The sequence below is a fragment of the Balaenoptera acutorostrata genome, chromosome 2, assembly GCF_949987535.1.
Source record: "Balaenoptera acutorostrata chromosome 2, mBalAcu1.1, whole genome shotgun sequence".
Classification (NCBI taxonomy): Eukaryota; Metazoa; Chordata; class Mammalia; order Artiodactyla; family Balaenopteridae; genus Balaenoptera; species Balaenoptera acutorostrata.
The window spans coordinates 60,487,341-60,631,519 of record NC_080065.1 but is presented as its reverse complement, the minus strand read 5'-3'; the positions used below and the strand labels follow the sequence as shown (position 1 = coordinate 60,631,519).

At 36.4% G+C, this 144,179-nt stretch overlaps 1 protein-coding gene and 1 pseudogene across 2 annotated transcripts; both read right to left on the bottom strand.

Annotated features, from left to right (window-relative positions):
• Nucleotides 1-9,647: 9,647 nt before the first annotated feature.
• LOC114236933 (ATP synthase subunit a-like) lies at nucleotides 9,648-10,476 on the bottom strand (annotated as a pseudogene).
• A 12,557-nt stretch (nucleotides 10,477-23,033) lies between these two features.
• Nucleotides 23,034-136,485, bottom strand: FCHO2 (FCH and mu domain containing endocytic adaptor 2). Of its 2 annotated transcripts, XM_057541651.1 has the most exons (26): nucleotides 136,334-136,485; nucleotides 121,374-121,465; nucleotides 107,938-108,012; nucleotides 104,844-104,985; nucleotides 104,601-104,753; nucleotides 97,131-97,235; nucleotides 91,630-91,728; nucleotides 90,809-90,905; nucleotides 78,486-78,530; nucleotides 76,683-76,755; nucleotides 73,550-73,574; nucleotides 66,483-66,540; nucleotides 66,021-66,196; nucleotides 64,548-64,559; nucleotides 64,183-64,207; nucleotides 62,378-62,420; nucleotides 60,053-60,147; nucleotides 53,996-54,099; nucleotides 51,128-51,254; nucleotides 46,400-46,511; nucleotides 42,745-42,900; nucleotides 42,102-42,234; nucleotides 30,618-30,817; nucleotides 29,490-29,554; nucleotides 25,723-25,887; nucleotides 23,034-25,405 (listed from the first exon to the last, which is right to left on the bottom strand). In XM_057541651.1, exons 1-26 carry the CDS (start codon nucleotides 136,364-136,366, stop codon nucleotides 25,383-25,385), a joined length of 2,433 nt encoding a protein of 810 aa, XP_057397634.1. In that variant the 5' UTR covers nucleotides 136,367-136,485; the 3' UTR covers nucleotides 23,034-25,382. The 2 variants fall into 2 exon arrangements, with proteins under 2 accessions (XP_057397634.1, XP_057397635.1); XM_057541652.1 differs by lacking the exon at nucleotides 25,723-25,887.
• Nucleotides 136,486-144,179: the final 7,694 nt, after the last annotated feature.

Here is a 144,179-nt window from a genome sequence, read left to right as displayed (position 1 = left end):
CTGAGCAGCAGACTAGAGGAGACCGGTGTGTTGACAGTAAGAAGTCTGTGGAAATGTAGTGGTCTCCTGTCTCCTGGCATCTACTGTTGGCTCCATCAAACACCTACAGTTCACTGGGTCCCAAAGAATGAGTCATTCCTCCCGGCATTTATAACAAGGGGATGAGTCGGACCTCAGTTTAGACCTTGGCTTTGCCATTTACTAGCTGTGTGACCTCAGGCAAGTAAACAACTTTTGTGTGACCTCAGGCAAGTAAACAACTTTTGTGTGACCTCAGTGTCCTCGTCTGTAATAAGGAAATAAACCAACCTACCTCAAAGGATGCCTGGAGGAGTAAGTTTCTGGCACGTGGCGGGCCATCAGTGGACGTATTCCGGCTAGTCACCTCGTCTCCCATCTGCGGCTCCTCCCCCATAACCTTCAGGAAGGTTGATCTGATGATGAATCCACAGAGAAGGTATAGAGATAGAAGAGGAGGGAGGTCAGCATGCCCAGTGAGAGCAAAGTGAGTTGTGTTGACTTCGAATGCTCAGTTTGCAATGGTTTGAGTCACTGCCAGCTCAGCTCACTTCTTCCTGAAGCACGTCTCCTAGTTATTTCTCAGCATCTCGCCAGTGTGTGTCACGTGATCTCAAAAACTAGCTGTCCAGGTGGTCACCCTGTGTTATCTGCCCAGTCGTTCTGCCTCTGCTCCACGACTGTCTGCAGCCACCCAAGCTTCTGGAAGGCGTCGTTGCTGCTGGTGTCCCTGGAGGGGTATGGGGACCCTGCCAGGTGCTCCCCCAGCCAGTCAGTGGCCGGAGTTTGGGGTTCTAACTGCCTAACCTCTCCCAGGTCCATTTGTGTGTCTCAGCCCCATCACTGCGCCCTTGGTTCTGCCCTCCACTTCCTGGCTGCCACTTATGATTCCAAAAAGGATTCAAATCAGTTTACAGTGTTTCGAAAATATAGCCAGATGGAATAAATATGAAAATAAATGAGAAAAAGAAGAGTGAAAGAAAAGGTTAAGTGTATTTCCTGCCTCGTTCAAACAGCTTGTTGCTAATGTGCAGGGCGGGCTGGGAGCCTTTCGATGATATGCATTCAAGTCATTTACCCATTTTAGGATGAGATCTGGAAACTTGTCTGAGACACTTAGAGATGGCTCTCCAAATGGCCCAACCCAGACCCCTGGGAGTGGGCCATCTGACCACTGAGGGTCCAGCAGGCAGGGTGCAGCCTCCCTGGGTGGATTGGTCATCTCCTCACAGTCACACACCTGAGCCCTGGCTTCTCCTGCAGCCACTGCTGGCCCAGAAAGTGAAGCAATAAGAATTTGGACACCTGGGAGCCGGGCATCTAAAAAATTAAAGGTGGTTCGGCAGGAAGCCACCTCCTGAGTGTCCCGGTCCCTTGTCAGTCACAGCCGCAGAATGCAGGTAAAGCTAGGGCTTGAGGCAGTGTTGATTCCAAAAGAAGGAAAAGAAAACTGCTCTTTGGGGTTTTTTCTTGTTAACCTACCTCACAGGGTTATTGAAAGGATTAAATGAATACAGAAAGACCTACTGTAATTTGTGCTTGGATGCAATTCGGGGAGAAATATTTCCTCCTGAATAGTGATTAACAGCGAACCCCTCCATGAAACCTGCTCTGTGTTTTCAGTGATGGCCGTGTCTTACCCACTTGCCTTTCATGATAAGCCGATGAGGTAGGTATTGCCGTGCCCCATTTTACAGACTCACAAAGAGGTGAGCAGCTCCTGCCTTGTGAGGAAGTGGTTGAGCTGGGCTTGACGCATCAAGCTTCTCCCGTCTCATGGATGAGCCTGAAGACCTGCCACAGCACCCTTCCTCTCTGTGCACGGGAGGTAAAATGGCTGTTTTTCAATGTCAGTTCAGAGTCATTCAAGGGCAAGCTAACAAACTCCCATTCATTCTTTAAGTCTCCAATTAAAGGTCATTTCCCCAGAGAGACCTCCTCATCTGAAGCAGCCCTGGTTCCCCACACTGTCTGTTGTTTTCATAGTACCTGGTATTTTTCATTCAGGGCACTAATCACAAGCGTAGTTATTTATTATCCCTTTGAAACCACTTCTCCCCCACCCTTTGCTGTTTGAACCACTGTGTCCCCTTCCGTCCTTCCTGTCCCTGCCATCACTGATCTCCCAAATCTCCTGTCGTCTAGCTAGGGTCTTGGCACCTGGCACTCAGTTCTCTTCCATTTCAAATCCTGCCTTAATCCTGGATGCTTTTACCCTTGCATGGATGACGCCTGGCCTTCTCCTCTCCAGTTCTTTATGTCCATCCACCTCAGGGGATGCCTCCCGCCAGCTCACACTGGACCATTCCTGCTACTACCGTCCTGCACGCCCACCCGGACCCTGCGCCTGCTCCAGCGGACTCCTCTCCTTTCTTCATGTCTTTCTTGTGTAGTTAGATTCCAAGGCCTGTGAGGTCAGTGGCGCTCTTTCTGATGCCCTACATTTCCAGGCCTGCATCTTTTCATACACCGTCTGCCAGCATGGCCTTTGCTCACTTGTGTGCTTTGCTCAGAGCCTGCACCTCTGCAGATGAGTGCTGCTTGTGAAAGAACAGCTCTGGACTCGATTGCTATCGGTGTCCCCACACCCAAGGGCCCTCGGCAGTGCCTGGCAACCCAACCCCATTTTGATCCTAGACTCACTTTCCGACGACGGTTTCAGCAGGTGGCCCAAGACCCAGGGAGACTTTTCCTCCCCTCCAGTGACGCCTCTGATGGTCCAAATCCCGGCCTGGCTAGCACGGTTCTTCAAGAGAAGACAACCACGGGTAAACCCTTGGCCAAACGGGCTCCACCTACGATGCCCCTGGCATGGGGTCCCGGGGTTATAGCTCTTGAATTTGTTCTCACGTGCTTGGTTCCTAAAGCAGGATGGCTTCTAGGTCGAGTCAGGGGCTTCAAGCCCTAGCCGCTGTGCCAATGCCAGTTCTTCCTTCACAGTGACTTTGCCCTGACCCTGGACCCACGTCACCATTCTAGGCTCCCCTCACTTGGATGAGTTCTTCCTTGAGGGCTCTAGATATTTCCTGTCGAGGCCTAAGTCAGAAGCACCTCCATCCAACAGCGAGACGTAAGAGAGGAAAGATAATTTTCACTCTACTCTCCTGAGTTCTTGGCTGAAACCCTGTAATAAAAGAATATTAACAAGAGAAAAACAAACAGAAGTTTACTGTCATGGATACCTCATGGATACATGGGAGATACCCAGGGGAAAATGAGTAAGTCCCCAAGGTGGCCTAGAATTCAGGCTTAAATGCCATCTTAGTAGGGAAAAGGGAGGGGGAACGGTGGCTTCTTTGGGGAGAGTAAATGGTTTTTAGGGGGGGATGAATGGGCCCTTAGAGGAATATATGGGAAGTGTGATAGTTTGTGACAAAGTTTGTTGGGTTGTGGTGTTGACTTCTGGAACTTCTCTTCTATGGTAAGAGTCAATCTTCCCTGACTGATGAAACTCCTGGAAAGGAGATTTATGACAATTGAGTTTTGTTTGGAAGATCAGTCTTCAGGTAGACCAGGGGAGTTCAGAGAAAGCCTCTTTCTGCGTTTGCTGTTTTTCAAGTGCCTACAGCACTAAGAATGATTTTTACACTTTAAGTGGTTGGAAAAATGTTTGAAATGAGAATATTTTGTGATGTGGAAAAATATATACATATGGTGTATATTTTTGCAAAGCAAAATATTTATTTCAAAGAAATATAGTACGGTGATTAATAAGAAATGCTCTTGTATAAAAATATTACATTAGGATAAAATTCTGTGGGGAGGAAGTATATGGAAATAAAAGTTTACAATAACAGAAAGCATGTAAAATGTATTACTATTAAAGAAAAACTGGTACTTCCCTGGTGGTGCAGTGGTTAAAGAATCCGCCTGCCAAGGCAGGGGACACGGGTTCAATCCCTGGTCTGGGAAGATCCCACATGCCACGGAGCAATTAAGCCCATGCGCCACAACTACTGAGCCCATGTGCCACAACTACTGAAGCCCGTGTGCCTAGAGCCCATGCTCTGCAACAAGAGAAGCCACCGCAATGAGAAGCCTGTGCACCGCAACAAAGAGTAGCCCCTGCTCGCCGCAACTAGAGAAAGCCCGCACGCAGCAATGCAGACCCAACAGGGCCAAAAAAAAAAAATTAAAATTAAATTTAAGAAAAGAAAAGCTGGATAATTTTTACTAAGAGATTATGATCATGTCATGAACTAATAAGCTAAACCAACTTAATCATATACGCCTCTCAGGTTTAGCTACCAAAGATGTCTGAGGTACCCGAAGGCTAGCTACTCCCTCACAATCCCACTAACAGGTGAAGGCAAAGGTCTCAAACATCTCGGATCGACTTCTATGAGACATACAGACGCTTATTAAACACTGTTAACAATCGGACACGAAGCAGCTTATGCAGCTGCCCACCCATGAGCGTGAGGACACTGACCTCTGGAGGTGGCACCCCAGAGCCAGGATTTTCTGTGCTCAACAAGCATCAGGCCATCGGCCATCCTCCTCCATCGGCCGCTGGCTGACTTGTCAGGGGATGAGTCTCTGGTGCCTTCCCTCTGGGCACATCGACCTTGCCTGGGTCCACTCTAGGGTAAGGGGTACCTCTAAAACCATAGCCACCCACAGTCCTGCATACCTCTGATTCCCCAAAGAAAAAGCCCATCATCAACATTCATTGTGCCGGTTAACAGGCCACTGCTTTCACCAATAAAACCACACTTCGGACCTTTATGCTAATTAGCTGAGGCCAGGTGTGGATTGAGATGAGGTTGCAGATACACTTGTGGAAGCATCCTGGCCTGTGGCCTTTCTGATCCTAGCTTTCTGGTATCCTAGCTGACCTGTTGGAGTTTAACCTGAGTAGCGCACACACAGTAAGTATCACACTTAACTGCAGAATTTTAAAATAAGTCACAGACATTTATCAGTGAGTGTCAAACCATTGATATGTGTATCCTCTTAGGCATCTTTAAAAATGAGGTATATTTCTATGTTTCAATGTCAATAATTTACAACATGACATAAGTAGAAATCCTGTCTATTTAAATTTATGCTGAAACTTTTACATGCCAACTTTAAATGAGCAAGAGGGTACATAGTTTTGAAAGTGACTTCACGGTGACCCTAGGCAGGGCTCTCTTTGGTGGTGGCGAAGATGTCTCCTTGGCCTACTTGTCCTTTGTTCACCCTCTTCCTGGAGCGCTCAGAGCTCTGCGCTCCAAAAATCAGGTGGAGCGGACTTTACAACACAGCCAAGTTTCTGGGACACCTTCTCCCAGCAGAGGGGCCCTTCTGGCCTTCCAGTTCATACCTGAGAGAGGCTCCTTGGCAGATCCTTCCAGAACGAAGACTATCTGTCCTGTGTGGTGTGCTTCCTCCTCTTAAACTGAGTGGCACTGGTCACTTAAATAGCAGCTTTTCTCTTAAAAAAAAAAAAAAAAAGTTTTACTTTACCAGTGCCCCCTTCACAACTCAATTCTACATGTACTTGTTTTGTTTCAAAGATATGTGTGCCTTATTAGACTATAAGCACCGTGAGAGCAGGGATGTGTCCGAATTGCTTCCCACCATATTCCCAGGGTAGAACCATGGTAGGTGCTCAATGAATATTTGCTGAATGAAGAATGAGACGAGATGAGATGGAAATGAAACAGAACCAAGAGATCCCCTGTGTCAAAGCTGAGAATGGAGGAGGAGCTAGGCCAGCAGTCAGCCAACCAGATCTGGTGGTTCTAAGGAAACTGGATAAAAAGCCTCTGAGGATGGAAGACAGAAGACAGGCCAGCCAGTCCTGGACCCAAGCAGAACAGATCAAGAATCCTGGGAATTCATGAGGCTGAGTCTAGATATGAATTTACATGAATGGCTTGTGACATAAATAATAATTCCTTCTTACTGGTGCCTCGTTGCCGGGCTTCCGTGTTCCTCCACTGCTCTCTTTAGCTGCGACAGTTCATCTTTCATTTCCTGCTTTCTTAGCCTTACCATGAGCTCCTGCTTGTCTTCATTATGCTCTTGTTTTATGGAGGTCATAGCTTCATCAAATTTCTAAATTCATAATTTTATATTTGGTCTCATTTTTCATGTTTCTCAAATGTGTTTCATGGAAACCTATTTCAGGTGACTATACTTCACCTGCTATTTGTTTTTCCTGTCATGCTTCTCAATATTTTGTTCTCTCTCCTTTCTGTTTAACTATCACTACAGAGACATTTTATCTATTTTTATTTTTTTTAATTAATTTATTTATTTTTGACTGCGTTGGGTCTTCATTGCTGCACGTAGGCTTTCTCTAGTTGCGGAGAGCAGGGGCTACTCTTCCTTGCAGTGCACGAGCTCTGATTGTGGTGGCTTCTCTTGTTGTGGAGCACAGGCTCTAGGCACATGGGCTTCAGTAGTTGTGGCACATGGGCTCAGTAGTTGTGGCTCGAGGGCTGTAGAGCACAGGCTCAGTACTTGTGGCACACGGGCTTAGTTGCTCCATGGCATGTGGGATCTTCCTGGACCAGGGCTCGAACCCATGTCCCCTGCATTGGCAGGTGGATTCTTAACCACTGTGCCACCAGCGAAGTCCCAACATAGACATTTTAAATCATTACTCTCATTTGGATAAGGTGAGTGTTTCATGGGCAAGATATTTTTAGCAGTTATGTATGGAGAGAGGACAGGCCTGCACTCCAGACTGTAACAAGTATTCTCCTATGACGTGATGTGAGGTGTGTGAGTTCATTCTTTTATACTTTACTCCCCCCAAACCAACCAAGATTGCAACTATAGAGCTCAGACGGATCCGTCTGTGCAAATACGGCTTGTACATGTGATTCCACATTTGACCCTTCTTCCCTGCATATTCTTGGAGACAAATCAGGTCAGAGAAACTCCTGCTGCCAAGGCACATGCTTGTTCTCATTGCTAAATAGTTCTTTAGTTTTGTCCTCCGAATGGTCGTCACCTGCTTTTGGAGAACCACGTACGATCAATTTTATTTGGGAGTTGCACTTACAATCCCAAAGGCACCCTTCCCACTTGAGATATTTGCTTTCACCTGCTAATGAGGTGATGGGGGAGGAGCTAGCCTTCCCTCACTTCAGCGGCAGGACTCTCCAGGATATTCTCATTCTCTGTTTGGCTGTAATTGCACTGATAGCTCTTTATTATGTTTTGTGATTTTGAGTTATACGTGTCCTCTAGCTTTGTCAAGGGGGTAATTTGCATTTCTGTTTCTCATTGTCATCACTGTCTGGGGACAGTTTTGAAAGGGAGAAGAGGGCAGCATTTGTTGTAAAGTAAGCATCTCCTTGGGTGGGTAGGGTTTTGAATGTCGGCAATGGAGGGTGGGGGAGAGAGAGAGAGAGAGAGAGAGAGAGAGGGAGAGAGAGAGAGGCAGGCATCACAGGTGGAGCACGAGATGGTGATGGACAAAGGTCAGGGGTTTGAAGAGTGCTTTGGAGTCAATGACCAGATTGGTTTAGGCTAAAGTATTGCACGAGGTCAGGGGAAATGTGAGAGAAATTTGCTTGGAAAAAGTCAGAGGGGTGATACTTTGGAAATCCTTCCCTGCCAGACGTGATTTTTTTACTCAATTGTATAGGCAAAGGAGAACGATTGAAAGTTTAGAAACAGTGCATTAGCAGGTGATAGCTTGTAAGACAGATTGAAAGTGGAGGGGGCAGCTGGCAGCAGAAAGACCAGTGATGAGATGAGATGAGAGACCAGTGATGACACTTGGAAGAGAGGCACTACGGAACCAGCCTCCCGTCCGCCACACACACACACACACGTAGAGTTTAACTGATTTATTCACACTATATAGCTCAACAAAGATTTAAGCTGGTTTACATAAGACATATAACACAACCATATAAAGTGAAATGACAGATGCCACACTGTAGTATAGAATCCTGTCCACCCCACTCCCCTGCACCTGACTTGAGTTCTTGAAGACCAGACCAATGTGTCTTGTATGTCTTTCTCCTCCCTTGTGGGAGGAGGATGTGTAAGAATGAGCGGAGGAAAGGGAGAGCTAGCCTGACAGAAAGCCGCCTGCCGTCTCTCTCCCGCACGGATCTTAGCGGACTTAGCAGGTCAAACAAGGGCCACGGAAGGAGTCACTGAGGGAGGTCGTGGATTCCCTTTCTTGGGAGGGACTTAAAAATGAGGCAGCGGAGGCCTCACGGCATCTCCAGGTGCCCTTCCATGAGGACGTCTCTGGGACTCGTGGAGGCTGCTCTCGGGTGTTTGAGTTTAGGGGGAGGTGGGCTCAGGGGCGCTGAAACTCATGCTCAGCCGGGAGTAGCACACACTGAAGGTGATGGGGTGGAAAACACCTCTCTTCTTGGCCCTGGCCTGCAGAAGGAGCCATTTCTGTGTCTTTTATGCAAACACATAAATTTCATTTCAGAGGTTCTCTCTCCACCCCCGCTGGTAGATACTTATCCAGTGGGGCCTGCTTGCCTCAGCTGTCTCTTAAACTGCTTAGATCTTTCTGGCCTTTTCAATTTAGGAGCCATTGTCTTTTCCCATGTGAAAACCCTTAGGTGGGATACCAGCTGGGGAACATCAACCAAACTCGTAAAACTTGTTTCTCTTTGGAGCTAATAAAAGGAACATGGATGGGCCCCAGAAGACCCAGGTCTCATCCTGGCTCTGAGCAGGAGCCAGGGAATTGGTTTAATCCTTCTGTGCCTTACTTTCCTCGTCTGTAAAGTGCGGGGAGATGATCACTTTCCTTGTCGGCCTCTACCCTGAGGCCGTGGAAGAGAAGAACGCTTGCTGGCTTGGGAGGGGTGGCAGGAGCCCACCCAGCAGAGAAACCCTCGCTGGTCCAGAGACTTTGAAAGGTGGGCCAGGTTGATCCAGGCTGGGGCCTCAGTCCTGTCTGCTGACAATTTGAACCCGTATCAGGAAAGAAACAGAGGGCACCAGTCATGCAGACCATGAACAGAAAGGAGCAGAGGCTCCGGAGGACTCCTAATCCCGACTCTGCTGCCGCCTCACAGGGCGGAGGGGCAGGAGGGGCCCTGGACCTCAGGAGTGGAAAGTCTTTTTTCAGCCCCAAACCCTTTACTCAAGCTCAATCTTGAGTATGGACTACCAGGAAGGCCCAATGTGTAAAACAGATCTTGGGCTGGGCTCCTTTGGAACACAGCTTGGTCCTATCTGACCTGCCCTTTCTTCCTACACACAAGAAAACTGGGACCCAGAGAAAGCAATGCTTCCCTAAGATCACACAGCTGTTTTCATGACAAAGAACAAAAGAGACACAGTCCCGAGGTCTCCATGTTGATGAAGACAGATTTCAGGACCAGCCAGGAGAAGTGGGAAGACGAACTGAAGAGGCAGCTAGAGGTGAGTAAGAAAGAGTGAGGGAAACCTTGCCCAGGGAGGACAAAGTCCTGAGGGAAAGAGGTGACTTGATGGGTCCCTCAGGAAAAGGGGGCTCTGGGAATGGGGTCAAGTCCTTTTGAAAGGGGGGTGGTGGCAGGAAACAACTCAACTTTTGCCATCAAGGCAGCTCTGTACTGGGGAAAAAGCTCCAGGACTCTTCCAACTGAGGGTTCCTTTAAGTGCGGGGCTCCTGGAAATTGCAGGGACTGGAGTTTACTATACGATATGCATGAGTTTGGTGGGTCTTAAGTATTATCATGCAAGTAAAGGCTTCCTAGTAGTTAAATACATAAACTTGAATCAAAGCTATTGAGAATTCAAGAAAAGTAAACAAGATCAAAATAATAAATGTGATAAAAGCCGTAGTAGGGCTAACACTTATTACGTCTTGCTCTTCCAATTAAATGAATTAATAGGTGGCCAGCAGTAGTGCTGGCTGTTAGGTATACAGCTAAGGCTGTTGGTTGAATAAACAGCCTAATGGTTTAGATAGTTACTAATATAGGACTGAGTGGGATGGTTGTCCCTTGGGGCAGGAAATGGGCTATAAAGATGCTTCTGTTTTGTGGGGGAAGCCGGTAATTACTGTTCCTGCTCATAAGGGAGTGGCGATTCCTAGATTTATTGAGAGCTGTGTAGCAGGTGTAAATGAATGTGGTAGAAGGCTTAGTAGATTTTTTGAGCCAATAAATAAAATATTGATAAGTGATGTATTAGGGATCACCTTTACTTGCATGATAATGCAGACTGATCCACCAAACTCACGCTTATCATGTAGTGAATCCCAGGCCCTGCCCACTTAGAGGAGCCCTGCGCTTACAAGAACCCTCATTTGGAAGGGTCCTGGCGCTTTCTTCCCAGTGGCAGAGCTGCCTCGATGGCGAAAGTTGTGCTGCTTCAGATGGCCATTATTTGTTTTGATGTAAGTTGAATTCCTCATTGTTGGATAGAAATTACGCGGTTATTAATTAGTTGGTGAGGTATGGGAAATAAAACGCTTGGGAAACTTGGAATAACAACAGGTAATCCTGTTATTGTTTGGGTAGTGAAAGAGGTGAATAAATCTTTGTTCATTTTGTTTCTCAAGGGGTGTAATGTTTTGATATTTTGTTTTCAATTCTGAGTTGAAAGATAATGTTTTGAAAGTTTTAACTGAAATATAATAAATAGTATTATAATTATAATAGTGATGAATCATGTTAATGTATCTAGTTGTGGAATATCCTTAAGGGAAGGTTAAAATTCTCAATCTTTAACTTAAAAGGTTTATGCTATTTAGCTTCTTAATGATTTTATAATTTGATGTCGATCGTTTTTGAAATATTTTAGTGGAATTAATTTGAGGTCAATAGGCATGAGGCTATGACATAACCCCCAAATTTCTGAATGTTGTCCACAGTATGAGCCTGGTCATGTAGAATTAGGGTTGTTTAAGGTGCCCTGCAATAGTATCTGTCTTGAGGCCTACGGAGGGAATAGCTCATGAGTGTAGGATGTTTTCGGGTGAAATTAGTATTTGGACTGTTATTTCTGTAGGTGAGACTGCTCCATTATATATTTGTAGTAGTTGTAGTTCTCCTGGTTTTAGATCCGTTGTAGGAATTATATAGGTATCAAAATTTAGAACTTCATATTTTGTGTATTCACAGCTTCATTATCATTGGTCACCTAAAGTTTTTACAGTTAGAGAAGGATTATTAATTTCAACTATTATATAAAGAATTTGTAATGATGGTAGAGCACTTAAAATTAGAACAATAGCAGCTAGAATAGTTCAAACTGTTTCTACCTCTTGTGCATCTATTGTACTTGTGTGAGTTAGTTTAGTTGTTAGTAGTGATGAAATGATGTAAATAACCAAAGAACTAACTGGGAAAGCAATTATAAGTGTATAATCATGAAAATGTAAAAGTTCTTCTATAACAGACAATGTTGCATCTTGCAAGCTTAGTTGGAATGGATATGGCATAGAGATGTAAAAGGTTTGAACCCATAATTTAATTTGACAAAGTTATGTAATTTTTACTAATATCTCACTTATTGAGAAAGACACAATGGTTATGAAGTTGGCTTGAAACCAGTTGGAGAAGTTTCGATTCCTTCCTTTCTTAAATTTATGTAAGTAGGTTCTTCAAATGTATGATATGGTGGGGGAAATATCCATGCAATCATTTAAGACTGGAAGTTGTTAACTCCACTACTGATACTTCTTGTTTAGATGCGAAAGCTTGTCGTATTATAAAAATTACTGGTATTACTGCTGTTAATGAAATGAACCTATGGATGAGATGGTATTTCATGTTGTATACGCATCTGTATATTCAGAGTAACATCGTGGTAGTCCTGAAAGGCCAAGAAAATGTGGAAAGAGATTTATATTAATGCTTACAAATTTAATTGTAAAATGAAGCTTTGCTCAGGTTGAGTTGAGTCTATAGCCTAAAAATAACGAAAATCAGTGGACAAAGCCTCTTATAATGGTGAATACTGCTTCTATTGATAAGATGCAGTGAAAGTGTCCTGCTGCATAGCATGTATCATGAAAAACACTGTCTAAGGATGAATTAGCTAGGACAATTTCCGTTAAACCTCCTACTGTAAATAAGAAAATAAAACCTAAGGCTCATAATATGGCTGGTGATCATTTTATTATCACCTCCATTAGTTGCTAATTGACTAAATACTTTTACTCCTATGGGGATGGCAGTAATTAGAGTAGCTGATGTAATACATGCTCATATCAACATCTATTCCTACTCTGAACATGTGTTGAGCTCATATGAGAAAGCCTGGGAAGACATTATGGCTCAGACTATTCCTATATACCCCAAAGGTTCTTTTTTTTCCCAAATAATATTTGATGGTATATGATATTATCCTGAAGCCAGGTAAAAGAAGGATGTAAAAATCTGGGTGGCCAAAGAAATCAGAATAAATGTTGATATAAAATTGGATCACCTCCACCTTCAGGATCAAAGAAAGATGAATAGATTGTGGTTATTAACAATAAAGTGATTCTAGCTGCTAGAACTGAGAGTGACAAGAGTAATAGTATGGCCAGAAGTAGGATGGATCAAACAAACAGTGGTGTTTGGTAATGAGATATAGCTGGAGTTTTTATACTAATAATTGTGGTAATAAAATTAGTAGCACCTAGAATTAAGTATACAACTGGTAAATGTAGGGGAAAAAATGGTTAGGTCAACAGAAGCTCCCATGTAGGCTAGATTGCCAGCTAAACATAGATATACTGTTCAGCCTGTTAGCCTGTTCTAAAAATGGTGGTGGAAGAAGTAAAAAACTTATTTATTGGGAGAAGTGCTATATCAGGTGCTCCAGTTATTAGTGGAACTAGTCAGTTTCTGAATCCTCCAATTATAGTAGGTATAACTATGAAATTAGGTATAACTATGAAATTAGGTATAACTATGAAATTATTACAAATGCATGGGTGGTACAGCTACATTGTAGATTTGATGGTCTCCTAGTAAAGCTCCAGGCCTGGTTTGGCACGATTAAAAGGCTTAAGACAGTACTTCTATTCTGGCACAGGCACCAAAAAACAGATCCTCAGTGACTATAACTTTGTGGTTTGTTGAGAATAATCAGCAGTTTATGAACATAGTGAAATGGCTGAGCAAGCGTTAGACTGTAAATCTAAAGACAGGTTGAGGCCTCTTTTTGCCAAGCCCTGTGGTGAATGACATATTGAATTGCAAATTCAAAGAAGCAGCTTTAATTCTGCCTGGCTTCTCCCCTATTTCTCCCCTGAATGGAGAGAGTAGATTGAAACCAACTGACTAGAGTATTTAGCTGTTAAATAAAATTCTGTGGGATGAAAGCCCATCAAATCTAGTAAGAATTTAGTTTAATAAAAGAGTGTGATTTGCATCCAGTTGATGTAAGATAAAGTCTTGCAATCCTTATTTTCAGGAATTCAGTAAATAATACTTGCTTAGGACTTTGAAGGCTCTTGGTCTGTGCTAACCTAAATTCCTAATCCAGTACTGATAATATTGATGATAAGGGAAGAAACACTGTTGATATTATGATTAGTGGTGGTAAAAGTATTATTCATTTCATGTTTTCGTATTGTCATTTTATTTCATGTTATTTATTGACGGGGTTGTGGTTAGTGATGTAGAGCAGATTAATCATATATAGATTGAGTAGTGCTATAGCTGTTAATGTTGGTAAAATATTATTTTTTGTTATTTCTTGAGTAATTCATTTAGGTAAAATCCCTGAAAGTGGTGGGAGGCCTCCTAATGATAATATAATAGTGAGAATAATTATAGCAATTAAGGGTGTTTAATAAATTAGGAGAGGGATAGCATTGTGGTGGATGAATTATATATAAATAATGTAAGGAGTGTTATTATGATATAAGTATAGGATTATTATAGTTATAAACTGTAACAGCTGTTATTCAACCTATGTAACCAATTGATGAGTAGGCTGATTTTTTGTAGTGGGGTTTGGTTAAGACTTCTTCATCCGCCTACTATGATTGATTAAAAAAATATAGCTCTAATTAGTAACATGTTTAGATTAATGGATGATGAAACTCAATATAAAATTGATAGTGGTACAAGTTTCTGTAATGTTAATAAAATTAGGACAGATATTAGTGGAGCTTTGGGCATTCATAAGTGGAATGGGGAAAAGTCCAAGTTTTATGACAAGGGCTGTTGTGATTAAACACTTTTATAATTGTTCATTGGCCAGAATATATTAGATTAACAAGTATAGATGTGATGGCTTGTGTCAAAAAATATTTAGTGGATGCTTCTTTGACTCGTGGGTTGAATTTTTTAATTAAAACTAGAATAATAGCTAATATGTTTATTTCAAAGCCAATTCAGATTATTAATCCATGTGAGCTTATCATAACAACTGTAGTTCCTGAAATGATAGTGAAATGATAATAAAAATAGGGGATTTATTAGTATGGGAAGGATATAAACCAACATTTTCAGGGTATGGGCCTGATAGCTTACTTAACTGACCTTACTATAGAATATGGTGTAATATGGTAGCATGGAAATTTTTGAATTCTTAGGAGTAGGTGCAATTCCTTAATACTAGAAATAAGAGGATTTAAACCTCTATAATTTACTCCATCAAAGTAACTGTTTTGTCAGACATATTATGTTCAGTGGGATGCTTGATATAATGCTCAGTAATGATATATTTCATATTCAAAGAGTTAGTGTTAGTAGCAGGAAGTTTTTCATAGAAGATGTATAAGTTGGTCCTATTGGAATCGTGGATAGGATGCTTGTATTCATAGGGAAAAAAGGATAGGAAGATGATTTTGATAATAAAATTGAGTATAGTTCTGGTACATAGGAACAGAATTGTTGTAAAAAATATTTATTATAATAATGTTGGCATATTCTGCTAGGAAGAATAGGGCAAATGGGCCTGCTGCATACTCAACATTGAAGCCAGAGACAAGTTCTGATTCTCTTTCTGTTAGGTCGAATGGAGCTTGGTTGGTTTCTGCTAGGATTGAGAGAAATCATATCATGGTCAGTGGCCAAGATGGAAAAATTAGACATAAGTATTCTTGAGTAGTGATTAACGTTGAGAGGGTAAATGATCCATTAATTAATATAACTGATGATAGAATGATTGCTAGTGTTACTTCATATGAAATTGTTTGCACTATTGCTCATAGGGTCCCAATTACTGCATAGTTTGAATTTGAGGTTCAACCTGACGAGAGACTATAATACAGCTAATATAAATAGTATGCCTAGGTTTCTATTGATTAATGGATATGGTGTGGGTAAAGGAATTCATATTGTTAGGGCCAATGTAGAGGCTAGGACTGATGCAATAATATAGATATTGATGATGTTAATGGTTCTTTAATGAATAGCTGGCCAGCATTGGCAATGGGATGGAGCAGGCCATCACATCCAACAATGTTTGGTCCTTCATAGAGTTGTATATAGCCCAGTACTTTTCACTGGATTAGGATAAGGAATGCTGTAGCAAGTAGAATGGGGATGATTAATAAAAGAATGTTGATTGTAACCAAATTGTTAAGGAGAGAAGTTAAATCTCTGGTTATAAAGGTTTAAGTTTTATGCAATTACCAGGCTCTGCCACCTAACAAACCCTGTTCTTGGGCAGGGCTGGTGTAAATTAATTAAGATTAAGATTATGTCATCCGTTAGTTTTGTAAAGTAGGCCTGATTTCTCTTGTCCTTTCATACTGGGAGAAATATGAAATATATAGCAATTGATCTGGGTTACTTCGGTCTGAACTCAGATCACGTAGGACTTTAATCATTGAACAAATGACCCATTAATAGTGGTTACACCATTGGGATGTCCTGATTTAATGAGGTTGTAAACCCTACTGTTGATATGAACTCCAGAATAGGATTATGCTGTTATCCCTAGGGTAACTCGTTCCATTAATGAAGCTTTTGGATCAATAGATGATAAAATATTTTGATTAGTTGGTCTAGGTTTTAATCACTTGTTTTACTCTCCGAGGTCACCCCAACCAAAATTTTAGTCCATTTAAAGTTTTGTTATCCCTTGATTTCATTAATTTTGGGGGAGAGGGTGTTGGACTAAATTAGAGCTCCATAGCGTCTTATCGTCTTATTCTGTCGTCACGCTTCTTCACAGGAAAGTCAATTTCTCTAATTAAAAAGTAAAATACATTGCAACTCCCGCTTTCTTTTCATTTCTGTTTGAATGGATAAACAACAAGGTCCTACTGTATAGCACAGGGAAATATCTCCAATCTCCTGGGATAAACCATAATGGAAAAGAATATTTTTAAAAATGTATATATGTGAAAAACTGAGTCCCTTTGTTCTACAGCAAAGATTGGCACAATATCGTAAATCAACTATACTTCAATAAAAAAGAAAAAAAAAGTAAGAGATAGTAAAACCCTCGTGTGGCCGTTCATTCAAGTCCATATTTAAAGAACAAATGATTAAGTTACCTTCGCGTGGTCTGGATACCATAGTGGCTATTAAACGTTTGTCACAGAGCAGTCAGTGCCTCTAATACTAGAAATGCTAGAGGTGATAGTTTTGGTAAACAGGCAAGGTTTGTGTTTGCGAGTTCCTTTTACTTTTTTTTTTTTTAAATGAACTCAAATTATCCTTATTTCTTAACTCTCTCTTTTTGATTACTTTTAATTTTTTTTTTAATTTTTGGCTGTGTTGGGTCTTCGTTTCTGTGCGAGGGCTTTCTCTAGTTGTGGCAGGCGGGGGCCACTCTTCATCGCGGTGCACGGGCCTCTCACTGTCGTGGCCTCTCCTGTTGTGGAGCACAGGCTCCAGACGCGCAGGCTCAGTAGTTGTGGCTCACGGGCCTAGTTGCTCCGCGGCATGTGGGATCTTCCCAGACCAGGGCTCGAACCCGTGTTCCCTGCATTAGCAGGCAGATTCTCAACCACTGTGCCACCAGGGAAGCCCTCCTTTTACTTTTTAAAATCTTTCCTTAAGCGCATACCTGTGTTGGGTTAACAGCTGATTTAATAGATAATTATTAGGTTAAATTTATATTTAACTATCAGTGATTATCCATTCTGATATAATCTTATGTGAGGAGAAATAATTCTTGTTATTCATATTAACAGTATTGCTTCTGTTGATAGATTGATCCAGTATTACGTTAGGAGTTCGTTTTTATTAGTGGAATTAAGATAAGTAAACTGTTGGACTTGAATGCTTTCTTATTTGGTGGCTGCTTTTAGGCCAACTATGATATTATTAATATGACAATAACTATGATATTAATAATATTGATAACAATATTATTAATATAACTTCCTTCTAAGGGAGTCTGTATCCTGTATGTAAAGGGCTCTACCTATTTAGATTAAATTTAAATTTATGTTAGAATTGTTTCTTAGGTAAACTTAAAGTTGAACCAACATTCTGTACTGGATAACCAACTATCACCAGGCTCATTAGGCTGTTCGCCCCTGTCTACAAATCTCATAATTCTGCTACATAGATGAGTTTGTTCTTTAAAAACTGTTCATAGGTTTCATCTTACTTTGGGGCATTTGACTTCTTTTCCTTAAATTGTCCTAGTTAAATCATTATGCAAAAAGTAAAAGGCGTAAACTTTGCTATTTAATAATTTAAATACTTCTTTCACCATTCCCTTATGGTACTCTGTCTATAGCACTAGTTAAAGTCTCTATCGCCTATACTTTTGTTTGTAAATAAATGTTTAATTTATATACTATAATTGAGCTTGATTAGTTTGGGCTAGTTTTGGTTCAAAGTGGTCATTTAAGATGAAAATCTAGTGGGTGTAAACTACATGATTTTAAGCTACACTTAGATCTGTCCAAGCACTTTCCAGTATGCTTACCTCTGACTGACCTGTCTCCTCTTAGATGTTAAATAGTTATAAATAAGTTGTATACATAGGTTTCGGTATTTGAGGAGTGTGACCATCTGTGTGTGCATGCTTCATGGCCTAACTCAATTAAGCCTATTTTTAAATTTACTGCTAAATCCTCCTTTAGTTTTTAATTTTATAAATAATTTTGTGTAAAATCTAACATTCTTAAAGTAGAAAATGTAGCCCATTTCTTTCTACCCCATAGGCTGCCTACACCTTGAACTAATAGTTTTATGTTGTTTGTGCTTACTATGCCTCCTTTTTAGGGTTTGCTGAAGATGGCGATAGTCTGTATTAGCAAGGAATGGTGAGGTTTATCAGGATTTATATCGATAGATTATAGAAAAGGCTCCTCTAGAGGGATAAAAAACACCACCAAGTCCTTTGAGTTTTACGCTATTGCAAGTAGTACTCTGGCATATAATTTTGTTCTAATTGTTTGGGTTTAGGGCTAAGCATGATGGAGTATTGGATCCCAGTATGAGTCTTAGCTATCGTGTAATCAGGAATATTAAAGTCATTTTTGTAGTTTATTTTAGCTGCAGCTTTTTACAGCCTAATTAAAATTTAACTTTATTATAAGAATATCTTTAACATACTTTATACTGAAAATTTTATTAATTTGAGTTAATCATATGACCTTGGTAGCTGGCATGAAATTTCCCAACTCTAGTGAGTTAGTATAAATTAGTCAAACTTTTGTTTCTGGCTTAATTTTTATCACTGCTGTTTCCTGCGGGGCGTGGTTAATCTAGGCGTCATGAGCTACTTGTTAATGTGCCTGATGCCTGCTCCTTTTAATCACTGGCGATCCAGAGGGCTTTCTCACTTGGATGTGGAATACTTGCATGTGTAATTTTATTAAGAATTAATAGAAAGACTGGGACCAAACCCATGTGTTTATGGACTTAGTAAACTCATCTAGGCATTTTTAGTGCCTTGCTTTCTTAATTAAGTTATAGTAACAAGCTAGATATAAGGGGATCCCTGCCCATCAAAATTTTGTGAATTTTAAGTAGCATGCTAGTGTTTAGTAGAAGTATTTTAAACTACTGGAGAGGGAGTAAGTTTTTCTAGTCCATAGGTTTAAAGTCAGAATTTTTGGTGTTTGAAATTTTCATTTTGTTAAAAATCTTGACTAAAATATATCTTAATTTGTGATTCAGATATTTCTTATAGAATGAGGGAAAGTAGGCTTTTGTGTACTGTTATATTTTAATCTTGTTTTGGAAATGTCAAGATTGGTCTTAAATACATACACTTTGAGGTCTACAGGGGCTAAGGGGAGTTTGCTAATTTTTATTTGGACATGTGAATGTACACGTTTATCAATTTTCTTATGTATTTTAAGCACTAATACCTTATGGTTGTTGAGGCTGTGAAATAATATTCAGTATAGGCTCAGCTAGGTGTTGACTGACTGTGTTAAGGCCTCAGATGGCCATAGCTGGGTCACAGCATGCCCCCAAATTTAAAAATATCAAATGTATGACACCACAGTTATGTGTGCACATGGGCTGATTAGTCATTAGTCCATCAGGATGTCTTATTTAAGAGAAAAGCTTGAGAGATTTTAGGTGAGATGGTCCTGAAGCAAGACCCAGATGCCACATACAGTTTAGTTCTAGAAACCCCCATGTTATGGGCCCAGAGCAAGAAAAAGGGCATGTTTGTGGGATGAGCTGCCTATTTCTCAAAGCTTGGGATTAAGGAAAGTCTTTGGTTGTGATAAGTATGGTGATTAGAGTTGATGTGACTTAATGGAATGTGTACAATATTTTGTTCTACGTAATCATATAATATTCATAGTTTGTACTCATACACATGGAGTAAACAGTGTATGATTATATATAAAATGTATCATACAATCAAGTATGTATGTACTAATACATTGTAATGGGGCAGGTCATTTAATATACAAAGTACACAGCAATGGGATCCTCTAGAATTTGTTTTTAATACTGACATAGCATGTCAAAATAATGTCTTACTGTTTATGTGCAACTTTCAGGGAATAGTTTAGGTAGAATTTCTGATGGCGGAGTTGGAGCTTCTTCCTTGATGTTGTAGGGAGGTTTTTCTCCTTTTCTGGTTTATAAGACCAGAGTGATAAACTACAAACACTCTTCATTTTAGAAGATTATTTCCAGTTAAGGTTGTGAGTAGTGTAAGTAAAGAATAAGAAAATAAAAGATTGATGCTAGTTGACCAATGATAAATGGGTGTTTAAATGGTTGTCCTCCAACTCATGCTAATGTTAGTAGGTCTGCTACTAGTAGTCAGAAGAAGCATTGGCTGAGGGGTCAAAATACTATGCTTTGATATATGAACTACTGAGATAATTGCTAGAATTAGGATAGAAAATACTAGAGCTTATATGCTACCTTATTTATTGGGATGATATTGAGGCAGTAATATCCAAGTTTCTGAAATTTAAAAGGCTCTTAATTTTGCCAAAAGCTACCCTGAAGACAGCCTCAACCACATCATATGTACACGTTTCCTCTGTTCCTTTTCTGGATCATACTTTTGAAAAGAGATTAATTTGGGCAGAAAAAAGAATTGATACTGTATTCACTTGGGCAAAAGAACTCAGGGCATTGAGCTTTGAGACCAAAAAAAAAAAAAAAAAAAAAAAAGGAAAAAAGTAGAGCAGAAATCTACTTCCATACATTAATAAGCAATACAAAACAAAGCAGTTATATTGGTAGAACCAAGTGGAAGGCTAAGGCAGTGATTAAAATGGGAAGACCCTCATGTAAAGAGATCCTTGTACATTATTTACATCAACATAAAGTTCATCTTGCACTCTATTTCTAAAACTATTTTTCAAAATAGAAAGTTTTTATTGTAAATGTAATACCTACCCATTATAAAAAATAAAGTGAAATTTGGACATTAAACATCCTGTGGAAAGTAAAAATCCCATCACCCAGAAATTACAACTTGGTGCATATTTTTTACAAAGGTTTTTGCTTTAGGTGTATGCACTTTAAAACAAAAAAGAATTAACCTTTTACCATCTAACAATGTCATGGCAATATTCCGTATCAATGACTATAAACCTTCATGATTATTTTAGTTAATTAATTGAAGTTGACTTACAATGTTGTGTTAGTTTCTCGTGTAGAGCAAAGTGATTCAGTTATACATATATACACATATTTTCATATTCTTTTCCATTATGGTTTATTACAGGTATTCCCTGTGCTGTACAGTAGGACCTTGTTGTTTATTCATGATTATTTTAAATACCTACATAGTATATCACTATATGGGAGCTATCAACTCATTTAATCCTTCCAATTTTTTCATATAATAAAAACATCTTTGCTTTCTTGTCTCACTATTTTCTTATGGCAAATTCCCAACAGTGATGAATTACTAGTTTAAATGATAAATAAGGTTTTTAAAGGTTATGAATTCAAACTGCTCTCTAGGAAAGTTACACTGATTCACTCTTCTAAAGATAGAGAAGACTTAGAATACTTTCTCAAGTTCACCCTGCTCATTGCTGGGTTAAAATTGTCAAATAAATTGATTGGGCTAAGTGCAGAGATTTAATTGGAAATATGCTATAAGGAAATACGCCTGTACTAGTCAGAAATCTGGTGGCTGACCTGCTGGCCAGTTCACCTTCGGCCATTCCCAGCCCCCTCGCCTTTACTCACTTAAAAATAAAGGCTACTTGCTTTCTCTGCCTCTTACACAATTCTGGCCAATAGGAAGTAAGCAGAAATGTGCTGGAAAAGCTTTAAATCTCCTGACAAAAAGGACAGATACACCTGGAACTGCCCCCTTCCCAGCTCTGGATGTAAATATGCAGTTGGAAGCTGTGGCAGCCATATTGCAACCATAAGGAAAAAGCCAAAAGAATCACTTGTTCTGTCCAATACCAGCAACAGATAAACTTGCAGACTTCGTGATGTGGAAAAAAACTTGTCTTTATCCGTTTAAACCATTCTTAGTTTTGTTTTCTGTCACCTGCAGTTAAAAAATTACTGACAGATGAAACACTGCATGCTAAAGATAAGCAGTGGTTTCTGAGTTATCATAACTAATCATAAATATCATGATTAGAGGAAATATGGAAATAATCAGATATATTTTAAAATAGGGGTAAAATACGTACATATAGCAAGAGATGATGGAATGAACCTTTAGTACTGAAAGCCACAGACACCATTAAACGCACACTTAGAAGGAATAACGAAAGATGACCAAATGGAGAAAGGGCAGGATGCGTGCCAGAGGATTACTGTGTTTGTCAAAATATGCTTTCTTTTCCTCCTAGGCACACAACCACACTATGTATTTCCCATCTTTCCTTGCAGTTAGTTAGTTGGAAGCACAGATCAAGTTCTGGCTAGAGGAATGTGAACACAGGTCATGACCAGCTAGCTCTGTGCCTGGCCCATAAACTCCCAGTTTCCTTCCTTCCCCATCCACCAGCCAAATGGAGAGGATTTTGAGCAGAGTCACAAAAATGGAGGGAACCTGTGTCCTTGAATTACTGTATGGAGCAGAGCTCCTCCTCCAACCTCCTTAGAACCGTGACATGAGCGACATACTAGTTTACAGTGTTAAGTTCCCGGGATATTATTTATCACAGCAGCTAGCATCATTCACTCTGAACAGGTGGGAGCAGGGGACGTGGAAACAGAGAATAATGAAGAAAAAAGATGAGCCTATGGTATGAGTGGTAAGAGTGCTACCTGTTTGGTACGTAGGTTCCCCAACCTGACCTAGATTAACTAAACTGCTCCTTTTCATGACACAGATTTAGCAAAATTTTCAATATTTAGGATGAAATCTTTTTTCCAATTCCTTTTTTTTTGCTCCTTTCTAAATCCACTGGTTTTTGAGAGGCTTGATGTTCCTGATTACCTCCTTGAAAGAGTATGGTTTTAAAACTGTGTAACGCTGTGTTCCTAAGCAACTTGTCAGGAGGAAAGTCTTTGCTAAAGTTTAACATCAATTTAAGTATATTTAGAAACAAATAAAAATAATTCCTATTAAACAATTTCTATACTTCTGGGTTATAGTCCAAATGAAGTTTTCCTATACGATCAGTTAAAACTAAATAACAGACCAATCTATATGCCTGTCTAAATGGTGATACAAAGTTCAACACCAATTATCCATTGCTTACCTAGCTTGCCTTGTCCTAAAGTCTATGATGTAGCTATTATTACTATAAACAAGAGTACAAAAACACCACACAAACCAACTGATAAATTATATATTACATGTTTATTAAGAGCACAACTTTTATGTAAAATTTACATTTTTATGAAAAAATCAAAAATATTTACAAAATTTTGTAAGATTTGCATTGTTCTAATTACAACTCAAAGTAGTAAATAACAATTCTTAAAAACTCACATTTGTTAGAGTTCTGTGTTTACAAGTTCTTGGTTAAAGAGGCAGCTACAAAGTTTATCACTATACATAAGCAAGAACCAGCTTGCTAAATACATTTCCGATTGAAAATCTATTGGTCTTTTTTACACCATTAGTGGATTTCTAAATGAAAAAATCAATATAAACTCATATGGCTTCAAAATTGTAACCTGCACCCAATACAAATTTATGTATCAGCACTTGGTATGAAGACTGTGGTAATTAGGAAAGTGCAGAAGTTTAACCATTTCACTAGTTTGTACATTGTAAGGTAATACTTGATTAAAAACAGACATGGTGAGTATAATGGTGTCTGAATTCCAACAATAAAATATTAACTGCCCAATAAAAGCAGTGTGACTGCAAAGCAGTTACAGTTAAGATTCCAGTAAGGGACTGTAATTGGCATTTAATAGAGTACAATATAAGTTAGAAATTCTAATTTTGTCCACTATTTAGTAAAGATGAAAATTTTAGCGAATTCTCTTATGTATTGCTTTAGTCAAATCTAAATTTAGAATTGGGCTAACATGGATATATTAAGCACATACTGTGTTATATATATTACTAATGAGTAGATTTTCTGCTGTATTTAATATAGCAAGATGTTATATAAATGTCTAGTAGGAGGGGTTTTATTTTCTGGAAAGCTTAACAGAACAATCAGTGGTTTTATATAAATTATCATATATAACACATTTTATTACTTCTATGCAAAATGCAGGACACTGGTACTTACAAATAAATTTCCCATTTGTAAATTATGAAACTGTGTCCAAAATATTTAATTCCTTCAATTAATCAGGATTTGCTATAAAGTTAGGATATTTACTATTTAATATTAGTAATATTAAGAAATGCTTAACCCAATCCATCATTTCAAATAATTTCCCTATTTTTAGCAGGTGGCAATTAAGTAAGAACAAGAACATACAAATTGGTAATTTTTCCAATTGTTGAAAATGCCAAAACTAATCTTTTCTAAAGTGTGTTCCTCACAAACTACTACAAAATTCATGCTCACAACACATTCAGGAAATAAATGTACAGATTTCCAATAATAGAGTGAAGGGAAATGTTAAATTGAGAGTTAAAATACCAGTTACCAACTTATCATTACAGTTTTGCAGAACTTTCTGATGAGGTTAAGGTGGAATATCTGAAGGTAATTTTTTCCCCTGTAAACATATGCCATTAGTTATTTCTCTAGTGGCTACAGTGTATCACTAAAGAAGCGAGCCAGGGTTCTTAAGTATAAATTGTCCTTTAGTTATTCTGAACTCCCTTCCCAATTGCGGCCAAAGGTATTTATGAAAATTGCAATTATCTTGTAAAAATCCTTGACTACTCTAAGATTCTGAATAGAAGATCCAGACTGTTAGGAAAAAGTGAGGCACATTAATGAACACAAACTAGATAGGCACATTTCTGGGTTTTGTTATTGTTTTACAAGGCACACATTATGCAATCCATATAAAAATAAATTAAATCTACAGCATTAATTCATCAAAACAATCACAACTTCTATAAAGTTAACTGCAGAAGTAAATTTCTCTGCTGTCTTTTGCAAGCTTATTTTAAAACACATTGCACTTGAGGATTAAAAAAAAATCATATAAAAACACCATTTACACTTTATTAATATGTTTATATGAGAATCAAATTATAGATTTTGCAAACACCTTGGACTCTGGTCTGATTACTTTATGGCACAAAACTCAATTTGACTGAGTGTTATAAATGAACATTATCCCAAACTTAGAATTCACATTCTGTCTGTATCCATTCAATATCAAAACTTATAAAATTTCAAAATTATCTCTGACTCTAAAAACTTATGGAAAGCTAAATTATTTTGTGCTTGCTTTCCTGAAATTTCAGGCCTGATATTACACTATAACCACAGACACTGAAGATAATTTAAAATTTCAGCCTATAAAAACTTCATTTTACTGAGAATCTGAATAAATGTGTTTCCTGAATATTGCAGTTGATCATTTACAGCGTTGAAAATCATTTCAGTGCTATTTCTTTCGATGACTCACTTCAAAAGTGCAATTTAATGTTTGTAGTCAGCTCTTAAAGACATAATACAAGTTAGAATAGTGTTTGGAAAGAACAGATAATGCAGAATGGCAGGTCTGTACTACTCCCTTGAGCCAACCACTTTCCCAGGTCCATCAACAATCTGCCAAGTATCGTCCTGAAAAACACCAAGCAGACCTTTGCAATTATAATTTCAAATGAACTCGAAGGAGAATATTTTCACTGTGGTTACAGATACAAACCCCAGTTCCCATCTGCTGTTTACAATACATTAGAATCAGATCACAGGTGTTCAGCTGTACTGACCATGAGTACTCTCTCTCCCAGGTGTGTCTCTATCTGGCACCTTGTACCAAAGGTCAAAGAAAAAATTTCCATGCCTTTAGACTATAAACTACTTGACAGTCATTTAGTAAATGTTAGAATACAAATGTTTCCCATGTACATTATAAAGCTTGAAATCTCCCAACTTACCAGTGGCAAACCGCTTCTTTACTAAGGAAAGCCTATAGCCAGTGCCTACAAGTTCAATATCTACTCCTGAGAGGGTACTTCCCTCGCTGAGGAATTGCACTGCAAGTGTTGTGGGTTTACTGGGTCCTTCTGAAAGATCAAATTTTGCTCTGAGGGACCCAGAACCTACAAGGAAAAGAACAAAGAACTTACACAGGATAATATATTTCACACCAAAAAAGGCAAATGAGCAAGTAAGCTGAACTGTGTTTGTCCTATGCCAAATTCGTGAAATGTGTACAGCAAACAAATCAATGTCCTGTTTCCAAATCAGACTTTATTCAGTGAATCTGAATTTTCGTTAAGTAATCTTCATCCATGCTTCTCTTTGACTTAATAATAATCTTCAGAGGTATTTACTATTGAGATTCCTATGCTATATGCATGTTGAAATGAGTCAAAAGATAAGTCTGAGGGCAGCTCAGAAGAAAGCCCTAGAAGGGATGAGTGGGAATAAAGTCAAAAGGAAAGGACTGCTGAGTCCCATATCATGGGCAGGAGAGGTAAAGAAGCTAAGACAGCTAAGATTGGGAAGAGCTGTATCAACATTACTATTCTGTATTCACCCTTCTTTTTTTTCCCCCCCATATATATATATATATATATTTTAACATCTTTATTGGTGTATAATTGCTTTACAATGGTGTGTTAGTTTCTGCTTTACAACAAAGTGAATCAGCTATACATATACATATATCCCCATATCCCCTCCCTCTTGTGTCTCCCTCCCACCCTCCTATCCCACCCCTCTAGGTGGTCACAAAGCACGGAGCTAATCTCCCTGTGCTATGCAGCTGCTTCCCACTAGCTAGCTATTTTACATTTGGTAGTGTATAAATGGATAAAGAAGATGTGGCACATACATACAATGGAATATTACTCAGCCATAAAAAGAAACGAAATTGAGTTACTTGTAGTGAGGTGGATGGACCCAGAGTCTGTCATACAGAGTGAAGTCAGAAAGAGAAAAACAAATACAGTATGCTAACGCCCTTCGTTTTAAAATTTAACTGGTCTAACATCATGCCAATTATGTCTGAGGGGCTTTCTTTTCAATATAACCATTTATTCAACATGACTCAGGCAGAAATAGTAAATAATTACGAATATTATAAATGCTGTTAAAAAAAAAAAAAAGGCTATGGGCACATAAAATGGTGTGGGGATGATGGGCCTGTATATCAGGCAAAGGTAACTACAGGTACAGAGATGGGAGACCTGACAGAGCATGATGCATTTAAGGGAACTACATCTACACCAGAAGAGCTGGAGAAGAGGGTACAGGTGGAAGAGGGTGGCAGAAGATGAGACTAGACTGGCAGCAAGGAACAAGCTCTAAATATCTTTACAAACCACCATAAGAAATAACCGTAAGGAGCCACCAAAGATATGGAAGACAAAACATTTCAGATAAGTATCACAGAAGGGCAGAAAGGTACAAGATGCAAGGTAGGGAAACCACCTAAGGTCAATAAAATAGTCTAGGACTCTAGGTGACAGGAAAAGGGGATCTGAACTAGGCTAAGGGGAAGGAAAGAAAGGAATGAATTTGAAAGATATTTAGGAGTTGAAATCAAGGGGTGAAAAGGAGGAGCCTAGGAGGATTCCCAGGTTTCTGGCTGGGGAAGGGAGAATTGCTGGAGAGTAGGGGTGACATTCTGTGATTCCCCGTATAGAAGCTGAACACTACAGAGAGAAATCTGGAAGAAAATATGACAATGACCCATCCTATACTATTGCACCTGGTGGCACAGATCAATTGGGAAGATGAATTGCTGTATAATTCTTAACGCTTGCCCAAGCCCTCCTTAAACTTTTACAGTTCTTGATATGCAAAATTCAATTCTGTGAAAGTTCCACCACAGGCCAAGAGCAGCCACCTTGGCAATCCTTAAACTTTAGAATTATTTCCTGTCCCTCTTCTGGGCATAAAGGCAAAATAGAAATAGATTTCTGTTTTACAGTATTCTAATTTGGAGATCTTTTTTTTAAAGGCTGACTAACCAAATCAGAACCATATTTATAAGATGTTTCTATTTCCTCACATAGACACTCTGATACCTGAACAGCAGAGGGAAACTATTAATATAGCTGATTAGAAAATTTGCATCTTATTTTTAAGAGAACAAACTCCCTTCTTGGTAAATATTTACAGTAATACTGTTTCATTAAATATGGGGAAAATATACCCTTTCTTCCTTGCTAACTGGTTGTAAACCCTCAATTCAAGTAGCATTTCTGGTTTACTTCCAGTTTCAACTAGGAATCTCAGTTTTGTCTCCCACAGCCATACAGTTAGAGTAAAAATCAGTACAGTTTACCATCTGAAAATAGGCAACCTTTAAGTACCAAACAGGAACAAAGGAACTAGAGATTAGCTAGGGTATTTCATACAATGTGTTGTTCTCTAGTAGTAAAAGTCTGGTTCAGCACAGCAGGTCTGAATCAACAGACAATACGAGGTATGTTCCTGGACTTTTATGCAGAAATACCTACAAGAAAAACTACTGATAGTAAGTTTTACATTTTGATCACATTATGCTTAAAATGTTTAAAAGGAAAAAGCTGAGCAAAACTTGAAACGCCAAAAAACCCTACTTAATAGGAAAAGTAACTGGAGATTAATTAGGCATTCAAAAGAGGGCAGGAGAACTCTCCTTTGATTAAGAGAAACTGCAAATAAAATGTTAAAGACTCGGGCTTCCCTGGTGGCACACTGGTTAAGAATCCGCCTGCCAATGCAGGGGACAAGCCCTGGTCCGGGGAGATCCCACGTGCTGTGGAGCAGCTAAGCCCGTGCACCACAACTACTGAGCCTGTGCTCTAGGGCCCACGAGCCACAACTACTGAGCCCGCATGCTGCAACTACTGAAGCCTGCGTGCCTAGAGCCCATGCTCCGCAACAAGAGAAGCCACCGCAATGAGAAGTCCGCGTACCGCAACGAAGAGTAGCCTCCGCTCGCCACAACTAGAGAAAGCCTGCGCAGCAACAAAGACCCAACGCAGCCAAAAATAAATAAATTAAAAAAAAAAAAAAAGTTAAAGTCTTGACTGTCCTGGGAATTATATTCTAAATTGAGCTAGGGGATATACTAGGAGTGATCAACTAACTAGGCAGAGACTTTTTCTTTGCATTGGGAACGCAGATGCAGACATGGTGGGAGGAGGCGATTAACTTGCTTCTCCTTAAAATAATGATCACAGAATTAAAGGCTGTTGATGGTTAGTTTTAATAAGGGGAAATGACCAAGGTAAGGTTCTCCTGAGAGAGAAAAGACAGAGGGGCTTTTTAAGGCCTGGAAGCTTCTGCATGATTTCCGGGAGGCCAGGAGGACCCCAAGAATGAGCTAAAGAGTGTGTTAATTAGTATCAATTAGTTTTCAGTTTCGATTATCAGGTTACCTAGACTTCTATAAATTTACTTTAGTAGGTATCTTCTCTTAATGGTAGCATGTGAACATAAGCATTTACATAATATTTATAAAGCTATAGCAAAACATTATTTTTCTCAGAGAAAGCATATTCAATCTAGAAGAAAAAAAATGTGTTCTGAATCTCAACTGGTCCATTCTTATTATAAGGTATTAACTTCCACCTAGTGGTCAGTTTTAGAACTGAAGGCATGAAATTCCAGGAGAAAATTTTCCACAAACATGCCTAAAAAATCCATTTAAACAACATTTTAACATCACATTATAAACAACAAAAAAAACCATGCACACACTTACCTCTATTTTCTGATTTTTCTGAAATACCAGAGAGTTTCCAAAAGGCTTTCATCTGTTCTGCATTCCTGTAAGAACAAATGTTTTCAGATAATGTGTCTAGTATAGTACCTTGTACATAAATGAACACTCACTAAATACATTTTAAATATTTCACTAGAACTATGGTGCTAGATTTACTTTGAATAGTATCACCTGGTGAAAATGTGTTTGAGTAATATAAATATAATACTATTATCTTTATAAATGGATATTTACCAAATTATGTAAACTCTTTTCATTTCTACTGATCAGAGAAAGGAAAACAATGCATAGGTGACCCAGTACCTTCATTACTCAAGGAAAACACAGTTTTATTACTAAACGGTGAAGCTAATATAAACGAAGAGTGGTTAGAGTCTATACTAATATTAATGGAGGGAACAAGAGAGGTGGTTAAGAGATGTAAAAACTAATACTAAAGACTAACCAGGGGGCTTCCCTGGTGGCGCAGCGGTTGAGAGTCTGCCTGCCGATGCAGGGGACACGGGTTCGGGCCCTGGTCTGGGAGGATCCCACATGCCGCGGAGCGGCTGGGCCTGTGAGCCACAACTACTGAGCCTGCGCGTCTGGAGCCTGTGCTCTGCAGCAAGAGAGGCTGCGATGGTGAGAGACCCGCGCACCGCGATGAAGAGTGGCCCCCGCTTGCCGCAACTGGAGAAAGCCCTCGCACAGAAACGAAGACCCAACACAGCCATTAATAGATAAATAAATAAATAATTAAAAAAAAAAAAAAAAGACTAACCAGATAGGTATTCCTATAGATATGCTAGATGCTATATTTAATCCTATAAAATAATAATTATCTTGATTTTTAAAACAAAAAAAAACAAAGTTTAGAGAAGTTACATACTTTGCCTAAGGGTAAAGTTGTATTGAATCATTCGAGTCTGGGTGGGGACAGCAAGACTAGTTTGTTTATTTTGGGTTGCGGCTACCATAGCTTGACTCGTAAAATGTACGGTACCTTTTATAGCATGGTTTCTTTGGGAAAATACACTAAACTTGTAAGACAACTTTCAGAGCTTAGGTTCTAAGACTCAGGGGTTGCAACAGCAACTTAGTAGGAATTCAGAAGTCGACTTAATTTACCATATTGCAGGGGGAAGGGACTGCATGTTTGCGACGCCGCCATCCACTGGTACCACCACCTGCACGTTGGAAAGCACACTTGGTGCCACCACAGCCTCTGGGTTGTACTTATAATCCACTCTAAGATCTGTGGTGCCGGCACTACATTTCCAGTATGTTGCAAGATTTAGAGGAGTGGACTGAATACCATTTGATGATACCTTTAAAGAGAGAAAAAAACAAACAATTGCCTCTGACCTAAAAAAGTAAACAAGTCATGTTAATGACGTACACTTGAACACAAGAGCTCACACACTCAAAAATCACGAGGGCGTTGTCTGTTGCTAGGCGGAGTGAAGCAGGCTCATCTCAAAGGCCTAAGTGTGGACCTGGGACTTTTTACATCAAAATTTCTGTGGTGCTTGTTTAAAATGCACAGTCCACTGGCTCCAAATGCAGAAAACCTGGAGGCACTGGTGGTACAGAGGTTAGCGTAGCTGCCTTCCAAATGAAGATCTGACTCAACTGCTTAGGTACGGGGCACAGAAATGAGCGCGTTACGTGATTCTTATTTATGCATGTAATGTTTGAGAACCTCTCAACATTCAACATAGAGTTCTAAGATTCTTTATAAGAACTGAGATTTAAAACAGCTAGAAAAACTGGATCACCACGCAGTTTTGCAAGCCTGGAGTGAAAATACTTCCAACTTGAAATGTTTAATTTTAATCACATGAACCACAGTAAATGGTGCAATTCCTTCCAATTCTTCAGTTCCTTGCTCAAATGACTTACTCCTTTTCAACGAGATCTACTCTGATCATCCTGTTTAAATTTACATTGGAAACTGTATTTTCACTCTTCCTTACCTTACCCTACAGACCTTCCTTTCTCCATAGCACAACATATATTATTTACTTACTATGTTTACTATTTCTCTATGCTACTCACAGCAATTAGCAAGCACTGAATAATAAATATTTGCTGAATGAATGATAAATACTTGGAATAAACTTTAAGCCAACGTTAAGTGGCAGCACTTTTTTATTCTTTAAAGTATTTATTTACTAGAAACATAAGCCATTTTAATACAATTCCCCTATTAAAAATTCAAATAAGACATAAATATATGAAACAGGAAATTTATCTCTTGGCATTCTTATTCCCCACTGTTTTGTTTTTTAAATTTTTAAATTTTATGTTTTTATACAGCAGGTTATTAGTCATCAATTTTACACACATCAGTGTAAACATGTCAATCCCAGTCTCCCAATTCATCACACCACCACCCCCACCACCGCTTTCCCGCCTTGGTGTCCATACGTTTGTTCTCTACATCTGTGTCTCAATTTCTGCCTGCAAACTGGTTCATCTGTACCATTTTTCTAGCTTCCACATATATGCATTAATATACGATATTTATATTTTTTCCCTCTCTGACTTACTTCACTCTGTATGAGTCTCTAGATCCATCCATGTCTCTACAGATGACCCAATTTCGTTCCTTTTTATGGCTGAGTAATATTCCATTGTATATATGTACCACAACTTCTTTATCCACTCGTTGTCGATGGGCATTTAGGTTGCTTCCATGACCTGGCTATTGTAAACAGTGCTGCAATGAACACTGGGGTGCATGTGCCTTTTTGAATTATGGTTTTCTCTGGGTATATGCCCAGTAGTGGGATTGCTGGGTCATATGGTAATTCTATTTTTAGTTTTTTAAGGAACCTTAAAAGGAACCTCCTTTAGTTTTTTAAGGAACCTCCAGAGTGGCTCTATCAGTTTACATTCCCACCAACAGTGCAAGAGGGTTCCCTTTTCTCCACACCCTCTCCAGCATTGGTTGTTTGTAGATTTTCTGATGATGGCCATTCTAACTGGTGTGAGGTGATACCTCATTGTAGTTTTGATTTGCATTTCTCTAATAATTAGTGATGTTGAGTAGCTTTTCATGTGCTTCTTGGCCATCTGTATGTCTTCTTTGGAGAAATGTCTATTTAGGTCTTCTGCCCATTTTCGGATTGTGTTGTTTGTCTTTTTAATATTGAGCTGCATGAGCTGTTTATATATTTTGGAGATTAATCCTTTGTCCGTTGATTCGTTTGCACATATTCTCTCCCATTTTGAGGGTTGTCTTTTCGTCTTGTTTATGGTTTCCTTTGCTGTGCAAAAGCTTTTAAGTTTCATTAGGTCCCATTTGTTTATTTTTGTTTTTATTTCCATTACTCTAGGAGGTGGATCAAAAAAGATCTTGCTGTGATTTATGTCAGAGAGTGTTCTTCCTATGTTTTCCTCTAAGAGTTTTATAGTGTCCGGTCTTACATTTAGGTCTCAAATCCATTCTGAGTTTATTTTTGTTTATGGTGTTGTCTTACTCCCCACTGTTAACATCATGGTACATGTACTTCCAAACTTTCTAGGGATGCAAACATAGATCTGTCTCATTCTTTTAAATGGCCACAGTAATTAATTTAATCAATCTCCTCCTCTGTGGATGTGTACTTAGGTGGTTTCCAAGCAATGCTGCAGTGAATATCCTTTCTACCTTCCCCCCACCACCCCCACCCTTCAATTTGTGTGATTTCCAAAGAACAGATTTCTGGAACTGGAATTGTTGAGTTAAAGGTTACATATACTCAATGACCTAACAGTTACCTTCTAAGAGGTTCTATTAATTTGTACTCCTATCAACAAGTGGTCACACCTCTCCTAATAGAGCAGTCTTTTTCATTTTTGTCAATCTAATGAGGACTAAAACTGGTATCTCATTGTTGTCTTAATATTCATTGTTCTGATTACTACTGACATGGAGCATCTTTCCGTAAGTTAGCTGAGTTATTCATCTTTTATTTCTAATTTATAAGGGCTCTTTGGAGTAAACCTTTTGGTCTATCTTACAATATTACACATGCTTTTCCCTCAGATTAAATACTGATTCTGTTTAAGGGTTTGTGTGTTTTAACCAAACATCTTATAAACACACATATTTCTTTCTTTTTGTCTCAAGTATCTCATTCTCTTATTGCATGACTTCTGGGTTTTGTATTGTATTCAGAAAGGTCTTCCACACTTCAAGATTAAAATATGTAATAAACATTTATAACACATACACAACACACATGCATACATATCCAGATATACATATATTCATCCATGCTTTATTTTCATATCTTTATGGCTTCATTTATTATTATTAAACCTTTGATACATGCAGATTTTATTTTGGTTAAAGGTATGAGCTAGGGATTCAGCTGAATTTTTTTCCCCAAATCTCCAGCCTGCTGCCCCAGTATCATTTACTGAAAAATTAATCATTTCCACATTGTCTTGAAATGCTACTTTGTCATAGAAAGAATTTTCCGTTTATTCTTAGATCTATTTCTGGATATTCTAATCTGTTTCATTCATCTGGCCATCTATTGTTGTGCCAGTTCCAAACTATTTTAAATACTGTTGGCTTACAAAGTTTTCCCATTGAAACTAAAACATTACTCCACATTACTGTTTAAAACTTTTCTTAACTTAATTTTCCGGGCTTTATTCCTCTGAGAACTTGAAAATACCGTCAAGTCTCCAGACACAAATATATAAACACCTCCACTGAGTTTCTGATCAGGATCACATTAAATTTATAAGCTAATTTAGGAACAGCTAAGCTTTCTACAATATGAGTCTTCCTTTAAATAAAGTATACCATTCTAACTATATTCAAGGCAGCAGAGATGGTGTTTCTTAATTAGTTTAAAAATTTTTTTTTGTGTTCACTGTAGCTACAGGAAAGGATGCTGTAACAGATCTTTAAAAAAAAGTTTTTTTAATTGAAGTATAATTGACATGTAACATTATATTAGTTTCAGGTGTACAGTGTAGTAATTTGATATTTATATACATTGTGAAATGATCACCACAGCAAGTCTAGTTACCCTCTGTCACTGTACAAAGTATTTTTTTTCCTGTCGTGAGAACTTTTAAAATATACTCTTAGCAACTTTGAAATATGCAATACAGTATTAACTTTGGACACCATGCTGTACATTACATCCCCATCACTTATTTTATAACCAGAAGTCTGTAACTTTTGACCCCCTTCAGCCATTTCACCCACCCCTAACCCCCTGCGCCTCTAGCAACCACCAATCTGTTCTCTGTACCTATGAACTTGGTCTGGTTTGTTTGTTTTTCAGATTCCACACATAAGTGAGATCAAACCATCTCTGTCTTCCCTTTCTGACTCATTTCACTTAGCATAATGCCCTCAAGGTCCATCCATGTGGTTGCAAACGGCAAGGTTTCATTCTTTTTTAATGGCTGAATAGTATTCCATTGTGTATATACAGCAAATCTTCTTTATCCATTCATTTATTGATGAACACTTGGGTTTTTCCATATCTTGGCTACTGTAAATAACACTGCAATGAACATTGGGGTCCAAAAATCTTTTCAAATTAGTATTTTCATTTTCCTCAGATGAATACCCAGAAGTGGAATTGCTGGATCATATGGTAGTTCTATTTTTAATTTTTTGAGGAACCTCCAAACTGTCTTCCATAGTGGCTACATCAATTTACATTCCCACCAACAGTGCACAAAGGCTCCCTTTTCTCTACATCCTTGTCTTTTTGATGACAGCCATTTTCACAGGTGTGAGATGACAGCTTATTGTGGTTTTGATTTGCACTTCCTGATCATCAGTGATGCTGAGCAACTTTTCATGTATCTTTTGGCCATCTGTATGTCTTCTTTGGAAAAATGTCTATTCAGATCCTCTGTCCACTTTTAAAATCAGATTGTTTGTTTTGCTATTGAGTTGTATGTTCTTTATACATTTTGGATATTAACCCCTTATCAGATATATTGTTTGCAAATAATCTTCTCCCATTCAGTACATTGCCTTTCCATTTTGTTGATGATGTTCTTCGCTGTGCAGCTTTTTAGTTTAATGTAGTCCTGCTTGTTTAATTTTGCTTTTGTTGCCTTTGCTTCTGAAGTCAAATCCAGAAAATGATCACCAAGGCTGATGTTAAGAAGCTTACCACCTATGTTTTCTTCTATGAGTTTCAGGGTTTCAGGTCTTGCATTCAAGTCTTTAATCCACTTTGAGTCAATTTTTGTGTATGGTATAAAACAGTAGTCTAGTTTCATTCTTTTGCATGTGGCTAATTTAGTTTTCCCAATACTATTTTTTTTAACATCTTCCCAATACTATTTATTGAAGAGACTGTCCTTTCCCCAATGTTTATTTATTCTTGGCTCCTTTTGTCATAAATTAATTGAGCATGTATGTGTGGGTTCATTTCTGAACTCTCTATTCTGTTCCATTGAGCTATGTGTCTATTTTTTTGCCAATACCATGTTTTGATTACTATACCTATGTCATATGGTTTGAAATCAGGGAGCGTGATGCCTCTAGCTTTTTGTTCTTTCTCAAGATTGCTTTGGCTATTTCGGGTCCTTCATGATTCCATACAAATTTTAGGATAGTTTATTCTATTTCTGTGAAAAATTGCCAGTGGAATTTTAACAGTTATTGCATTAAACCTGTGATTGCTTTGGGTAGTATGGCTATCTTAACAATTTTAATTCTATCGATGAGCATGGAGTATCTTTTCATTTAGTTTTGTCTTTAATTTCCTTCATCACTGTCTTATAGTTTTCAGTGTACAGGTCTTTCACCTCTGTGGTTGAATTTATTCCTAAGTATTTTATTCTTTTTGATGCAATTGTAAATGGGATTATTTTCTTAATTTCCTCTGCTAGTTCATTATTAGTGTATAGAAACACAACAGATTTTTATATATTTTGAGTTTTGCAAAATTACTGAATTCATTTATTATTCAGTTTATTCATTTATTATTCAGTATTCTAAGTTTTTTTTCTTATGGAGTCTAAAGGTTTTCTACATATAATATATCAGCTGCAAAGAGTGACAATTTTACTTCTTCCTTTCTAATTTGGATGCCTTTTCTTTTTCTTGCCTAATTTATCTGGCTAGAACTTTAATACTATGTTGAATAAAAGTGGTGAGAGTAGGCATTCTTGTCTTGTTCCTGATCTTAGAAGAAAAGCTTTCAGATTTTCACCACTGAGCATATTAGCTATAGGCTTGTCACATATGGCATTTATTATGTTGAGGTATGTTCCCTCTATACCCACTGTGTTGGGAGTTTTTATCATAAATGGATGTTACATTTTGTCAAATGCTTTTTCTGTAATCCACTGAGATGATCATGATTTTCATGTTCATTTGTTAATGCGGTGTATCACATTGCTTGATTTCTGGATGTCAAACCATCTTTGCATCCCTGGAATAAATCCCACTTGATCATGGTGTATGACCCTTTTAATGTATTGTTGCAGTTGGTTCGCTAATATTTTGTTGAGGATTTCTGCATCTATGTTCATCAGGGATATCAGCCCATAATTTTTTCTTGTAGTGTCCTTGTCTGGTTTTGGTATCAGGGTAATGCTGGCCTCATAAAATGAGTTTGGAAGTGTTCCCTCCTTTTCTATTTTTTGGGAAGAGTTTGAGAAGAATTGCTGTAATTCTTTTAATGTCTGGTAGACTTTGGTAGTGAAACCGTTTGATCCCGGACTTTTGTTTGTTGGAAGGTTTCTGATTATGGATTCATATCTCCTTACTAGTAATCTATTCATACTTTCTACTTCTTCATGATTCAGTGTTGGAAAGCTGGCTGTATGTCCCTAGAAATGTATACATTTCTTGTAGGTTGCTGGCAATGCGTTGGCATATAATTGTTCATGGTAGTATCTTATGAGTCTTTGTATTTCAGTGGTATTAGTTGTAACAGCTCCTCCTTCATTTCTGATTTGAGCCCTCCTTTTTTCTTCTTTTTTTTTTTTTTCACTGTATTTTATTTTTACAAGAGATAAATAGACTGACACCAAGCATTGTACATGGATGACCACAACAAAAGAGCCCTCCTTTTTTCTTGGTGAGTCTAGATAAAGGTCTGTCAATTTTGTTTATCTTTTCAAAGAACCAGCTCTTAGTTTCATTGATCTTTTTAGTCTCTAATTATTTCTGCTCTGATCTTTGTTATTACCTTCCTTCAACTAACTTTGGGCTCCGTTTGCTCTTCTTTTTCTAGTTACTTGAGGTGTAAAGTTAAGTTGTTTGAGATTATTCTTGTTTCTTGAGGTAGGCATGTATCACTATGAACTTCCCTCTTAGAAACTCTTCTGCTGCATCCCATGAATTTTTGGTATGTTGTATTTCCATTTTCATTTGTTTCAAAGTATTTTTTGATTTCTCCTTTGATTTCTTCATTGACCCATTGGTTACTCAGTAGCATATTGTTTAATCTATCCATATTTGTGATTTTTCCAGTCTTCTTCTTGTAACTGATTTCTAGTTTCATACCACTGTGGTCCTAAAAGAGATGCTTGGTTTGACTCCAATGTTAAATTTATTATGACTTGTTTTTTCACCTAATATATGGTCCTGGAGAATGTTCCATATGCAGTTGAGAAGAATGTGCACTCTGCTGCTTTTGGATGGAATGTTTTCTGTATATCTGTTAAGTCCATCTGGTCTAACATGTCATATAAGGCTGATGTTTCCTTATTGATTTCTGTCGGGATAACTTATCTATTAATAAAAGTGGGTATTAAAGTCCCCTACTATTACTGTATTGCTGTCTATTTCTCCCTGTAGGTCTGTTAATATTTGCTCTATATATGTAGGTGCTCCTATGTTGTGTGCATAATTATTAACAAATGTTAAACATCTTCTTGTTGGATTGACACCTTTATCAATTTGTAATGCCCTTCTTTGTCTCTTATTACAGTCTCTGTTTTAGTCTATGTTTTTCTGATATAAGTATAGCTACCCAAGCTTTCTTTTGGTTTCTGTTTGCATGGAACATCTTTTTCCATCCCTTCAACTTTCATTCTGTGTGTGTCCTTACATCTGAAGGAAGCATCTTATAGGCAGCATATAAATAGGTCTTATTTTTTTAATCCATTCAGCCACTCTATGTCTTTTGATTGGAGAATTTTGTCCATTTACAATTAAAATAATTATTGACAGGTATGTATTCACAGCATATTGTTAATTATTTTCTGGCTGTTCTGTTCTCTTACTCTCTTTCTTTGTGGTTTGATGACTTTCTTTAGTGGAATGGTTAATTTCTTTCTCATTATCTTTTGTGTATCTTCTATAGGTTCTTCCTTGGTTGTTACCATGAGGCTTACATATAACAACCTACATAACAGTCCATTTTAAGTTGCAAACAACTTAAGTTTGAATGCATTCTAAAGGTCTACAGTTTTACCCCCCCTCTATTTTCTGTTTTTGATGTCACATTTTACATCTTTTTATCTTGTGTATCCCTTCACTAATTATTGGAGTTATTTTTACTATTTTTGTCTTTTATCCTTTTACTATTTTCACTCTATGTGATTAATCCACTACCTCTACTATATATTTACCTTTACCAGTGAGATTTATACTTTCATACTTTTGTTACTAATTAGCGCCCTTTTCAGCAAAGAAGTCCCTTTAACATTTCTTGTAAGGCTGGTTTATTGGTGATGAACTCCTTTAGGTTTTGCTTGCCTGGGAAACTCCTTATCTTTCCTCCAATTCTGAGCAATAACTCTGCCAGGTAGAGTATCCTTGGTTAGAAGTTTACTTTGAATATATCCCTTCTGGCTTGCAAAGTTTCTGCTGAAAAGTCTGCTGATGGTCTTATGAGAGCTCCCTTGGTTTTTCTCTTGCTGCTTTTAATATTCTTTTTTCAAACTTTTGACATTTTAATTATGTGTCTTGGTGTGGGTCTCTCTGGGCTTCCTGGATCTGAATGTCTGTTTCCTTTGCCAGGTTAGGGAAGTTCTCAGCCATTATTTCTTCAAGTAAGTTTTCAGTCCCTTTATCTCTATTCTCCTTCTGGGACCGTTATAATGTATATGTTAGTTTGCTTGATGTTGTCCCATAAGTCCTGTAAGCTATCTCCACTTTTTAAAATTCTTTTTTCTTTTTGCTGTTCTGATTAGGTGAGTTCCAATGCCCTGTCTTTGAGTTCACTGATCCTTTCTTTGCTTCATCTAGTCTGCTGTTGAACCCCTCCAGTATATATTTCAGATCAGTTATTGTATTCTTCAGCCCAGTGACTTCTATTTGTTACTTTCTTATGTTTTCTATATCTTTGTTGAAGTTCTCACTGTGTTTATCCATTCTTCTCCCAAGTGAGGTGAGCATTTTATGACCATTACTTACAACTCTTTATAAGGTAAATTACTTATCTCTGTTTCGTTAAGGTGTTTTTCTAAGGTTTTATCTTGTTCTTTCTTTTAGAATATATTCCTGTTTCCTCATTTTACTTGATTTTCTGTGCTTCTTTGTATTAGATGAAATAGTCACCCCTTCCAGTCTTGAAAGAGTAACCTTGTGTAGGAGATGAACCTTATTGTTCAACCTCACCTTAGCTCTTGGTTGCCTCTCATACCTCTGTGATTGTCCAAGCAGCCTATTTTATATTTAATAGCTCCTAATTGTCAAGGGTGTGCCAAGACCTGTCAGTGTTTCAAAGCAGGAAATCTGCCAACACATAGATTCAGACTGACTAGGAAGCTAGATGCGCAGGCAGCAGCTTTTAAAGTATGCAAATACATATAGTCCTGTGGGATTGAATACAAATGTAAGCCCTGCTGGCCACCAGATCAGGTGATCTGGAGGTGTCCCCTGGGTGAGTCATAAAAATCAGGGCTCTAGACAAGTGTATAAGTTCCTTTCTGGGAGATACTGGTGAGCTGTAGCAAGGCAGAGGGAAAGTGAATTGACTGCATTCCTCCAGCCTATGTTCCCTAAGAGCGTATCTGTAGACCCCTAGATGTGTGTCAGACCTGAAGCCTGCCCCTTAGGCTGCTGCTCCAGGCCAAGCAAATGGTTCTCTTTCACAGAAACACTACGGCTGTTTTTCAGTCTGCTTTCTGTGCATCGCCCTAGGGGCAGTAGCCTGCCAAACCTGTCTCACTGATTGTTATTGTCCTGTGCGACCCAGAAATGCAAGCTCCCCTGGCCTCCAGAGCCAGGAGATCAAGGGTGTCCCCTGGGCTGCAGCTGCAAAAACTGGGGCACCAGACATCTATAAAAACTCCCCTCTTGAAGATACTGGTGTCACAGAAGAGAGTGCAAAGATGACACCCACTGAGGAAGGAGGAAAGAGGTCTTGAATAAAAAGCCAGCTTTAGCGCGAGAGAGGGAGAGCCCACTGGCTGGAGTGTAAAGATGGCACCCACCAAGAGAAAAAGTCTATAGTAAAAAAATAAAAAATAAAGTGGTGCCTGTTGGCTTTAGCAAAGTAGACGGAGGAAGTAAAAGAGGTGCCCTCCAGCACCTCATTCCCTGGAGAGTATCTCAACACGCCCTGGCCCCTCAAGCCGATGCTTTAAGATCAGCAAATGAATCTCTTTCACATATAGTCTGTGCGCTTCTCAAATGGCCGCTTGCATGCTGGGACCTAGGGTGCTTGAGTCTGCATGCAAGCTCTTTAAAGCCGTTTCTCAGACCCCTACAGCCCTTTGGTTCCTGTGAATACGAGCTCCACTGGTTTTCAAAGCCAGATGTTTCAGGGACTCGTCTATCAAGTGCAGGTCTCAAAAGCTGGGCTGTCTATGTGGGTTACAAACTCTTTGTTCCTCAGGGAGAAGCTCCAGATTTGTGAGTTCCATCCAGATGGTGGGTTGCCATGATGGGGTTGAGGCTTACAGTGAGACTGTGTCTCAGCCTCTCCTACTTGCCTCAGTGTGGCCCTTTTCTCATTTGCTGATATGAAGGAGCTGTTTAGCTATCTTTCAGAGGGAACTGTTCCACATGTAGCTGTATATACACCATGTTGGTGTATCCATGGGAGAAGGTGAGTTCAGGATCTTCCTATACCATCTTGGACTACCTCTCCAGCTCTAATTAGTTTTTTTATTGTGAATATCTTTCTCCATTAGTTTTCCTAACTAGTTGTTTTGAAAGCCATTAATTTTTGTATTAGTTTTTTAAATGACCACTTTGCTAAATTCTCCTGCATCAGTTTTTCAGTTGATTCTCTTGAGTTTTCCAGAAATATATCACCTGTAATTAATACTATTTTTATATCTTCCTTTCCAATATTTATCACCACTTATTTTATTCTAACTATACTAACACATCCAGAAAAATCTTATACACTAACAGGAATAATGGGTGTCTTTGCCATTCCTGACTTTCAATGCTTTAGGTATTTCATTATTAAGACTGATATGCTGGTCTTTTCAGGTAAAGGACATTCATATATTTATATTTACTCAGTATTTTAATTGGTAATAGATGGTGAATTTGATCAAATTGGCCAAAATCTCCATAGGCTTATTAACAGACTTTTTGATTTTGAAACATCCTTGCATTGCTCGAATGAACTTCATTTGGCCATGACATATTATTCATTTAATGATATGCAAGATTCTGTTTGTTAATATTTTAATTAAGGATTTTTATAATATGACACTCACCTGATACTTTAATACATCTACATTATAATAAGAAGCAGCTGGATTTTGCTCTGATAGCTTCTTGAGGTAGATAGTAAGAGCTTGCATGTTCATCCAAAAATCTTTTGTGTTAGAATCACATTGTGATGGATCACTGTATGTATAAGAAATATTTTCATTATTATTTCATATTTATTTATTCATCTTTATCGTCTGCCTCTCTGTAGTAATTTGGTGACCTGGCAAAGACTAGTAGAAATGAACCAAAAGATGGGATGAGGGAAAACTAAACTTAGGGGATAAAGAATGGAACATGAGATGAGAAGATGTACAGTAGAGAAGGATTTAACAATGACTACTACCACCACCAGCACAAACAAAACAAAGACAGCAGAATCCTATTTAATCATAATAAATAATTTTGATATTGTCTTCAAATTGAATTCCTGTTGCTTTGAAGAAGAAAGAAAATATTTCTCAATAAGAAATTTCACCTTCAAAACAAAAGTACACAAACCTGGGGATTTCCCTGGTGGTCCAGTGGTTAAGACTCTGAACTTCCACCACAGGGGGCACAGGTTCGATCCCTAATCAGGGAACTACGATTCCACATTGCCACACAGTGTGGCCAAAAAATTTTTAAAAAACTGAAAAGTACACAAACCTGAACACAAGTTGTGCATTTGGAAGAATTTGTTCTAGTCTGTTGATATTTTTCACCCTGAAGCAGAGCACAGCTGGGGATGGATTACTAGTGAAGACTTTAATAACTCCGCTTGGAAATGATATTGTCATGTCACCAGTGATCTTCACAATACACCTGAAAGTAGGCATTTTGAAAAATTTAAATAAGGCATTTTAACCTCCATTTAAAGCATATTTAGTTTTAAAAGGGCTTTATTTATATATATAACCTTTTATCATAATTACCATGAATTATTTTTTCAATTATAAAAAGTGATTCTATGTGAAATGATATATTCATCTAACACCAGTTTTTCCTAGAATTAAATTCCAAACACAAATGGAAGCACACTGATAATACTCCTTTCATTTGTTTGCCAAAACCATCCCTGGCTGTCTCATAAGGACATTGTTTCCCTGGTAACACTATCCCCAGCTGTAGCTATTTTTCCTCCAAACCCCACAAAGCACTGGGCCTGACGGTGGCAGTGGTAAGATGTCCTCCTTGCTTCTCACTGCCTCTTACAACTCTATATTCCTTCTTCCTTCTGAAAAACGACCAGCTTCATTTGAAACTCACACCATCAGATTATACTACTCGCTATCCCAACCCTCCAAGTCATCTTCAACATTCCCTTTCATTTTCTGAAAATTATAGCTCCTGGCCCACTGTCAGTCTGTCTCTGCACAACTACTCCTATCATAAATTTTTAGTGATTTCAATATCCACACAGATAATCCTTTCAACACCTTGGTCACCTAGTTCTTCAGCCCCTTACCTTCAATGATCCTGCCTTCCAGCCTACCTCGGCCATACTTCAGCCCCTCCATCATCTCAGTCTGATTCCCCACTCATCGGATAGTCTCTTCCTACTTCTCCAACTCATTCTGTCTAATACTGCATCTCCAATCTCATCAAAAACCTCCATAATCCATTGTTCCTACCACCTTTTTCATTAATCTTCACTCTTCCTTCATATCCTCCTTTCCCCTTATCTTGGGACTTCATGGTCCATCAATATACATACTCCTTTGCATAAACCCTCCCCTTGGTTCTCTCTCATTTGACTATGCTTGTTTGGCAAAACACAGTCTTAGCTAAATCCAGCTCCTCACCTACATCTATATGGCCGAACATGACTAGAGAAAAACGTATAATGATACAGACAAAACTCTCAGTTGGGTCCCCTTAGTATAACCTGGAAATTCTACTACATTCCCTAGCTCTTTTCATACCTTCTCCTTTCTCCTCTAACTCTAACCTGCAAAATTCCCTCCCCACCTGCAGTCAACGACTTTCCTTTAAATTTTACGCATGAAATAAAATCAGAAAAGAACTTCCTCATACTCTCACTACTAAAATCCTAATCTCCCTGACTCTAAAGGCATGCATACCTTCTGCGTTCCCTCCTGTTTCAACACATAATCAGCCTATGCACCTAAGGTTAACTGTACTGAAGCACATCTCCTCTTACATACTGAAGGACTTCACTCATGCAATTGCCCCCTTTTTTGCAGATTCATTTTTTCCATAAATATTGGATTTTTCCCATTAGCATATTGAAATGTATATCATCTTTAAAAAACCCAAAAACTAAAATTAATAAAGGCCTCCTCTGATTCTCCCATCTCTCTCCTGCTACCACCCTGTTTCTCTGCTTCTACTTAGAGCAAAATATCCTAAAAGAATTGCCTAACATTTGCTCTCTCCAAATACAGTTGTCTGTATTTGCATCAGCTCCTGCTCCTGAGCTCCCTCGAAGCAGTCTACTAGAGCTGCTCTTGTGAAGGTCATTAATGACCTTCATGTTGTTAATGATCAATTTTTCTTGACCTGACGATAGCATCAGATACAGCTTCACACCTTCTTTCATGAAAGGGTTTATTCACTTAGTTTCTGGGACTCTGCTCTACTGGTTCTCTTCTCACCTCTCTTGTTGCTTGCTGTCCCAAACTCCATTGCTAGATGATTCTCATCCTCCTGTTTTTAAACACTGATGGGGGCCAGGACTTAAGTTCTCATCAGATCTCTTCTCTACACACTAATGCCCTAGGCTTTAAGTATCATGTACAAATTAATGACTACCAAATATTTTAGCCTGGACCTATCTCTGAACTCCAGAATCATGTATTCAACTATCATCAACTCAACATCCCCACTAAATTGTCTTAATAAGTACTTCAAATTTAATAATCTACTCCCTCAACAAATCTTGACAACTCTGTTTTCAAAATACATTCAGAATCTCATTACTACTCACAATCTCTTCTGCTAATACCCTTATACAAGTCACCATCATCTCTCACCTGGACTTCAGTGGTTAACCCTTTCTCTCTGCATCTACTCTGGCTCCTTCTAGTTTATTCTCCATATAGCAGGCAGAGTGCTACTTCAAAAACATAAGTAACCTCATCACTCCTCTACTCAAAAGCCTCTACTTGCTTCCCACCTCACCCATAATAAATTCCAAACTCCTTATCATGGTCTACAATGCCCAGCCTGATCTGTTCCCTCTGTGGACTTATCTTTGACTACTTTCTTCCTTGTTTACTCCTACTCAGTGACATGGTTCTCTTTGCTGTTTCTTGACTATGCCAAGCATACTTCTACCTCAGTCCCTTACACTTACTGGAATGCTCTTCACTCACCTATCTGCATGGCTTGCTCCTCCCTCAATGTCTTTCAAAAACAACCTCAAAAAGGTTTTCACTGATCATTCTATCTAAAATAGTAGCCCTCTGTTTTAACTATCTATCCCCTTACCCTGGTTTATTTTTCTTCATAGCATATATCAATACCTCTCCTTTTCCTAAGTAACATTATTAACTCATCAAATATTTGAGTGCTTACTATGTGTAAGACTCTGTTGTATGTGCTGAAGGTACTTTAGTGAACAAAAGTTCTTCTCTACAGAGCTTGCATTATCTCAAGTGAAAACTAAGAAACTTTCACAACAATGCAAGCTAATAACAGTCTTACACATATTAAGGACTCAAATATTTAATGAATGAATAATGTCATACATGAAAAATAAGGGTGGGGTGGTGGTGGTGGGATGAATTGGGAGATTGGGATTGACATGTATACACTAATATGTATAAGATAGATAACTAATAAGAACCTGCTGTATGAAAAAATAAAATAAAATTCAAAAAAAAAGAAAGAAAAATAAGGGTGGTCATTCACCCAAAGATCATTTTTCTTAATAGAAGGAGGTTAAACCAATCCTTCAAGAGTCTCCTGTAATAGACATGCACTCTAGGTCTCTCTTGCAAACATCACACTTTCACCAAAGATATACATTAGGCCAAGATTCAGAGTTCTATCCCCATCTACGTCAGCTGCCACAACCCTGTTCTACGGACATGTCAAACAACAGATGTGTCATAGTGGTCATAAAGCCTGGGCAAAAACGTACATAAACTTAGAAAAAAGCCATCACTACTGATTATAGTGACTTCTTAAATTTGAAAGACAATCTCTAAATGACTATAATTGATAGCAAAAAGCAGGTAAACAAGTAACAGAAAACTCTAACTAATAGAGAATCAAAATATAACTCTTAAAATTTACCACCAAGCCCCCTGCCCCTGAAACACACACACACGTATACACGTATCTTTTAAAAACTAACTTGGTGGGATCTGCCCCTTTAAAGTAGGCATTAACAGATTCTGTAAGGGCGACTGCCACAGGTAAGGTGTCCTGATTTCCAAGGCTGACAGGACTGGGACCTCGTGACACACCTAGAATAAACACAATTCATTTGTTAAATCCTGTAGAAAGATATTTATTAAATACCAAGACAGAGTAGAGTCAAAATATTAGCTTGTCACAAGTGACTCTATTACTGGTTTCAAAGATGCCCCAAGTATAAATCTGGTTAAAAAATGGAGCATAAAACAAGTTGGACAAATAAAAAAAAAAATCAGGAAAATATGTCACAGTGACTTCAATTTTAAATAGAATGACAAAGAAGGGTTGGGTTAAGGAATGTCAGAAGGAAAAAGCCCTTCACCTGAAGAGCTAAAATTACTAAAATATGGCTTCAAAACCATTCAGATACTAAATTCTTTCAGGTTCTACCAATTCACATATGTAAGGTCATTAAACTGGATTTTTCTATTTAAGGTATTTCTATACATTAGCTATTTCTAAATGAGCAGTGTAAAGTAATCATGCACTGCTCATTATTACTGTAATTCTCCTTTACCTCTTCTTTGTCTTATGCTTGTATTATATTCCCATATTACCTTTCCTCGATAAATATGACTAATAACATCATTTTGAGGTAACATTCCTGACATAAAGTTAACTCAGTAAGATACCTTTAGAGTCAAATCATAGAAAGAGCAGTGTTTTAAAAGCGTAATAAAATGTAAACAAATTTAATGTATATGTTCAGGTGTTTTTTAAAACCTAAAAGGATCTGGTTTATTTCATAACAGACAAATCCCTTAAAAGAGTGCACTGCCTTTTTTTTTTTTTTTTTACAAATGTACTCTCTCCATTTATGTATGCCTTACCATTATTGTTATCAATTGGAAAGTGGAGCATTTCATTTAATGTACAATATATGATGAAATTTTGTAAAAGTAAGTCAATAGGGTAGTTAATTATGATTATTCATTCTTATTTAAAGAAAAATGTTACCTAGGCTATTCATTTATCTCTGAAATTTGAATGTATGTTTTTTGTTACATAAATGTTACACAATGTTCACAGCCATCAGATATTTTTATTTCAGATGTGAGTTACTTTTGCGATACCTAGAGTATTATTAATTCTAACAAAAATCATTACTAGCTTTCTTTGCCTCACAACTAAACCTGGGCTCCTACAAATAGTGAGAAAGAGCTTTTGTTACCTTTAGAGGCCAGGAAGATTCTGTAGTGTTCAAGATTTTGAAGAATTCTGATTTAGAAGGTTCTTCATAGTTTAAAAAAAAAATGACTCAGTGATTAAAAATACATGGAAACAGGAACTGCTGTTTCTAGGCCACTGGGAAAAGTAAACTCTCCCAAACAAGACAACTTAAAATTTCATATGAAACTAAACTCAATAATAAAATGTATTCACAAAATCACAACAGCTACTATCTACTAACCACCAATATATGCCAGACACTTTGCCAAAGAGGCATGAAAGAAATGGTACCTTTTTGAACCACAAGTAGTTTTTTTCTGCAAAGCGGGAACATACTTTGTGGGTGATAGGCTGCAACGATGAAAGGACATGAAAATGTGTCTGGAGAAGTGTTTATAACCCAGATCAGGATATGGAAGACCTTTAATTTTATCCTATTGGCACTAAAAGCCACTGAAAATGTTTAAAAGAAACATGATTGTGTTTTTCATTTTGTAAGATCACTGAACACAGAGTGAATCCTGGATTGAAAAGAAAAATGACTTGGCAGGGATTCAAGTTTGGATCAGGTGAGAGATAATTAAATGAAAGCTAAGGGCTTGATCAAGAGGCAGTAGTTTCTAGGATATGTGATTACAACTATGCAAATACATGTTTGTGCAGTGGGAAAATTTCACTGTAAATCTAAATTAGTTCAATTTTTAAAAAAATATATTCTAGGGCTTCCTGGGTGGCGCAGTGGTTGAGAGTCTGCCTGCCGGTGCAGGGGACGCGGGTTCGAGCCCTGGTCTGGGAGGATCCCACATGCTGCGGAGCAACTGGGCCCGTGAGCCACAATTACTGAGCCTGAGTGTCTGGAGCCTGTGCTCCGCAACAAGAGAGGCCACGACAGTGAGAGGCCCGCGCACCGCGATGAAGAGTGGCCCCCGCTTGCCACAACTAGAGAAAGCCCTCACACAGAAATGAAGACCCAACGCAGCCATAAAAAAAAAAAAAAAAAAAAAAAATATATATATATATATATATATATATATATATATATATATATTCTATACTAGGGTCACTAGAAATTCAGGAAAGCATATTTTCAGAGAAAGATGAAGGCTATAATAATCTTTTATTAGAGAAAATTCTATGCTCTTAAATCTGAAGTTAATCTTTTCCCTTAGGTAACCTACACAAGTGGATATCTACACACAGTCATGGGTAACATTAATGTCTGCTACTACTTTGACATTAAAAATCAAAAGAAACCTACAAAGTTATTCTTTTCAAGTATCCAATTTGGGCATATAAAATGAGAATTCTTGAAATAGTTTCCCTGTAAATTGTTAAGCCTGTTACTGAAATATTGGCAAGAAGAAAAAAGTATTGGAGAGTTAGGAAAAAAACTCAAAATCCACTTAACATTTTGGCATATCCCCTTTTGTATATTCCATTTTTGTTTCCAAGATCATATTGTATATGCATCCTTCAAAAAAATGTTTGACACAGGAAATATGTGCTTAGGTCCCTAAAAAAGTCTAAATGTGTACTATATTATTCAGAATAACTCATTTTTTGGAAATAATAAATTCCTTGGATGTTCTTTATAAGGATAGTATGCATTCTAATTTTGGTTTAATTGTTGCATATTTACAATTGTGTATGTTTTGAAAATGCAGAGACATAAAGCTGAAATAAAGGGTACCTACCTTTGTAACAATCAGTGAATATTTTTGTGGAATTCCTTTCAGCTCAGGAGTAAAAAACTCACTCCCAACTATTTCCTACCTCTGTGCTTCTAACTTCAGCTCACTGTATGAATGGTTTTCATATGATAGCCTTTGCTTTGTGGTTTTTATATTACAGTTTCTCTTTTTTAACTGACATATTCTTTCTGGTTCTTTCCTAATCACTTTTTCTCTGCTTCTGATAGCTTAAGAAGTAAGATTTGTTGATATTTCTTAATGTTGAGGAGAGAAGAGCAGGAGGGAGAAGGAAGATAATGCAAAAATAATGTATGTTTTTATAATTTATCCACTGCTATCAATGGATCCTGTATAGAAACTGGACATAATTAGTACAAAATTGAGATAGTTAAACCTTAGAGTTATTCTTGATTTCTGAGACACCATAAATTGCTGGAAAAGGAAAAATTAGATAACAGAGGAGTATTTTAGATACACTTTAGGGTCATTAGTTAACACATACATCTGCTTTCGATACAATACCTTGTGAAGTCTCACAGTGCTTTTCAATTTCAGAGAGTGTCCCAATCAAATTATCATCTTCTATCATATTTAAATAAAACAAAATATTGCAGGAAAAGAAAATACTTTCAAGAACAAGAAGAATCAAAAACTTAAATCTAAACAGGGAGCTGAATAAACATCACAAAAAAGAAAGAAATTTTTAGGAAGATTTAAAGAAACTTTGTCGTATAAAATCCACATTACATCACATCCTCCCTGCCTGTATCATCACTGTCACCTACTTTTGGTTCTCCTATTGCCAGCACTGGCCCAAACTACAAACAAATATGTACCAACTTAATCAAAATTAAAGTTTCCATCACAAATAGAAAACGGTCTGAATAATCTGGAGATAATGGGAAACAACTAAAGCAATTTTGGTTACCCAGACCTGCCTGATTTCTAACAGGACCCATCTATGTTCTTTATGATTAAAATACAGATTCTGTGGAAACAAAAGGTAACAAAACCACATATACAAACAAAATGTAAGAATAAGTTGCTTGTTGCAGCAAACAAAAAGACTTATTGAATACATTGTTTACGTAAAGTCAGAAGACGGGAAAAACAGTATGTTCACAAAAGTATATAAAATAAGATGGTAACATCATGTTCAGACATTTAGAAATCAAATCATTTATCTCATTTTAGCCTATACCACTCATGCCATTTTTACAATGGCTACATACAGAAGACCCATTTCTTCTGCGTGAGTTTTGACAAATCAAATTAGGTATAATTAAATCAGCTTAATTAGGGCTGGGATTCTTAAATTCAACATGCATCAGAATTGCCTAGAAAGCCTGCTCAAAGACTGCTAGCCCCACTCCAGAGTTTCTGATTTAAAAGGTCTGCATTTCTAGTAAGTTCCCAGGTGATACAGACAGATGCTGCAGGTCCCAGGACCACACTGCAAGCACAAAACCCCTTCCTTTTACTGAATCAGTTGTTTTTAAAACAAATTTTCTTAGGAATGTAAGTACCAATTCACAGTAGAAAGTACTGCATCGTATTCTGCCTTCAACTATTTATACTGGTCAGTAGTTTATAAATTTGATGCATTCTTAACAGTGCTAATCATGGTTAAAATTCTCTATTCAGAGAATATAAAATGTGAAAGAGAAAAGGAAAATGTGGCTTGTTTGATAATGCCAGGTGTGTTTCCAGAAAACCAAAATGTCTAATGCTTAATTCTTCACTACCCTCAGCCTGATCATATTTTGGATGTTAAATTTTGCATGTGATTTATGTTAATCACTTACCTACTGGAGTATTGGCAGCACTTAGTGACGCAGAAGATGAGATAGAGGAAGAACTTTCTGCCCGGGCTAACGGAGCAGCAGGAGGTGGGCTGGTATTGGAAGTTACAGGTGGGCTGAATGGCCTGGGCTTAAAAACAAAATGTCATTTACCAAAATGCTAAAACAATTCCCCAGTTATCAGAAAAGATTTTTAGCTATCAGGAACATTAATTTTAAAATACTACACCAAATTTATTGTGTTTCTTAAAACTCACAGAGATGCCTAGGTCAAATCATTTTCAAGAATATATTAAAAGCTGAAAAGCTTATTTTAAAATAATGCTGTCAAGACAATCTTTGTATATAAAACTTTTTCTGTATTTCAAAAAGTATGCTTAAGATAGATTCTCAGAAGTTAAATTGTTAAACATTATGAAGGCTTTTCATACACAGTGCCAAACTGCTTCCCATTTGGGTAACTCACTTTACCCTACTGCCTATAAATATATAAGAGAATATTTCTCTGCACTCTTGCCTGCAATGAATAGATGAGCCTTAGAAGAAGGAAAAATAATAAAATTTAAAAACTTTTAGCTAATTCTGTAGATAAAAATAAAATTGGCATTTCTCTTTTATGAGTTGTCTGTTAGCTTCACCTGATTTAGTTTGGGGAGTCTTAGTATTATCTGAGCTTTCACTAACCCTTTTCTTTATTTGATGCAAATATTTTCTTCCTAACTATTGCTTTACTTTTGGCATTTACAAATCTGTGCACATTTTCCTTATAATTCATTGTAATGCTTCCTCATTGAGAAAGTTTACCCCATTCAGAGGTTTGAGAAAATCTTAATTCTACTGTCTTCCCATTTTTCTGGTTAAAAATAAAAACAAATATGAAAAATATGATTCCAATTCATTTATCTTTTACTTTGGTGAATGGTTTTTTTCCTTCCAAATTCCTAACTGTTCCAATAATACATTAGCAACACTTCCTGAGGTGTTTCATTTTTAAAATATGGAATATTGAGCTTAATTAAAGACAACCTTTTCCTGCTTATAAAAGTTATAATTAAATGCAATATTTATTTAGTGCCTATACTATGTTTCAGGTCATGGGTACTAGATGCAAAGCAGTGAATTAGACACTGTTTCTGTCCCCAGCTATTTGAGGAACATGAAAAACAGAAGGCGAAAAACAACCAACAAAACCCTATAAGCATTCATACACTAAAATTATTCAACTCTACATCGCATGAATATAAATTTATAGATACACACTTTTATAAAAATTAGATTATACTGCCTAAAATATTTTACACTTAGTAAACCCTTGTGCCCCCAATTAATTATTTTTAAAGTATTAGTTCCAGAGAATGGCTTTTGGATGACTCATTATTATGGACAGCAGGTTGAAAAAACACAGCAAGGTGTAAAATGTGGCTGTGGAAATATACAGATGGAGGTGGTACAGGACATGAGGCGACAGGCTTTATGTAAAGTGTTAAGGCATTAGCAAAGTATTAAGGATATGAAATTGGCTAAAGCATAGTCCAGTGAAGGAAGCACACACAAAAAAAGTACAGTCATCCCTTACACTTTAAATCATCTCTAGATTACTTACAATCCCTAATACAATGTAAATTCTATGTAAAAAGTTGTTCATGCAATGCAAATGCTATGTAAACAGTTGCTAGTGTGTGGCAAATTCAAGTTTTGCTTTTTGGAACTTTCTGGATGCCCCCCCCCAATATTTTTAATCCGTGGATGAGGAACCCATAGATACGGAGAATTGACTGTGGGTCAACTTTATATACAATGTGATCTATGCACTAAAAGAAACATGAGCAAGTGTATGGGTATAAGGAAGAGAATGACAGAGAATGATTAAGTCCACTGTGGGGTGGAGGGGAGGAGTAACCATCAAAGAGGGCTTCACCTAGGTGGTGATATGTAGCAGGGTCTTAAAGAGAGCACTTTCCTACATAGAAAACTGGGGGGCATTTCAGACAAGAGGGAGCACAACAGAGACATGGATACATAAAAGAGCATGATGTGTTTGGGGAACAGTGGAAAGTTTCAAGTGGCTGGAACCTAGGTTGCAAAGAGGAGAAAACTGGACAGCTAGTATGGTAATACAGGTTGTTGAGTCAACTTTATGAAGAGTCTTGTAGAGTCAGCTAAAGTATTCAACCACGTGGATTATGGGTGTACCACAGTAGATGTGTATCAGGGGAAAAAGATCAAGCTTGACATTTAGCAATTTAATTCTGGCAATTAAACTGGCAAGTCAAAGATGAGAGTAACCCAGAACAGACTGAAGGAAAGAAGACTGGTTTGGGAGAGCCTGACTCTGAATAGAACCCATATATTTTCTTTCATTATCTGACAACTTTCGAAGACCAATGCCTTTTTCTTTTTTTAAGCAATGTGTACTTTTACAAGTCAATTAAGTGATGTGAACTCCAGATTGCTTATGTATAAAATAAAGAAAGCTGGACTAGATGCCCACCAGGGCTCCCCTGGCAGTAAGTATACTTCCAGGTCTAAGAACAGGCCACCATTTTTTACTTAATATTTGACTTTAAGCAAAATTATATGAAAATTGCTTCTTAATTATGAAACAATGGGCACTGAATTGTATTTTTATAATGTGCTAACTTTCTCAGGAAACCTCTTTCCTCCTGAACAACAGTCTTGCTCCACAGGTATGATCACTGAGATAATATGGGGAAGTGAAGGAAGTATCAGCAGGGACAACTTTTCTGTACTTTGAAGACTTGAGTAGAAAATTCCAAGCATTTAGCAGTAAAGGGACATATAGAGAAATATCATTTGCATATTAAATCAAAACAGTTATAATTAAAAAAAAAAAAACACCTGAGTACATACTATTTCATTAATCCCACTGAGTTTTCCTGAAGTAAGCTTTGGTCTGGAAGCAGGCCTTGGAGGTGGGACAATGGTGCCTACAGAAAGAGGAGTTGTGGGCCTGGCTGGTGGGTGGAAAAAGAGAATTTGAAGAAAATCATTAGTATGTACCAATCCCTAGATAAAAACAATCTATTACAGAGAAACTGTTAGGATTCAAAGCTCATTTTTCAGAAATTCTTTTTCTTTAAAGTGTAATTATAGCTATTTGTGGAATGCTAGGAATGTATCAAACATGCTTTTTTCGAAGCTACCAATAATATTCCTGAAAAAAAACCTAACTTTTCAATAAAACTGACATAATATAAATTGTATTCCTGTTTCAATTATTTATACATATAAAAGTTAAATCTAATAAGTAAGCTGGTGAAAATAAACCAGTTTAAGGCCTAAGGTCTTTAGTTTATTGCCAATACTACTTTACAGTTATTTGCAAGACCAATCCTTTGAAGCAACATCTTCAAAATAATAACATGAACTCTAAATAAAAACATTTACCTTAATTAAACTTGTAATCTCACTGTTAAGTTGAAACACACTGTGCCATTTTTTAGTGACAAACATATCTTTATAGTTTACAAAAAAAATTTCCACAAATCACTATAATTAATTTTTGGTAAATATAGAAAATCATATATTGACTTCGTAAATCCTACATAAATTTAGTGTTCAATGTTTTTCAACATTACTTGCAAATGTTGCAATTTTAAAAACCAGAAATACTAACCTCAGTATTCCTAATTAAAAATAACTCTCCAGGGACTTCCCTGGTGGTGCAGTGGTTAGGAATCCACCTGCCAATACAGGGGACATGGGTTCAAGCCCTGGTCCAGGAAGAACCCACATGCCACGGTGCAACAAGGCCTGCGAGCCACAACTACTGAGCCCGTGTGCCACAACTACTGAAGCCCACATGCCTAGGGCCCATACTCCGCAACAAGAGAAGCCACCGTAATGAGAAGCCCACGCACTGCAACTAAGAGTAGCCCCCGCTCGCCGCAACTAGAGAAAGCCCGCGCGCAGCAACAAATACCCAACGCAGCCAAAAATTAAAAAAAAAACAAAAAAACTCTCAGCATGGTAGAAATTAATGAGTGAAATTCAAGTGTATATCATCAAAAGTCACACATGTATTAACATAATCAAAGCAAGAGTGTAGAAGCAAATACATTTAAATGATCTTTAAATTAATTAAAATGATCCTCCAATTCTTTTGGTCCATTCTAAAAGATGAGTCTATAATTCAGATTGAAGAATATAATATGGGTGTGAAGAAATATGTTTCAGTAAGTTCTATAAGTTTACAGATGTGCATAGTTAAAAATATAAGAATGGGCCTAAGTATGTACATGGGGAAACAAACAGTAAAGCTGAGGACCCTTGGTCAGCAATGGAGGAGTGAAAAGAAGGAGCATGGAGGTGGTAGGAAGAGAACTAAAGTAAAAGGTAGTCACACCGGAGTGAAAGCAAATGCATGGGGGTATGGAATCATCTAGAAAGCAGATGATATGAAGAGATAAAAGATGCAAGCACCATTCAGGTTGCTTGAAGAAAACAGTAAAAACCCGATAAGAAATCAAGTTTAGATTCTAAGGCTGCTGCCTTCTTCCAGTCAGCACCAGTTCTTTCATGCTGTGCCCCTACTTTAAGTTGTACATTGGAAGAAATGCGCACTAACCTGAAGACTGTTACACTTCCCCGTGCTATGACATATTTACTTTAACGATAGTTCATTATCAATGAAACAAGCACTGACCAATACTCAAGTTATTTCAAGCTTGTGAGGGGGCTTAACATGGTAGAGACATTTACACCTGAAGCTTCATTACTAATCAAGTGGCCTGTCCAAATGGCATTTAGATTGACTCAATCTAAGCCTGGTAGAAGTGTTAAGTTCACCTTCTTCAAATAATCAGAATTTGCTTTTTGAGAAAAAGTAATAACAATGCTCATTAATATCACTGTTTATAAATGAATCTATTAATTATAGTAATAAATTTATAAATTATAAACAAATCTATCTCCACATGCCAATTAGATACTGCTTCTAGAAGCCTCTGAAGGAGATGACTACAACTGTTCACAGGTTTAAGTATCTTAACTGTGTTTTGTGGTGGTGGTGGTGCTCACTTCAAATAAATGTCCACTAGATGCAGTATTTCAAGAACATGACGTGACTTGTAAAGTATAAAACACAGGCAAAAAAGAGCTAACCTACATCTGCTCTCTGACACTACCTAAGGGGAACAGATAAAGCATGTTTCCCATACCACCCTTCATCTGAATAAAGGCACAGACTAATCTAGGATCCAGAAGCAATGATGATGATGCAGAAGAAAAACCAGCAGCATTGCTAGCTTCTTCTGTCAGTAACTTTTCAGAACATTTAATATTATGGCAAAGGTCACTGTGATCTTCAGAGATGCAGCTGTTGGAAAAAATCTCTCATCCAAAGCACCAGGGAACCCAAAGGTATTTTCAGCTTTACAATGCAATCTCTGGAATGCCTTCTGAGCTCCACTGGAGTCAGTAATTTTAACAAGTTCATCAGTAAAGGAAATTCACTGACTCTGCAACCATGAAGCAAAAGGAAACTGATCGTGCTCGCTGGTGGTGTTGTTACAGCAGGATAGCAGAGAGGGTTGGTAGAAAAGTCTGGTAATGGGTTTTCTAGACCCAAAATCGGACCTGGTTTCAAGTAAAGAACCAATTATCACACCCCCAGACAAATCAGTTTGGGAGAGAAAAGCAGAGTTCCTATTCTGTTCGCTAAGGTCAGCGGAAGAAGAAGAAAGAAACTGAAAACTAGAAGCAACAGAAAAATTCTAAAATTAAAATATAAATCTACATAGCCAAATAGTTCTTATTTCAGGTTAATATTATTTTAATTACTCAAAACTAGAAAAATTTAATAATACATGGAATAAGAGCATGAGCTCAAACTTTGTATTAACTGAGGAAAATAATTATGAGAATAAGAAACTTAAAATATGTATGAGTAAAATTTAAGGTCCAAAAATATATAAAGCCATAATTATTCCTGATTTTCAGAGGAGCAAAAGGAAATGCTAACAGTCAGTAAAAGTCTAAAGAGGTTTGACAAGGCGTCAAAGTGATGCTGCTGGGTACATGTGTTCCTCAGCAAAGTGCCTGACTAGTGATAAAACTTAAAACTGTCATAGGAAGTAAGATGGACTAAATCAGTGTTGGAGTTAATATAAAAAACCAGCCTAATATTTTTCAAAAGATAATTTTACAGGGGTTTTACAGAGCACAAGTGCTCAATTAACCCATGGGTAGAGAAGAAATGGTCTCTACTAGCACTTGTCGAAGGGAAGGAAGATATGAGCTATTTATATTAAATTTTATATACATATACTTTATCATATATAATTTATTTATATGTAAATTGTACATATATGTTTATTTGAAGAAGCAACTGAAAATACTTCTGTACCAAACTTTAAGCATGCTTCTTAAACATATAACAACACTGAAAGGTTTAACATATCAGTTACTAACTGATAGGAATTATTTTCTTAGACTGGTTTAGCTGAGATGGAGTGATTAATGAATTAAGATTCTGAAAGGGACAAAGGAGAGCAGGGAATAATCTGACAACCTGGCCATTTCTAAAATGTGAAAATGGTACCAGTGTAGACAATGTTAAGGGAGACATGCACTGTAAAAAGCAGTGGAAGAAAATTTAAGACAAAATGCCTATTTCACAATTTCACTTAGGGCCAGTGTTACAAAACAGGAGAATCATCGTAATGTATTCATCAGTTTTATCAATAATTATATTCTGACCAAGTGAAGACTTAATAATAATTACCACACAGCAGAATGTCTCTTTTCAACATCACTAACATTCTTCGAAGGGCAAAATAATCTGACATTTTTTAGACTTAATAGGAAGTTTTTAAAAGGCATACCAAAATAAATTTTAAAATAAGCAAAAAAATAAAATAGTTTTATCATTCCCTACCTACTAAACATCAAATGACAACTAAATGAAACTATCATTTTTTTACCTGAAGTTGAAAGTGATATGGGCAAAATATTCTTTAGATAGGTAGCAAGAGGAAAACAGAGCACTTTTTTGAAAGGAAGGAGATTGTGCTAAAGAAAATAGAAACAAAGGGTGGAGTTATGAAGAAATTTCTATATAACTAAAACCTCTGTGATAACAATGTGATAATTTTTATTAAAGATTAATAAAACCAATTCATAAAAGAATATTAACAAAATTAAAATTAGAACCTTCTCCATTCTAAAAACAGAACAAAACAGTATTCTGACATTTTTACTAAACAAAAAAAGAGACCTTAAAACAACTTCAGTTTTTCCTATACAATTATTTTACTTATAAAATCTATTAGTAAGATTAGTTTCCTAAAACTAAATAGTAAACAAATGCCAATTGAGAAAGGCTATAATGCCACTTCAGAATATGTGCAATTACCTAATGACTGCTTCTTGCTGTTCAAAATTCCCAATTGTTTCAGGTTAAGGTTGCCTAAAATCCATTTATAATTTCTTTTTAAAACATTAGTTTCTAAACAGTCCAATTTTAAATACTAGTGTTTATTTTATTATTAACAGTAAAATGTTTCAACATGGCTTACTGTTTTGTTAATCTGCCAGAGTATGATGAATTGAGCAAAGATTTTGGAATTAGTAAGATCCAGGTTTGAACCCATGCTTCATTTCCTAGTTATGTGGTGTTAGAGAAGTTCCTGATCTCTCTCAGCTTTACTTTTTCCATTTATAAAACAGGGACAATAAAAAGGACTTCATGCAGCAGTTAATGAGATTAAATCAAACAGAACGTGCATAGATCCCAGCAAAGACACAGCAAGAACTCAATTCAAGTTCTCTCCCCACCATTCCAGCATTCTCTTAAGCCCAAGTACTGCATGGCATTTCTGAAATCCCCAAGAAGGCTGAGGATCAACTTAAAGTGATTTTATTTTCCTTTTTTGAACAAGCAGTTTCATTAAACATGCTTTGATGGTTGACTAGTGGGATTTCACATTTTGAAGAAAAGAAAAATTTAATATATTCTTGCCAAAAGAACAACTAAAACACATTCATAAAGTTCTTTCATGTTGGGAAGTGCTAAAGCCTTTCTGGAAAGCAGTTTGGCAAAAAGTAACAATGGGCATATCTTGTGACTACTCATAAATCTTGTATTAATAAATTATTATAAGGATATGAGATGTGCACAAAATCTGCTGTATCTACGGATGTCCATAGTACTAAAAACTAGATGCAACCTGAGTGTCCATCAAGAATGGACTGGGGGCTTCCCTGGTGGCACAGTGGTTAAGAATCCGCCTGCCAATGCAAGAGACACGGGTTTGAGGCCTGGTCTGGGAAGATCCCACATGCCGCAGAGTAACTAAGCCCGTGTGCCACAACTACTGAGCCTGAGCTCTAGAGCCTGCAAGCCACAACTACTGAGCCCATGTGCCACAACTACTGAAGCCTGTGTGCCTAGAGCCCATGCTCTGCAACAAGAGAAGCCACGACAATAAGAAGCCCGCGCACTGCAACGAAGAGTAGCCCCTGCTAGCCGCAACTAGAGAAAGCCCGCGTGCAGCAATGAAGACCCAACGCAGCCAAAAATAAATAAATAACTAAATTTAAAAAAATAATAATAATAAAAAAAAGAATGGACTGGTTATATTAACGCACATCTATGCAGTTGAATAATAAAAATTATTATTTGGGCATTGATATAGGAATGATGCCTAGAAATAAATAAGGGAAAAAAAGTTGGTGCTTGATGAATTTTTATTGTTAAAGCCATATGGTCTTTAAGGTAAGTTAACAAAATCAGTATAAAATCACTTTTATATGGCAATATGATCAGAGGACAAGTTAAATTTTTGATCATTAAGTACAACATACAAGTAATGGATAAATCAATTAGAAAAAAGTAACTACTGCATTCCTTTACAGTTACACACACACACACACACACACACACACAAACTATATATATATGTTTACCTGATGATGATGATGAAGTTAGTGAAGTTGAAGAAGATGAATCAAGAGATGGTCCAAACAGGGGGTCCCAAGCAAGTAAATCACTGGTCCCTTTCCTACCATAACATTTTAAAAATAAGGATTTTAGCAAATGAGTATTTTATTAGTATAAAATATAGTAACTTAGCTTTATTTCATAGAAAGCTCAATATATATGATTAAAGAGTTGGACGTTGTGCTTCACATATGATTGAATATGTGAAGAACTTAATTAGCAGGTTTAATAAACTGATATTTGTTAACTGCTATAAGCAGAACCCACAATAACATTAAGTTCGTAAAGGAGAGTAGATTAATCTCCACTGATTAAATCTTGTTATATTCTAATAAACGTAGGGGCTGTCAGAATAGAAATAATTTCAGTTTTACAAATGAAAAGCAGCATGGAGAGTCTATATGAGCTGCTTAAGGACACACAGCTAATTAATTCTATGGCACTATCAGATGTGTTAATTCACATCTGGAACCCAGTCTTGGACAGAAAATTTCTTAAGTGATATGAAATCAGATAGAATTTTTATAAGGCCATACTTATTATCAAAGATGAAGAAAAAGGGTAAAGGATTTTTTTAAAAGTACTTTTTAAGTAGAGGACGGTGGCTTAAGCTCCATGTATATAAACGACTCTATACAAACTTCAAAGGTCTGATCACTGCAGTAGATCATGCATAGGAGGAATTATGCCTAGGTAATCCACTACCTGGGCCACTAAGGTGGTCTAGCAAAATGTAAGGGTCATACATACCTCTTTATGAGAGGTTACCAAGACTATGAACAAAATCAAGAGCATGAACATTCTCGTTTCAAAAAACTCAATGTAATGCATAACCAAAGATTTTCTTCCACTGACCTCTTGGAATCCTTCAAACTAGTTACTCTCAGGATTCAACTCTTGGCTCTTTACTTTAATACAAACATAAATGTTTCTCTTTTTCATTTTAGTCATACCCTTTAAAGATGCTTAATCTCTAGGATCTTGAGCACCTGACCTTTGCCACCTCATCATTTTTTCAAATTAATTTCCCCAACTTTATTGAGGTATGTTTGACAAATAAAACTTGTATGTATTTATGGTATAAAAAAAGAAAATCCCCATTTAAAAATAATCTAATGTATCAAACTACCATTATTTAAAATATTTTTTAGAAATCCTAGAAAACAGGCCCACTATAATGAAAATATTACAATTACCTATAAGCACATATCTAGTATCTCAACATGCACCCACATGGAAGCACACTTATGATAAAGTATAGAATCACAACTGTATAAATGATTCCTAAAAACAAAGTCTTAAAACACTAAACTTATCTTTAAAAATGATAAATCAAATGAATACCTCCACTCTGCTCAATTAGTGCTTAGCTTTGAAAGTTTCCATTTTAAACTATTCATTTAATTAAGCCTACTTTTACTCATACAAAAAACGTTAAAAGAAAGTATTCTTGTTGATAAAATACAGAAGTGAAAAAGGACCCATGCAACACTGGCTTAAAATATTTTTTTCTTTTTAAGAAGAACTGGCAACATGTCTTCTAGACCTCTCCTTCTTCAACTTAATTGAGACACTTCTTCATTTTGAGGTTCATAAAGTATACAGTCTATTTTACAAGGTCACAGACAAAATTGAAGGAAAACAGTGAGAGAATTTCCGTGTGAATAACTAGTTGAAATACAGACATGTATGAATTTGGGGTACTATCATTTATTTGGAGGAGTGAGGACACCAAGGCCAAATACAGTTGAATGGATTTTTTACAAATTATCATAGAAATACTGTCAAATGAGAAATAATTTACAACTTCTAAAAACTCTATATGACGTTTCAAAGCTTAGGAAACGGGATGATTAAAAACAGTCTACTGGAATTAAAACTACAGAGATAATAAAACGAAGGATACTTAAAATTTAAATGTAGTGGGGAGGGAATGATAAATAGGTGGAGGACACAGGATTTTTAGGGCAGTGAAATTATTCTGTATGATACTATAATGGTGGACACATATCAATATCCGTTTATCAAAACTCATAGGATATACAACACCAAGAGTTAATCCTAATGTAAACCATGGACTTTGGGTGACAATGATGTGTCAGTGTAGGTTCATCAATTGTAGCAAATGTGCTACTCTGGTGGGGGATTCTGATGGTTGGGGAGGTTTGGCATATGTAGAGGCAAAATGTATATGTAAAAATCTCCATGCCTTCCACTCAGTTTTGCTGTGAACTTAAAATTTCTCTAAAAATTAAAGGCTATTTTAAAAAAATTTTTAACATGGAACTTACTCATTGGATGCAGCAGATGACTTTGATTTTGTTAACTCTTCACCTAATTAAAAAGTTGAAATATTATGAAAAAATTAATAATCTGAGTAATAAAATATTTTAATATAAAGAGAAATACTACACATACATCAATTTTTAAATTCTGGCATTAGCAACATATATAAACAATTATGAAGAAAAGGAAAATAAGCCTTTAACAAGTTTTCTACCATGCTTAAAAATATAAAAATAATAGCTGAATTTCTGCTAAATCTTCTAATATCTTTGATAAGAAACAACTTAAGTCAACTAAACCATCATATTTATTAAACCGCTGTTCATAAAAAAAAATAGGGGCTACAACTTTAAAACTCAGAACAAATGTTTAAATACTTTTGTATTTAAATAATGTATGTAATAACTCAAGAATTTTAACTGATGAATCATGAAAGCATTTTTCAAGTTCTGATGATATTATTAATGATTATTTTATTGACCAAAAGTAGTTATTAATTCTTGAAGGACACCCTATTTTGAAAAATAAAATTTTTATATCAATAGTCTCTTTATAAGGTAGTCTATTTTGCTACCTTCTGCATTTATAACATGAATCATTTCATAAGCAACTGGTACATGGAGGAACAGCATCAGTAATACAAAAGTCCTGCTGGTTCGTAAGCAATTTTCATTGCACCTTAATGTTTTGCATCACCAAGCAATAGCTGATGAATGCAAAATACATCAACATGGGTAATTACAGCAAGCTATGAGGAATACAACAGTGTACATAATGCCCATTCACATCACATTCTCCCATTTGGCTCATTTCAGCTGTTTGTTTTGCCTCATGGTGCTAACTGTGGTGTTTGTCATCTTTTTTTCATTTTGCCCTCATCTTGATAACTCAGTAGCCCCCTTTTATACTCGTTTTCCTCACATCCCCTATCATCAAGCTACTTACCATTTATTTTTTGAAAGTAAAACCCTACTTTTAGTTTGGTATTTATTATGAATTTAATAGGTCTTTTTAATTGTGCTAGAATTTTTAATTACAATTGATGTCATGGTTTTTATTTAGCACTGTGTTCACAAAATTGCATAGCTTTTGTGTGGGCTGCCTCAACTCTATTTTCCCCACAACTCTTGCTATGTTTAATACATGATTCTGCAAATGGTGTTAACACCCCAAAAACATTTTTAGTATAATTTAAGTTACTATACTAAAAATCTTATATTAGAAGTTGCAATTGTGATACGACTTAAAAATAGATCAGGCTAAAACTCATCTTTCTGGGGACTTCCCTGGTGGTCCAGTGGCTAAGACTCTGTGCTCCCAATGCGGGGGGCTCGGGTTCAATCCCTGGTCAGGGAACTAGATCCCACATGCCGCAACTAAGGGTTTGTATGTCACAACTAAAGATCCCGCATGACACAACGAATATCCTGCATGCCGCAACTAAGACCTGGCGCAGCCAAATAAATAAATATATAAATATTTAAAAAACAAGTGCCTTCTGGCTCATGAGGAAGAGTTATGCTAGTTAGTTAAACAGTTTTACGTGCTTGATCAGAAGCTGCTCTTTGGCTTTGTTAATTTCTGAAAAACGTTGTAGCCACGTATTCAAGTTTAAAGCATATCTCAAAACTAAAAGAAATAGTATAGATAAGTCGTCTTCTGTTGCAAAACAAGTATCCTTCTAGTCTGTCATTATGGCTCATGATGAAAAAAGACCATTTCTACAACTACATATGTTAGGCTACAAACTTAGCAAATTCCCTGATAAATTTTAATAGACTTAAATAACCAATTTAAATGTCAAACTTACTAGATGAATTCCGATTCATCTGCACCTAAAATAGAAATGCAAAAACTAAGTACCATTAAACAAGTAATTTAATGTGGTAATAAAATATGATAAAATGTTAATACTGGGAACATAATTTTAAGTTGTTTTTAATATATCTGCTCAATTATAAACTATTTACATAAAAAGATTACAGAAAAAACTTTTTTATAGTCAAAAAATAATGTGTACCTTTAAATCATTCAATAAAGTGTTTTAAAATACTAGTATCTACAGCAACATACTATGACTTGCTAATTTAAAAACACAAATATTTTGAAAATCAATGTTCAAATATACAATTTCTTTTTAAGTCAATAGGTAAAAATATAAAATCTTGCACTTACTGGGCTGTGTCTCTAGCAGTACATGGAAGGAAAAAGAAAAACACAGTGTTTAAAAAAAAGGAAAAAGAAAAACACAGTATTTGCTTTAGAATTTAAAATGTATTTCCTTGCTCTAATAATCCATCTATTCCCTTCTTAATCATGTCTATTGATAAAATCTATATACCTTAAAACACATACACTGTTGGAGGGAAAAACAACTTAAGCTATATAAGCAAACTGGGCAATAAAATATACTCTCAAGACCCCTCTTTTCAAATATTAACAATTAAAAATTTTCTGATTATTATTTATTTTCTGAGTATGAAGTTAACACGTTTACTTTTTTTAAAAAAAATAGAAAAGAGCACAAAGCATCAATTATCTTACTACCCAAAGACAGATGCTCAACATTTTGATATATATATATCCTCCAAGCTTTTATTTACTTACATATATATTTTAAATTAGTTATGCTCTTACACAATAAAAAATTTTTAATGGCTTCACAACTTCCTACTTCAAATATAAACCATAATTTAATCTTGGCATTAATGTTAAATAGTAATGGTAGACTAAAACCTCACTTAAGAAATTTGGTGGAAAAAACTATTCTCAAATTAAACTCTAGAAGTGTATGACTGGGAGAAAAACACTTTTTCTAAACAAATACATAAAGTCTACTTAAAATATGTAATTAAATAAAATACAAAATGGTGAGAACTTTTATTCTCCATTATCAAGAAGAATAGGTTTAATATCAGCTACAATAAGTATGTACAGATAAACTAAACTGACATTCTAAGACATGCTTTTTTCCCATAATTTAACATTTCTAAATTTAAGAGTATGACATCGATAGAAAGATTACGGTGATTTTATTTCTCCCTCAAAAGCTATCAAGTTTAGTATCTCAGAACTGAGGAGTTAACCACTATCACTAAGAATTCTTATTTGTCTTTTCCTATATGAAAAGTATGGAAAAACCATTAATTACAGTGACAGGAAAAAAAAAAAAAGCAAAGATAGAATTTAATTTCACTTGAAATTGATTTTTATGGAATTCCTTTTACATAAAGTTCACCAAAAAAAATGGATGAAAAACTTTAACATTAGATGAGGAAAAGGTTAATACTGTAGTTCACAAAACTCTGCCTGAGACATATAGCACTATTTATAAAATACATCAAATGGCAGAAATAGTGGATTTTCCACATTTTTGTTTAAAACACATTCAAAAGGAAGCAAAACTAAACCAAACTCAAAAATTCATTTGCCTGTATAAAAATTATAAACTGTATACCTCAATAAAGCTGAAAAAATTATAAATATTTCCTCATCCAACATGCTTAACTATTTACTAAGTGATGTTTTAATTTTCATTAGTCCTAAATCTAATCAGATGCAGGTAGATGAGCTTAGAAAAACCAAAAACCAAAAAACCCTCAAAGGCTTCTGTATAATGAGTGCAAACTTGCTTATTTTCTTACTTACAGATATTGCTGGGGAGAGCGTTATATTTCCTATAGATACTTTTAATTCATCCAAGGAAGCCATTGTGTGATGTGAGTTATTCGGATGCATAGGTTTGATTTCTATCCGATACTTCTTTGGTTCTTCATCTTCAGAATCAGAATCACTAGATGAGTAGAAATGGTTCTCTTTGGTATGTGAGTATCAGTTAAAGAATTGAGTTTTTAAATTATCTTAATGCACAACCAGTTTTTCACACATTTATAAAAAGGAACAAAAAAACCCTGAGATAAGATGGACTTTATCAGAAATGTAACTACTAACTTTTATTCATAGCATGTCAAATAAAGCACATTGAGGCACATTTTATTACGATTAATTAAAAATCTGAAGTCTTTATTAAATAATAGATTATTTTGTTTTAACTGTCTACTTATATATGCCAACACAATCCATAAGAATATCCAGATGATGAAAGGATATCATTCTGATTTGCTTCTGGTTTTATACTATAGCCTTCTTCATCCACATCAGGAATGTTCTATGGGGAAAAGAAAAAGAAAAACTTTACTGTAACAATGCCTGCAACTGCAAAAACATTAAAGGTTAGCAAAACAGCCTTAACTATTACCAAGGATAATTTATCAAATATCGTAGATTAACAAAATTATTAAGACTGGGAAATTATGTGTTTTTAGATAATTAGCTTCAAATGACACTCCACGCTTCAGACGTCTGAAAGAGAAAAGCACTGCAAAACAAACAGGATAAACAATGAAAGGAAGAGAACAGGTGTTTGGCTAGGCATGCCAGCAGTTCTGTGAATAACCAAATTTTCACCCAAATCTTCAAAGAAATAAAAGCACAAGATTGTATGCATCCATGGAAGAGAGGTGGTAAAATCAGAGGACTGACAGCTTAAGTAAATGGAAATACATACCAAAAATATAGAACAGGGACTTCCCTGGTGTTGCAATGGTTAAGAATCCGCCTGCCAATGCAGGGGACACGGGTTTGAGCCCTGGTCCAGGAATATCCCACATGCCGCGGAGCAACTAAGCCCGTGCGCCACAACTACTGAGCCTCTGCTCTAGAGCCTGCGTGCCACAACTACTGAGCCCACATGCTGCAACTACTGAAGCCCGTGCGCCTACAGCCTGTGCTCCGCAACAAGAGAAGCCACCACAATGAGAAGCCCGCGCACCGCAATGAAGAGTAGCCCCACTTGCTGCAACTAGAGAAAGCCCACGTGCAGGAACAAAGACCCAACACAGACAAAAATAAATAAATAAATTTTAAAAACATATATATAGAGAGAGAACAAAAAAACAAATAAAAGACTACCAAGAAAATTTAAACTATACTACAATACCATCTCTTTTCCATGAGACTGGCAAAAATTCAAGTTAAAAAATATACTCTGTTGGCAAAGCTGTGAGGAAATGTACTCTTATACTTTGTTGGTATAAATACAAAACAGTACAATTCCTACAGAGGGAAATTTAGCAATATCTAACAAAAAATTTATGTGTTTACCCTTCTACCCAGGAGTTCCTTTTCTAGGAATTTACTCTGAAGATATGCCCCCAAGAATTAAAAAATACATATGCAACGAGGTTATTCACCAGAATTATTTGTAACTCAAAATTATTGGAAAGTACTAAATGTCCAAGCATAGCTGAATAAACTATGGTGCATACACAAAGTGAAGTACTATGCAGCTATTTAAAAAAAAAAATGAGAAAAGTTTCCATGAACTGATATGGAGTGACTTCCAGGAAATACTGCTAACTGAAAAAAGCCAAGTACAAAAGAACATATATAGTATACTACCTTTTAAGTAAGAAAGAAGGGGAAATTTAAAAACCATATAGATATCTGCTATCTTTATGAAAAAAACCCCAAAAAAACAAAAAAACACTGCAAAGATAAATCAGAACACAATAAAGCTGGTTACCTAAGAAGGAAGGGCAGTGGAGCAGAAGGGATACAGAAGGGACACTTCTCTAAAAATGCTTTTGTGGTTAAGTAAGAGAATATAAAATTTATGCTCAAATGGATCAGAAAAAAATATACACACATAAACACATGCACATATGTAGGGAGAATGGAACTGTTAAAGCAAATGTAGTAAAGGTATACAAGTGTTCTTTATACTATTTTATTCTTGTATTTGTTTGTAGGTTACAATATATTTCTAAATAAAAACTTTTTTTAAATGGGGGAAAAAAAGAACTGCCAAGAAATGCCAGGGTGTACCAGTTGGATATAACTGGGCAGCTAGTATCATTCTACTGGTAGAGTTTCCCATTCTTCCTCCAATCACTTGCTAAAGCTCAGCAAGAGAAATATGAAGGATTGCTAACCTGACAGGCACAGCACAAGGTTTACATAGTTATAGTTTCCAAGCTGAATAAACAGTCTAATGTAGCTAGCAGTGAGTTAACAGACTGGGTTAAAGTTCAGAAGTGAAATATCTAATATAGGGTAAAGAGCAGATTCCATAGATAAAAAGATGACAAGTGATGTAGTTATGACCCTAGAAGTAGAGCACTTTCTTTGAGTTCTATATGCTGCTTACTAATATGCAAATAATACTTTAAAATACTTAAAAAATAAAGAAACTGGGGACTTCCCTGGTGGCGCAGTGCTTAAGAATCCGCCTGCCAATACAGGGGACACGGGTTTGAGCCCTGGTCTGCGAAGAGCCCACATGCTGCGGAGCAACTAAGTCCGTGTGCCACAACTACTGAGCCTGCACTCTAGAGCCCACGTGCCACAACTACTGAGCCCATGCTCCTGGAGCCCATGCTCCACAAGAGAAGCCACCTCAGTGAGAAGCCCTCGCACCGCAACGAAGAGTAGCCCCGCTCACCACAACTAGAGAAAGCCCGTGCACAGCAACGAAGACCCAACGCAGCCAAAAATAAATAAATAAATTAATTAAAAGATAAAATAAAATAAAGAAACCATTAGAAATCAGAATAAAAAAAGGTTTTTTTCAAAATACTTTCTTCCTATTCCTGGTACCCTAGAACATACCAGATATTTAATCTCCTAGAGGTTCTTTTTTATTTTGGCCACGCCAAGCAGCATGCAGGATATTAGTTCCCTGACCAGGGATCGAACCCATGCCCCCTGCAGTGGAAGCACAGTGTCTTAACCACTGGACGGTCAGGGAAGTCCCTCTCCTAGAGATTCTATCTGGGATCTGCTACTGACACTATTTTTAAATTTGTTTACAGTACACTATACTATATGATGTACTAATTTAAAATAATACTGAGCTGTTTTCTGTAAGACCAAATAAACTGCTTTTGAATCAACCTCCTGCAGATTACATCTATAAACTCTGATCAAAATAAACATAAACAACTATCTGAAGTTACTGGAGAGTGACCCACAGCGACCATCTAAAAAGATATACAAAGTTATACGCCCAAAAAAACAAAAAAGAAACCTATAAATAAATCAAATTCTAAAAAAGTTTCAAATAACCCACAAAAGGCAGGAAAAATAAAACGATATTCTGAGAGGGAAAGAGAGAGAGAGGAACAAATAGAGAACAAAAAATTAAATGGCAGACTTAAACCCCAACATGTCAATAATTACATTAAATATAAATGGTCTATGTATAACAAAGGACAGATTGGCAGAATGAATTAAAAAAACATGACCTGGCCATATGCTACCCATGAGAAGCTCATTTCAAACATAACAACATAGGCAGGTTGAAAGGAAAATGATAGAAAAAATATACCATGCAAACATTAATTTAAAAAATAAAAAACACAGTGACTACCTTACTATTAGATAAAACAGACTTCAGAAAGAAAGCGGCCAGTGTCGAGAGTGACATTATGCCCACACAAAAACCTGTACACAACTGTTCAACGTAACTTATTTCTAACAGCCAAAAATTGGAAACAACTAAACGTCCCACAATAGGTGAACAAACTTTGGTATACCGACATCATGGAATACTATTCCGCAATAAAAAGGAATGAACTATTCATGTATGCAACAACCTGGAATAATCTCTAGAAAAGGGTGCTGAGTGAAAAAAGCCAATCTCAAAAGGTTGCATACAGTATGATTCCACTTAAATAACATTCCTGAAATGACAAATATATAGAAATGGAGAAAAGATTAGTGGTTGCCAGAGGTGTGTGTGTGTGTGTGGAGGGGGTGGAGAACAGAACAAAAGTGACTGAAAAGGAGCAATCAAAATGAAAGATCCTTCCAGCAATCACAGCCCTAGGTATTTACCCAGTTGATCTGAAAACTTATTTTCGCATAAAAACCTGCACACAAATGTTATTAAGCTGCTTTATTCACAATCACCTAAAAGAAGAAGCAACCAAAACATCCTTCAGTAAGTGAATGGATAAGTAAACTATGATACATCTATACAATGGGATACTCTTCAGGGATAAAAAAGGAATGAACAATCAAGTCATGCAACAATATGAATACATCTTAAATGCCTATTTAATATTCCTGGTAAAGGAATCTAGTCTGAAAAGGCTATATCCTGTATGATCCCATTTATACGACATTCTGGAAAAGGCAAAAATATAGAGGTGATAAACAGATCAGTGACTTCCAGGGATTTGAGCACTGGGAGACGGTTAAACAGGTGAAAGGGAAAAAAAAAAAGATCCTTGGTTAATGGAAATGTTCTATTTTGACTGTATGAGTATCAATATCCTAGTTACGATACTGTACTAAAGTTTTGCAAGATGTTACCATCAAGAGAAATGAGATGAAAGGTACACGGGACTGCTCTGTACTAACTGTAATGTTCTGTAAATTGACAATTATTTCAAAATAAAATGCTTTTTTGGTGTGCGTTTTAAAAAAAAAAAAAAAAGCAATGATTCTCACTGTACCAGGATTTCAATGCTAGAACTATTCATGATATTAATAAAAACTTACACATTACCTGTTTACATCTTTGTCCATTCAATCCATGGTTTCTATATTAGGGCCCCATACTGCTGGAGCAAAGCATTAAGTCAAAAGCAGTACAAGAAGAAGAAAAGAGCATGTAACTTCAGCCAACAATCTTAAAGGCAGTTTTGGTGGATAGTGGTGGTAGTAACTTTAACAAAATATTGGGATAGAGCTTGCAAGTCAATGGTATGTTTCTCAATCTCAGTTTGGAGAGAGGAAATTGGTTAAAACTGAGAGAGCGATTTACACTTCCTTGGTCAACTTTCAAAAGATGTAGTCGCTCAAAATAATTTTTTTTTAATTACATACATAGACCTTTTTAAAAAGGAACAGAAAATGATGGATAATTTCCCTACCAGAGTAGCCTATTGATGTTTAAGTAATAGTAAGACTAGCCATAAATAGGTCATAAATAAAAGGAAACAAAAAATGAAAGCCTCCTTTCCCTGCTGACCACCACTGTAATCCTTCTCCTCAAAGGTAACCACAATTCAGTGCCTTGTAACTCATTCTTTTTAAAAAAGAGAATACATATAATAGACACACATTTATTTATTTTCAAAAACAATTACTTAAAAGATCACACTTGCTTTTATTTAGTAAGTTCTTCCCATTTCAACAGACACGAGCAACCTAGATCTGTAACATCTGACTATTTCTTCATCAAGTGAATGTTTAATAATTTAACCAATCCCCATTTTAATGGATGCTTTAGTGTTTCCAATTTTTTGCTAACATAGACAATGTTGAAATAAACATCTACCCCATCCACCTTTTCTCCCTCCCCCTCTATGTAAGCATATATCTTGATCAAGCATATACACACACACACACACACACAAAGTTTGTGAATACAGCAGAAACAGTAAAGCCTTAGCAGCAGGATTGCAGAGTCAAAAAGAATATACATTTCTTATTTGGGGAGATACTGCCAAACTATCCACAAGACAGATTATACCAATTTACATTCCTACCAACAGTATGAGTGTATCAAAACTTTTGCCAATATGATAGGTGAATATAGTAATTTCATTCTAATTTGCATCAGAATTAGGCTACTATTTTGGACAACATTTATGATTATTCACTACAACCTTTTATTTCTTCTTATGAAAATTGCCTGTTTTTATCCTAATGCCCTTTTCCTACTGGGACGCTTGCTTACCTTTTAAACTTATCTGTATCAAAACTTTACAAAGGAAAATAATTAGTCCCTTGTTAAACATCTTGCAAATACACTCTGCCCAACTATCTTTAGTGATTCAACTCCTTCTATGGTGTATTTTTTCTAATTCTGTAAGTTTTTCATTTCTATACAGTCAAATTTATCAATCATTTCTTATATGGTAGTAGAATTTCGTGTCCTCTTTAAAAGTCCTTTTCTAATTCCAGATAAGTACTGGCTGAAGTTCAAAATTGTTTAATATTGATCATTATAGAACAGTATCAATTAACTGAGAAAATTTAAAATATTTTATTTAAAGGGGTGCATATAAAACATGAAGTATTAAAATTTTTATTCAATGTTGCAATCAAATAAATGCTATAAATAATTCAGAAATAAAATGCATGATGAACACTAAAGTAAATGCCAAACACATCTGCCGACTTTTTCATTAATTAGTAAACCAAGGGTATCAAAACATGCAAGTGGTAAGGTAAATGTTACAACTCCAAAAACACTGATGATTTTAAGCCTAGAGCTCATCAGAAGTCTATTTCCTTATTTTCACTATAAATTTATTAATGAATAGTAATTTTCTTACTTTAAAGCTGAAATATGAAAAAAAATACTAGTTTTATCTTAATTAACATAAAATACAATGTTTTACAAAATACGTAGTTCTTTATTTTGGTACCCCAATATGCTGTAAAAGACCGTAATGTTTTGGAGCCAAAAGAAACAATAGTCACACAAGCAAGAACAATAAAAGAGACAGCCTGACTCTACTACACTTACCAACATGATCAGTGTCTAATGACCAATCTGTAAAACGTTTCTGTCTACACAATACTTCCATCATTTGGTAAATCTACTCTCTCACTGTAACCACAGGGAGCTCCATTTGATGTCTTCTTTAATTATATATGAAGAAATATATTTAAACAAGAAATATAAACACACTTTCTTTAAAACAAAACAAAATAAAAAGCACAGAAAAGTACTAACCATGGTTGTTGCTACTTTTTCTAAAATGACAGTCTCCTAAACAAACCTTAAACACATGAACAGTTATAGTAGTATTTTAATAGATCTAAGAATTCAATTAGTAAGAGCACATTTTAAAATAAAGTAGGCAGGTTTGAAATCTGACATATTTCCCAAGAAAAAGCAATATGCTATGGCTCCACTCCAATTTTAAAAGTAAAACGTCCACTTTTCAAAAGTAGTTAGAAATACCTTCTATTTAATAGGAAAGCATCTGGCAATGTAAAGCCAAAAATACATTTGTAAAATAATTTTAATAGTGAATTTCTAATAACATGGTTAGTATTCTTCTTGGAAAGATCTGTAAACAAATTCAACCCAAATATGCTGGGTATTTCCTAATGAAAATAGCTAAATTGTTTATACCAAAGTAAAATCTACTTACAAGTGAATCTGCATCAGGGCATTCCCTATTAAAACAAACAAAATATCAGACATATTCAACTATTAGAACTATCTGGTAAGTATATTATATCGAAAGTGTTTGCCTTGGTATGTAAACATAACTTTCATTTAAACTCTATAAAAATATTTAGAGAAATCAAATCATGAATATTAAAATATACCAAATGATGTTAAAATTCAAACAAAGACATTCCCCTATACTGATACTGCAAGACAAAATAAAACAAACAGCTTATAAATATTTGTAAAACTACTTTCGAAAATACTTCTTTTCCATGAATATACACGTGTCATGTCAAGGAAGCTGTCAGTCCTACAACGATTTCTAGTGGCTTTTAAGCCTTCAGGTATAGAAAGTCAAAAAAAAATTTTAACGTATTTCCTTTGAGGTACTTTCCATAAGCTAGCATATACAGAAGTGAAACCACTTTTTTCCAAATATGTTAGGTGAGTAGCTAGACTTCCAGCTGGAACAGTTTCTAGTCTAATGTAATATGCAGTTGAGCACTGACATTTTATCATTTAACTGATAAGCAAATACAAATTTGGACATAATCTATTAAAAACTATTATTTTAAATGTAAAACTAAAACATAAAGAAGACCAAACTTCTCAACTAACCAAATAAAGCCCTAGATATATAAAATTAAAGGCATTGAAGCCATGAGGAATAAGCTTAGAAGAATATATATGTATACATTCTAAAACAAGTTCACAAACAAAAATTAGAGAGCATATTTAAAAGGCATTGGACTAGGTATACTCTTTGGCTTGAGACAGTTATTGCATATAGTATCAGATTCTGCCACTTTAATAACAGTCTGAAAACACACATATTAGGTACACCTTAAGAGCCAAATGAACAAAATAAAAAATACTGAGTTAATATATAAGATAAACAGGTAATCTGTATCAATCCAAAGACTAAGCACAAACCAGGAAAATATATAAACTGAAGAACTTTGTTAAATATAGGATGGAATAGACAGAAGAGATGAAAAAAGAGGGAGATGACTATTCTTCCCTTAATTCAAATGGGAGCACCAGGGTAAATGCAAACCCCACGTGTCTTTATATCTACTTAAAATTGCAAATTTTGAAAAAGAGCTTCCTTATAAGGAATATTATATCAAAAAACCTATGCATACTCTGAGGAAATGATCCAGAAAAGCTACTGTAATAATATTCAATCCCTGTACAGAATCAAATCAATTAAGATGTTTGAACATTTCTTTCTTCTTTTTTTTAAAAGATAAAGTTTAAATATAAAAGTAAGTATAAGAGTTCCAAACCATTTATTCTCTGGCTTTAAGCCAGAACTCTCCATTCTTTGTGGTAAAGCACTCATCTGTTTGCCTTCACAGTGCGCAGTATGAGACCTGCAGATGAAGCCCCAGGAAGACCAAGCTCTGAGCAGGACCCCTTGTCCACAATTGCTGGCATTTCAAAAACCTTCAGGCTATGAGAAGAAGCATGCCTAGAGCCTCCAGCATTTCAAGCAAAGTGAATTCTAACATTTTTCCTGCCAGGGAGTGTTGAAAGAAGGTAATAATGATGCAGTGATTTAGGCATTAGTTTTCTGACCTAGTATTCTTATTGGTTAAAATATTCCAATATCCAAGTGCCCTAATGATCATACTGGGAAATTACTGATCATGAAAAACTATTTTAAAAACATGGAATATACAAAAATATTATAAGCTCCCTAAATGAACAGCTGTGAAAACCATCAATTATAAAAACATCTTAACTCTTTACAATGTAGCCACTAACAGATAAACTGGCTACATTTAAAAAATTTACTTACAAATCAATTGTTTAGACTTCAATTTCCAGTGTTATAAAAGAGATTAGGTTTCATTCCCTTAGCAAAATACCCCCTTCATAATGCTCAAAAAAGACATCTGCAGAAGAGACAGTAGCTATAGGCATAAATCACTTTGCAAATAGTCTTAATTTGTTAAACCAAGTATCAATACAACTAGGGAGGAGGAAAGAAACAGACAGAAACAGACATTCAGAATGGCAGAAACTCCGAGAAACTCAGATGATAAGCGTATAACCAGGGAGGAGGCAAGACCACCCAAAGCACAAATTTTTGTTCTCTTATATTGAAAATATGAATGGCCATCAAAATATTAAACCTCATGAGAGTTCTGCTGATTATGCTAGAGAAGTAGGGACTTGAAACAAATTTTCAGTCAATGTTACTGGGTCAACAAATCACTCAAGACTTTTGATTAGTGTCTCTTCAGTCTAAATGGGTTGAATAATTAAGCAAAGAAAAGTTCCTTTATTTCCAATTTGTCTCCAGTTAATCAGAGTTCAATGATTCTCAACCCCAGGTGTATATTAAGAATCACACAGGCTGCTTAGAACAAAACAAAAACTATGCTGGGGCCTCACGTCCCAAGAATCTGATTTAATTGGTCTGAAGCGGGGCCTGGCATAGATATATTTAATTTCTCAGGTAGTTCTAATGTGTTGCCAAGGAAGAAAACTTGACTTAGCTAATACTAGTTTAATTTCTTATATGCTAATTATATTTCTTTGTATACCAATTTATTTTTTTAAAAAGGTAAATGACATTTATACTCCATCTTCCACCTAAAAATGATGAATTAGTATAAATGTTTAAAATATGTTAGGGCTTTTCTCTCCCCCATTTAACATTTTCCATTTATGTACACATATATCACTAAGTTCCTTTATGGTTAGAGTTGCCTTGAAAGATTTTGATCAAATTGCTGACCACGGTGTTTTTCTTAGGTTATTAAGACTCAGAACAATTTTTAGTTCTCTCTGTACTTTTGTTTAATTTTTAAAAATATGCATGTATCATTTTATAAAATAAGAGTATCTTTAAAGTTTCAATTTCAAAATGCTAAAGCTTTCATCTTGAAATTTTAAAATAATAAGGAAAGTTAACACTTTTAACTAAAACTAGAGGAGCTGGCAAATGTTCTTAGAAAAGTTTGTATTTTTCACATCTTAGCCATATGTACTTTGGGTTATTTCCAAAAGAATTTTTTCTTTTCATATTCATAACAATAGTCTTATTCTTAATTATTTATAACCATAGAAAGGATTTTGACAATATTTAATATACTTACACAGACTCTGCATCCTTTTCCTTTTTAATTATTCCTGGTAAACCGAAAGTCTTTCTTTTCCTTGGTTTTATACCTTAAAATAAATGTATATTGTTATAGAAACATAACTGTTCCTGATAAATATATTAAACTTATGAATGCATCTTGTATCTTGACACACAATTTGCTCATAACTGTTGATACTAAATTTGGATTAAAGAAATGAAAGTATCAACTGCTAAACCCTAATATTTAAATCAGTCATAGTCTGTTTAAATTTTTCTTATGTTGATATAATATAGCCTTTTATTCACCAAAAGGTTATACATAGAACATTCACTTGATCAGTGAAATTCTCTCTTCCCCTAAATCACCTCAGGCAAAATAAGCATTTGCAGATATCTTAAGACTTCAAAGAAAGTACATTATTCACTATATTAGATTTTGTTATAAATGCAGGTCAAATCATGTTCCCGGTATAAAGGGTCACAAAATATAAATGTGTTGTTTTAAATGAAAAGTTGACAACAGATCCATTAACAGTATGACATGGGAAACTTATAATACGGCATTCTTTTGTCCATATGTTATCTCTAATACAAATAATGTTATAAATGGATCCAACCATAAATGAGGAACAAATACCATCTCTATTTTGCCAAATATGGCAGTTCTTCCTCTTCTTCTTGCATGACAAATTATTTTTTAAACGTCACTCAATCAATGACAAATTATTTTTTAAATGTCAGTCAATGCTATCAATCGTTAACAGAATTCAGCACTTAAAGCTTAGCTACTTAACTCTTTGAGAACTAGAGTACACCTAAGCTAACTTCTCACCTTATACATGAGGAAACTCAGAGTATTATTTTTGTTTTTTTAACTCAGTGTTATACAACTAGTTAACACTACAGCCAGGATTATAATCCAGGTGTCTTAGAATAATGTACTTGCTTTCATGCAAAACTAACTCCCTGAACCATTTATTTTTATAGCATGTTATAATATTCTAAAAATAAATACATTTTTATTCTCACAGAGTAGGTATTATTTATTATAAACATTTTTAAAGAACTTTTAAAATTCTTTTAAACTTCTGAAGAACTTTTAAAGTTTAAGTACAGAGAACTTAAGTACTGCTTAGTCAAACAGCTGGTAACTATAAAAAGTCTAGGCCCCAGAGCTCGTTGACTGCTCAATTAATAACCTTACACACAACAGCAAACCAATTCTCCATATTCTCACAAAGGTCTTGGAAAAAAAGAGAAGACTGCTTTCAAATTATTTCTAGCAGCTCACAAAGTGAGATTATAAAACATGACAAAAATTGCAGACATCTCTTGGGTTTCATACTATGAAAAACATCAATTTAAATAGAAAGGGTTGTGGATCCTTTCTCCAAGTCAAATCATCACCTATTTTGAATGACAGTAACATTAGCATTAATACATAACCTTATTAATTACTGAAATGTTACCCATTGCAGAATAAGCAGTATACATCAATATGTAGTGATGAGTTTCATATTTATGACATTAGAATGTTTAAAGATGGATATCAGTGGAGAAAACAATCTCAATGTATATCTGAAAACAAATACATGTTATATTTAATCTTTTAAAAAATCTACATTCTAACACACTAATATTCCTTTGGGCAAACCTACTGTTTATTAAGTAAACATTAATATCTGCAGGCCTTCAAACTACATTCACATTTTTTACATCACTCCATAGACATGCTAACACCAATGAATAGCAGCCCCTCTATTCAGTAAACAGAAGCTATTAGCTAGCTGCCACACATTACAACTAGTCAACTTACCTTCAACTGCACTAGCAGGGTCACATTCTTCAAATTCAATAAGGCCTAAAAAGAAAAAAACATGAACTAGTACTGGTTTAAAAAAAAAAAAAAGCTGGTAGAAAACAATCACATCAGATCCCATTACATCTTTTTAATTGTTCTGAAACGTGTTCCAGTGTTACCTGATAGTGTTAATTAAAATATCAGCAATAATTTAAATATCAAATAAGCCTAACACTGAAAAAAACTGAGACTAGCCTATATCATGACCACAATTTACTGACAACCCTTTATATATGATACCACAGAACTGGAGACACAGAGATCTAACATGTAGTTTCTGTTTTCAATAAATATCAGACTAAAAATTTATGTTCCACTAAATGGTCACTTTAGCCCTGCCTTATTAATGGTAACCGGTACAACCTGCTACATCAAGAAATTTTAAAATAGAGCCTGAAGTAAAGAGTGGATAATAGGGACTTCCCTGGTGGTGCAGTGGTTAAGAATCCACCTGCCAATGCAGGGGACACGGGTTTGAGCCCTGGTCTGGGAAGATCCCACATGCCACGGAGCAACTAAGGCCGTGCGCCACAACTACTGAGCCTGTGCTCTAGAGCCCGCGAGCCACAACTACTGAAGCCCGCGTGCCTAGAGCCCGTGCTCCGCAGCAAGAGAAGCCACCACAATGACAAGCCCGTGCACGGCAACGAAGAGTAGCCCCCAATCGCCACAACTAGAGAAAATCCGTGCACAGCTACGAAGACCCAACGCAGCCAAAAATAATAAATAAATAAATAAATTTATTTAAAAAAAAATAAGAGTGGATAATAGAGGATATCACTACTGGTCCTTCTGAGATGTTAAGCTTAACTATAACTATGTGCAAATTCATGATCAGAGTTCTCATTGATCATTCCATTATGAAAGAAAACCACTAATGAACAAGAAAAATTTCTCTATTAAGTAGGAGCATTGAAAATATTGGCTAAAACGTCCTGCTTCTTACCCCCAAATCAAAGATTTACTTCCTCAGTTCCAGTTTTTATTCAAAAAGAGTAGATTAACATTTAGTGATAAACAGAATAAAACAGTCATAAATGTGAGTTGATAAACAAGGTCTTAATTAACTGGCAATACCTTCCCTACTGGGGCATTCTTATGACATATATCATATGACTAAAAAAAAAAAAAAAAAAATACACTCACTACTTCCATCCAAAAAATTCTTAGAGTCAGAAAACAGTCCAATTAAAATTTCAAGGACTTCAAGTCCACTCTGTAAATCTGCAAGCTAAGAATTCATTAAATGAAAGGGTAATGAGCTTGTTCTTAGAATCCTTTAAAGGCCTACATTAACAGTTTACAAAGAGATGAGAACTGAAAGATCAATAAAGATAAAGAATTTTAGTAGTATGTGCATCTGAAACAGCAACTTTTTGCTTGGTGTAAGAATTATGAAGAATGAAAAATCTCTACCTAAATTACCAACAGCTTATTATGTGTTATTAGTTTTATCACTTATTAATAAAGCTTGAGAGAATATAACCACCCATCAAAAAAATATATAGTATATATTAAGATCCTTGGATGTCATCACATATATGAAAATAGTAAAGGCATCCATTAACTCTATAAACATCAGTCCCTTCAAACAAAATTCTACATTTTTTCCTCACAAAACATCTTTCTTATACCAGATATCTTGATCACTTTTCTCTTTATCTTTTAAAAACATCCTCTTAAAATCCATTTGAAATAGAAAAATATCCAATAAAAATAAGCTATTCAAAATGACGTTTTTGAAATATAAGATGCCAAATCCTTTCAAATTGTAAAATATATATTAAAAAATTTTAACTGAGTTCCATCCACACATAAGCTTTTCTATTAAAAATAGAAACACCAACAGTTTCTAGAATAATAAAACTAAATATATACTCTTAAAAAAACCATTAAATCATGCATGAAAAAGATTTTGTTTTTCAAATGGCATACGCTCCACATGCTGCTTCACATGGCAAAGCTTTGCGTGCCTGGCTCAGTGCCAGCTGACAGCTCAGCTGGATATCAATGCACATTCTGACCCCCCTTGTAGCATGTCACTTCTGAACTGTTTCACAAGTAGAAAGTTTATTCACCATCTCCCCCAAATGCAGTCCACTGCCCATCATTCTGCTATTTAATCATAAGACAAGTTACTTTTTTTGACAGTACCAAAGCCAGAGTGAGAGTCAGAAAGAATAGTTTGCTACAACTGGAATTTCAGCTGTTTTAGGCTCAATTAATTCTGTTGTCAAAATAAATAAGTGCTCTTAGTGCTTAGATTTTATGCTGGGCTGCAAGGGCAATTTAGTTTGTATAAAAGCAAATAAGACCATTTTGGCTCTGTCTCCTGATGCTCTTTTATACATTATCTAAAAATGCCATCATGAGTTCAATTAAAAGCAGAAGAAATTAAAAGCAGACCTCAAGAGGGCAACGATCCAAAGCAAGACAATTCTTACAGATGATGCTTTAATCATATGTAGGAATAAATTATTGCTAGCAAAAGAAAAAGAAAAAGTCAATAACCTAAACAATTCATCCAAACCTAATTTGGATCAAAACTTTTAAGGAATGTTACAGAAGGAAAGAATTTATTTAACAGTAATCTTTAATCACTACGTGTATTTCGTGGAATGAGGTAGAGTATTAAAAAATGTTAAATATTTAATTAATAGTTTCCATTGTTTTGGAATCAATTCCAAATCTCAGGTCATCAATTAAATCTGCAACTTTGTCTAGCTATAAACTGGCCTCAGAACTCAAATAAGAAGTCTGGGCTACCCAAATCAAGTATATTTCCACATATACCCAACTAAAACCACAGAACACCGGTTCTAATTAAAAGCCAAAGTAAAACATACAAACATGGCCAGATCCCAAAGTCTAACAAAAAGTGATGATAATGGGGGAGGGGAGGGGGAGAGAGGAGGGAGAGGAAGGGACAAAGGGAAAGAGGGTTGGGGGAGGGTGACTCAAACAATGGGAGTCAGTGACATTTTCAAGCTTGCTCCTGGGCCTATGGAACACAACACAGGCACATTCCTAGGTACCGGGGATGATGAACTGGGCAAGATAACATGAAAAAAACATCAAAGTCTAACTTGTGGTGGTGTGCAAAGGGCACGGAAGCTCAAGGCCTGGTTTTGCCACTTGCTTTTTGGCTGATTACCTTGGACTAGTTACTTACCCTTTTGAACCTAGGTCTTATCATTTTTATGAATGATATGGAGGGGTGATAATAATACCTTTGTTATATTTGCTTTCTCTTTTTCCCTCTACACATACTCATCGTGTAGTTTTTTTTTTTCACTTGTTAAATCATTTGAAAGTAAGTTGCAACATCAATGCTACTTCATTTCAGGAGTATTTATTTTAATAGCAGGCTTGTAACAATTTCCTCAATCCAGTGGTTCCAAATCCCAAGTCCTAGCTGAATCTTCTAGAGCAATGCTTCCTGTATCATTAACATTAATGATAACATTCATTAATAACATTAATGAAACACCAGGAGGGCTTGTTAAATCACAAATTGTTGGGCCCCACCTGCATGGTGTCCTATACAGAAGGTCTAGGTTGGTGCTCAGGAATTTGCATTTTAAACAAACTCCCAGGTGATGCGGATGGTCCTAGGATCACACTTTGAGAAATACAGTCCTAGGATTCCCTGGGTCCACTGCCAGATATTCAGTAAGTCTAGACAGTGCTTCTCCAATTTTACCGCACATACAAACTGCCTAGGGATCTCACTGAAGTGCAGCTTCTAATTCAGTAGGTCTGGGGTAGGGCTTGAGAGTCTACATTTATAACAAGCATCCAGTGATGTAATGCTACAGGTTCTCAACAATGGCTGCATGTTAGAATCAGACGAGTTTTAAAATATAGTGATACCAAGGACCCACCCTACACCAATGATATCAAAATTTCTGGGATAGTGCACTGGCTGTTTGTTTTTTAATTTTTATTATTTTTTTATAAAGCATTTTTTAAATTTATTTATTTATTTATTTTTGGCTGCGTTGGGTCTTCATTGCTGTGCGTGGGCTTTCTCTAGTTGCAGTGAGCGTGGGCTACTCCTCACTGCGATGCGCGGGCTTTCTCACTGCGGTGGCTTCGCTTGTTGCGGAGCACGGGCTCTAGGCACACGGGCTTCAGTAGTTGTGGCACATGGCCTCAGCAGTTGTGGCTTGCGGGCTCTAGAGCGCAGGCTCAGTAGTTGTGGCACACGGGCTGTTGCTCCGTGGCATGTGGGATCTTCCCAGACCAGGGCTCGAACACGTGTCCCCTGCTTTGGCAGGCGGATTCTTAACCACTGTGCCACCAGGGAAGTCCCTGTTCGTTTTTTTAAAAAAGAGAAATTAAGAGGAAAGGGAAAATATTTTCAACAAATGATTCTCACAGGTACCCAAGGCTTGAGAAGCAGTGATGAGGCAAACTTAGGAACCACGGTCTTAAATCAAAGGAATGGGTTTTTAACCATGGAATTTCAGTCACTGTAAAACCTAAATTTTCATCTAGTTCTCCAAACACAGCATCTTGGCAGTGAAATATAATCTCCTCCTACATCCAAAATCTGACACTGCCTCCATACCCCCAGACTGAGTCATGTTTTCACTTTCTGTGATCCTGATGAAACCTTTAAGGCTTATACTCTGCTCACTATAATCTCTTTTCTCTGGGAACTTCCCCCTCTTCACAAGTGGTACAGAAGCCATGACCTAGGTTACCCCAGTCCAAGATTACCTAGACCAGATTCTTTCTGGTCTAGAAAAGGGATAAAAACCTGGGTTAATTCTGAGCTGTGGCTACAATTAAGGAACAAGTGAAAATACCTAGAAATTACTAGGAGTTCACCTTACATCATGTACCTGGAGAAGCAAAGAAAGCTATTCTGCAAAGAAAAAAAATAAAGCAGTAAAATGCAGAGACTCAATAAAGGAAAAATGATACCTAGTGTTCCTACTGGTTTGGGTTTCCTTCTGCAGCCTGGCTATATTCCTGATTTTGAATCCTTGGGATACCTCAGTTTCTTTCCCATAAACTTCCTTTTAAGTTCAGATTGATTTAACTTCTTTTACATACTGCAAAAAACTAAATCTCTGTCCTAATTCTTATGCATATGTAAAAACTGTAATCAGCTTACTTTTTTACTTCTATTTTTTTGTCTGTTTATACTTCAAATTAATGAACTAAGCTTTCCTTAAAGCCTGCTCAAAACAGTTTAATCTTTACTTCACAATTCAGGATTCTTATTATGACGATCAGTTACTGTGCTGTGATACGACTGCAGATGTAGTTAGTGCAGGATATCAGATTAAATGATTTCTGAATCCAAGAAGAACAGCAGAATCAACTTTTGAAAAAGGATTACGCATTGTTATGAGCTACACAATTCTAACGTATTATGACATACCTGCTACTATACTACACAAGAAGTACATTCCCTAACAGTCAGGCAAAGGTCTTCTGTAAAAAGTCAAGATGGTAAATATTTTAGACATTGTGGGTCATAAAGTCTGTCGCAACTAGTGACCTCTGCTGTTGTAGTGTGAAAGCAGTCACAGACAGTACATAAACAAGTGTGACTGTGTTCAAAAAAACTTTCATGGACACGGATATCTGAATTTTATAATTTTATGTATCACAAGATACTGTCCCGTCCCCCACCCCCCAGCCCCCTGCCAATCATTCTTTGCTGTAGGCCTCAAAAAAGAGGCAAAGCTAAATGTGGCTCAGTGGCCACAGTCTGCAGACTCCTGCTCTAAAAGATAATCACTATCAGGAGGCATATGCATCCCACAGGGCAGAGTTCTATGCCTCTGTCCTAGGTGGTTAGGACACAATAGGTGAAGGTGTACTCCTTCATAAGGTGAAGCTTCTCTGTGTTACTTTCTTTGGGAGTTCTCCTCTTTTACTCTCTTATTTGTGCTAATCTACATTATCCTCTTCACTAATCATCATCCATTCCTCTTTTCTCTTTCTCTGGTCATCCCCACTTGCTATCAAATAGAAAAACCAAGTAATCACAAAATATCTGGCGTGGTTTGTGGGTCTTTGGTCTTCTTGGCTATTTTAAATTTTGCTTTCTACGAAAGGGTTTCTACTTCTCTGAATTAAAAAAAAAAAAAAAAACTTTCATAGAGGGAGTGGAAGGAGGTTCCATTTATAGGTTTGGCATTACTCTTAATCCTTGAGGGGTCTGGAAAGATGATCACTAGTTTTTTTTGTTTTTTTTTTTTAATCTATATACTTGCACCCTATACTTTATTTTTTTTCTTTTATTTCCCATTTTTATTGAGATGTAATTGACATAGAGCTCTGTATAAGTCTGTTATACCACATAATGACCTGACATACGTATACTGTGAAATGACTGCCTCAATAAATTTAGTTAACATTCATCTCCTCATACAGTTAATCCCCCCAATTGTTTCCCTTGTGGTGAGACCTTTTAGGGGTTACTCCCTTAGCAACTTTCAGATACACCATGCTGCAGTGTTAGCCAGAGTCATCATCTTCTGCATTACATCCCCAAGACTTATTTATCTTATAACCAAAAGTTCGTACCTTTTGACCACCTTCATTCAGTTCCCCAGCCCCACACCCCCTGTCCCCCTGACACTGGTAACCACTGACCTGATCTCTTTTCACTTCTTTTGAATTTTATTTTATTTTTTTTATACAGCAGGTTCTTATTGGTTATCTATTTTATACATATTAGTGTATATATGCCAATCCCAATCTCCCAATTCATCCCACTGCCACCACCACCCCCATACTTTAAAATATTATACCTAATGTAGAAGCTACAATATTCCAAATATCTAAACTAATAAATTAATTTCACATTTAGCCAGTCTGACCACAAGAATCTCATTTTTCCCTTTCTCTTTGTGGCTGGCTGTTTCAATATTTTATGTCTACCTTTCTGGGGCTTTTTCTGTTTGTATCTTTAAACACATTATAGTCCCTGGAAGTCCTCAAATGGAAGTTATAAACCTATATTATCATATAATGAAAATATAAATAAACTCTACAAAAAAATCTTTTATTTAAACATATTAGACAATGGCCTACCAACTTTTTCTTTAAGTTATCTATCCTTTTGTTTCTTATAAATGGAAACTTGCTTAACTTTTATGAAAAGTATACAGTGAAATTAGCAGAATGACTGTAAAACAGGAAATTTCAAAAATATGGATTTTAATCTCCTTTTACAACTAAAACATATGAGAATGGGTAGAAATACTAGAATAATGTCATTAGAACATAACAAGACATTCAAAATTAGAAAACACCTGTTTATTCATGACTCTTTCAGACCACAGGTGCTTTGATACTCAAACCATACACTCAAATTCCAGAAGGCAAGGCACTACAACACTGAAAAAGTAATGACAAAAACAGTCTGGAGGTTCCTCAAAAAATTAAAAATAGAACTACCATATGATCTAGCAATTCCACTTCTGCATATTTATCTGAAGAAAATTAAATCACCATCTCAAAAAAATATCTGTACTACCATGTTCAGTGTGGCATTATTTATAATAGCAAAGGCATGGAAACAACCTGTTTACTGACAGATGAATGGATAAAGAAAATATGGTGTGTGTATATCTATATATACATATATATATATGTGTGTGTATATATATACACACACACATACAAACAAAATATTCAGCCATAAAAAGGAAGGAAATCCTGCCGTTTGTGACAACACAGATGGACCTTGAGGGCATTATGTTAAGTGAAATAAGTCAGAGAAAGACAAATACTGTATGATCTCACTTACATGTGGAATCTAAAAAAAACCTGGACTTACAGATACAGAGAACAGATGGGGGGTGTCCCCCACTAGGCAAAACGGGTAAAGGTGGTCAAAACATACACACTTCCAGTTATAAGACAAAATAAGTCCTGCAGATGTAATGCACAGCATGGTGACTTTAGTTAACAATACTATATTATGTATTTGAAAGCCGCTAAAAGAGTACAGTCATCCCTCAGTATCCGAAGGCAATTGGTTCTAGGATCCCTGCAGATACTAAGTTTCGAAGATGCTCAAGTCCCTTACATGGCATAATACAGTCAGCCCTCCATATCCATGGCTGTGGAATCCTCGGACAGACAGGGCCAACTGTAGTCCTTAAATGTTCTTATCACAAGAAAAAAAATTTTTAACTATGTGTGGGAATAGATGTTAACTAAACTTACTTTGGTAATCATTTTGCATTACATACATATATCAAATCATTATGTTGCATACCTTAAAGCTAATACAATGTTATACGTCACTTATATCTCAATAAAAAAAAGTAATGACAAAAATGACACTACATATATTAGTATAAAATAGTCTCAATAAATAGGAAAAAAATTTAATGCTCTCAAAATGTTTGATTTACATAGGAGAATTGGAGACATAAAGTTAGAGGTTATATATCTCAACAGAAAACTAACTAAAGAAAATTTTCAGTGCGAGAGAAATAGGTTAACTTCAGTTATACAAAGTTTTTAAAGAACTGGGCCTCTTGTTTTCTTTTTAAAATGTGTATCCTGTAGGCCTAAAACCAGTTTACAGAAGAACTCATCCACCAGAGGGAGCCCTTACAAAACAGGAGAAAAAAAATGTTAACAGTAAAATAGTACATACAACTCAAGGTTAGAATACTTCTTACAAAACAAAATCCACAATCACGTGTTATTTTTCTGAGAAACACAAAATTTCCATCACTGTAATAGACTCCCTCTAGTGACATAAATAGAACAAATATGTACGAAAGAGCTGTAACTCTTCACCCACAGCAAGTCAACTGGAGAAGTAATACTTATTCTTTCCATTCCACACCCACACCACTCCCTTTTTTCCCCCTAAATTAGTTCTAGATCACTTATTTTGAAAATCAGTCACCTATATACACAATGTCAACAGTCAGCCTGAAACAGTCACCTAATTCTGGGTTCAGTAATTCTAGGAAAGCCCATGTCACCATCAATCTTGGCTTCCCTCTTACCATTTAGTTACAGAAATTTTCTACATGCCATATATCTTGAGGCCATTAAATTTAAATTTATAAACTATAACCAATAGTAGCTAACTATTAATAAGGTATGTATTAATTTTTAGAAAATACCATTTATTAAGTACTCAATAAAAACCTCACAACCACCCCATGAGGTAGGTACTATTATTATCCGCACTTTATAGATGAGGGCACTGAGGGTTATAGGTCTCACTGGTAGTAAAGAATAGACCACAAACCACAGGGCTAAGTAGTGTGCTATACCACAGATAATGATAAGAGTAACTGAACTTTTTCTTGAGATAATTGTAGATTCACGTACAGTTCTAAAAAAAGAAAAAAGAAAAGAAATACAGCAAGATTCCTTGTATACTTTGCCCAGTTTCCTGCAATGATAACATTTTGCAAAACTACAATATAATGTCACAAACAGGATACTGATAATGATACAATCTATCAACCTTATTCAGTTCTGTCTCAGGCATTTTTAACCAGCCAATACACATTTCCTTTTATTCTACCAATACTTCTAAATGCTCTATATAAAGATTCTTCAATTGTTTTTACCTCTCTTAACTGGTTTTCACTTACAATTTAATCTTTACAATGAATTTTCGGGTTTCACACTATTTTGTAGTTATGTATCTCAGCATCCTCATTCTCCTACATATGTAAACTTAGTTAGTTCTATTCTAATTTCTCCAAAGCATGGGCCTTGAGGTCAAGGATCCTGAAATTTAATCCCAGTATTCTGGCATGTACTTAGCTTTGGCAAGTAATTTAACCTCTCAATATTTCCATCATCTGTAAAATGGGAATAACAGTACCTACTTCAAAGAGTTCCTGAAGATCAAAGTTTGCCTGCAAAGCAGTTGACATAGTACATGGCACAAAGTAAGTACTCACTAAATTTAACCATAATTATTTACTACTCCTTCACCAAGACTTATCTAATAGCAAATCCATCCATTCCAACCTCTTCAACATCCTAACCTTACCTTATATGCCCATCTGTTCATTCATTCAACAAAAATGTACTGTTTACACATAATAAACAGATGAATCAAAAACAGAACTTTTCTTCATAAGAGCACAATTACTAAAATTTAAGGTAGACACCAACAATGCCAAAAAAAAGTACAAAGTTCTCTGTTTGATGGTGGAAGTAACACATGACCTGGCTTTTTAAGAGTTTATTCATTTGAAAAATGAGTGAGATATAGCATTTTCTAGAGTAGACATAAGGGCAACTAAGGTACCAAGGGCAAAACGGGGATATGGATAGGAAACAGCAAGCAATTCAGGTTGGCTGAAATGGAGGGTGCCAGAAAAGAAAAATAGAAAGTAAGACTAAAGATTGGACAAGGGCAGGGGCTTCCCTGGTGGCGCAGTGGTTAAAAATCCGCCTGCCAATGCAGGAGACACGGGTTCGAGCCCTGGTCCGGGAAGATCCCACATGCCGTGGAGCAACTAAGCCTGTGTGCCACAACTACTAAGGCTGTGCTCTAGAGCCTTTGAGCCACAGCTACTAAAGCACGCGCGCCTAGAGCCCGTGCTCCACAACAAGAGAAGCCACCGCAATGAGAAGCCCACATACCGCAACCAAGAGTAGCCCCCGCTCGCCACAACTAGAGAAAGCCCTCGTGCAGCAATGACGACCCAACTCAGCCAAAAATAAATAGATAAATAAATAAATAAATCTATTAAAAAAAAAAAAAAAAGAATTGGGCAAGGGCAGATTCCCGAAAAGCTTTGAATCTAAGTCCAGAATCTAAATTTCATTCTGTCTATAATGAAAAGTCAAAGATTTATGAGAAATGCAGTTATGAGTTCATAATTATATACCCAAAACATTAATGTGCTACAACATGTAAAATAGACTAGAGAAATCTCTACTGTGCCAGTATTTAGAAACCTGCTGCTGTATTCAATGAGGTAGGTAAGAAGGAAGGTCTGAAGGGAAAAATACTAACAGAATTGAATCAATACAATTGGAAACTTAACGAAACATGGGAAAAAGGAAGTGAAGATGATTTAGGTTTCAAGCCTTAGCTGTGAACTGCACTGAAGAAAAATGGCTCCCAGACTTCTCTACAAATCACATATTCATTTTCCTGAATTCTAAACTATACTTTAACTTCTTTACTGGACTGAATAATTTTTACCTGTGGAGTGAAAACAAGTATCTTGCAAGAATATGGTAGAGTAACTAATAGATAGATTCAAGAAATCTAGAAGGCTTGGGACTTCCCTGGTGGCACAGTGGTTGAGAATCCGCCTGCCAACACAGAGGACCTGGGTTCGATCCCTGGTCCGGGAAAATCCCACATGCCGTGGAGCAACTAAGCCTGTGCACCACAACTACTGAGCCTGTGCACCACAACTACGGAAGCCTGCACACCCTAGAGCCTGCGCACCACAACTACTGAGCCCACGTGCCACAACTACTGAAGCCCGCGTGCTCTAGGGCCCGCATGGTGCAACTACTGAAGCCCATACGCCTAGAGCCCATGTTCAGCAACAAGAGAAGCCACCGCAGTGAGAAGCCCGCGCGCCACAAAGAGTAGACCTCACTCACCGCAACTAGAGAAAAGCCTGTGCGCAGCAATGAAGACCCAGCGCAGCCAAAAATAAATAAAAAACAAAACAAAACAAAAGAAATCTCGAAGACTGTAAGTATGCTGAGCAGGAGAAGAGAATGGTGCTTATTATATTTGATATAACATAACATGCTTATTAAAAGTAAGATTAAGGAAACCTGTAATCATTTGTTCATAAAATAGGAACCAGGATGCCTGTACTCACTGGTATATTCCCCAGTGTCTAAAACAGTACCCAGAATACTATTAGCACTCAATAAATAAATTTGTTAAATAGATATGTGAATGAGGAAAGAAAAAAGTTATTAAATTTTAAGAAATGTTCTCCACTGGCCTCAATGCTCTGAGGGCTTAATATTCTCTCCCGCTCTTTGTCTTATTAAAATGGCCTTCAGTTGCTAACTCTACTTTTGAAAGTATAAATAAACTGTAATATATTAATTTAGTAAAGGTATGATAACCACTTTAAGTAGTACTAAATTATTAACTACTGAAGGTCAAAACAAAAACCTAACATACCATCAGACACAAAGTAATGATATCTGAGATTTCACACAGACTTTTAGGTATCTCCCAAGCTCCATTTTGCAATTTTGGAATTTAAAGGCAAACACATTTGTTACTGGATGGAAAATGTGAATATGTTTCCTTGCAAAGTTTGTCATCTTACCAGGTCTTTCCTTCCCAGTGCCTTTTGACTCAGCAAATTTTTGTATCAAGCTTTCAACTGTAGTGTTAGCCATGTTATTTATAAATTCTTCATGGACCTATTAAAATGAAATAAAGATAAGTTTTTTTCACTTTCCATAAATAGTCTTACTGTATTTCAGACAAAACTTCCACAAAACAATTAAAATTCATTATACCAAAATATATATTTTTTGACCCAGAGCCTTTGAAAACTTTCATTTGCCTAACATGCTCTGTTACCTAACACTGTTAGTAGATCTATGGATACAAACCACTTTTTACATGAACCCCTTAACATATGGTCTCACAGCCTTAGAAGTCAAGGCAGTGTCCTGTTCCTATCTTTGAGTGTTTTAGAGACATAAATCTTATGATAAATAAAACTTATAGAGCAATGAAAATAGTATTAGGACTTTAGTAACCAAGAATAACAGACTTCATCTTTTTCTACTATATTTCAATGCACCCCAAATGTCATCATTAAGGCACTTTTATATTTTTGGAAAATTTCTAAGCACAAGCTCTATAACTTACTGAAGTTGCTATTCTAAATTTTAAAATAGTAAAACTTTATAATAAAGAAATATTCAAAAATTGTTAACTTCAGAAGTTTAACTCCATAATTAATTTAAATTATCATCCTTGATAGGATGGTAAAATCCAGGTTATTTTGTACTTAATACATGTAAATACATATTCTTTACCTGAAATAATTCAGTATCATGTTATGAGTTATGATTTTTAGAGTCAGAAGTGAACATAAAATTCTCATGAATCAGTTCAATAAAAGTAAAAACGTACCTGGCCTATTTGTAAATGAATTTCCTTTATAGCATTTGACAAGGATCCTATAATTTCTTTTATATGAATGAGATGAGTTTCTTCAATATCTTGAAATTTCTGGGTAGCGAATATAAAAAATTACACACACACACAGATATATTCTGAAATCAAAACACTTTTTAGAAGTCATCTTAATACAGCTAACCAAATTTAGCAAGTTATCATTATTATTTAATATTTAACAACGCTTCTAGACAAATGAGTCTAGCATCGAAAAATATAGCATCGAAAAAAGTTAACTTTTTGTTACATCATTTCTCAGGCAAATATGACTTTTTCAGAATTAGAAGACAACACAAATTAAAATCTATAATCATGGTCAGAAAATCAGAAGGAGACCCAGAAGAGAACAGTGTCAGAAAACCAAGGGAGAAGTATTTCAAAAACTGAAAAACAATTAGTTGGCAGAGCTAAAACTACAAGTTTACTTCTTAACGACTTTACAATCTAGCCCATAGACTTTCAAAAGGTCTAATTCTTGAAATGTTAATACATAGTCTCCAAAAGAGACAGTCTACGGTCAAAGAAATCTGGGAAAGCCTGTATGTACACTCTGTCTCAGCAGTTCTCAACTGAAGGTAGAGATGATTCAGATGACCTGGAGAATGTTTTCAAACTATAAAACAAATAGATCCTCCACGACTACTTAGGCAATGGGCTGGAAAGAGGTAAGAATGTTGTTTGGAAAAAAAATCCCAGGTTATTCTGATATTTACTCCCCAGGAAGAAAACCACTGCTAGACTTGGCTTCACAATAAACGTATTAAAAACTGAAGTAACTGAGAAAAATACTCAAGTAACAAAACTTGTTGCACTCTGCTTAACCCAGTGTCTTCCAAATTTCTTTGACCACACAACCCTTTTTTTCTTCTTCTCTGAATATCTATTAATATCTCACAGAACAATAATATTCCTCAAAACAGGATTTGGGAAATGCTGAACTAGTCATTTCCAAACAAAAATACATTTGTCATTTCCAGTGCACAAACCTGATTACCCACTTTCTTGCCAAATTACATCAGCTCTAAGGAGCAGGCCTAAATGTCTGCTATTTTTCCCTAGTTAGTTTATCAAATTAAATTCCCTCATCCCATATTTAATGTCCAATTTTCTTCAGCACTGAGTTACATGATCAGAAATCACTAAGCCAAATAATCATGTCTATATTTGTGTAAAGGGTCTGAACTTCTAAAAAAAAAAATCAATTATGGTGAAATTATAGTTTTGGCAGTAATGCAACAAAATCCAAAAACTTAAATCCATTTTATTCATGAGGAATGATAAGAATTAAAATAGAGTGCTTGTCTTGACTAATTTTGACCAAGTCCAATGAGAATACCAATACTGCAAGATCCTGAATTACTCTTAAGAACTGAGGAACATTCAGGAGGAGCATGATCCTATTTTACGTTCATATTATAAGAATTCACCCTCGGCTTAAATTTCTGCAATTTAATGAACAAGATATTTTCTCATAGACAGGTAGTCCCAAATCCAGGAAAGCTTGGTCAAACAGCCACTGATTTCAAATGGATGATCCCTAATTCCAAGGAAACTTGTGCCTTCTTCTCATTCTCTTTTGAAACACCTACGTTGAATAAGTCAGATCCTTAATAATTTAGAAATATCCTGAAGCATGAAGCCAAACAGAAACTAAAAGCATGATTCAGCTACAATCTTGAAACTGTGCTTTATTTTTGGTGGGAGGACACTGCTAAATATCAGAATTCCTCAAAATTAGTGACTACAAAATAAGCTCAGAGTTATTCAGCAGTGGGAACATAGTATCAAGTGTTTGAATATAAATGAATAAACCTTCTTGAACAAATCAGAGTTTTTCCTCCTTGCAATTTCAAATTCACTGTGTTCATATGTACTGTTATATTAGTTTTTTTTAAAAAGTACAATTTTGTCAGCCACGAGAGAGATAGAAAAGCACTCTAATACTAAAACTCCTTAATCTGAGGGTGTTGCTCAAGCAAATCTCAAATTTCCTTGAACTAGCCATCAAACTGTTCAAAGTAAACAAAATCTCCTTACTGTTTCAAGTTTTTTAAGTGTCATTAACCGACAGTGGTGAAAAGCATAAGCACAGAGTCACAATTTTAATCATGCTTATTCTCAGCTCAAATGAAAAAATTTACATCACAAGTACTCCAAGTAAATTCTAACTTCTTTCACCCCAGGTAAATATATGTCCTGCCACCCAAATTTCATTCTCACTAGATTGACAGGCCCCTTCCCACTGGGATTAAGTCAACCCGCTTGGCCTGGAACAAAAGGAAAGTAGAGAAGCAAAAGAATTCTTTTCCCTTCTAAATAACCCAAAATAAAGTCTACTGTCTATTAAGAAACAAAAGTTAACCTGTCCTACAGTTGTGTGTGTGTGACACAGACAGAGAAAGACAAGGAGGGAACACGAGAAAGAACACATATACACGTCAGCACAGTATACCATCATCTTTATTTAAAAGCACCATGGTTAAACATCTGCTCAAATTAATGTTTCCATCTTGGAATTGGCAAGATAAACAGTTAAAATGCAATTTAAAAAATATAATGAGGAAGCAGAAAGAGATAAGGAGAGGGAAAGATGAGTGCTGAAGATTCTTTATAAGATAATATATACAAACAAAAAACACTGACTCCAACAAATTCTAATTTGTTCTTTCAAATTAAATAACTGAAAGGCAAACATTTTCACTGATAGAAACTAATCATTTTGATAGGAAATTAACAAATCAATAACTGCCTTATAAAGGAGTGTTCCTAATGATTTAAAAGATAAAAGAGAACTTGCTGAAGTCTACAATGACCTCAGTTGCTATAGAAACTGAAACTTTTTATCTCACTAGAGATGGAGCCTCATTTAACAAACTAAGCCCTTCTTGAAACATTATCATTTCCCAGCTGCCATGACATTACATTTCCCAGTTTTCTTCCTTCTCTGGCTTCTCCTACTTGGGTTTCAGCATCTCTTCCTCTCCCAAACTGACAATGATGAACCTCTCGGAGCTTGGCCACTATTTCCCCACACTCTATCCAAGGTGATGTCATTATGGCTGTGTGTACTGTCCAGCCCCTATTTTATAAAGGCCCAATCCTTTATTCAAAACCTTTGGGACCAGTTGTTTTGGAATTTAAATATTTTGGATTTTTTAAAATAAAGATAACATGGTGTTGTTACCATATATCTCATAATACTACCAACAGGATCTGCAGTGGCATCTGTTTATCGAACACTAAAGGAAAACATGTATATTCAGTCTAAGTAGGATAAAGAGACTATAAATTAGCCTCACATCGGTTCAAGTTTTGCTGCCAAATGAGTTCTGGAAAAAAATTTTTTGGTTTTCAGAGCTTTTGGAATTCAGAATTGTGGATAAGGGATGTGAATATTATGTCCAGCCCAGATTACTTACAGCCTCCAAAACTGCCCATTTGATATCTCCACTTAGGTATATGCAGCTCAAAATTAACATGTTCAAAACTGAACATCTCACGCTCTTCCGACTCCTCAAACTAACAACTCTTCATCTAGCCTCTGCCATTCATCTCTATACACATAGGCTTACAAGCCAAAACCTGGAAGAGATCTTGAATCCCTTTAGAATTCTCCCATTCACCCTACCCCTGCCACCTCCAAATGCATTCACTTGTCTCCTTCTCCAAGGCCACCACACTGACCCTCATCCTTCTCACTGGACTATGATACTGCCTTCCAAATTGGACTCTTGATTCTCCTTTGGCCTCACTATAATCCATTCTTCACGAAACTGTCAGAATTAGCTTTAAAAATGCAGACCATATCATGTCACGCCCCTGCATACAGCTCTTCAATGTATTCCAACTGCTCTGGGAGAAAACCTAAACCGTCACTAAAGCCTGGTCCTTGATTATCTCTTTAACCTCATTTCTAACCACCATCTCTCCTTACTCAGTTTCAGTAAGCATTTTTTACTTTCTAGAATGTGATCTCTTTTACACATCTGGGTCTTCATATCCACGGTCCCCAATGCCTAGAACACTCCTGCCCTAGGATGAGTCTCTTACTGACTCTTCAAATCTCAGTTTTAAATGTTACTTCTCCAAAATGGACTTTCGTTAACTCCCTAATCCAAATTAGGTCATCCCTCTTATTCTATCTCATGGAAGCTTGTTCTTTTCCTTTGTAACATTTATAATAATTTGTAACTTTATATTTAAGCATATATTTAATGTCTGTCTCCCTCCCCTATACTGTATACTCCATGTAGAGCAGAGAGAATTTGTTTTATTTACGTATATATTGTATACACCCAGCATCTAGCACAGTGCCCACAACACGGTAAGTAGAGATGGACGCATTATGCCTGCACACAAGCATGTAAGCCGTCTGTTTCTGAGGTGTGAATCATTCACCACTCCAAGCGAGAAGACTCCCTAGAATCCACAAAGTCAGATTCATAAAGTCCTTCTTCACACTTACAGAGTGCCTACCATGAGCTGAAAACTGCTTTAAGTGCTGAGGAGATTGCAGTAAACAAATCAATCCCTGCTCTTACAGAACTTATATTTTAGTGGGGGGAAGACAGACAACAAAAAATATGGGTAGAGGAGCCAGTGTGCTCCACCATATTTCTAGCCCCTCAGACATGATGACCAAGAATGTTCTAAGAAGAGGTTCCTCCACCAGCCTCAGTGCCAGAAGGAAGAGCTAAGCCATGATGAACAAGTAGCGTGATAACAAATAAACACTTGTTATTGTAAGCCACTGAGATTTTGGGGGTTCTCTGTCACAGCAGCATACCATCCTATCCTGTCTGACAGTAAATTAAATGCATGGTGTCAGATGATGACAGGTGCTAAGGAGAAAAACAAAACAAGAAAAGAGGACAAGAGGTGAAGGTAGAAGTTCTGGGTATAATTCATAAAAGCACCCATCATAAATCTAGGCCTTTAACTAAGGCTCTAAGAACATAAAATTGAATATAATTTATCCCAAGCGTATAGGAAACAGACTTTTTTTAACTGATTGTCTGTCTTCCCTTACTAAAATGGAAGTTCTACGAGAGCAGGGATTCTTGATTGTTTTGTTAACCACTATATCCTCAGCACTGAGTCATTTCCAGTTTTCTTAAGTATAAGTCAATTTTAAAACCCATACATAATCATTACTGTCTTCATCATCTACCAATGTCCTCATTTTCTCCAATGCTCTTTAAACATTCCAGTCAATCTGAATAATCCCTTATGATATTATAACTATTGATTCTTGGTCTTCAATCTCCAAAACAAGATGTATATTTTTAAAACAGCATTATTAAAACACTGAGATTGTGCATTTTAACATTTTCTAATACTAAAAAAATTTATGACAGAAAAATTATATTATTTTTATCAGTAATATAATTTATTATAATTTATAAACAATAAACACAAATATCCTGTTTTAGATTTAAAGACTTAAAAATACCAACCTGAGCTGTTTCTGTCATTTTCTGTTCAAAATCAGCTTTTGCTAATGCATATTTTTCCACATAGAGTTTATAGGTATCCGTAGCTTTCTTAGATTTAACAGCTGCCTGTAATAAAACAGAAACATTTTGAACTATACAAAATATTTTTTATTTCCTGATATAAGTTTATATGAAATAATAATTTAAGTGCATTTTAAGAAATGAGGCCTATGTTGAGTTCAAGCTGACAAAAACTAATACCTTTTTTCAAATCCTCCTTAGCAGTATTTTTTGTTACGGTCACACAATAATGCAGAAATTAAATGCTAACTCTCTTGTCTGATGGAACGTGCTTTAAAAAGTTTAAATACTCTCATTTTATAACTCAGAGTAATATCACACAACCACATAATAGTACAATGTTACTAAAAATTCAATGAACAAAAATGTGACAATACCCTCAGAATATGCTTGACACTCCTTTACACACCTGTGAGTCTTCCTTCCTTCCACAACAGATATTCCATTTAATGTCTGATCAGTGACTATAAAGCTAGCTCAAAAGTTGAAAAAAAAATCAATTTTCCTTGAGGTTTCTCAGTTTCCACTGTGCTCCAGAAAATCTATAAATTTGTTTTTAATCATTGCCTATTTTTCAAGAAATTGTTACTGCATTATTATAGTTCTAATTTTATCAAAGTTACTTATTCAATAAAAACTTAATAATATGTTAAATATTAGGCAGTGAGGAATATGAATACAAATTATATAGGGATCTTTTCTTCAGGGACTTCATAGAAGAAGTATAACCTATACATAAACAGCTAGAAATTGGTGGAAAGTAACAAAGAAGTAAAACCAAATGGAAGGCGGACATTAAAGAAGAAGAAAAACTATGTGTCACTTGTAGGTTGGGGCAGACATGTGGCTATCAAGAAACCTGATTATTCTCAAAGGACTGATCAATTTGGATACAGGAAGTTTGAAGGGAAGGGGTGTTGAAGTAAATAAGAGTTTAAAGAAGATCAAAAAAAGAAAAGCTACAGGATTTCAAGATAAAACATCTCCACTTTCATGATGAGGTAAGATCGGGTCTGCTACGAGTGAAGAAGAGTAGGGTAGGGTTGGGAACTTCAGGAGAATAAAGAAAGTTTCAAACCATGGCTGTGGAGGATGCAACTGGTAATAACTACAGGAGTAAAAGTCTTGCAAAGAGCCACTGAGGGCTAAGCTGCAAAACTTGGAATTTGTGCAGAGCCAATCAGAGCCAGTAGGTAATTGTCTCCAGCTATGTTCAGGAGTCTAAGAATAAGTATTAGAAACAGAAAGTTGGGTTTACCTGGAGGTTTGGGGTTGGCAAGAGATGCATACAGTCTTATTCTCTAAAAAGGCAACTCTGTACTCTCTCTAAAATATAATTGCATATATTATAGTAAACATACATGCTTTATGCTTGTGGGCCTTCTTAAATAAAGAATATAGGATGCCACTTTATCTTGTAGTGTATCAAAACCGTATCTTGTATCAGAACTGGTTTCAGAGCCAAAAGAAACTGGATTCAACTTCTAGCTCTACCAATTACTACCCAGTTGACTTTGTCTTTGAGTTTTATATAGTTCTCTCATTCCTAAAATGGAAATACCACATATTTTTTTTAGAGCTTTGGCACAGATGAAATGTAACTTATGTAAATGCTTGGGACAGGGACTACAAAATAAATAGTATCTGCTATTATTATGGTTTCTAAAAGGAACATCAACAGGAACATACATCATTATATTTTGCTGTTACATTTTGCTGTTATTATATCTAAGTAAGTGTCTAAAACCTACAATGATTTTCTAGTTTGCTCCTAGGGACCTTTTTTTAAACTCTCTTCCCACTGTCTAGCCGTATGACATTATTTTATACTACTGTTAATATACTTCCTCTAACATCCTTGCCCTTTCAAACATTTAACCATTATATGAGATGGATATTTAGAGTTTACAAACTACCTTCACGGGAAGTCCAGATAACCAAGTTTGCTAGAATTTATTTTAAAAACAATTTTAATGCCATGGTTATCTGGGTTTCCTTTTGGATTTTGTTATGCCAAGAGACTTGGAAGAAGAGAATTTCTTCCAGCTACCTAAATTTTCAGTCTATACAAGAGTAACAAGCAACCCACAGTCCATGGAGTGATTTTTAATGACACAGTCTAGCAAAATGATATATTCCCACTGGGAGCCCCCTCTTCTTTGCTTCTTCTTCATCCTAACACTACTCTTCTTCTCTGCTGCCTATTACGTTATTGCCTTATAATTTATGTGTCGGCTATTGATAAATACATGAGCTGTGATCACTCCTAGAAGTATTTGAAATTTGAAAGGAAATTCATAAACAATGGAAAAGTCCCCCAAAATATAACTATAATGATTGTGTCCATACTTTTTAAAGTAATTTATTCCATGGGATCTTTCCTGTTTTCTTTTTGCAGGTTCTACACAAAATAAGACACCTCCCCTTCTAAACTTACCATTAAAACCTTTCTCTAGCAGCCTCTTGTTCTGTACTATTCAATAAGTCTTAGCTCCTCAAAAAGAAGGAAGCTTCTTGAAGACAGAGGGGATAATATGTACTTAGCCTTTAAGAACCTTCATAACATCTAGCATGATGACAGGCACACGTTAGAAACTAAAACATTTATTTACTATGGCATACAAATTCATAATCCAACAATCAGAAAATATGTGAATGAACCATGTAAAAAGGGAAGAACTGAGTCTATAGCCTATATTTAAAGTAAACTCTTAATTTTTATTATACTAATAAACAGGAAAAGTTCAATTAATATTTTGCTATAATGATTATTTTTCCTAGTAGATACATATGCTGCATTGTAGACAACATAATGGTTTCTCACTTACAAAAAAAGAAATAAGATACTCTTTGTAAGTTCTAATATATTTTTTACATCAGCTTTCACTCTTCAAAGGTAAACATCGTACGTCAGAATAAGGGAATTACATACCAACTTAAAGAGGCATCTTAGAAAACTGGCAAAAGTAGTACTTAGTAATGAATAAATTTTTTTAAAGAGTTTATTGATTCACAAGGTATTTTAAGTAATGACAAAAAAAATTTAAAGAAAACTAAGGGTATCCTATAAAAGAATATAGAGGACACTTTAGAATGTAATTGTATTCTGGACTTCCCTGGTGGCGCAGTGGTTAAGAATCTGCCTGCCAATGCAGGAAACAAGGGTTCGAGCCCTGGTCCAGGAAGATCCCACATGCCGCGGAGCAACTAAGCCCGTGCGCCACAACTACTGAGCCTGTGCTCTAGATACCACGAGCCACAACTACTGAGTCTGCGTGCTGCAACTACTGAAGCCCACGAGCCTAGAGCCCACGCTCCGCAACAAGAGAAGCCACTGCAAGGAGAAGCCCGCGTACCACAACGAAAAGTAGACCCCGCTCGCTGCAAACAGAGAAAGCCCGCGTGCAACAACAAAGACCCAACACAGCCAAAAATTAAATAAATAAATAAATAAAATTTTAAGAAGAATGTAATCATATTAGGAATATATATATTTTTTGAAAGCAAGAAACATCTCTCATAGGAAATGACTATACAGCAACACTCAGTTAAGTCAAAATGACTTTCTAAATGGTATCTTTGCTTAGTAAAACTGTAAATTCTTAGGGTAGACTCATAGAAACTAAATGCCCCAGTAGTAACAAACTTGACCACTTTTGTAAAGTGATTATTAAAAGGGAAGTTGGAGCATAGCAACTTATGCTTTAAAAGCAATAGCTACATTTCTTCTCATAAACAAAAGATTGGCCTTAATAGATTACCTACTGATAACGAAATAAATCCTACATTTTATTCATTTCCTTAGCATTATAAATAAGTTTTCTGATGTACTACCAGAAATATTTCTGTTTAAGTGTCTATAATTTTTATAGTAAACTCCTATGAATCAAATACATACACATAAAATAAGTACTTTGTCATAGTCCACAAATATGAGTAACTTCCAAATGGTGCTTTATAAAAATAAGCGTTTGTGAATGAAGATGAGAAGCATACTATGTCATAATAGCCAATAAGTATTTATGTTTTCAAGTTCACCAAAGGAAAAACAGTTCAAAGATCTATGTTTTAAAAAAATCTACATTCATGTTAATAAAGAGTTTATTTATTACAGGCCAAAATAAATTATTTACTTAGGCTTGGATTTGAATATATATAAATCAGAGACCCATTAACACATCTAATATCACAAGCAAAGATATCACCTCTGAGCAGAACAATTAGAAGAAAGCACCCCTTCCTCTTCTTTTCTTTTGGCTGATTTAGAAGATTTAGACTATACTTCTATTCTCTCAGTAATTAATGCTTAATGTTCATGCTTGACTACTACTAATTCTAATATACCATTAATTGTAACACACACCATTATCCTGTGTACCACTGAAACAGAAAAATACTGTCAAACCATGAAATAATGCTTTCTTATCACTTAAAATTTTTATTTTAGACTTTTAAAAGAGCTCTTCTAGACTTACTCAGAAGTAGATTTTTATTCTTGTGTGATACAGAATTAAAAAGAAAGCAAAATGAACCTTCGAGATACTCCTGAATCTTTTTTCACAGTCAGATTCTGACCCTTCTCAGTTACTTCCAATTCAGGGACTGTTGAGGTCTCTTTTTTTCCCCACATAGTATTATCTTCAGTGTCACCAAAAGCATTACTGACAGAGCATTTCTTAAAAGTGCTCCACTATCATCTCCAGATTTTCTTCCAAACATTGGTGCTCACATTTTCTTGATCTTACCAGGTCTCAGCAAAAGGTTTTCAGACAACAATCAGAACTAATCCTTCCTCAATGCTCTTAAAGTGGTCTGTTAATTGAAACATCAAAGTGTTGCAGTTGTCCAATCATGCCACCAGGTATATAACAACCAAGTTCACAGAGGTAGTGAAACTACACCACAAATGCCACCGTGCCAACAATGATTATATGATACTATCATTTGATGATGCATTCTGATTTCAGAGATGTGAGGAAAAAGATATACCCGGTAGCTTTTAATATTCTCTTTTTCTCTGGTGGCTCGTTCTGAATTTATCTTTATTTAATCTGCTTAATACCAAGAATGTACTTTTGATCTAAGAAATCCTGAGTTTTTTAAATTCTGAAATATTCTGATCTGTTAACTCTTCAAATATTACCTGTCTACCATCCTCTCCATTTTTTTTTCTTCTGAAATCCACATCAGATGAATGTTGGTAACCTTTATTCTCTGTACTATGTTATGGGTGAGTGCCCAAATTCAATCTTTCACTATATCAGCTCTAAAGTTTGTCTTCTCTGTTGCTTTTTTTAAAATTTCAATAACCATATATTTCACCGCCAAGTTTTCTAGTTAGCTGTTTTCCCATCTACTAGATCTTATTTCATTATCTCTCTCAATTTCTTTAATATACATTTATATTCATTTGCATATCTGAACATCCTCAACATACACGAACGTTTCTGATCATCTATTTTATAAACCTAAATTTTATTTGGAGTGAATTCTTATTCTAATTGTTAAATTTATTGCCATCTGTCTTAGCAGAGGTGTCCCCTGCTTTTCAAAAGTTTGTCTTACAAGTTTGTTTACTTTGCTTTTACAAAAGAATTATATTAGTTCCTGTTTTCACGAACTGAAAAACATTCAAGGAGGATTTTCACTTTTACAAAAACAGGTACAAGAAAAATAGCATTCGGCGTTTGTTTTGCAGGAGCCGTTACAGAGGCAGCGCACACCCTGAGAGGCGGTGAGAGTGGCACCGCCAAGCTCCTTCCCAGGATCTACACTCAGCATCGGTCGCCAAGGCTTTGAACTGTGTCTGTAAGCATCTGTGCTTTATCTCAATTTATTTTGTGCATGCATTAGCAAGATGTGTTCTAAGGTACTTGCTTCTCTGCTTACACCATTTTGGCTTATGAAAGGTTTCACAGGAACACTCTACTGTTGTATAGCAGGGAAAGTTATATTAGATTTCTTAAGATGTGCTTTTGCTCATTTCAGGTGGGAGGGTTCTTGTTTTTTCCCCTCTCTCTTCTCTCTCTCCCTCCATCAGTGATGCTGGAAAACTCTATAGAATACAAGGTAAACATCACCTCCTAGAATTGTGTTATATTCTATCATTTATGCTCACCCATCCCCATTTAGCAGTTTCAGGTTATCTCCTGCCAGCCCTCCAAGGCCCCAATTTAGTATCAGTCTTATAAAGGTAGCTTTTAATTAATTCCCTGGAAAAATATAGGGGATATGATCGAAACAGTCATGAACTGGTTCCTTGGCCTGACTGCCAGTCAGAACTGCATCCTTAAGCCCCAACTTCCAATAATGCTTTAGCCCTTCAGCAGCTCAACAGTCTTTTTTCACTACTTATAGTATCACCAAGTGAGTGGGGTTCCTTGGGCTTCATCTCAAGTGGGGAATATTTAGTCCCCTTTATCACACAAGAGCTAAATTCCACTGCCTAACTTAGGACTTAGGGTCCAACAACCCTGCATAATCAATCTCTACATGCCCTTTTGAGTTTCTGTTCCATTTCTGGTTCATTATGAAGATATTATTCTTCTTTTTGGAGCATGTTATTTTGCTTTATTTTCCTTTTTTATATTTTATTCTTAACTGCTATGCCTGGAATGAAGAGCGTTTTAAAATCATGAACTTACTGTGCCTCATTTTTTACCCCCTCCCAATTTTTATTTATTGCACAAAACACTAAAGGAAATATATTACCCCAAATTCCATCGACTGTTTTGATTTTTCCAGATGCTCTTCTAGTTTTTGCCTATGTATATACACTTTTATAATTATTATAATTGCAACATAATTACAGTTGTTTTTTTTTTACTGGCTATTTCAAATATTCTACAAACTTTCAAAATTATCACTCCCTATGGCTGATTCTTAAATGATATATACCACATCAAACAAGTGGATGGTTAAACTGTTTTGAAAGGGGAAAAAAATCTACTTTCAATCAAAATGAGAGTTGGGGAAAGGGTTGTGGTTTACCACAATACTACATACATGGGCTCAAAGTCAGCAATAAATCACCCACAACATACATTTAAAGTTTATCTCAAGTAACTATTGCCTTGTTAAATCTACCAAAGTCTTGCTTTAAAAAAATTTTTACCTCATTATTAAATCTTACACAAAGCAGCATCTCATCAATTATCTTATAAAAAATATCCTGCACATGTGTCACCGATGTAAAGAAATCATTCCTTTTTATGTATTTGCTAATCTATCTACCATATACAACATATTTTGTAAACCTACTTCTGTTTCACTTAGGTAAATCACTAACACTCAGAGGCACAGTGACTTCATCTTTAATATGAGATCATTCTTGAGTGTTTGAAGATTAAATGCAGTCTTGTATTTGAAAATGCTTTGAAACCACAGAGGTATTATTTTTATTACGATTACCTTTTCTATTTCTCTTTGTGTAGCTCCTTCCTTTTTCAAACGTTCCTGTTCTACACATTTGGCATTGTAATTTTCCTTGGATTTCTGGAGGGCCTGAGTTATACTCTGAATGGTTTGAACAGCTTCCAGAGTTCCTGCAACTTCTTCTTTAGTCTGTTTGGTATGAAATGATTCATCAAAATGACAGAACTACAAAGCATTCAATATCTGACCAATCAATCCTTTAACAAGGAAAACTGATACCTTTTTATGCGATTTTACTTGTTCTTCTCCATACTTCTGAACTTCTTTTATTAATTCTTGTAATTTTCTAACAAGATCCAAGTGACAATTTGCTAATTTCTCTGTAGATGTTTTGAACACATCCCACACTGGTGCAAATGTTCTAAAGCAAAGAAAACATGGGAATAATTTACTAAAAGGAAAAAAAAGTCTAAGGCTCCAAAATAGAACCAATGGAAATAATGTTATATTCAGTAATTTTAATTAGTCAAAAGATGAGATTAAATTAAATCACAAATGAAACGACTGACAGCCTGGCCTTGACTTTTTTTTTAATCCTTGGTTAATTACTTAAAATATTTCTATACCTCAGATACAGAGAAATGAGTTAACTCATATCACAGGTCTGGCCATGACCCTCCCTTAATTATAACGTGTCATTTTCTGAGTTGATGTGGTTATTTAGATTTGTATCAGAAGCCTTTCTAATCACTGTCTACTGTTTAAAACTAACTTATTATCAAATCTAAATTTTAGACTCTTCAGTGCTCCATTTAAAATGCTTCATCAAAAATAAAAGCTCCTGCGAATTCCCTGGCAGTCCAGTGGTTAGGACTCCATGCTTCCAATGCAGGGTCACAGGTTCGATCCCTGGTCGGGGAACTAAGATCCCGCGTGCCTGCGGTGCGGCCAAAAAAAACAAATAAATAAAATTAAAAAAATAAAAGCTCCTCTGAATTTAAACATGCAAAAGTCAAATTTGCACATGATTTTTTAAGTGCCTAAATCATTAAAATTCATTTAAGAATTATTTTAAAACTGTTATCTGAAACTTTGTTTCATATTTTACCCAGGTACTTCAACAAACACTAACAGAGTCCCCTTTCTACTACACTTGGTATAGAACGTATGACATACTTTCCTACCACTTCCTCTCAACATTGAGAATTTAATATTTTCAACAGGTTCAAGTACTTCCAAGAGTTACTACATTATAATATTTTGAATAATACTTAGGATGCCAAAGGTTAGTTTAAACTAATTTGGTCAGTAGGGAATGATATAAGAATAATTTTATCCTATGCTTTCCTCAGGTACTTCCTCAGAGATTTTCAACAGCACTTGCTTTGCTCTATGATAAAACAAAAACAAATAGCAACAATGATCACTAACGCAAGACGGTAGAGAAAGAAATTACTTATCCTAATATGTACTCTGTGCCAATTACTGCATTTCCTACCCAGTAGGAAAGCTAACTGACAACAATCACTTTAAGCAATAACAAAAAGTTCAAAGAGAATAATTAAAATACTTAAATAGGACTGTTCGGATTAGATCTTACCTCACACTTTTAAATCTCATCAGCACTAAATGTGGCAAGTAGTTAGATGGAAAATTCTGAGAGAAAAAAGGACACCTGAAAAGTATCCACTCACTACAGCACCAAAATACATGTACATCACTTCATGTAAACCTGATACATGATAGTCTAGACTTTACAAAACAGGTAAGATGAGAGTGTCCCTTTACTTTACTCAAGGATTATTTACACTGAAAGGAGGTTCAACATAAGATTTCTTTAAATACAGGTTTCTTTAAGGAATTTCAAGTATCATTCCATTTTTTACAGTTTGACATACACAACTTTTTTCTGGTCAGGTAATACAAGTTAATGTACAATGAGCACTAAGAACGGAAACTGACCAATCCAAAATATGTTTAAATGCAACTAAATACAGAAAGATAAAATTCAATTCTTGCCTAAATATGCATCAGTAAACAAAAACATTAATATTTAAAATCTTTATAATCTTAAGTAACAACACTAACACAAAAAATAAAATATCACCTATTATTCATGAAAGGTACATATTCCAAAGACAGAAATGTTTTCAGTAACTTTATTAGAAAACACATGTTTTTTTCTACCTCCCACCTGGTAACTAAAAATAAGAATTTCCTATATTAAAACCATGGCCTCATACTGAGTGAAGTAAGTCAGACACACAAAGACAAATATCATATGATATTGCTTATATGTGGAATCTAAAAAAAAGGGGGGGGTACAAATGAACTTATTTACAAAACAGAAATGGAGTCATGGATATAGAAAACAAACTTACGGTTCCCAAGGGATGAGGGGGAGGAGAGATAAATTGGGAGATTGGGACTGACCTATACACTCTACTATATATAAAACAGATAACTAACAATAGCCTGCTGAATAGCACAGGGAACTCTACTCACTACTTTGTAATGGTCTACATGGGAAAAGAATCTTTAAAAAAACAAAAACAAAAACAGAAGTAGAGTCACAGATGTAGAAAACAAACTTATGGTTACCAGGGGATGGGGTGAGAGGGGGAGAACTGGGAGATTGGGATTGACGTATACATACTAGTATATCTAAAATAGATAACTAATAAGAACCTATTGTATAGCACAAGGAACTTTACTCAATACTCTGTAATGGCTTACTTGGGAAAAGAATCTAAAAAAAAGAGTGGATATTTGTATATGTATAACTGACTCACTTTGCTGTATACCTGAAACTAATACAACATTGTAAATCAACTCTACTCCAATAAAAAGTTTTTAAAAATAATAAATATTTCTAAAATATCAATCATACTGGAAACCTAAAAGAATGAGTATATGAAAGAAAAATAAATTATTTGTTAAAAAAAAAAACCAAAACCATGGTCAATTGGTTGAAGCTAGCTTCTGTTATTCCAGTTACTTTCTGGCCCTTCTACTGTGGTCAATAAAGAAGAAATTATGTTTTAGAAGAGGCACGTCTACATGGAGGAGTTAGAAACAGGAGGCTGCCAGAAAAGTGAGGAGAGATATGGAAAAAAGAAGGAAGAATGAAGTTGTATTGTGTAGTTTAATAAAGGGAAAAAAGTAAGTTTCATTTACTTTGTGTTAACTGATTCAGCAAATTCAATTATACTTTCTATCAAGTTGAGAATATATTCACATATAGATGCATTTTAAATAAACACATTATATATTATTAAATTTATGAACTATTTTATCCTTAATGGGAACCTACTATTCTCATAAACTTTGCCTAAATCAACATTGAAAGAGTTCTTCAAAGAAATTAACTCACCCAAGTTGTGAATAATTGCTTGCAGATTTTGCTAGTTTTGTCATTGACCTGGAGTACGCCTCTTCTATTGTAGCTCTGTTAAATCAAATTTCCATATTATAATAGCTCTTGTTTAATGACCAAACACATAGTAAAATTATTAAAATACAGTCTCAACTGTAGAAACAAAAAGATAACTCAAAGTATATGTTAAAAATAAGTAGGTATGGGGCTTCCCTGGTGGCACAGTGGTTGAGAATCTGCCTGCCAATGCAGGGGACACGGGTTCGAGCCCTGGTCTGGGAAGATCCCACATGCCGCGGAGCGACTAGGCCCGTGAGCCACAATTACTGAGCCTGTGCATCTGGAGTCTGTGCTCTGCAACAAGAGAGGCCGCGATAATAAGCCCGTGCACCGCAATGAAGAGTGGCCCCCACTTGCCGCAACTAGAGAAAGCCCTCGCACAGAAACGAAGACCCAACACAGCCATAAATAAATAAATAAATAAATAAAAATTTAAAAAAAAAAAAAAATAAGTAGGTATGTGGTCATGAATTTCTGGCTTATCTTTAAATGGCCTTTGTGCACATCTACTTAAAGAATTAGTCTGGTATAGAACTAAAATAATGTATTGATATACCACCAAAAAAACTTTAGTGAAGTCACTCCTCTTCTTTAGTATCAGTGGTTATCAGAACAGGAAGTACAAAAATACTGTTTCTTGCATTCTCTCTATATACAAACTGATTCAGTATGAAAGTCATTTGTGTTTAATATTTCCTTGGTGTATTTAATATAGTTTTATTATTCTTTAACATTGTGAATTCATTATTATGCACATTTAATGGAACAAGAGATTGAGGACAGTCATTTGCACAAAACTAAGTATGAATTATTAGCAAGTCTGAGATCCTGAACTTCAATACTTAATCTAGTCTGCGATTAGATCTAAAACACTAACAAGTATTTCACACTAGGATACTGTGTTTTATATAACTGCTATTCAGCATACAGAATTTTAGGCTAAAAAAATTGAAACATTAAATATAGAATAGAAAAAATTTTTCCTATAGGCGCATTACAAATGAAAAATATGACGTTGTCTTGGCCTTCATAACACTACAAAAATTAAGTTCTATCTTACCTCTCCCATAATGACCCTGTCCCTTCTCAATCTGTGCTACCCTTAACAAAGAAACAGTCTACAACCACCACTGCCTTCCAGTTACTTTGATAGCTTCAACTAACATTCTGAGATCAACAAATCCAGATCTCCACCCTGCTCTTGAAGCAAATCATCTGTTTAATATCTAAATGCCTCAAGCATAAGTCGAGCTAGACATCTTAATCATCTCAAGCTCAGAATATCCAAACTAAGCTTATCTCCAGACTCTTCCCCAACCCCACAAAAGCTAGCTCTTTAACAAAAAGCAACTATTAACAGTAACTGCCTCTCACTGATGGCACTGTGATATTTTTCTGCTCCTTTAAACTTTTGTGTGTCTTTTTAATATACTATATTACAAGGGTAGTACTTTGATACTTTTTAGAAAGTTAATACAGAAATAGTATCTCAATGAATAAGTTTAACAGCAAGGAAGAAATGGTTCATTTCCAGTACTAGTAAATTGATCCAAAAACCTTCCAATGAGAAAATGAGAAAAAGCTGGAGAGGTGGGGGGTGTGCCTAAAAGGCATCAGAGAACTAAAGAGGCAGTTAAGAATCAGCAGGCCAAGACCCAAGAGAAGGCTATCCAGAGAAGAGAGACAGAGAGGTAGGGCAGCTTTTCCCTTGGGGCATCTACAAGCAGCAGCTGATCCTGAGAAGCGGAGCAAAGCCTCACAAGGTAAGGGAGACAAAACTAGCTTCAGACTTGCCAAAGGTGGGAAGCATGGAAAATCCCATACCCTTTAAACTGAGACTCAAAGAGTAAGGATATAAGGAGTTAAGGACGAACCGTAAGTAGGCAAGCTCTCAAAGGGACTGCAAATATTATCTTTTCAAACTGATATTGGATCCTGCGTGGTTGTCTTACATACATTCATACAACCACCAGGTACATAAGGAAACGATGAACCACCAGCGGAAGCAAATTTAACAATGTTCCACACGCTAAGATTATAAAGCTTAGACTTTATGAGTTTATGCATTATGTTCAAGGAGCCAGTCGATTAAATCAAGAATTTCACTAGAGAGCTAGAAATCATTTTTCAAAAGTGGGGGAAAGCACAGCAAATTTGAAAAAAATATAAATTCTATATCTGAAAAATACAATAACCAAAATTAGTATCTCAGTGGATGCAGTTTAACTGTAGATTCAATACACTGCAGTGAGACATAAACTAGAGAGAGGTGAGAAGATCTATTCTGGATTAAAACTCAGTGAAACATAAACTAGCATAACATGGTAAATCAACTATACTCCAATAAAAATTAATTAAAAAAAGAAAAAAAGTTCAGTGAAACAAAAGAATGGAAAACAGAGAAGAGAAATAAAAGACAAAGGACAGAGCAAAAAGGTCTAACATAAAGTGTAAAGAAAGTAAGAATGGGTCAGAAGAAATATATATTTGCAGAGATAATGACAGAGAATTTTCCAAAACTGACCACAGATATCAAACCACAGGTTCAAGTAGCCCAACAAACCCTACGAGGATAAATAAAAAGGTATGTACATCTGGTCACATCATAGTAAAACTGCTGAAAGTCAAAGACAAAAGGAAAATCTTAAAAGCAGCTAAACCTTTCCCACCACCAAACGTTACCTTCAAAGGAACAATAATTAGCCTGATAGCTAACGTCTCAACAGTAGATAATGCAATGGTCTTCAAAGAATTTTTTTTTAATCTAGTAAAATGCAGAACTATAAAATTCCTAGAAAATAACATAGGAGAAAACTTAGATGACCTTGGGTATGGTGATGTCTTTTTAGATAGAACACTGTAGACATGATTTATGAAAGAAATCATTGATAAGCTGGACTTCATTAAAATTAAAAACTTCTGCTCTGTGAAAGATGATGTCAAGAAAATAAGAGGACAAGCCACAGACTGGGAGAAATTATTTGCAAAAGACAAATGAGAAAAAGAAATGTTATCCCAAATATACACAGACCTCTTAAAACTCAACAATAAGAAAACAAAGAACCTGATTAAAAAATGGGCCAAAAACTTTGACAACTCACCAAAGATGATATACAGATGACAGATAAGCATGTGAAAAGATGCTCCACATCATATGTCATCAGGGAAATGCAAATTTAAACAAGATACCGCTACATACCTATTAGAATGGCCAAAGTCTGGAACACTGACAACACCAAATACCAGTAAGGATGTGGAGCACCAGAAATTCTCATTCATTGCTGGTGAGAATGCAAAGTGATACAGCCACTTTGGAAGACAGTTTGGCAGTTTCTTACAAAACTAAACTTATTCGTACCCTACAATCTAGGAATTGTGTTCTTTCCTATATACTCAGAGGAGTTGAAAACTTATGTTCACACAAAAACACGCACATGTATGTTTATAGCAGCTTTATTCATAACTGCCAAAACTCAAAAGCAACCAAGATGTCCTTCAGTAGATGAATGGATAGATGATGGATAAATAATTCATATCCAGACAACAGAATATTATTCAGCATATTACTAAGTGAAAGAAGCCAACCTGAAAATGCTATTACATACTGTATGATTCCAACTACGGCTGACCTTTGAAAAACATGGGTTTGAACTGTGCGGGTCCACTTATACACAGATTTTTTTTCAACAAATACATACTATAGTACTAAATGGTCCACAGTTGGTTGAATCCACGGATACAGAACTGCAGATATGAAGTGCCCACTGTAAAGTTATATACAGATATTCGACTGCACAGAGGGTTGGCACCCCTAACCCCTGTGCTATTTAAGGGTCAACTACATGACATTCTGGAAAAGGCAAAACTATGGAGACATTAAAACAGAGCACAGACGATTCTAGGACAGTGAAAATACTCTGCAAAGTATTATAATGATGGATATATGTCATCATACATTTGACCAACCCATAGAATGTATAACACCAAGAGTGAACCCCAAGGTAAACGATGGATTTTGGGTGATGAGGATGTATCAATGCAGGTTCATCCTTGGTTAAAAAAAAAAGGTACCATTCTGGTGAGTAATGTTGATAATGGGGGAGGCTATGCGTGTCTGGGGGCAGGGGACATATGGAAAATCTCTGTACCTTCCTCTCAATTTTGTTGTAAACCTAAAACTGCTCCAAAAAAAAATGACTTTAAAAAAAACCTACCAACTAGAATTCCATACCCAGAAAAAATATAAATGAAAGCAAACCCCTAATAAAATAACAGATCTAGGTGATGAGCATCAATGGCTACTAACATCACAAAAGATATATAACCAGATATTATATGCCTCTGATGGAAGTACACACCACCGCCGATGAAGTATTCTTGTCAAAATATTGAACTGAGGGCTTCCCTGGTGGCGCAGTGGTTGAGAATCTGCCTGCCAATGCAGGGGACACGGGTTCGAGCCCTTGTCTGGGAAGATCCCACATGCCATGGAGCAACTGGGCCGTGCGCCACAACTACTGAGCCTGTGCGTCTGGAGCCTGTGCTCCGCAACAAGAGAGGCCGCGATAGTGAGAGGCCCGCGCACCGCGATGAAGAGTGGCCCCCGCTTGCCGCAACTAGAGGAAGCCCTCGCACAGAAACGAAGACCCAACACAGCCAAAATAAATAAATAAATAAATAATAATTAAAGGTGCTAATAATTTAAAAGAAAAAAAAATATTGAACTGAATTTGATCTAGTTGCTACATTCAAATAACAATTTATAAGAAATATAGGAGTAAAGGAAAATGTTAAATAAAACTATGAATATGCAATTAGCATATTCCAGGATTTGGGACCCGCTATAGAACAAATAATTTGGTTTCTTAAACAAAAAAAAAAGTAAGGAAGGAGTGAGGAGAACTACAGATTAAGAGACTCAAAAATCATATCAATTAAACATAGTGTATAACTCTTGCTGGGATCTTGATTAGAGGAAATCAATTATGTGTATCGTGTGTATATATGGCAATTGAGAAAAAGTGAGCACTGACTGGTATTTGGTGATATTAGGAATTAATACTACATCTTTAGATAAGGTAACATACTGTGGTTATGTTTTTTAAACAGCCCTTATTTTTCACAGACACGACTGAAATGCTAATGGATGAAATGCAATGTTTCTGAATCTGAGATCCACTTTATAACAATTCAAGAGTAGTGGTATGGGACTTCCCTGGTGGCACAGTGGGTAAGAATCCGCCTGCCAGTGCAGGGGACACGGGTTCGAGCCCTGGTCCGGGAAGATCCCACATGCCGCAGAGCAACTAAGCCCGTGCGCCACAACTACCGAGCCTGTGCTCTGGAGCCTGCGAGCCACAACTACTGAGCCCGCGAGCCACAACTACTGAAGCCCGTGCACCTAGAGCCCATGCTCTGCAACAAGAGAAGCCACTGCAATGAGAAGCCCACGCACCGCAACGAAGAGTAGCCTCCACTTGCTGTAACTAGAGAAAGCCCGTGCGCGGCAACGAAGACCCAACGCAGCCAAAATTAAATAAAATAAATAAATTTTTTTAAAAATGATTAAAAAAAAAAAAAAGAGTAGTGGTATGGAACAGACGGAACAAGCCTGGCCATGATTTGACAATGTTGAAACTCAGTGACTGCAACATGGAAGTTCATTACATTAAGTTCTTAACTTCTGAGTAAGTTTTATATATGTTTTAACGTGCCCATAATAAAAAGTTTTTTAAATAAAGATAAATTAAAGATATGATCAGACTAACAAAAATTGATAATTCATCACCAGAAAATCCACATTAAGGAATATTAAAAGATGTTTTTTAAAGAGAAGAAAAATGATCCAGGACAAAATATCAGAGAAAAAGTAAATAATTTTAATAAATCTAAAAAATGACTATATAGGGACTTGCCTCGTGGCACAGTGGTTAAGAATCCGCCTGCCAGTGCAGGGGACATGGGTTTGATCCCTGCTCCGGGAAGATTCAACATGCTGCGGAGCAACTAAGCCCGTGCACCACAACTACTGAGCCTGCGTGCCACTGAAGCCCATGCACCTAGAGCCCGTGCTCCTCAACAAGAGAAGCCCACGCACCACAATGAAGAGTAGCCCCCACTTGCCGCAACTAGAGAAAACCCGCATGCAGCAACGAAGACCCAACACAGCCAAAAAAGAAAAAAAAAGAAAAAATTCTCTGGCCTGCAGACCTGTCCATAGGATCAAGCTGCATATTTAAAAAAAAAAAAAAAAAAAAAAGAAACACATACATAAGTATCTATGGATGTAATAATTTGACGTCAGGGAACTGTTTTAAACAAGACTGTCAAAATACTAAAAACCGCTGAAACTATATTATAGTTCATTACTTAGTGGTTTGTAATACTTTCTCTATTTTTTTGGCTAAGTTTGAAATTTTTCAAATAAAAAGCTAAAGAAACACACAACAAAAATGGCATATAAGTGTATATTTCCAAAATAAAAAGTGTTTTAAAAATAGAAAACTTTTAATTTCCAGAGTAAAAAGTTAAACACACACACACACAAATGGCATATAAAGCATGTAAGTCAGGAGGTGGTAGTATTCTCAGGTTCCTGCATTTTCAGGAAGATGATAAAAGTACCAATTATTATTAGAAATTAATGCATCAAGGAGATATGTTATAATCTCTAGGATAACCACTAAAAGAATGAGGCTATTACTGCTAAGGTGATAGAAGAAAAAAAATTAATAGAATAAAAGAAAAATTTTTAAGGCCAAAAGGCAAGAATGAGGAGGACAAAATATAAAACAAGTAGGATAAATAGAAAAAAAAATACTAAAATACTAAAGGGGTTAGCAAACTGCAGCACCATCAGCAAATCTAGCCAATTGTTTGTCTTCATAAATAAAGATTAGAATACATCCATGCTCATTTATTTACATGTTGGTTACAGCTGCTTTTGTACTAAAAGAACAGAGCTGAATAGTTGCAACAGAGACCAGACCACACACAAAGCCTTTACACAAAAAGTTTGACAACCTCTGACACAACAAATTTGAACCCAAATATATCTGCAAATATACTGTATGTAAAGGACTAAATGCTCCAATTAAAGAATAAAGATTGTGAAAATGGCTTTAAAAACAAGAGAGAAACATATCTACACCACAAGAACACAGCTAAGGAAAAAAATGCAAACACTATGCAAACACTAACCAAAAGCAAACAGATGACACTTTAATAACAACAAAGAAGACTTCAAGGCAAAAAACACTGCTAGAGATATAAAAGGACACTGCAGAATGAATGGAAAAAAAAGTTCAATTCACCTTAAGATGTCATAGTTCTAAATTTCTATCCATCTACTAACATGGCCCCAAATATATAAAGCAAAAATTGGCAGAACTACATGGATGAACATTCACAATCAATAAGAAAGGTTTTCAAAAAAAAAAAAAAGATTTTCAAAACAGCTCTTTCAGGAACTGATAAAATGAGCAGGATTAAAAACAAAAACCAGTGAGGATAAGCTTAGAGTTGAACAACAGAATTCACAAACTTAACCATAATAAATACATATAGAACTCAATACCCAACAGATGCAAAATATTTTCAGGTACATAGAGATATTTAGTAAACTGACTCTACCCTGGTCCATAAACCAAGTGTCAACAAATTTCAAAACATTGAAATCATACAGGTATGTTCTCTAATCACAATGCAATTAAGCTTGAAATCAACAGGAATATACCTTTAAAAATCAACACATATTTGGAAATTAAGAAATGCACTTCTAAATAACCCACAGAGGTAAGAAAGAAAACACAATGAAACTTTAAAAATTTAAACAAAGTATAATGAAAATCCTATTTCTCAAAACTAGTGGAGTACAACAAAAGCTATGCTTGAGAGAAATTTATAGAGTTAAATGAATATGTCAGAAAAGAAAAAAAGTTGAAAATCATTAAGTTAAGCATCCATCCCCCAAAATTTAAAGAACAGAAAACTGAACACAAAGTTGAAGGAAATAAAGAAGTTAATGAAACAGAATATAAATATATAAAAAGAGAAGATCAACAAAATCCATAATTGGTTCTTTGTACAAACTATTAAAAACAACAAACATCAAATGAGACTGATCATGAAAAAGGGAGAAGGAACAAATAACCAATATCAGGAATAAAAAGTGGGACGTCAGTACGGATCCTGTAGACATTTTTATAAGTTCATTGAAGAATATTAAGAATAACTTTTTGCCAATAAATTTGAAAATTTACATGAGATAGAAAAACTCCTTAAAATATAACTTATCAAACTCACAGAAGAGCTGCAATATCTGAATAGTCCTGTAACTATTTAAAAAATTAAATATGTGATTTAAAACCTTCCTACAAAGACAGTTTCAAGCCCAGATGGATTTACCGGAAATTCTATAAAACACATAAGGAAGAAACTATAATCCCCCACAAATTTTTACAGAGAATACAAAAATAGGGTATACTCCCCAACTCATTTTATGAAGCCAACAAACCTTGATTAGTAAAACATAAGAAGGATATTTAGAGAAAGGAAATTTTCAGGCCAATCTCACTGATAAATACAGATGCAAAGATAAGAAATAAAATAGTAGCAAACTGTTCTACTAATGTATAAAAATGATAATACATCTCCACAAAGTTTGGTTTATACCAGGAAAGGGAAGTTAGTTTAACATTCAAAATTCAACGTAATTCAGACTAACAAAAGAAAACAAAAGAAAGAAAACATCCATTCATGATTTTTTTAGAAAGGAAAACAAAAGCCTTACCAAAATAGTATGTAGAATTTCCATAATCTGATAAATAGCAGGGAAAAAAACTAGAATAAATATTTAAGAGTGAAATGTGAGACTGGGAACAAGATAAGGATGCCTATCATCACCATTTCTATTCAGCATTACACTGCAGGTATTTGCCAGGGCCATAAGAAAAAGAAATAAAAGGTATAAAAAGGTATTAAAAAGGGAGAGATAAAACTGTCATTTTCACAAGATGATTGCACACACAGAAAATCCAAAAGAATGTACAGATAAATAAAATTACCAGAATAGGGCTTCCCTGGTGGCGCAGTGGTTGAGAGTCTGCCTGCCAATGCAGGGGACACGGGTTCGGGCCCTGGTCTGGGAAGATCCCACATGCTGCGGAGCAACTGGGCCCGTGAGCCACAATTGCTGAGCCTGCGCGTCTGGAGCCTGTGCTCCGCAACAAGAGAGGCCGCGATGGTGAGAGGCCCGCGCACCACGATGAAGAATGGCCCCCACTTGCCGCAACTGGAGAGAGCCCTCACACAGAAACGAAGACCCAACACAGCCATAAATAAATAAATAAATAAATAAATAAAATATTTAAAAAATACTTAAAAAAAAAAAAATTACCAGAATAAACAAGAATCGCCAGGCTGCTGGACAACATATAAAACTCAAACGCATTTACGTAAGTTTGCAACACATAACTGACAAGCTGCTTTTATCTAGAATATATAAAGAATTCCTTCAATTTATTTTTTAAAAGGAAGAAGAAAACCAGAAAAATAGGCAAAAGATGAAGAGATACTTCATGAAAGAAAAGATGCAAATGGCCAATAAACATATGAAAGGATGTTCAATCTCATTATTCATCAGGGAAACACAAATTAAAACCACAATGAGAGAGCACTACTCATCAGAATGGCTCAAATTAAAGGACAGACAAAACCTAGTGTTGATGAGGACATGCAGCAACTGGAACTCTCCAACAAGGCTGCTGTTGGTGTAAATTGGTACAACCACCTTGGAAAATTCTTTGGCATTAACTACTAGAGTTGAACATACACATGCTCTAGGACCTGGCAATTCTACTCCAGGGTAAATCACTAATATAAATACGTGTATACCGAGACACGTGTGCAAGAATATTCAAAGCAGTATTACTTGTAACAGTAAAAAACTGGTAACATCCCAAATGTCTGTCAACAGTAGTAGATAAATACATTTAGTAAATTTACATAATTTAATATTAAACAGCATTGTAAATAAATTATACTAAATTCAACACAAATCTCACAAAAGTGCTGAGTAACAGGAGTCAGAAAAAATATCTACTCTATGATTAAACTGATACACTCATTACAAAGTTCAAAAAATAGCTACAACTAACTTCCTTCAACAGATAAATAAATTATAATATATCCATAAAAGGAATACTACTCAATAACAAAAAAGAATGAATTAATGACACATGCAACAACATGGACCAATCTCAAAATAATTATACTGAGTGAAAGCACTGGACAACCAAGTATATCCTATATGATTCCATTTATATAAAATTCTAGAAAATGCAAACTAACCTAAGTGTCGAAAGCAGATGAGTAGTTGCTTACGGATGGGGGGGGGACAGAAGGGAGGAATTACAAAGGAGAGATGAACATGTTCACTATCTTGATTGTGGTGATGGTCATGAGTGCATGCATATGTCAAAATGTATGAAATTGTACACTTTAAATATGTGAGCATATTGTGTGTTAATTATACCTCAATAAAGCTGTAGGGAGGGAAGAAAGAAAGGAGCAAAGGAGAAAGGGAGGAGAAATGAAGGAAGCATGGAAGTGGGGAGGAGAGGATGAGGATATGAGAGAAAGAAAGTCTGAATGACTAAATTAAGAAGTTATTTAACCTTTCTGGGTCCCAATTTTCTTATCTATAAAATAGGACTTAGAGTTTTGACAATTAAATGAGACAATGTATGCAAAGTCCTTAGTGCATAGCATATGTTTATGTCTATCTTTTCTTCCTTTCTTTATCATTCACTCCTTCAAGAAATATGAGTATCCAATTGTGCCAGGCTCTGTGCTAGGCACTGGATACAACAGAATATTGTATACTGTTCCCCTATAAGGAACAGAAACAATAACAAATAACAAAAATAAGTAATTACAACATTTTATAAATACTACAAAGAGATATATGATGTTGAGAGAGATTACAATAAGTGATTTTGACCTAGTCAGAGAGATTAGCAAAGGCATCCCTGGAGAAGTGAGCACACTGCTGACCCCTTAAGGTCAGCATGTACAAACAAGGACTAAGCATGTACAAAATCTGGACTGAAAAAAAGCCTGTAAATAAAATAGCCAATGTCTCTGGAGAGGAAAAAGGAGTCTGAATAAAGAGGAGTCTAGTGTGAGCTAAAGCTTGAAAGGCAATTTGGGGTCAGACCACACAGTTCTGTCTTAAGAGCAATAGGAAGCCTCTGAAATGTTTTAAACAAGGAGGAGTAACAAACTGATCTGTAGTTTGGAAAAAAAAAAAAAAACACTCCAATTACAGTACAGAGAATAAGTTGCAGGAGAACAAGAATGAATGCAGATAGGCCAGTTAGGTGCTACTGCTGCAGTCCAGGCAACAATAATGATAGCTTGGATCAGGACAGTGATGTTAGAAATTCATTCTATCAAAAAATCTTTACTGAGGACCTACTAAGGGCCGAGCTCTATCCTAAGTGCAGGAGAATGAACAATAAGCAAAAAAGACAAAAAAAAAAAAAAACCCTGACCTTGTGGGGCTTATAGTCTAGTGGGGAGAAACAGACAGACAAATAAATAAGTAAAATATCACTTATATCTGGTGGTTGTTAAGTGCTATGAAGAAAAATAAAGTAGGGAAGGGGGAGTGAAAGGAGGTGTTGTCTCACTGACCACAGAATCATTAAGGGGTCAGATTCTGAGCAAAGAAGGGATGACCCAGGAGTCCTGGACTTCTTTTTTTTTTTTTTTTAATTTTATTTATTTATTTATTTATTTTATATATGGCTGTGTTGGGTCTTCGTTTCTGTGCGAGGGCTTTCTCCAGCTGTGGCAAGTGGGGGCCACTCCTCATCGCGGTGCGCAGGCCTCTCACTGTCGCGGCCTCTCCCGTTGCGGAGCACAGGCTCCAGACGCGCAGGCTCAGCAGCTGTGGCTCACGGGCCCAGCCACTCCGCGGCATGTGGGATCCTCCCAGACCAGGGCTCGAACCCGTGTCCCCTGCATTGGCAGGCAGACTCTCAACCACTGCGCCACCAGGGAAGCCCCTGGACTTCTTAACTGACATAAATAGGGCTAAAAAGCGTAATTACCACTGCTCTGTTGGTCTCAAGGTAGACAATTATAGTAGTAATGTAAGTATTGGGGGAGAACGAGGCTAGGGGATGTGCCAGGAGATGCAGAGTTCTAGAGTCTCTCCTTTTACTCTTTCCAGTGACGAAAAGTGAGCCAGTGAGGGACAGCTTTATCCACAGCACTTAGGGCGTTATGGTCCCCCTTTTAACTCCAGTAGAAAGATGGAAGCCAAAGAGGATTTGTCTAACATGGAATAGTTTGTTCCCCAATTCCTACCAGTTGACAAACTCCATGAAGCAGAAGCTGCCTCTTTATCCCCAAAATCCAGACAAGTGCCTGGCACACAGCAGATACGGGATATATATTGAAAGAATAAATGAATGAAGTATTGTATCTAAAGGCAAAGTATGCTTATATTAGCAAGGTAAAGATTTTAAATGTGTTGACATAAAAATTACCAAGTGGGTCCAGCCACAAAATAGCCTTAATCAAATCAAATTATACTGATTTTATCGTATATTAACGCAGATATGTGGAATCTAGAAAAAATTGTACAGATGAACTGCTTTGCAAGGCAGAAATAGAGACACAGATGTAGAGAACAAACATATGGACACCAAGGGGGGAAAGCGGGGTGGTGGTGGTGGGATGAATTGGGAGATTAGGATTGACATATATACACTAATATATATAAAATAGATAACTAATAAGGGCCTGCTATATAAAAAAATAAATAAAATTCAAAAAAAATTATACTGATTTTAATAGTTGTTAATTGACTATTATATTCTAAGAGTAATAAAAAAATTATGTTTCTAAATTTGCACAATTTAAAAACATATACTTAGGACTTTTAAAAAATAAACGTTATAATAATACATAATTAAACTACAAGTTCAGAAAACAGTCTTTTCAAATTATTTTAATGTTTGTTTAGTGACATATTTGTTTAGAGAAATGGTAATATCTTATCCTACAAAATTCCTCAGTTTTTCTACTGTATCACCTTGCTAGCATATTCAATGAAAAATATATAGATAATATTTTCAAGCAGTGATTTGCAAATGAGGAGTTTATCAATGCCACTGACAGCCACTATTTAGCCCTCAGTGTGTAGATGACAGAGAACCACTACTTTAAAGTATAACTATAGTGTACTTTTTAAAAGTGTAACATTACTTTTATCTAAATCCAACTAAAATTTTCTCAATTATTTATATTCTGAAATTTATCTTGATAATGAATTGTTAAATGACTTATTTAAAAATACATACCTTTCTCTTACAAAATCTGCTAGTTCTTTTGTCGATATCTGTCCATATTTCATATTATGGTAAAGGACATCAAAGCCACTATTTTTTTCCCCCTAAAATTTAAAAAGATTTTTAGTTTAACAAAGAGATCAAAATGACTTAAGAATAACTAACATGCAATTCTAATGCTCAAATGAGCTGTTTTTCCTTAATTTAACCATTGTTGCTCTAACTGTATAACTTTAAACTGTAACAAAGGAACACTGTATGCTTTGATAGTTTACAATATATTATATACACATACACATACAACACACACATACACACTCTATAATCACTCATAAGGATATATTAATGAAATTCATCTGAAATTTTAATATAAATGCAGCATAATTTAGAAAAGATAAACAGGGACCTTTTAAAATACATTACCAAATCCCATGTCAATTCCTTTAACCTGCATTGAGGGATTCCTGATTATTTAACTCAGAGTCTATACTTTAAAATAACTGAATCTTGACTTCTGAGTCAAGACAGAATTTACTAATCACATAAGCACTAAATACCACAAAACACTTTATAATCACTAATCTAAGTCTTTCAATAAACTTAAACAACTTGAGATGTGAGAAAAGAGATAAAATTTTAATAAAAGAGCAGTAACAGTCTATTGGCTAGTCCTCAACTAATGGGAAATTAACAGAACTAGACTACTACACAACCCTAGAAAATCCTAATGCCATTTAATCCAATATAAAGCTAAATTAGCAAGTCATAACAAAGAAAACATCAGAAATATCAATTTTATAGGTGAAATGAAAGACTCTTTATAAACTAAGCTCAACAACTCTTTTTGCAGTTAGCAGTTTTTATTTTTCTTCAGTGACAATAATGAAGAACTGAATATATTTGTTGGAAATAGAAAGCAATGCCGTAAGCAAGTGTTATGCAAACTGAAACTTAATTTTCCACAGTCCACCAAAAACAGGAAACATATTATAGGAACTTCCTGCTAAGTTGAAGTGATCCCTAATAAACCTGCCAGCTAATATAGCAAGTAATTAATCTGTTATACATACAATGAATTAAAACATCATATTTGTAATAAGATAATACAAATAATATCCCTAGCATTTTGAACATCCATTTCCATTTATCAAGAATATAAAATAAAACTATAGTCTCCTATAAATCTAAACACATCCATTTGGCTTCTACAATTTTTCATGTTTAAAATAAAGAAAAAAATCTGTGATCTAACTTTAGTTCTTTACTTTCTCTGGGTTTTTCATGCAAATTTATTCCAGTCAAAATAATATTCTCTGAAATAACCATTAACACTAGTCTATAGCAAGCAAAAATAACATCATCATGCAGATTAGTATATTTATAGACAAAATAATCAAGGGCCTGAATCCTCCAAGGGATCCATTCCATTACTTGAATATAATACAGAAACTACAAATAATTAAACTATCCACCAACTCCCATAACACAGTCATGAACCCTGAAAAAAACAAATCTGAAATCTAAAACTATAAAATCCAAAGTCTGGAGCTCTCAGTCCCCAAAGTTCTCCCCTGACAACTACCAGTTTTCATTTGCACATAATTCTAACAAGTCAGGTTACCTGAGTTCCCAATATGTATTATGCATATTCATCATGCATATTCAAATTAGAAATGAGCTGGTACTGAAGGGCTATTCAAACAAGCACACAGACTATTAGAAGAAATAATATTTACCATCTCTCTTTTTTAAAGAAAACAAGAAAACTTGGAGATCATCTAGTAACTGGGGCAATAAGGTCCTGAGCATTTTGTTTCACTGTTACAGTACTGTAAACATTAATCAATCAAGAAAAGGTTAAAAAAAAAAAGGGGGGGGCCGAATTCCCTGGCGGTCCAGTGGTTAGGACTCCACGTTTCCACTGCAAGGGGCCCAGGCTGGATCCCTGGTTGGGGAACTAAGATCCCGCAAGCCGCGCAACCACGGCCAAAAAAAAAAAAGGTTAAATTACATTCAGCAACCTAGGTTCTTATTAAGAAGTTCTCAAAAAGTAAGCTCTTTATTTGGGAAGTTCAGATATGCAAATAGCATATTACTTAAAATTACCAATAGAGGAAATGAGATTTATTAATTTCTTTACCATTCAATATAACAATATTATTACAGTAACAGTAATATAATATACGTTTGGAAACAGTACTAGCTATTCCATCCCTCAGGTCTTCACTTGGAAAGAGAAGGAAAAATACCAAGGAGGATGTGAAGCTGAAAAGGTCTGCTTCAAGAGGCACTAACGACTAAACATAAACACGCTGCATGATTACAAATCCATGTGTCATTTCTTCCTATTTGGGTATTCATTCATTTACTGAGTTCTAAAAAATGTAGTAAGCCTGATTCTAGGCACTGTTTTCTTAATTTCATAAATCTATTAACACAAACATTTATTGATCATTAACTTTTTCTCTGGCATAAACTAAACAAAAATTGTAATACTTCAAATGGCTCTCTCTCTCTCCACATACACACACACACACACACACACACACACACACACACACTCTCTCACACAAATATACATGCATCTTTAAAAAGAAAAAACTTCAAAGTCAAGTACCAACCAAGAACCCAGGCCTATTGTAACCTTGTCAAAACCTTACTTTACAGCTTCTGATAAGAGATGACAGTGTATCAAATATACACATATCTATACATATGTGAAAAAATACAGTAGGAGACAAGAGCATTGGAGCTCAGGTCTAGACCTATTTGGCTTCAGTGTCTTCACCTGAAAAAAAACTGGAAATTCTGGGGAAATGGGGAAGACCACTCTTGAAACTGGCAATCGTAACTCATATTTCTGTCACCATTTGAGATTACCCAGTTTTTTTTAACTAAAAGTACCCCCATGTAGGTTCTATTCATTTTTTAATAGCCATCAATGTTTTTAGTCTAATTCAAAGACAAGTAAAATAACAGGAAATATTTCTGAATTACATATCCATTTTATCACCCTAGACCTTGAAGTGGATATGTTCCTATCATTTTCTTTTTTTTAATTTAATTTTTATTTTATATTGGAGTATAGTTGATTTACAATGTTCTGTTAGTTTCAGGTGTACAGAAAAGTGGTTCAGTTATACATATACATATACCCATTCTTTTTCAGATTCTTTTCCCATATAGATTATTACAGAATACTGAGTATAGTTCCCTGTGCTACACAGTAGGTCCTGTTGATTATCTATTTTACATATAGTAATGTGTGTATGTTAATCCCAAACTCCTAATTTATCCCCCCACACACACACCTTTCCCCTTTGGTAACCACAAGTTTATCATTTTCAACTCAAAAATTTTTTTTCTTAACATATTCTGTTAACTCAAGCAAGTAGAACTTGCTTTTTCTTGGCTAACTAAAATATACAAATGTACAAGTAAGTTGACGACAGAGTTTTATTATCAAAAAGAATTACAACTAAAGATGTTTTCTGGTCTTCAATATTTTACTAAAACTGTAAATGTGCACGCCCTTTAATCCAGCAATTCCACTTTTAGAAATCTATACCACAAAAACACACAAAGATAAATGTGGAAAAATATTCACTGCAGTACTGTTTATAATTGTGAAAAAACAGAACTCAAAAACATCCATTAACATTACTGGTTAAACAAATGATAGTATATCCTACAATGAAATACATATAGTGTTTTCTAATTGCAGTAAAAAAAAATTGCAGTACATTTTAAAGTATTAATTTCTTAAATCTGCCCAGATATACATAATGTCAGTGAGAAAAAAAGCAAGTTGCGATTATTCATAAAAGCCAAAAATAATCTAATGTTGGGAACAACCTAAATGTCCCAAACTGATGAATGGAGAGACAAAATGAGGTAGACCCACACAATAGAATACAAATCAGCAATAAATAGGAACAAACACTGACACATGACTTTATGGATTAACCTCATAAAAACTTTACTAACTGAAAGAAGCCAGACACAAGAGACCATATATTGTATGATTCCATTTATACGAAATGTTCAGAATAGGCAAATCTATAGAGAAAGAAAGTGGATTAGTGGCCACCTAGAGCTGAGGGTAGAAAAGAGCATTAACTGTCAATGGGCATGAGGGATCTAATTATTGGGAGGATGATTATGTTCTAAAATTAATGATGGCTGCACCACTCAGTAAAGTTAAATTGGGTAGATTTTATGATATGTAAAATGTGCTTCAATAAATTTTGTTTTAAACCATGGTATGAAACAGTATACATAAAATTTCATCTCCATTGAAAAAATAACAGGTTGCATATATTCATACAAACAGAATCTGAAGGCATATACAGCAAACTATTAACAACAAATTATTTCTGGAAAATGGAATAATGAGCATGGGTTAACTTTCTAATAAAAAAAATAATAAACAAGTCAAGTCTTTAATACAGGAGTAACAGAGCTAAAAGCCATACTGACAAGCAGTTGCAAAATGCAATTTTCTCCCAAGTACACTACAATTGTTGACATAAAATCTTGATTATCAACGGCCAATATTTTTTCTTCTTCTGATCAAATTTTTATTCTTTTTAATAACAATTTTATTGAGATATAATTCACACACCATACAATTTGGCCATTTAAAGTGTACAATGCAAAAAATGTTAGTATATTTACAGACTTGTGCCACCATCACTACAATCAATTTTAGAACACCAAAAAGAAATCCAAACCTGAATAGCTAGATTTTTAACAGCAGGTGTTTACTCATCAGTGATGAGCTTATTTTCAGCTAGCATATTCATTAGCTTAATCAACATGTAAGAAATTACGTATGTCCACAAAAAAATCAGTATACTAATGTTTATAGCAGCATTATTCATAATAAAGGTGAAAACAACCTAAATGTCCATCAACTAACAAATATAGCAATGTGATATACCCATGCACTGGAATTTATTCAGCCATAAAATAAATGAAATATTCAGGTTCGAGCCTGGTCCAGGAAGATCTCACATGCCGCGGAGCAACTAAGCCCGTGCGCCACAACTACTGAGCCTGCACTCTAGAGCCCGCGTGCCACAACCACTGAGCCCACATGCTGCAACTACTGAGCCCACATGCTGCAACTACTGAAGCCCACGCGCCTAGAGCCCGTGCTCCGCAACAAGAGAAACCACCGCAATGAGAAGCCAGCGCACAACGAAGAGTAGCCCCCACTCACCGCAACTAGAGAAAACCCACGCGCAGCAACGAAGACCCAATGCAGCCAAAAATAAAATAAAATGAATAAATTTATAAAAAAGAAATGAAATATTGATACATGCCATAATATTGATGAACCTTGAAAACATTATGCTAAGAGAAAGAAGCCAGTCACAAAAGACCACATACTATATGATTCCCCTCCTATTCCCCTCCTATTCAAGTCCAAAATAGAGAAATCTATAGAAACAGAAAGTAGATTAGTGTATTGCTTGAGATGGGGTGAAGGTGAGACATGGGGTGATAAAAGGTATGGGATTTCTTTTTGAGGTAATGAAAATTTTTGAGGTAATTTAAAACTGACTATGATGATGGTTTGCACGTATCTGTGAACATTACCAAAACCACTAAACAATACACTTTAAAAGATGAACTGTATGGTTCACAAAATATATTTCAATAAAGTTGTCAAAAAAGTTAAATAAACAATATTTTATCTTTTTTAATCAATAAATTCTAGCAGGGAAATTTTCAGTATTAACTGACAAAAACAGCTACTAACACCATTGCTGACCCAAGGAGGACAATTACAATGAAGGTTTACACCAAGATAGGATCTTGTCTCTGCCAATCGCAATGCACTTTGTGAAGAGGTAGCATTTCCATAGAAAGTTTCCCGAATGTGACTTGAGCTAAATAAAATCTTGTTATAATCCAATATAAACAGGTGTAAAAATCTTTTTAATAATTCCTAACATGAAGTGGGAAAAAAAAAAGTTTCATTATCCTTTAAAGATGGAAATCCAGAATCACACAGGTCCTTTAAGAGAACACAAACTTAGTACCTATTGTGTCCCCTAAATACTCTAATTGAAGTAAGATGACTGCAATTACCAGTTTGATGTGTATCAGTCCAGATTCCTTTTTGCATACATACAGAAATATGTTACTGCTTAATATGAAAATGAGATCATGTTATGCATATTGTTTTGCATCTAAATTATCAATTAAAGTGAAATTTAACTGAAAAGATAACTAAGTTATAAGTAAGGTCACCAAGTCACTAATAATGTACCGATTTTCTTCTGGTCTAATATAGAGTCTACAAGTGAGATATCCTTGAAATTTCAAGTTAAAAAGTTTAAGTCATCAAATCTATTTTGGTAACTCAAAACATCTTTTTCTGGTTGATCTTATAACTTTATACTTTAAAAAAATTTTAATAGACAAAATGCAATCAAAACACAAAATATTTCCACTTGAAGAAAAAAATGCACTCCTCTATTAACAATGCTATGAAATTCCTATTTTAATGAAAATGGAACTGTTAACATATCTGGGTTTTAGAGAGCCACGGAAAGTAATAGTGTAAAAGCACAAAACTATAAATCCCATAGATTTTAATTAAGGCTTTGAAACTTCTCCTTCAAAGAACTTTTAAGGGCAACAGTAAATCCAGCACTAAAATTAAAAACATGGATGTTCTTCACTTTTGATAAGTCCGAGAACTAGAAAAATAGGCAAAAGATTAAGTGTGTACACTGTATAACCGGGCTATTCATTAAAACATTGATTTTACCTCGTTTCCTTTTTAATCAAAAAAATTTTTTTTTGGAAGGAGAAAAGAAGGGTCAGGAGGTACTATCATGTGAACAGCAATAACATGCCTAAGCTTCCTCTCAACTCTAAGCTGCCTCAAAAATAAATAAATAAATATCATCATTTCCTACCTCTCTACATTTTCCTTTTACTCTAGCTCTTACTGACATTTATTAGGTAACCTTGGACAAGCCACTGTAAAATATACCATTAATGTGTGCCTGATGTAATCTCACTTTATCCTGCCTTCTCTGAAAAACATGATGAAACACTTAACTAATTCTGGAGATATTTTTTTGCTTTGAAGAATGGCCCCTCTAGTGAAGAATCTTCTAGACATTTTTGATAGGAATTCAACAAATATGCAATGACAGCCCTCCAGGTCTGTTTCTGCCTTGAAAACTGCTAGGAAGAAAAGAATAAAATACATGCACACAGTTTTTCTACAGGCAAACAGGACATTCAACCACAAGTTATAATCTCTTCTAATCAATGTTCTATTTATGTATTAAAATTGTCACACAAGATCACTAAAACTATTCTTCAGAGCTCTTGTCAAGATATTGCTAAAGCAGAAAACAGTGATTAAAACGTAGAATGAACATTGCTCAGCAGTCAGAACAAAAGTTACTCAAACACATCTGTCCACTGAGTGAAGGAAACAAATCTTATTACTTAAAAAAATCATTTTCTCACCCCTCAAATACTCCTCCCTAATCTTTTAAATTACAACTCAGCTCTTCCAATTAGTTAAACCCTTCAAGCCATCTAAAAAGATACCATATAGACACAACAAAAATAGCAGAAGCAAATAGTTTTGAGCTAATGTTTTCTTTTATCTTGCAAATTTTCTGTAATATTCTGTAAATAAATGTAGTTTTCATTACTTTCAAAATGAAAAATAAAATAAAACAACAATTTCAGCTTTCTCAAAAACTTTTCAATCTATGCTTGGAAAGACACACAAGGCTACCTTCTTAATCTGACATTCTGTTCACGTTAATACTTAAATCTCCAGTCCTCATAATTCATAAATGGAAAAAACAAAACTGTAAGTAACCTAAATGTCCAAAAGGGGAATGCTATAAAAAAATTACATCTTATCCATTCCATGAAACCTATACTGAAAATATTTTCAAAGAATCCTTAATCACATGAGAAAAATGCTTTGATGTTAATATCATTTGAAATTACCAAGATACAGAACTATATAGTAGAACCTGTTTTGAATTTTACATTTCCAAAGAAAATCTTAGAGGACAGAGTGAAAGGCTTTAGATAATTTTTATTTTCTTATGTGTTTTAACTATCACATAAAAAGTTATAAATAAAAAAGAAAAACATCTTCACTGGCTGTTATTTCAACCAACTAAAAACTAACACTTCTTATTTAAGGCCCCAGCACCACCAATTTGCTTGTACCTTCCTATCTTTTCCCTAAAGTCAAGCAAACATGCTTGTCATATCTTCCATAATTTTACTCCTGCAATTCCACTAAGAAGCATGGGCATGACGGAAATGAGGGAATTGTGTACCTCAACTTCATCACACAGTTCACTAATCACTTCCCAATTTAATCCTCTCTGCCTCTGGCCATTCCAGCAACATTCTCTAGTCTCTTTATCAACAGATAGACAGCTGACCCTTGAGCAACATAGGCTTGAACTGCGCAGGTCCACTTACACGTGGATTTTTTTCAACAGTAAATACTACAGTACTACTTGAATCCGCGGATGTGGAATCGCGGTTATGGGGGAACCATGGATAGGAAGGGCCAACTATAATAACTATAAGTTATACTCTGATCTTCAACTGCACAGGGGTCAGCACCCCTAACCCTCACATTGTTCAAAGGTCAACTGTAATTACAGGTCTCCATTACTGTTTTGCTTTTGTTTTCCCTAACATCTGACCAATTTTTGCTTATCTCTCTGAACCAGATTCCTACTAAAATTCTTCCAATTCAAATATCTTTTCATTCTTCCACACTAGATAAATTGAAAGCCAAGCCTTTATTCCTTTTTCCGTATGTCTCCATGCCATTGTATTTGTATACAAACTTCTTAGGGTGCTTCTGTTAATTGTTTGAGAATTATAAAATCAGGATGGATAATCTCAGGATATCCCATGACTCAAAAAATTACTTCCAAAATATGTGTGTGTGTGTGTGTGTGTATAAAATATGTATTTCCAAAGGGCTTATGGTAATCAGAAGTGCAGGATGACACAAAGCATACTCTTCTCCCATGCCTTTGCCAAAATAATTTAAGTAGTTCTGAAAGGATTAGAACCTTTAGGATTTAGTCTGTAGGGCTGGAAAAGAACCCAGACAGCAAATTTTTATCACTCCATATCAATCCTCTAAAATCCTTCCCCTAAATTAAACTTATGCACACTAAATCAGCATCAATTTCTTAATTTCAATGATTAAGGCAAAAACAAACAAACAAAAACACCCTTCCACCGCCCACCCACCCCCCAAAAAACACCTAACGGCCTGACAATAATATTTAGTTCCATCTAAAATACTATAATTTTGGGCTTCCCTGATGGCACAGTGGTTAAGAATCCACCTGTCAATGCAGGGGACACAGGTTCGAGCCCTGGTCTGGGAAGATCCCATATGCCACTGAGCAACTAAGCCCGTGCGCCACAACTACTGAGCCTGCGCTCTAGAGCCCGCGAGCCACAACTACTGAGCCCGAGTGCCACAACTACTGAGCCCACGAGCCCACGCGACTAGAGCCCGTGCTCTGCAACAAGAGAAGCCACCACAATGAGAAGCCCGCACACCACAACGAAGAGTAGCCCCCGCTCGCCACAACTAGAGAAAGCCCGCGCACAGCAACGAAGACCCAACGCAGCCAAAAATAAAATTTTAAAATAATAAAAATAAATTAAATAAAATACTATAGTTTTATAATATCTACCTGTCAAGTCTATTTGAACCAAGTTAGATGAATCTGTAGTTTGAATTTTCATAGCTTGTTGCAGTTGAAAATAGTTTGGGCATGGCTAACTGGCTAACAGTTATACAATAACACATTTTAACATGTATGTTATTTGCTTGTATATACAGAGGTTAGTTCTGGAAAGCTACATAAGAAATTGGTAACAGTGATTACCTTTTGAGAGATCTTGGTGGGTGGATAAAAGGAAGATTTTATACTACATTCCCTTTTGTACCTTTTAAATACTAAACCATGTAAATTTTGCAAATTGGTTAATTACTCTATATATGTAAACATACAAACCTACACACTTTAAAAATTTTAGTATATCATCTGATGGGATCAGATCCTAAGCAGGTACCCCAAACTACAATATTTGGAAATTTCAAGTAATAAAAAGTCTATATTCTGAGTTTCTATGGTCACCTCAACTAATTTTCTAAAGATGTGTATTTTAAAATTTTTATATGGATAAAAAACCCCAAAGAATATGTGTGTGGGGGGGGGGGCTGTTAGTCTCTCATGTAGGATACTAAATTTCAACTAAATAACCAAGCAAAAATATAATAATGTTTTGCATTCCAAAGTCCTATTAATAGAAACTCCAGATTTTTAAAAACATTTTAATCCTCCCAGTTTATCCATGTAATGACAGATCAAATTTTGGATATACAGTATTATGCCTCTTATATAAGGGACTTGGGCATCATGTAGATTTTGGTATTGGTCCTGGAACCGATCTCCCAAGGATACCAAGAGGTTACTTTATTTAAAAGTAAAGCATGACAATACCAGTGAAATCAATAGATAAATGGTATGAGGCTTCTGTACTGGTTAATCAGAAAAAGAAATTTAAAAAGAAAAAAGAAATAAGGAAAAACTTCAGAACAAAAATACCTAAGGTAATTGTTATTCATTCATTCTTGATGTGCTGAATGGAGATCTTTGGAAAAAGTCACCTAACTAAAAATGTCACTTCATTACAATGTGATGTATGCTAAAGAATACTTGGTGTCTTTGGGGGAATACTTTATATCTTATATAGATTGGGATTACTATGTAAAATGAAGTTTATAAGGTATTTAAATCAGGTATGCTGTGCTCACTTGTTTTTTCCCCTTAAGTAATTATCGCTATGAAATCCATTCCTTAAAAAAAACTTTTTAACTCTTGAATTAAATAATTTGGACTTATATAAAAATATAAAGCCATTTTAATCACTATACTGTAAGGCTGACATATATAATCAAGAGTATTATAAACTAGTACTTGACTCTTTGAGAAAGAAGCAGCAGATGGAGAAACTTCTTCAGTGCAATATTTGTCAATACCTTTTTGAAGTTAAATAATCTTTTGAAGGACTAACTGTTTTTATATATTAAAGGTAACAGTGTGGATTTCTGTTATCAACATTTTTTTTTGCTGTCCAATTTTAATAGAAAGAAAAACATTTTCAACTTGATTATCTTTTTGACACTATACTTTGTGGCAAAAACTGACTTATCAGCAACAAAACACCTGCTGTGTAGGAAGTTCGGGATATTTTTTTTCTTCAAAGTACAGTATTAGGTAAAGGAATTTGTAATGCAGCATATAGTTTTACTTTAAGAAAAACTACAAAGAAACAGGCAGCATGTGCTGCTTTCAAAAGAACTTGAAGAGAGTTTGAATGATTCAAATTTTCCTCTAACAAAATGCCACAACAAAAAGATCTGTCTTTTTATATGTAGGGGAAAAAACAATTAACAGCTTGTTTGGTTAGAAACCTAAAACTTTAAAGGTTCCCATTAACTCACTTTGACAAGTTTTATTTTGTTTTGACATTAGGGGAGAAAAGTGAAATTAATATTACAAATTCTCTATTTTAAGAAATTTTTTATAAATGATTCAGAAATAGGTAAAATTTTAAGTTGTCTTAAAGAGACATCTAAAAAAAAAAAAAAAAAAAAGAGACATCTAACAAATTCTGAGAAGTTATTTAGTTCCCAGAGTTTCCTAATTCATTTAGCCCTCCTTTGGAGCTTTTTAAGGTCCAATTTAGAGCTTTCACCCCCAACCAGGAAGTAAAATAAAAGGCAGTATATTTTAACTATTTGTACTCAATATTGGAAGTGAAGGCAAACACTAAAACACAAATTAGACTTGGGATTCTCTCTAGATTTCAGATAACCAAATTTATTTCCATGCCTCTACTAAGAGGGAAAACAAGGGGCACACAAAAACCTGCAAAAAATGTTCATAAAGCATTATTCATAAAATAGCCAAAACGTCAAAAAAGGCTATGTTCAAAACTCAATGAACACAAAACAAAGATAACCTTAAAATGTTAATGTGCAATTTTGAATTAAGTTAGCAAACTTCAAAAACACATTCATGCATCCAAAAATACAAAACAGGACTTCCCTGGTGGTGCAGTGGTTAAGAATCCACCTGCCAATGCAGGCAACATGGGTTCAAGCCCTGGTCCTGGAAGATCTCACATGCCGCGGAGCAACTAAGCCCGTGTGCCACAACTACTGAGCCTGCACTCTAGAGCCTGCGAGCCACAACTACGGAGCCCACGTGCCGCAACTACTGAAGCCTAGAGTCTGCACACTGCAACAAAGAGTAGCCCCCACTCACTGCAACTAGAGAAAGCCCGTGTGCAGCAACTAAGACCCAACGCAGCCATAAATTAATTAATTAAAAAAAAATACAAAACATTCTAACAACACCAAATTTTAAGTAATCCTTATAGAAGTTTTACAAATTGCCGTTGTAAAACCTGAAGTCTAAAATCAATAGGCTAAATCTAAAATTCATATAGAAAATCAAGGGACCCAGGAGAGCCAAAATAATCTTGAAAAAGAAGAACAAAGTTGGAGCACTTGCACCTCCCCATTCCAAACTTACTACAAAGCTACAGTAATCAAAACAGTGTGGTATTAGCATAAGGATAGATGATGGGATACCAATGAAAATCCAGAAATAAACTCATACGTCTATCGTCAACTAATTTTTGAAAAGAGTGCCAAGACTATCCAATGGAAAAAGAAGAGCCTTTTCAACAAATAGTGCTGGGACAACTAGACCCACATGCAAAAAATGAAGCTGTACCTCTTCCAGCACCGTACACAAAAACTAACTTCAAATGGATCATAAGCCTAAATGTAAGAACGAAAACTACATACAAAATCCATAGAAATAACATAGAAATAAACCTTTGTGATCCTGGGTTAGGAAAGACTTCTTAGATATGACAACAAAAGCATACGTGGTAACAGAAAAATTAGACAAATTGGACTTCATCAAAATTAAAAACTTCTGTGCTTCAAAGAACACCATCAAAAGAGTGAAAAAGACAACCCACAGAATGGGAGAAAATACTTACAAAATCATGTATTGTAAATCAAAACCACAATGAGATATTACTTCACACCCAACCGCTACAATAAAAAAGATAACAAGTGTTGTCCAGCACATGGAAAAACTGGAAACCTCAGACATTGCCAGTGGGATTGTAATATGGTGCAACCACTTTGGAAAATGTTTGGCCGTTCCTCAAAACGTTCAACAGAGAGTTACCATATGACCCAGCAATTCCATTCCCAGAAGAAATTAAGACATATAGCCACATAAAAACTTGTACAGAAATGTTCATAGCATTATTCATAATAGCCAAAATGCACAACCAACCAAATGTCTACCACTGATGTATGGATAAATACAATGTGAGATAGATAGACAGATATAGAGAGAGAGACACACACACTCACCCACACAATGCAATGGAACACTATTTGGCCGTAAAATGGAATTAAGTACTGCATGCTACACCCTGGATGAACCTTGGAAACATGCTAAGTGAAAGAAGCCAGTCACAAAGGACCACATGTATGAACCCATCTATATGATTGTCCAGAACAGACAAATCTACATAGGCAGAAATCTATACATTAGTTGCCTAGGACTGAGGCAAAAAGGAAATGTAGAGTGACTGCTAATGAACACTGGTATTCTTCCTGAGATGATGAAATTGTTCTAAGAGCGTGGTGACATTTGCACAATTCTATGAACATACGAAAAATCCTTGAATTGTTAACTTAAATGGGTGTATTATTCGGCAGGTGAATTGTACCTCAATAAATCTGTTTAAAAAAGAAAAAAAAAAACACCCTAACGTCTAGTATTTATGTCGATTGTGGAAAACAAGGAACATTCAAGACAAATAATTATGAACTGGTTTCATTACTAAGCAAGACCATGCTTGAAACACTCAGAAATTAAGAACTTAAGACATACCTTATTCACTGAAAGAGTACCACTTTAAATATTTCTACGTCTTAACTAAAATGGAATTGTGGCACTCGCAACTGTCAAGCCATAAAATGGGATTCCTGAGATACCTGAGTACACATATTACTTTCCTGTACATGGCTGAACTGTGCTTCCCATTACAGCAAACAATAACTGCACAAAAACACTCCACAGGGAGACTGGGAACTCATTCTCAGAGAACCACCTAACGCTAATACTGAGTTAAAAGGAGGGTGTAGAAAGAATGAGGAAGGGGAAGGAGTACGGGGAACAGGGAGACGTATCGGCGCATTTAAGCCCAAGGAATCTAGTCCATTAAATTCAACTTTTATACGCTTTGTGAACAGGCCCAGAGGCAAAGTCCTGGGCGCAGACCAACGAGCCGAGCTGCGAGGCCGAGAGGAAGTGCTGATCCAGCCCAAGCCCGCACGGGAATTCGTGGGGAAATGGTGGGGGGCCAAAGGGCTAAGATGGGGGCCTGCGGGGCGGGGATGAGGGGAGCCCCTCCGCCCGGTTCCAGCCCGCACTCGCCGGCAGCGCGCAGCTGGGGGCGGCCGCGCCGCGGGCCCGTCGTCCGCGTCCGAGCCGCGGAGCGCGCCGGGCGCCCGGAGTCTCCGGCGGGGCCGGGTGCCGTCTCCCGCCCCATCCGGCGCTTTGTCCCAGCTCGGGCGGCGGGCGGCCCCTCGGCGTCCCCACCGCGGGCTGAGGGGCCGCGCTGACAGCCCCCGCCCCCCGCAAGGGCGGCAAGCCAGCAAATCGCCCGACGGGTTTCATCCAGGCGGGACGCAGCAGGCGGCGGTCGGAGGACGCCGGCCCTGCCCGCGGAGCCGCCGCCGCCGCCCGAAGCGCACGCAGGCCGAGGTCAGGCGCAGAAACCCTCGGACTCCGAAACCCACACAATGTCCAACATCCTTCTCTTACCCAAAAATTCTCAACGAAATGCGCCATGACCATCGTGCCGCCGCCGCGCTGGGTTCCGCGTCCGCGCCCTCCCGCCGCTCCGTAAACACTGGCCCGGCCCCCAAGGCGCCCCCGCCTTTCGCCGCCTCGGCTGCCGCCGCTACCGCCGCCGCCGCCGCCGCCGCCGCCTTCTTCCCGGAGGCCGGCCCGCACCCTCCAGGACGCATGCGCCACCTAGCGGCCGCCGCTGCGGAGCGAACACTCAAACGCCTAGGCTGGGTTGCGCATGCGCCCCGGGCCTCATTGCCGGGTCTTAGTCCGCTCCCTCCCGCCCCAGCGCGGGCACGTCCGAGAAAGAGCATTTTCTTGGGAACGGTGGAGAACCCGGTACCGGAGCAGTCACCCGGGAGACTGTTCGCACCCTTCGCGTGTGCGATGGGTACTGGCTCAGGGACGGAGCGAAGAGAGGGGCCGGCCAGGAACAGTGGAACCCACAGCCAGGCTGCCCTCTCTCTTCCTCCTCGCAAGACTCGCTTCCTGAGCTTTCGAGTATCTCGAAGGTTCCCAAGTCGGTGCAAGCTGGAATGGGGGAAACTTGGCCTCTAGCCGACAGGAGAAGACGCTGAGAAATGGTCAACAGGGTGCTTTTTCTTGATAGGGAATTAAGAACCAAAACAAAACTTTCCGAGGCCGGAAAAGGAGAAAACGCCCTGTCGCCTGAGAGCCCCGGGAGCTGCGCGAGACCCAGGCACCAAGTCCTCGGCCGAGGCCGCTGACCTCTAGCACGCCCGGAGCAAACCAGCCGGGACTGCCGACAGCAGGAACGTGACCCGAAACCAACGAATTTCCCTAACTCAGCCAGTTTTGTCTTTTTTTTTTTTTTAAGTCTCTTGCAGGACTTGTTCATATAAATCCATGGTTCTCCTAGCAACTTGTACATTTTGGAAAAAGAAACAAGTTCAAACACGCCTCGGCATAACAGAGACACTAAATCCCCTTCCCACGCCTTACTTTCCAGAGGTTAAGGGGCAAAAATTAAACCAGATCAATTAGATCCAAAATATGCAGTTCTTGAAGCCAAGCCCGACAAATAGATTTAGTGTAGCTTTAACTGTCCATGCACATCACACCTCCTCGGGTCTTGTGACTTCAAACATGGTGAACACTATACCACTGTTTCTTCATGGCAGATTATTTCCATCCTCAAAAGTAAAAACCAGACAGTGCCTTTCACATGGATGAAGCCGTAAAGTGTTTAATAGGAATCATTGGATAATGGTATTGTGATTATATCTTTTTAAGAATATCTTTTAGGAATATATAGGCTGTAATAATACGACATCTAGGATTTGCTTTAAAATGAGTCATTGAGGGAGGAGGAATGGGTAGGGGTAAAAATGAAACAAGATTGACCATGAGCTGGTCATTCTAGGAGCTAGGCAATGGAAACGTGGTTCACAGTATTACCCTCTTTTTGGTATATGTCTGCTTTTTCCTTTCTTTAAAAAGTCTTCATAATGCTATCATTTACACTAGTTTTTGGGAAAGTCAAACTTAGAAATTTGGTACAATTGTCTAAGCCATTAGTCTAGCATTGTCTTTTGGTTTTTTTTTTTTTCAATTTATTTTTGGCTGCGTTGGGTCTTCGTTGCTGCGTGTGGGCTTTCTCTAGTTGTGGTGAGCGGGGGCTAGTCTTCCTTGCGGTGCGCCGACTTCTCGTGGTGGCTTCTCTTGTTGCAGAGCACGGGCTCTAGGCGCGCTGGCTTCAGTAGTTGTGGCACGTGGGCTCAGTAGTTGTGGGTCACGGGCTCTAGAGCGCAGGCTCAGTAGTTGTGGCGCACGGGCTTAGTTGCTCAGCAGCATGTGGGATCTTCCCAGACCAGAGCTCGAACCCGTGTCCCCTGCATTGGCAGGCTGATTCTTAACCACTGCGCCACCAGGGAAGCCCCAGCACTATCTTTCTTGATGCTGAAGAAATTCTAAGAAAGATACAGCCATCTAGATCACCCGGCCGATGAGCTTGGCATTAAATTCCCAGCATCACTAAGCACTACTGCAGTTAGACCTGGGCAGGAGAGGCCCCTATCCTGCACCCCATGCTTTAAAGGACCTTACAGATCACAAATACACACATTAATTTATTAAAAAACTCATGAGTGCCTCTGCTACAGATGCTGAACACTTGACGCATAATTATCAATACCCTCTCCCATGACCAACACTATTCAGGCTCCTAGGAAACATTTATCTCTTGCCTATATCTTCAAAACAAAAGGTGGAACCCCAAATGCAGTGAAAATTTGTGGCTGCTATAGCTGTCCATATCAGAAATAGACTGCTTTGGAGTTCAGGCAGAATCTGAGCAGCAGAAGTGCTTAGATAAGAGAGAAGACAAATTAGTTAACTTATGAAGCCTTCCTCTCAGCTTGAGTGCAATAAATTCTTGCGTAACAAAGTATTTTTTTTGCATAAGAAAGTAGTGTCTAGCAGAGATTTTCCTTGTTTTAGTGTTCCAATTTGTGGTTCCAACACTGAAAGTTTTACACAGTATTCAAATAGTTGCACAAGGTACACTGACTTCCATTTCGTACTCTTACCTCTGGTCCCATAAATATTAGACGCAGGCCTGCCGTGAAGATAAATCTTCTGTATATTTCGGGTATTTACAAGGTTTGTCAGGGTCAAAACACCATATGCTGTAATTGCCTGGTATTTAAATTGTGGGACTTCATAGTAGTGATTAAGGTGACTAATCTTCAGACAAAATGGTGTAGTAGAAGAATGGGGATGGTATTAGCCACATTCTGACCTCTCAAGTGAGGTTTCCAAGGATGCAGAGTGTAGATAAGGCCCTAAGCCAGTAGCCTCATTCATATGCCTTAAAGTATTTGTGCCCCAGACGCTTAGGCCTTGCTTATCCAAACACATTCTGAAATTATTGAAAACGTACATAGATAACAACAGTATTCCACTCACTCACTGTCTATAATACCTAGCACTTAATAGTCACTCAGTAACTGTTCAGTGCAAGAATGGATGAATGATTGAGCCTATCAGAATGTCAGGGTGGATGGACTTTGGCTATTCAATAATTCCATTCTTCTCTTAATAACTCATATTTTTAATTGGTGCTAGATCTTATTAAAATGTCATTATTTAAGTTCTACTTGATTAATTTTCTCACATTAAATATTTTCAGAAGAATTTGGGGGGGCTTGGGTATACTTCTTAAAGGATAAGCTACCTTTTGTAATAAAAATAAAATAAAATTGAAATAATAATATTCAAGATAGGCTCTTGCAGGAGATCATCTGTTGGGAAGGGGCCCCTAAACAATTTGGCCTTCAAGTTTTGGGTGACCCACACCTCCAAAGTCATCTTCCTCTTAGGAGCCCTCTCTAATTATACCTGCTATCCATATGCTGGCTTCCAGGGGATACTCCTGGTCCCCATTAAACTCTGGCTCAAGCAGTTATGTTATAGCCCCGTTAAAAAGAAACAACAGGCCCAAAATGGAGTCATGGTGCATTTTGTTGAGAATTTTGAAGTAACAGCAGGATTTTGGAAATTATGTGAGTTTTGGAGTCCAAGGGTTTCTGTGCTTGACCTCAGCCTGTGTGGGCTTTGGGCAGTGGTGGCCTCGACTTGCAGGCTCACAGACCTTGTGGGGGGTTGGGGGCTCTCAGTATGGGGCTCCTTTGCTAGTTTAATCCTTTTCCCCAGTCCAAAGATCCATGAGAATTGTTGTTGGTTACCAGCTGGGATCATACTGAGTTGATTTAAAAACTGGACTGGGTCCAGTAAAAGCTACTGCTAATGGGGATCTTGGAAGCCAGAAAACCTAAAAAATTGGTGGGTATGGGTTGAACATTTAAAAACTGTTACAGTACTTGCCACCTCAAGAAGACTTCCATGATAGGATAAGTTGGTTATGGAATAGGTTGCTTTGATGCTAAGCCTCCCACCAGCCTCAAGGAAATTTCTGTGCAACAAGTTACACTGTGAAACACCCCACAATTTCCAACGACAGGCATGTTTCTCTTAGGTATAGTTTGGCTCCACAAAACCCAAAGGCCTAGTTAAAAGAAATGGCATCATCTATACCCAGAATATGTTACCAAACCAGGCTTACTTGCCCGACTTGTAGCAAGCCAAATGCTGAGATGCCAAGGTTTGTAGCAGAGAAAGAGTTTATTCAAAAGGCAGCCAAGAGAAAAGATAGGAGAACAAGTCTCAGATCCACCTCCCTGAAGGCAAGGGGCTTGAGATATTGATGGGATAAAGAAGCAAGGTGGTCTTAGGTGTGGGGAAAGGGGATTGGAGGTAGGGAAAATGTGAGGTAACAAGCATTCTGGGCAGGTGTATCTGCGTTACATGCTTCTTCATGGGACACATACTCAAAAATGGACGTGCTTAGCCTGATTTGAGGGTGGACTTTTCAGCCCTCTGACATCAAAAGGTCATTCATCAGATACCTGTGCAGACCCAGCTTTAGGATCAGTGGTCCCAACCAACTTTAGCCAGCTTGAACTGGACAGGAGCTGACTCCAAATTCCTACAAAACAACTTAAGCCCCCATTATTATAGTGACCCATAGGTCAGAGGTGTTATCTAATGGTTAAAAAGTCTTGTAATATATTATCTAAGATATGTGAAGCTTGGAGGGTATGCAATTAAAGAAAGAAAAAAAAAAGTAAGCAAGCAAGCTTAATCAGTAAAGGCAGGTTACAAGCAGAGGAGTTTTTAACAAGCTGTTCCCTTATCTGCTGTTCTATAAGACACACTTGGGGATTTCTGTTAAGACACCAGCTTCTGTTAACCCTATGGGGCATGGTTTCAAGTTGAATGTGCTACCTTCTGGCATACCTACTTATTTTATGTCTGAAAACTGTAGTCCCAAAGCTATAAGTACCTACAAAATTGGCAAAATCTTACTAAAGACAACCTAGAATTTTGTCTCCCAAAAATTTGACTTGGTAACCATCAAGTTGGGGGTCCCAAAATATGGCTGGACAGAGATGTGGGTTGCACCCCACTTGCAGCTAGATATGGCTGGACAAAAATGCGGGTTAAACTCTGTCTATAGCTGAAGTCCTACCAAACTGCTGCTAACTCTCAGGGGAATTACAATCTAGAATTACAATGGGCACTGTGAAGAATATTCCAATTAGATAAGATCATTTAAAAAGTGCACTTAAAAGTAAGAGTTCCACATATATATGGAATCTAAAAAGAAATGGTTCTGATAAACCTAGGGGCAGGACAGGAATAAAGACACAAATGTAGAGAATGGACTTGAGGACACGGGGAGGGGGAAGGGTAAGCTGGGATGAGGTGAGAGAGTAGCACTGACATATATACACTACCAAATGTAAAATAGATAGCTAGCGGGAAGCAGCTGCATGGCACAGGGAGATCAGCTTGGTGCTTTGAGACCACCTAGAGGGGTGGGATAAGGAGGGTGGGAGGGAGACGCAAAAGGGAGGGGATATGGGGATATACGTATGCATATAGCTGATTCATTTTGTTATACAGCAGAGACTAACACAACACTGTAAAGCAATTATACTCCAATAAAGATGTTAAAAAAAAAAAAGTAAGAGTTCCCATATCAAACAGAATGGGATACCTATTTTAATTGGTATGCAGAAGCCTCCAAAAGACTTTAAAATTCCAAAAACAGCTTCATTAAAAGATTTGCTGTAAAAGACTAATGAAATATTAAAGATATATGAGGTACCTAAAACAAAAGACTGTAGGATTGACGTAACTCCTACTCTCCCCTCTATACTACTTTGAGTACTCAATCTAGTAATCCTCTGTCTGAATTGTTTTTCCATTCTGAAAAGGCTACACGACCACACTCAAAAGTCTGCCAAGTTTGTCAGTTGCTTCATTTGCAAATATTTTCTCCCATCCTGAGGGTTGTCTTTTGGTTTTGTTTATGGTTTCCTTTGCTGTGCAAAAGCTTTTAAGTTTCATTAGGTCCCATTTGTTTATTTTTGTTTTTATTTCCATTTCTCTAGGAGCTGGGTCAAAAAGGATCTTGCTGTGATTTATGTCATAGAGTGTTCTGCTTATGTTTTCCTCTAAGAGTTTGATACTGTCTGGCCTTAGATTTAGGTCTTTAATCCATTTTGAGTTTATTTTTGTGTATGGTGTTAGGGAGTGTTCTACTTTCAAGTTAATGACCTGACAAACACCCCTATATCTACTTTCAAAGGAGGGCCCTCATTTGAGAACTTCCCAAAGTTGTCTGGGACTCTGAGGGATTTTTCTGGTAAATTGCTATGTTATTTCCGTAATCATCAAAGGGAAAACTGAAAATAAAATTAATGGAAAACCTTGCCAAATTCTGGTTAATACTGGAGCCTGCAGATGGAATCCTGGGAAAACTGACAAAAGTGGGCTAAGGAAGAGAATTCTTCCCAGAGTCAGCTCTCCTTGGATCTCAGCCTGTGGTTCCAATTGAGAAAGGAAAATAAAATATCATGTTATCCCCTCCTTTCCAAAACCAGACACAGTGGTTATTGATCCTTTCTCTCCCAATGACAACTGTCACCTTCTTTTTTGTCATTATCTAAGTCTTTCTTTCTTTTGGCCATCTTTGGGAGTAGCTCTAAGATCTTGGGAAGGTAGTATCTTCTGCACCTTCTTTGGGAATGCCTCCTAAAACCAAGGGATTGTTCAATACTGCCAGAAATATTTACTGTTTTCCCAGCTGAAACCTGACAAGATATCTGAAAAAAACTGAATTCTTCTAGTTTCCTCAAATATCTGACTACAACTCTCCAAAGTAACATTTTCAATTTTCTTCCACCCTTCTAATTTGGCATCCCTAAGAGCAAAGACTGCCCTCGAATTTCTCTAGAAGGGACTATACCAGGCCTTCTTCACTACCCAAATGGCAGCCAAACATCAAGGATTTGAACTTTGGATATACATCTCAAAGCTGAAAAAGGCTCCTCCTGCCATCTGCTCCTGTATAACTGCTGGAGACCTTCAAATCAAATTGACTAAGAAAAGAAGTACCTGACATTGATCTAGACTGCTTCCACTCAAGATGCCAGATCAAGATTTCACATTTTAACTAAACATGAAACCTTCTCTCCTTTCCTTTACAATGGCATTGGCCTGGAAAGATAATGACATCACCCATATCTCCCAGGCCATTGCTAAGGTGGGGGGGGGGGTGACCTCTGGAATTTAGAACAACTTTTTATTTCAGGCTAGGAAAAAACCTAACTGACCCTTGGGTTGAACAGAAAAATGTAGCACTCCCTGCAAATGAGTCCATTAACAGTACCACCTTAGCGGAAGTGGTTTGTACCCCCATAGGATTTATCTTTTTCTGTGGTGATTATCATTCTCCTTGAGCCTGTGAACACCTAGAAGGCTGGCACATAACCAGGCAACGCCTCTTAGTTAGGTTATCTAACTGTTCCCCTAACTGTCTACAAACAAACTGAGACCTCATTGGTCAACTTCCCTGAATTTACATTATCAAGTTTGAAAGGACTTACCAGGAGGCATTCATGATTCAGGATTTACTTCTTTTGGCAGGGCTCTACTTCCCTAGTTAGGAGTGAATACAAATGAGGCTATAATCAGGAAACTCTCCTTAACTCTTGAAAATATTGCAGTCTGCTAAAAAAGCAATAGCTGTGCAAGACAGACCCTTAGACAATCTGGCCAAAGTTGTTCTTTCTTAAAAAAAAATACTTATTTGTTTATTTATTATTTATTTATTTATTTTTGGCTGCACTGGGTCTTAGTTGTGGCATGCAGACTTCTTAGTTGCAGCATACGTGTGGGATCTAGTTCTCTGACCAGGGATCGAACCCTGGCCCCCTGCATTGGGAGCATG

Bases quoted from the DNA above. Each gene is read 5' to 3' on its own strand.
- FCHO2 (XM_057541651.1), bottom strand. From the start codon at position 136,366: ATGGTCATGGCGCATTTCGTTGAGAATTTTTGG. The intron at 42,901-46,399 runs GTTAGTTTTTAA...GCCTACTTTCAG, and splicing joins AAAGGGGCAGATCCCACCAA to GTGTATTGTGAAGATCACTG. The intron at 29,555-30,617 runs GTAAATTAAGTC...TTGTTCTTACAG, and splicing joins TCCCTTCCCCCTGCAATATG to GAATGCAGAACAGATGAAAG.